This window comes from Tinamus guttatus, unplaced genomic scaffold (genome assembly GCF_059628265.1).
Source record: "Tinamus guttatus ecotype Peru unplaced genomic scaffold, ASM5962826v1 Tinamus_guttatus_pri_ptg000246l, whole genome shotgun sequence".
Taxonomy (NCBI): domain Eukaryota; kingdom Metazoa; phylum Chordata; class Aves; order Tinamiformes; family Tinamidae; genus Tinamus; species Tinamus guttatus.
Window position 1 is genome coordinate 1,728,769 of NW_028288780.1, and position 144,179 is coordinate 1,872,947.

The 144,179-nt window shown below is 40.8% G+C and overlaps 1 protein-coding gene across 3 annotated transcripts; it reads left to right on the forward strand.

The window, feature by feature from the left end:
* Positions 1 to 22,497: 22,497 nt before the first annotated feature.
* On the forward strand, positions 22,498 to 71,241 carry CCSER2 (coiled-coil serine rich protein 2). Of its 3 annotated transcripts, none has more exons than XM_088526356.1 (11): positions 22,498 to 22,574; positions 23,004 to 23,186; positions 35,329 to 36,805; positions 37,520 to 37,719; positions 47,760 to 47,850; positions 49,826 to 49,988; positions 50,625 to 50,820; positions 56,361 to 56,444; positions 58,010 to 58,096; positions 58,741 to 58,839; positions 70,268 to 71,241. In XM_088526356.1, exons 3-11 carry the CDS (start codon positions 35,368 to 35,370, stop codon positions 71,093 to 71,095), a joined length of 3,186 nt encoding a protein of 1,061 aa, XP_088382482.1. In that variant the 5' UTR covers positions 22,498 to 22,574; positions 23,004 to 23,186; positions 35,329 to 35,367; the 3' UTR covers positions 71,096 to 71,241. The 3 variants fall into 3 exon arrangements, with proteins under 3 accessions (XP_088382482.1, XP_088382483.1, XP_010209273.2); XM_088526357.1 differs by lacking the exons at positions 22,498 to 22,574; positions 23,004 to 23,186 and adding exons at positions 62,601 to 62,685; positions 66,513 to 66,552 and having other exon boundaries at positions 35,316 to 36,805; positions 70,268 to 70,488; XM_010210971.2 differs by lacking the exons at positions 22,498 to 22,574; positions 23,004 to 23,186 and adding an exon at positions 62,601 to 62,685 and having other exon boundaries at positions 35,316 to 36,805; positions 70,268 to 70,488.
* Positions 71,242 to 144,179: the final 72,938 nt, after the last annotated feature.

Below are 144,179 nucleotides of genomic sequence, written 5' to 3' on the forward strand. Positions count from 1 at the left end.
AACCAGTAATTGCTATCACACTAACTTTATCTAAAATTGAAGGAGCAGTTTAAATATCTTTCTAGAGAAGATCAAGCTGCCTTTCTGTGAAAATAGGGCTTCAACAATAGTGATATTTTAATGAAAGCCCTTATTGAGAACTGAAATTAATTACTGAACTGCATAAAAGGACTTATAGTGAAATTAATATAATAGAAAGTTTGTAATGTTAATTCAAATATAAATCAACTATGAAAAACTTTAAATGAATTGCTCCAGTGGGAGCCTTCCCTTGGCTTCCCTGGCCATGGGTAGGACTTATGATTATCAAAGAGCTGTTAGGATTGGAAAAAAGACAAGTAATAAAGGAGCCAGGCAGGTTGCTACATCTCGGGTAGGTTTCCTAGCGGGGCTGTGGGAATGAGCTGCAGAGTGTGGTCTCTGCTTGGCATGGCAGCTCTGCAGCTACGTTTGCAAGCTTTTCAGCACAAGGGTGATTTAAAGTGACATTTTTTTGGCCCCTCAGGCCTCATAGTAGCCCCATAAATTCTAGGACAAGGAAATGTAGTTCCTAAAACCAGCTATGAAGGGAGCAACTGCATGCCAGGGATGGGTTTAATAAGCAGGCAGAGCAGCTTACAGGTTGCTGTAAATTAAAAAAAACCTGAATTACAGGTTTTAATCAAGTCAGGATGGTGTCAGAGTAAGTGGAGACCTGTGAGGGGCTGGGCTGGGCTGGGGGGCACTGTGCCTGCTGCGGTTCGTGCCAGGCCCCCCGGCTCCCGTGGGACGTGGGTGCCCACAGGCCAGCCGTGGGTCCACAGTGACTGCAGCGGGTCAGCTGGGAAAGGCAGCCCTGCTCCTGCAGGCCCCAGCTTGCACGCTGGGGATGCAGCTTATGAGGACGTGTTGGCACCCAGTGTCATCCCTCTGCCAAGGATGTACCTGTCCTAATCTCCCTGTGCAGGTGAAGGCTCTGCCTGTGCCAGGTTGTTGGCAACTGCTGTGCTGCCACTCAGGGCCACCTCCTTGGCACAGGGGTGCTTGGAGCTGGCATGCAGAGCAGTGACTCATCCAGGAGTCTCTACAGCTACTCATGCCCCACCTATGCCCTAGAACATGCACTAGGAAAACACTGGAGTGGAGTGTTTCATTGAGAGCCCTGTAATGTTTCTGAATGTGTGAGGTAGTTGGTAAAAATGCTGTGTGTTGGCTCCTGTCACTGGGGAGCCAGATGGTCATTTAAGGCTGTACTAAAAGTGCCTCTGCGCAAGTGAAAAGAACGGGATTCAAGGGGCAGTGTTCATCTTTCGTGTCTGGGTAGTGGAAGGTGGCAGTAGCCCTGCTTGGGTTTGCTTTTTATGGCTGGGGAAGCTCCAGAATTGGCTCCCTGCTCTTGAAGTTGGTTTAAAAAGAAAGTCAGCAGTAGTGAGATGAATATAATGTGTCATGTGCTGCAGCTGTTCAGAGCAGGCTCCTGGCACAAGCAGCTGGTCCCAGGGCTGGCCTGGGAGCTGCCCCACTGATAACAAATGCCCAGAGCAGAAATGCTTGGCCGGGCAGGTCCCTGAGGATGCCAGGGCCCTGGCCTTGGCTCCACCTGCCCTGGGAGAACTTCCACTCAGGGGCCACCGAGGTTGTGGGTGCTGCGGGGTGCCACAGGCCTTGGAAGTGGCAGCTGTAACGATTGCTGTGGTGGTTCCTGTTACTGTCATCCTTATCTTGAAGATAAAAGCTGAAAGCCTGAAGGAGTAACTTGCCTATTGGTAAATAAATAACTTGAATTTTTGAGCCTCTTGTGTATGACAGGCAAAAGAATAAAAAAGAAGCTGAATTATGAATCTGAGCAGGAGCAGAACTGAGCTCATTCCCACCTGCAGCCAGGGAGGCTGCCACAGACGCAAACAAAAACAAAGGTTCAACTTTGACACATTCTCCAGTGAGGTTCTGTGACTGCTGTTTCATATTAAGGGTAAGGAAGAAATTCCACAGAGGCTGCATTGTAAGTTTCCAGCCCACTGCTGTAGGAAACATCTTGTTTATGGTTGCAGAACTTGTGGGATGTGCTTGCTTACGCAGCTAGGAAGTCTTCCATTTCTAGCTCTAATTCAGTCCCATGGGCCCATTTAAATGTATTTTAGATATCTATTGATGGAGCTCGGATGCGAGGGAAGGTTCTTGCAGCGCTGCATTTTGCAGCATCACCCTGTGTTGCTGCCTCCTGCTATGAGGCTGCTGCCAGGTGACCCCCTGGCCCCTTGGTTAGCCCCCATCGCCCTGACAGAGCTGCTGCTTTAGTGCATGGTGAATATTTTGGAGCGCTTCCTACTACTACATGTGTAAATGCTGTTCTCACAGCACCTACAGCATACGGGAGGGTAAAAGAATAAAAACAATCAGCCTTTCCAAAAGGGCCTCAGTGTGAGGTTGGCTGCTCTGACACCCCATCGGTGTTGGCTGATGTCTGCTGGGTGTGCTCACTAAATAGTGCTGAACATTTGCAAAGCTAAGGAGCGTCCGAACCAGCAGCCCACCGCTGTGTGCGGTGTCGGCCGCGCCGTACCCCGCTCGGCGCTGGCAGGCTGGGCCTGCTCGGCCCCACCGCGCGGGTCGCGGGGCTCCAGGGCCAGGAGGAGCAGGGGCCGCGTGCTCTGCAGCAGGGCCACGCGGAGGGGCAGGAGGAGCCCGCGGCTTCACCCGCAGCTAAAGGTCCTTCCTCGCACGGTTGTTAAGGCTACGGCACGGACAGGTACCATCAGAAAGAATATTCACCTGATTTTTTTTCCAGTGGTATAAAATCATGTAGAAATATGAGGTGAAGGCTCTGTGTCTTGGAAAATAGGAATCACAATAGCATAAGAAAAAATGTACCTAAGTAAGTCCACAATTGCATACCAGCATATGACTGCTATTTCCAGTTGTCGCTTCCATTGTAATCAAAAATATGTATTTGTTCCTTTCTGTCCACTTCTGCCCGGGGAGAAACTGGTCTTTACTGCGTTCTGTCTTCTGTATGTGTTATGTAAATGGTACAGGTAAAACCTCAGTATGTTTTCCAGAACTTAAAGGTGCTTGAATTTCTGTGTGATAAATTCAACCACATGGAGTGAAGCTGAGCATGGTTTAACTAAACAAATCTTTTGGTGTCCCTGTTCTGCTCTATAGTGAGACGCAACCTGGAAAGCTGGTTCTGCCCTCTGGAGTCCCTGGGGCACAAGTGTCATTCTGGGCCACAGCTTCCTGTTTCCTCTGCGTTCCCCTCCTAGCTAGAATTACTCCCCAAGGAGATGCCTGAAAAGGGACAATTCCCTTTGTTTTTGTACGGAGGTCGCAAACCATGAGTTTTACTCCAAACTTGCTCACTTGGGTGCGTGAGATGAGGTTTGGGCTGGATACAGCTGGGTGCATAGCTAGCTGATGATTTTCCACTGTTTATTGTTTTACCTGTGATTTCCCTGCTTTTCAGGGAAACAATTTTGAGCTCAGGCTTTCTGCAGGGAGTCTAGTGATCAGAGATGAGTTTATGAGGAAGGGAACCGGGTTTCAGAGCAGTTGGGAATCTTGGCCTTGAACACTTCCCCTGCATAAACAAATACTGTTGTAAATGATTGTTTGGACTCTGCACAAGCATTCATTACTGTGGCCTAGAAAGAAAAGTTGGTTTTCTGTTTACACTTTAAGGGGCAGCTATGTTGCTTGATAGAAGTAAAAACAAAACAAAAAGGAATAGTAGGGTTTGGCATTGTGGGACCATCTAAGCAGGAATGTTCCTGAAGCAAACAGAGGCAAAAGCCTTTCTAGCTGAGTGTTCCGTGTTCCTTTGCAAATGGATTTCTGGGCTTATACTAGAAGTAAACACTAACATCTGGGACTCCAACATGCCCTAATGTTATTAGGGATAGGATTTCTTCGTAGGAAGCTTTTTCTTGTTTGCTATATAAAGTTTTAGCATTGAAGGAGACTTCAGCAAGTGTTGCTATGCCTATTCTGCCATCTCTTAGGTCTGTAGGTTCCATTGAATATTGTAGTCCAAGGGCTGTGGTTTAGATAAAACATGAGAGCATTTTCTGTGTTCCTCTGCTAGCGTCATGCCCTGAAAGCTGCATCCATTCTGCTTCCACAGACCAGAACTGGTGCATGGGGCAGACCCTGCCCCAAGGCCGCAACCTAAGGAGCCTGTTCAGTTACCGCTGCCAGGATATTTATGTCAAAAGCAACCTGCAGCTCTTGCTCGTGAGGGACTGACTGGATTGGATTTGCTGCCTGGTGTATGGCCTTGCTGTCAGGCATCCCACTGACTGGAAAGGCTTTAGTGATAATGAGGTCCCAGTCTGTAAGGGAATGCATGGACTTTAACTTAAAAAAGTATGTTCACACGTCTGTCAAGATGAAACATGTGGCATAAGCGTGCTAATGGTAAGTACATTACCATTAATAAAAGGGGAATAAGTAGTAAGTGTAATATTTACTGTAAGAATCATGGTGAACTAATTCATTTAATATTTTTCTACCTAAGATCTAGCAAAGAAATTTCACATGATTCAAAGCTTACTATAATCTTTGTTAATTAAAATTTATTCAATATTTTACATATTTTGCTTGAGGGAGGACTAAAATAGTCCTACAAATTCTCAGGGAAAAGCCTAATACTTTCCTTACAGATACAAAGCATGTAATCCTGCTTTTCTGTCCAGGCTGGCAAATATCTCCCACTCCATGCACTAATAAATTCCCCAATAGACATTTTCTATGCAAAATCTAAGTATTTATGCTCCTGAAGTAAAATATTACACCAAGCTGTTAGAAGACAACAACCTGTAATTTAGATAATTAATACGAAGTGTAGAGGCTCTTTTGTTAGACTACCCCTCTAATCAGAGAAGTGCCGAAAACCATGAGATCCTCTTATGCAATCTCCTCCAAGTAAAGGAACCAAAGATATCTTTGGTATGACAGCTTAATTAGATCCATCTCACAGTAAGACCCAACCACCCCTCCCAAGTGAATTGCCCAGAGCAGCAAATTGACTTGCTAGAAACTAGATTTAAGCTGCTGCCCTCCAGGCCCCCACCTCTGCCACCAGTGCAGGAAATGCAGTCTGTAAAATCCTATTCCCACGGGTCTGAGGCCAAGCACTGCGCAGGCATCGATTCCTTCTGTAATCAGAGTTTGAGAGCAAAGGTGCTTTTTTACCATATATTAAGTGAAAAGATGGAGAGAGGAAAAAGCCAGCAGATAGCAGCAATAGCTAGTTAATTGGTGGAAATAGTAAAAATCACTTTGATAATCCCATAATGAGCAGTAGATTCTAAGTATGATCATGAGAATTTTGGAATATGCACTGATCTTGCCAAGCTGCTCCCATGTTGACTAAATTACTAAAATCTGGTTTAATAGGACTTTGCTTATCTGTCTTCAGCAGTGATTATATTAGAGGTGTGTATTGTTTTCAGCTCTGTGGTCTTACAAATCTGCTAACACAGTCTATCGAGACAATTGCAGCCCCCCCATCCCTTAATTCCACCCCCAGCCTTGTATCCAAAGCTAAACTCCAAGGTGCAGACACAGACCCAGAGCAGGCAGGGCTCCCTGGGCCCCAGGCAGCCCTCGCTGAGGGCACAAGGGAGCTGTGCCCCTGCACTGAGGGATACGAACGTGCTCTTTGAGAAAGAAATGCAGAGCCTTTGCTCTTGGTGTTTCAAAAGCTAAGGTCTGAACTTGGAAATTACATTTAAAAACTTAGTTTAAAAAATGTTGAAATGTTTTAGACCAAATTTTCCCTGCCCTTCCTTTTTGGAAAGGAGAGAGCTACCTAAAGTGGATTATCCTGGACATGAAAAGCTAGAAGTTAGAAACCAAAAACAAAAAGGGGCATGAAACCAAGAAGAAAGGCATGACTAGAAAAGTGTTTAGTGTTTGGCTAGCCTCATGGGAGGTTCTTGTGGGAAGGATGTTACAAGCTCTTCAGTAATGAAATCCCGTGGAAGGTCACAGTGCGGCTCAAACCGCTCCATTTCCATTGCAGGACGTGGGGCAGGGCTGTCTGAGTGCGCTCCTGCTGCACTTAATTGGAATTTGATCAGCATTCCCTCCAGGGGAGCATTTCCCACAGTGCTTGTGGTGTTTGATTCCCTTTGTCGATTCCCTACCGCCGCGGATACCCTTCCACATGGTGCACAGACCCCTGCTCTCTCCACCCAGCAAGCTGTTAACATCTGCCTCCCCGCTCCTGCTGTCCCTCCCCATTGCAGGTGGTGGCACCGCCGGGCCGGTGCCATCATCAAGTCCTTGGGTTCTGAGCGGGGAAATGGCAGAGTTTCTGCACAGCAACGCAGATGCGATGGATTCATTAGAGTTCGGAAGGTTATCGTTGTTGTAGGAATAGATAATGACATATATTCTAATTAGGAAAAATACTTAGTGGTTAGTAATCAGCACTAAGCTAGTGCTGATTTGACCCCAATCAGTATAAATGAGGATTCAGCACTTCATCATGCAGACAGCCCTGACAGCGCCAGGGTTCAAGGGCCATCTGCTCCTTCCAGCCTTCAGGAGCAATGTGCTCACGGGGGTTTCTAGCACTGTTGTGTTTAAAACCTGTATTTGGTCTTTCCATCCAAATGTGAGTGAGTTTTGGTTTCTTGAGTGCAATCCCTTTAAGGGTTTGCTCTAGTTCAGGATAATCTTACTCTGCTGGGAGAACTGGTGCCAGGAACATGCCCACCTGCTGCCTGCGTTTGGGCTGACAGTGCAAGGTGATGGATTAAAGTATAAACTATGTCTCCTGGTCAGTTCTGCTATAGGGGCATCCAGGCATGTGCAATCCACAGCATGAAGAACCAAAAAGCAGTAGGGCTGTCTTCAGTGCTTCTGAGGTTCTTACCTCAAATGAAACTAAAACTTGTCTCACTGAATGTAACAACATTAATAAAACTAGCTATCCAAGCATATTTCCTCGGCCTATCATGGAATTCAGGTTGCCAACTCTCTGGAAATAATTTTGCATAAGGGACGCCTGGAAGATAAAGACAAGGCAATCTCGTGAAAGCAGGATTAGCCACTGCAATCATGGGTCCAATCTATATTGTAGCATCTATAAGCTGCATATTTTTACACTGACAGCATGCAGGGGATAGCGTTCTGTTGGCATGCCGGTTCTACTCATCTTTTAGCAAAGAACAAAGCAGCCTGGGGATTTCTGTGTCAAACTGAGAGGATGTAAAATCGGGTACGTGATGAGTTGTCATTAGGTATTCACAACTTGGGTCCCATAGTGCCTTGAAAAAATGAAATGAAGTATTAAAGTGTATTACGATCTTGTAGTTGCTTTTGCAGGTCAAACTCAGTATTTAACTTTTATTAAAATGTGTGATTAGCTGCCGGGATCTTAGAGATAATCATAGCCTTTAAAATAATACACTCTAGGGATGAAGTTCTTAATTTCTACTGGAAGTTATTTTGGGAAGAATATGTATTCAAAAGCCTGATTTTAAGTTATTGTGAATTATGTGATAAAATAAGCCTTTCATTATAAGCTGAAATATGTTTTTAAGAAAAATGTTAATTTAGATTATGAGGAAGTATTTAAAAAAAAATCAAACCTGGGCTCACGTAGCTCAAAATGATATTAATTCAGCCAGTAAAACCATAAATGTACTGAACTAATATAACAGCCTAGTTGCCATCCTTCTTAAAAACCAACCAGGCTAAGCAACACTCCTTGGTTGACTCCTCATGAGTCTGCCAGAGTCTTGGCCCTGCAAGGAGCAGGGAGCAAACGCGCCGGGAGAGCAGAGGGTGTCCGGCCGCAGCGATCCTGCCGCGGACACATCCCTGCCCATGGATCACCCCGGTGGGAAGCTCTGCCCGTCGCTGGTGCTCTGCCTTGTGCTGGGCTTGGACGGAGCACGCGTCCTTCATTTATAAAATCAAAGTCTCCTTTTGATACAGGTTTGCGTTTCTGGGTTTCAAAGGCATGGAGAGAGGGCTTATGTGAAATATCAACTCTGTATTCCAAATGAAATTGAAATTTCTGGCTTTATATCTCCTAAAAGCTGATGCGTTCAGGACAGAAAGAGAACAGAATTAGAGGAAAAGGATATATGTTACTATGTACATGCCACTCAACTTTGAAGCTAAAACTAAGTTTAGATGTCTTACCACTGAGCTGAACTCCCTGAGTTTATAGATTGCTGATGCCTCCCTTGAGATGCCTCTCCTCCTCTGTCGGTTGTTTTCAGTGCCTTGTGCCCTTCCCTGTTTAGGGGGCTGTACCAAAAGTCTTTAGGAATCCAAAGACAATTTAAACCCGAGTTGGCTCTGGAACCCTTCCAGTGGGGAAGAGCATGAAATTGCAGTGGTTGTGTGCTACAGCTGTACGCTGCGCTCAGCATGCTTGGGACAAGTGATCAGCCACTTAGTTTAGAAAAGAATTAAAAATAATACAATCTTATACTTAGTAGCCATTTCAATGCCACTGCTGTTACAATAATGTGGAGATGGACGGATTTTTGGGTTGGCTTCTCTATCTCACTGCTTCCTCCTCCACAAGGGTGTTTGTGTGAGCACAGAGGTGTTAATTCACAAAGTTTCAGGATCGTTTTCCCCAGAGCCTTTTGGCACATTTGCTCTTTGGCCATAACTCCATCTTGGAATTCTGCAGATGGACGTGAACGTGTTGGGCATGGCATTTTTGGCAGCTGAACGTGTTGTGTTTATGCACAGTGTTGGATTTCACCACCTGCAATGGGGAGGGAGAGCAGGAGCGGGGAGGCAGATGTTAGCAGCTTGCTGGGTGGAGAGAGCAGGGGTCTGTGCACCATGTGGAAGGGTATCTGCAGCGGTAGGGAATCGACAAAGGGAATCAAACAGCACATATGCTGCAGGGAAGTGCTCCCCTGGAGGGAATGCTGATCAAATTCCAATTAACCAATTAAATAGGTCTTGGACAGCAGATGTCACTGAAGCTTTAAAATTTAAGAAGAAAGATTTCGGAAGGCAGGAAAGGGATGAGAGAGGATAACAGGCAGAAGGCAGGATCATGGATGGATAACTGGTGTTACTTTAGCATTGAACACATCTAGTACATATATTACTTAAACATTTTTAATTGTGCCGAGAGCCCCTTCTCTAGAAAATACAGCAAGCTAATTGTCTTATTGCCCTCATTATTATTGCTGTTACTATTATAGTTGACTATAGCTTCAGTAATTTGTTTGTGTTTGAATTGTTAACATTTCCTACTGTGATTATTAATTAATAGTTCAACCTTCACAGGCAGTAGTACATGGGGGAGGCATTAGGTAACAGTGATTCCCATTATCCTTCAGTCCTGAGCCCCTGATTAGACTGGCCTATTCCACGCAAAGCTCAGAAAAGGATCTGCTGTTGTGGCCTTCGGAATGCACTGACTGGTGTTTTTCTGTTTAGAGATCCTAGTGACAGACAATGTTTAAAATGTCGCTTGCTCTTGCTGGGCAGGTCTGTTCTTGGGCAGCCCTGGGGGCGCCTCTCTGGATTGCGGAGCGTGTCTGGGTCTCTGCCCTCCCGCGACGGGGCTCAGCCCCTGGCCGTGCCCGTGCGGGGCCGTGCGCGAAGCCCCGCGGTGGCAGCGCTGGGCTGGCTGCCCCACTGACCCCAATCGCTCGGGGACCCAGATCTTCCCCTGCTGAGACGGGGCCGAGGGAGGAGCGGGCAGGGAACCCGGGGAAGGAGCGGCCAAGGGGAGGGTTTAGAGGTTAGTCCCACACTGTGTTAGAGTGATACTAAGCTGATAAGTTGTCCCACTTTTCAGGTCTTATTAATAATGCTGCTTAAAATGGAAGCAAGCCTAATACCTGTATTTGTATCAGCCCTGATTAGGACAGCCCAGGGCAATGAAATGGAGCATAAGCAGATCTGATTGATTTGTCTGGGCCAGTTTTCACCCTTCCTTATGTTCAGCCTGTGTTTACCCAATGCAAATGCATTTCAGTTTTCCAGTGAGAAAGGGACCCTGATGCCTGTAAAGAAAGTGTGGGGAGGGGACAGTCACAATCCATTAGGCTCAGTATGGATGAGCCCAAACAATCCATACGGGTTCAGTTATAAACATCTCTATCTAGTTCTGTATCCTCAAGACTTGCATTTTTAAATATCTTTTATCTTTTGGTTGGGGTGTCATAAACAGAGTTATCTACACTTAAACCTTGAGAAAGTTCAGGAGAATAAATCTGGGATTTTTTCATTTTACAACCAGTTGAGATCATTTGCATCAGAGAAATTAGATAACAGTACAAATGTCACATGTTTTTTATTCTTAATGTGTGTAATGTGAAAAATGTGAAAAGCTGGATTTTTTTCTTCCACCAGTTTAATCTTTCCATTTTATGAAACTCCTGGAAAAAAAAAAAGTTTCCCAAGCTTTTTTGCATAGTTTGCAAATCCAAAATGTCTGAAAGCAGTATTTAATCATAACAGTAACTCATTGATGAAGTCTAAAAATGATGAGGAGCAATGTCAGACAAATACCTTATATGAGAATTTGAACCTTAAAATGTAAGAGTTTTGCCATTTGACAATGAGTTAGCAATTGAAATCTGCCCCAGAGGGTAAATATGTTGGATTTAGCTCATACGAATGAAAAGAAACTAAAGAAGGTTTCCCCTTCTCCTTCCCTTGTGAGCACGTCTGGATGCAGCACAAACCCCCGCATCCTGTGATGCGTTTCCAGCATGTGGTTGAATAGATCTGCCCTTCCTGAAAGGTTCTCGAGCGCCTCTGGGCAAGGTCGCCTCCGTCCTGGCCGACAGTCGGACGCAACAGGCTGCTCCGTGTCCCGGGGCAAGGCAGGAAGGGCTGAGTGCGCCCGGCCAGCGCGGGGAACGGCCGGCGCTGTGCTGAGGGTGTGCGGGCGCTTTGGGAACTCGTGGAATTCTGAGCTGTGCTCTCCGGGGACGCTGGGAACCCTCCCGGCACAATCCACACAAGCACATTAACAGGAGATGCTTAGGGTTATACTGTAATATTAAGTCACGGGTTTTATAAGACATTGTCAAGGAGTCTCACTGTCTTGGTAGCTGCCTGCTTAATTGCTTATGATAATAATTCTAAATTGCTAAAGGAAGGGAGTACTGAGACACAGAAATAAATGGAATGATGTACAGATGCTGACAAATTATTTAAATGGATTTGTGGAGTAAAATACAACTTGAATGAGGAAAAGTCAATAAAGGGATAGCAGATCATAGTGACAATAAAATTTGAGGGGAACGAAATCATCACAGGTTATACGGTAGCCACTGCATAAGACAACAGTAAAAAAAAAAAAAAAAAAGTCACAATACTATTTGGGTATTGGAGTAAAATGTATGCAGCCATAGAGAAGGATGTGCAATCACCTGTTTGGCTTTGCTTGAGTAGTTAGTGCTCAGCCATGTAACTACAGGGTCTCTCAAAATCATTTTCATGTGCACTGGATGTTAAATGGTGATGAATGTGGCAGATACTAAGGAAGGAGCATCTGAATGTGCCGTCTAGCCTGGCTGCTGTTTTTGGCATCTGTCAGACAAAAGGCAATTTGAAGAAATTTTTATTGTTTTCTGAATATCGCAAGCAAAACAACACAACAAATAAAGCTGACAAGTTAAAACATATATTGATTACTGAAATTCCAGAACTTATCTGAGCGCTGTTGTGTCCAGCTGGGACAGATGTGCTGGGACAGAAAATGCTTGTACCAAATAGCTGTTTGGCCAAGAGCAGAAGCGGCAGCAGCCAGGACAGCCAAGAGTGGCTTTTATGTTTGTTTTGAGGCTCGCTGCAGTTCCCAGCAGTGCTGAACACTTCTCCAAGGCAGGGCTGCTTTGCCTGTCCTAAATTTAATCTAGTGGAAGAAATCTTTTAGATTATCACAGTGTCCTTTCCTGACCCTCCGTTCTTACCAGTAGCTCTTGGTGCCAATATCTTAATTTTTCATTTTATGCTGCTTGCTTTAACAATGTGTTCTTTGGCAGGCAGCCATGTCTACAGCACTCTGCTATTAAAATGTCTGCTCTCTCCTGCAGCTGTCCATTTGCTTTATGAACTGATCTGCCGGTTAAGAGAAAACAAATAAGTCAGAGGTCGAGGCAAAAAACTCTCAGCTGATTTACTCTGTGCACATCTGTCCTTCAGAGATTTTTTTGAATCTTGTCATACTTGACATAGTATGACATATAGTATATGTTTATTTTTTAGTTAGTACCTAATGTGAGAGGAAGAATGACCTGACGTGCTGCAGCCAGCGGATGAACAAAACCAGCCGTGCCCTTGTGGAAACGCTCCCAGGAGCAGGAGCGCTCGGGGTGACACGGCTGTCAACTGAACACAGCACATAATACTTTTCCTACTTAAATGTTATTACGGGTCTAGAGGACAGGATAATTTGAATCGTAATCACATTATCCTCAACATCTAGGGCTTTAGCAGTAGAGCAAGATGATGATGAATTGTTAGGAGAGTCTCACATACTAGGTTTTCTTTTGTAATCACTGACATCTTATAAGGCCAGCCCAACTGTAGGTTGAATTTTTAAGAAGTGAGACATTTTGTAAGATCTCCCATTTGCCTGTAACAATGGAGGTTAAGAGAGACAGTGGAGACAGAGGCTTGCTGAATTAACCAACACAAAAACAACCTCTGATCCAACCCAAGGACTGGGTTGACATCATGTCTGGCAAACAGGAGAAGAATGGACCCAGAAATTAATGGATAATAATTGATGTTGGGAATTAGAGCTGGCTAACAGACAGAGTAATGGGAGGATGATTCTGCCCTTTCTGTGTTTTGAAAAAAAGCACAAGTGTGGGAAGTGGCTGTGCAGAAAGGCTGGGGGAGCGGGAGGAAATTTACTGTCGTGTTTGTGATCTTCCCCTGCGCTGCGGAGAAGTCCACCTGCTCCCCTCTCTCCTCCACCTTCACCACTCCTGGGGCAGATCCAGGGGTACGTATGGATTAGATAAGCCAAAGAGGATGAATGTTGATATTGCTATCTCATGCTGCATAGGAATCCAGCAGCAAAAAATATCTGGGAAGACCCATTTTCCTTTTCCTGACTTATTTCTCTCCTGTCTCCCATCTTGTACTTAAAAAATATGGCAAAAAATGGTGTCAGCAAGACATGCCTTGCTCTGTCTCACTGTTCTGGTAAGCTGATGGCCTCGGGGGCAGCTGAACGCGCTGCCTGGCGCGGGTTAGCGAGAGCGCGTGTGTGCCCGGCCTCAGAGCACTAGGGGACTGAGCGCCTGGATGCTGCCCTCCCATCACAAGCTGGCAAGGTCCGTGAGCCAGGGCAGGAACTGGGAACAGCTATGGTGGGAAATATGGGACACGGATCTTATATTATTCTGTATAGTCCTTTTTACATGGTGTCTTTTCCACATGGGCAGTGTACTCAAAATGGTTACCAAAAGCACAATTCGGAAGCCGCGATTCCGGTTCTTGTTTTTACCTCAGCTACTGCTAAACGCTGTTTTGAAGCGTAGTTGTCTCATCTATAGACACAAGCACCAAAGAAGCAGCCAGCAGTAGCAGAGCCTCCTAAACAAGCACAGGACACATGCCACAGGCATAGTGATGCTGCTTAAAGCTTAAATGAAAATTGAGTTCCACAAGTTCCAAATAATTTGAAACGCTGTAATATGTTAACAGTGAAAAGACAACATTTGGGTGGATATGGCATTATGTCTAAAAAGCTGCTCTGATGAACAGTGTTCCAGGGCGAAGAAGTTACGGCTAGATAATTACCATCAAGGGTGTTTTGAACTAAATCAGTGGAAGATTGGATGAAAAGCAATAAAAGCTACCCTGGACCATCTGAAATGTATTCCTAATGTGCTTTTATTATCGATGAATGCCTGTGCAAAGATGATCTGGTGGCTTTTAAAAGTGCAACAGGATGAGTTTGATAGTCCTAACCAAGTCCCCAGTGGTCAGATACCTACACCAGAACTGCTGTCCTCGGAGGGGATCAATATTTCTGCTGGGCACAATGTGCTTTTTATTCTACAAGGTAGAATGTGCGTAGCCTTGGCAAAAAGGCCATGGGCTGATTAGACGGGGATCTTGAATGGTGTTTTCACCTGAAGAGGATTCTTGTAGCTTAGAGGGAGATGTGTTGTCAGCACAGTGTGTTCCTTAGAGCTATTTCTAAATCATGTATACGTAGAGGATTTTAGTTTTCAGGTTTTGTTTTCTTTATTTGGTACCTTTATCATCACAGCATTCTAAATTTTTAAGGGGCCCAAATGATTCTCCCACTGAATTATTAATCATGGAAAGATCTGAAAGGACCCACTGATATATTTATTTTTTATTTTTCCCCAAAGCAGATACTGAATCTACAGTGTGCCTGTGGAGGAGCAGGGCAGAACTCCAGGGACACGTGACTGCAGATTCTTAAGTGGATTTTTTAAAGCTGCTCTGCTTGGGGACTAATGTTTTTTTGGTTGCTGGTAAGCATTTCTTCTTACGAAATGTCAGTAGACTTCCATGACTCAGGAGATGACACAGCAGATTGCAGTAGCAGCCATTTACTGAGCAACTAACAGAGATTTACATGTACCCATAAAACCCATTTAGAAAACAGATCTAAAAATCACTATATTTCTATCTGGTGCATACATTTTAATTCATTCATTGAATAGGCAAATTATATAGCTAGCTAAGTGTTTATAATTGGCCCCAGGTGTAGGATTTTACAGCTAGTAATTGTCTTTCCCTTTTTTTTAATTTCTTGTTCTTTTCCTACTTTCCCTAGTTTTGTATCTCCTCTTATGTATCTATCTAGTCAGAGAGTGCCCTCGTGTAAGAAACGGGCAGTAAAGGCAGCACGAAGTGAGCGTGGGCTTCACGGGAACCCTTTGGGGACAAATGGCAAGCCTGCTTCTTTTACTCCCCTCCTTCATATTTCTTGACACATACTGTCTTGCCCTTTTCTCCAGGTTTAGAAAACCTTTTTCTGTCTCCTTGTGTATTTCTGCAATCTCATATTCCTCTCTGTTTTCTCCCATCTTTGGACCACTCCAGCTCATCTGCATCTAAACAAATAGCCTTAATAGCCTTATCTGCAGCTGTTTCTATTCCTTTCATTAAATCAAAAGACTTCCACTTCATAAGCATGGTCTGTGAGAGAAGCACAAATCCAGGAAAAATTGAGGTTCGTTTCCCTTTGCTAGAGTCTACTCCTGAGTTAGATACATCAGCAGCACCAGCTACTATTTTGCTCGTATTGAAAGACTTCACTTTAAATGAGCACTATCATCTCTGACAGGATGAAGGATGTTTAAACCACCATCCCTGCAGTAGTGTGTAACATTCTATGTCACTTACACAGCAACACAACCTAGAGTCTTAGTTGGAATTAACTCCTGTGAACACTGAGTGCTGCTATCCCGGGGGCCCTCCAGGGCAGCGCTGCTCTTGCTTTAACCAGTGACCTATCCGGGAGAGCGCTCCCGCTTCCCAAGCGCCTCCTGGGCACGTTCCTACCCATCCAAACCCAGCAGTTTTATGGGAATTAGTGATTGAGACGTGTCTAAAAGTTTTGTCCTCACTTTCTTTACAGCGTTCATGTGACCCAGCGTGTTGTACTGGGCTTAAAGAGAAGGATTGTAGGGGAGTGTAAATATGTAGCATAAAAATAAAATGATTTCAAAAATGCTTGCAAAGTTTGAAGTAGTATTAAAGGATGGAGAAAAGCCAGGCTTTCCATAAAACTGTTCATTTGCATTGTTCCTAGTGTTACCATTTCCTAATGGCTTATCTAATACTGCTTAAAGCATGTCCCTCACGTCCTTTGAGTTATTTCTGCACTTACTTCTTTACGGGGAGTGCAGTTTATCTTTTGATTGTTTGTGTTTTGTGTTGTCCTCTTTTTCTGTCTCAGAATTACACATACCTCAGCCACATTTATTTTAACTGCCAACTTTAGGTGAAAAATCCACAAACATTTAATTGCTCACTCTTAATATTGTTACATCTTTCTCATGTGGGCAGCACTGAATTTTCTTCTTCTGCACCATTTAGATAGGGGATACAGTTTCATGCTGTATCCATGTTATTTATTTTCACACAAATAGTGTTGCAGGGCTAGTGTTGCACAGATAAACTAGTTTGCTAGTGAGGAACTGGGGATCCAGCCTGTCTCAGTCACTAGCTGGCTACTCGTACCCTGCCGCTCTCTGTTCCTCGGTTTATTTAAAATGAATTAGAAATAGTCCTACCTCTATTAAAACATATTTGAAGGATACATTCATGTTTGCAGAGCACCAGGAGTTTCTTGATTTCAAAGCATCTAGAATGCAAAATATTTTTCATAGCTCTTTATAGCGGGACTGAAGAGCAGCAACTTATCATTTTGCATGTACCTTTTGGTCTGCAAGCTTTTTTGCAATCGATTTTTTTTTTCCAATGTGGATAGACATATTTTTAGCCTTTTGGTTATCCTTTTCCGAACTTGTCCTTGAGTCTTGTGACAACCATCTGAAACATTATTTATTGCATGCATTTCTAAAATAGTTCCATCTCTCTCAAGCATGCTGCTATTTACAGTTAGTTAACATTGACTCACATAAACACCTTCAACATCTTCTGTTTTAGAAGTTCAACAGAACGTGGTTAAGCTCCTTACTAGGTAGATCAGGGAGTGAATCTTTGGCAGCTGAATTTCAGGAACCTGTCAGGATGACTCAGGATAATGAGGGGGACAGTGTGTTTATATTACCTATGAGAGGAGAGAAAAGTTGCAATGCAAGTTATATTATGAGTAAACATCATAACAAGACAAAATATTTTCTGATGAAATACTTCATGTTTTATTTTTTTCTCTACAGTTTGCTTTTGAACATAGTCTTGCTGTATTTGTTGCTGCAGAGCTGAGAGACTTTCAGTTAATTGTTGAAATACTCTGGTCAGACTGGTTACATGCACCATTTTGGGTTAGGCCAGCTCTTTTCCCAATGCACGTGTTGCTGCTGTGTGCACAAGAACAGGAAAAGCAATTGCATTTTTTAATCTGCATCTTTGAGCTGTTGTTTTTCATTGTCATCTAGTACTGAAAATATAATCTAATCATACAAAATGGTATTTCAGCTTTCATTTTTTGTCTGATGTTTTCACATGTGCAGGCAAGAAAGATTAGGGTCAAATATATATACGGAATAAAAATGTATTTTAAAAGTGCTGAGCTATTTTGAAAGTGCTATTTGCTAATGGAGCTGTCTCTATTTTTCTTTAAGTAAAAAATAAAAAAGGATATGGTTGAAGTAGTGGTGTTCGTGAAAGCAGTACCATTTTCGTATCACTAAATTCCTCCTAGGAGGAAGATCTACCTCTGTGACGAGGTAGGTGGCAGGGAGCCTTCCCTGCGCCAGGCTCTGCACCTGGGGCAGCCGGTCCCGCGAGCCAGCGCGGAGAGGGGCCGCAGGGCAGGCGGGTCAGGAGGGAGCCGGAGCTCTTCTGCCGTGCTGCTGTGTGCTGCTGCCGCCGTCCTATGGGACACCCGTCACTGGGGAACAGTACTTCAAGAAAATACTTAAAGGAATGTAAAAATTATATATGTAGGAATATGAAATATTTCAAAGAAAATAACAAATGTTAGAAGAAACACGATGAGTCGGTGCTGGACTCTGAAGCATTTGGATGGCACATCACACTAAACACTGCCAGGAGTGGAGAAGTTATTACTGGCAACCCTAGCAGAGGGGGCAAGTGCTGCTTTGCCCAGGATCCAAGTGGGGTGTTTCTCTTCTCAGCTGTCTTTTCAGCTTGAGTAAAGAGACTCATTAGTGAAGCTGTAAATGAACAACTGCCCTCCCCACTTACTCGTGTGCCAGCAGTACGCAGAAATCTTTGGCCAGCGCACCACTCAGGTGCCTTTCATCGTTGCTAAACTGTTATTTGAACAAGACTCAGAAGCATCGTGTTTAGTTCCTGCTGTCCAGCTGCTGAGCGATGGTGACAGTCTCTGCCCATGGGCGGATGTTAACGCGGATGCTGAAGGAAAGCCACGGTAAGGGGGCTGCGCTTGCTGCGGGGCTCTTGGCTCTGCGCTCGCTCCTTCCCAACGCGCACAGCTCTGCTGCTGGGTTAGCCACGGCGCTGGGTGCCCACTGTAAATACAGTTTTACTTCTGCAAAGCACAGGATTCAAACCTGTAATGGTAATGTAAAACAGAGGACATGGTAGCTACACAAACAAAAAATAAAGGTGCATTTCATCTTTATTAAGCCTTTTTCGGCTTTGTACTGTTTAAAATGCCATTAAATTCCCAAAATACATATTGTTCATATCAATCTCTTTAGGATTAAGCATTCACTCAATACAAGTCACTTTGTACCAATGTTTATTACATAAAGATAAGGTTTATAATGCCAAATATATTTGATTTTTTTTCTGAATTCTGTGAGATTTCATTGAATTCCAATCAACTTATCTCATATGCCTAACTTTGGAGGTAGTTATTACATATATAAGTGTAAGTTAATTTTTTTTACTGTTGTGTAATTGATGTCTTCACAGAGTAATTAAAAAAGAAAATCCAAACACACTAGACTAATTTCCATGACAGTGTTACAGTTCTTGAATTCTGAGATACAGTCAAGCTTTCATTTATAAAGACGTGGCTAAAATGTTTATCCAGCCTGCTTTAGCATTCATTTTAATTACACAAACAGAAATAATTTCCATACCTATAAGTCAAGCTGAAGTAACACTTTTGTGTATGTTTCAGAATCCTTAAAAATCCCACTCACTGTATGGGAATGTTAGGCATTTGTATTCCCCGGGGGATTCAGTCATATGAATACAAATGCAGTATTGCAGTACAAACGCTAGACATTAGGTAAATCACATAAGGTGAGGCTTGTGTAACTGTGTTGTTTCTCACAGCTTGGCTCGGACCATCAGCACTACTGGCCACAGAATTACACATTTCGGTGTTTTAAAAGCAGAAACCCTGAGATGGTATTTAAATGCTGTCTTTCAGGTCAGAAGCCTATGAGAAGAGTTTGACCTACAAGACAGAAAAAAAGATGAAGTGAAAGGAGAAGGTCAGTTCATCATTTACTCACTAAAAACATAAATAAATGGACATTGACATATAACATCCAAAGTGGAAGCCTGAGCCAGCTGTTTAGAAAGCAGACTAGGGGTGCAACTGGTAACGAACAGTTCTTCAGTTAAATATTATCCTAGGCATGTGGTAAATATCGTAATGTCTAAAAGTATTGTAAATGCTCAAGTGCTTCATTTCTATGAAACTGGATTCCTTTTCGAGTAACTCTTAGTCTTAAAAACAAAAGGTTTTCATATATTTCAGCAGCCCAAGTTTGAGCTCATCTCTGCCTCTTTCTGCATGCATAGAAAGGAAGGTACAGTTGTCATAAACCCTTGTCAAGACCAAGCAGAATTCCCTATCAGTTATTTTTATGCAGCTATTTATTGGATAGTGGTACAAAGTTTGCCTGCCTGCAGGTACTGTGCTTGGAGATGATAAATCGGCACACTCTTTACCACAATCATGTCATTATTTTTGTATGGGGCATTAGCCCATTGTTCTTCTTGTAGCTGGTATCAGAAGCAGCAGCTTTGGTATCAGTCATTAACTTGTATTAGGTGTTTTAGTGCAAAATTTTTAGTAGTAGTATTTTGTATTAGAAAAGTGAAGTTATTTGTATAGCTTATGAAAGTATAAGAGGTTGAAAAGGAAATTGGCAATTCCAGAGACAGCAGATCCCAGGTGTCACGTCACAACTTAGAAACTGTAAAAGATTTATTCACTACTAAAAGAACTATCTGTAGAGATGCAAATGAAGATAAGGAATTTGTCTGTAGAGGAAAACCTCCAGATAGCACAGATATTTCATGTCTATAAGGAAAACAATGCAAATGGCCTTATTAGGTAGGACAAACAGAATTTAAACTACTGAAAACATATTTTCCTTTTCAAGGAAATGTGGTTAGCACTTATCCACTGGCTGCATAGTATGGAAGGCAGCAATGACTGAAATTGCCAGTTGTTCCTTTGATGCCTTTCAATGAATAAATTTTACGGAATCAGGATGCTTTGAAATGATTTTAACCCCCTAACTGTCCTGATATATATGTTCTATCATAGATTTCATGAAAAATTCATCTCTAACAAAGGGAAAATATGCTCTATAATTCTAGCCTGTTTTCCTTTTCAAAAATATTTCTTAAGATCGTGAGTGTCCATACAAGAGTGTTTCACTTTTTGTAAAAATAAAATTCCAGCCATTACTAAGTTATGATTTATATGTGGAAGAAAACTGGGGCACGCAGCTGCCTAGCCCTTTTGCACTGGAAACAATGCAGAGATAAATATGGTTCAAGCAACAGATTTATTAGAATCAGGGAGAGCAGAAGATCCCTGGATACAGTAACAAGACGAGGGTAAACAGGGTAAAAAGGAAATAATTATGAGGAGCATATTAAGGAGTGCTGGTGCTGGTATATTAGCTACCTAACGAGTCTGTTTGGTGTGAGCATTATGACAAGAATGATTCTTCTGCAATGCTACAAGGAAGGAATGAAGGTGTCCTGGCTTTGAGGATGGCTTTGCCTGAAACACACTCAGCTTAATTGTACTGCAGGGTTGGGAAACATCAGGTTCAGGTTTTGGAAAGAGAAGGGAACACAATTACATGGACAAATTTGAACAACCTTCTTTCATTTTCCACTGGAGTTAGGGAAATATGTGCACTTCTGTAGCAGTGTATGAAGTGGAAACCAGTCTACATTTAAAGGAGCAGGAGCTCCCCTTCAAGCCAGCCCGTGATGCACCAGCTGACTAGAAATATTATTATTTACAATAATTGGTGAAGTAAACGTTGAAGAGCTCGTGGTTGACTCCTATCTCATTTCATTATCTATCAGCAAGTCAGATGAAAGTGTAGAAGCTAGCAAGGTTACAGCAGGATACTCAGAAAATGCCTGCTCAACTATTACTAGGGAAGGTAGGTCTCTCAACTGCTGCCTGCATTGAAGTCACTTATACCTGAAGAAATCTGAGGGAAAAATGCACTCCCTGGTCTGCCAACTAGGGTGGTTGGAATAATATTTGTGTAAATACCACTGTCTGCTCGCCCCGCTCTTACACTCTGCTTGGGGCGTTTGCTGTTATCATTGCTGCATCTTCTGTTTTTGCAGGCGCCACAGTTCTAGGTCAGTGAATAAACAAGCCTATAGGCCCATTTAAAGCAATTTAATATAAAATCAATTGAATATAAAGTCCTCAAGCTGGGGGTGTATCAGATGCTAAACATGTAAGATGAGACGCTACAGTGAATCTTAGCTAGATTTTGGCCTGTAGTTATTTGGTAGGATTGCTAAGTGTTTTTGTGGTCACAAAATCAGAAACTAGAATTAGGGTGTGTAAGGCTCGCTTTTTGAAGCTATTATTCTAAGAAAAGGTATAGATTTTGCTCAGAGTGTGAATCTTAGTCATGAGGCTTTATAAGCATTGTGGCAATTTGTTAAATGTATAAACTGATAGAGGCAGGCCCTCAGATTGCCTAAAATCTCTCAAGATTTGTTGTTGTTGTATTATTTTCTTTTAGAGGTTGGTCTCTCTCATCATTTTCAGATGACACAAGCAGGAGCTGGAGTTAGAAAGGGTGGCTCTACCAGGGACTATACTGGGGAGGTGTAAGGATCTCGCAGTGGGTCTGCAGTATGGCTTCTTTTGGTTTCAGGAAGGAGATGGAGAAGGGAAAAACTGCAGGGAATTTCAGTGGTTGCAGAGAAGCCATTCAGCTGAACAGAGCAGGGAAAACCACATCTGTGCTAATGGAGCTGATGTTTATGTTAGTGCTCACAAGCTGAGGATGACTCAAAGAAAGGATGACTCTGTGGTTAAGACAGCAGTGCCTGACTCAGGAAATCCGAGTTCATTTCCTGGCTTTGCTATCTCTGCAGCTTTGCCCAAGAGATTTAATCTCTCCCCATTTTTTTTTTCTTTCTTCCTGAACCAGAGGGGAATAACTATGCTTCAGAGTTGTTCTAAGACTAAAATGTGACGGAAATATTCAATTTCAGACCAAAAAGGGCATGAAAAGCTTCAGTTGTCATTCCTTATTTAAAAGGAGCACGGGGCATGTTTATTGCCACCTTTGCCTCACGTGTGGAGAACGGTATGAAGGCGCAGCTCGGCCGGCCTCTGCGGGCAGCAGCTCCCGCGCACGAGCCTGCGGCAGGCGGTGCCTGCCCGTGACAGGGCTGTTGGGCTCCCCACGAGCCCTCCTGCCAGCCCCGTGCCCTTTCCCCGGAGACAGGACGCGGCGCCCGCGCTAACGCGGCAGGGCGGGGCGGGGCTGCCAACGGCCGCTCGCGCGCGCTCAACGGCCGCCCCTCACGCCTGTGACGTCAGGGTGAGGCGAGGGGCGCGGCGGGTCGCGTGCCGCGCATGCGCGTGCGCTGCTGATGCGGGCCGCGGCGCGGCCGCCCTGCGCGGGGGGCGGGTCTGGCGGGCGGCGCGGAGCGGCGGCGCCGCCGGGACCTGCGGCGCACAGCGGGGCTGCTCCGGCCCGGCCCGGCCCGGCCCGGCCGCCCGGGCGGCGGTGAGTGCGGCGGCGGCGGCAGCCGCCCACCTCCCCCTGCGCCCGCCTTCCCTCGCTGTGTGCGGGCGGCGGCGCCCCCTGCGCGCGTGGCGTGGCGAGGCGGCGGGCGCTGCGGCACCCCCGGCTCGGGCCTCCCCCTGCGCCAGGTGCGCGCGGCGGGAAGGGCGGGCGCGGCGCGGGGCCGCCCTGGCGCATCGCCCCATCGCCCGCGTGTGCGCGGCGCAGGGTGCTGCAGAGCCGAGGGCCGCGCCCCGCCGCGGGGAAGGCGCGGAGCCCGGGAGCCGTTGGTGGCGGTGTGGGGAGAGGCGGTCGGTGGAGCGGCCCTTCCAGCTGCCTCTGCTCGGGTGTTGCTCGTATCAGGAGAAAAACGTTACGCGTGTTGCGCCGCTTTCTCTGTAATGACGCTGAGACTTTGCTTTTATCTCGCAGAACCCGCGGTAACATCATGTGCTGTCGAATGTACTTTGATACACAATGAAACGTAGGCAGCTGCAGCCTGTAACTCTGCATCGGAGCAGATCGAGCTGTGTGTCTCCAGTGGAAGAAGAAAAAGTGAATGGGAACTTTGTGCTTTAGCAGAGCATTAGTGTCCAGGCCAGACAACGAGTTAAGGTAAAGGCTGGAAATCTGCTTCATCTTTATTGTGTTTATCTGCTCCTTAATATCCTATTTGAACATGTAGGACTGGTGCTTCCTACTCTCAGAAGGTTTGATCCTGCTGTCTGTGCTCCTTGAGGCAGAGATGTGGTGGTGATGCTGAATGTAGTTTGACAGATACTTCCTGAAGTATAAAAGCGATCACATAACTGTAAATGCTTTTGAGCCCATTTTGTTTCCATATCTGAAAGCTGAAGAGGTGAGTGCCTTACAAAAAACCAGAACATTAATTAGAAAACCTGTGTGAATAGACAGTCTCGTGTAGACCTAAATGCTTTTAAAGCCAGACTTTGGGTTTAGCTTTCATTTAATACTTTCCATTGTAGAGATATCAATATTTGGGTCGCAAAACTGCTGACTGTAGTTTTCCAATCATGAAGTTTTCTTAAGTAGTGGAAGTATTTTAGGTTGAGAAGATTTTTTTTTTTTGATATTTCTCTTCTTGTAACACTTTCTTGAGTCTAAGGAATTAACAATATATATTCTTATATCAAAATACAAATAGTAAGAATCCCAACTACCATGCAGTATTATCCTAATGAGTAATCCTGTTTAATGGAACTGTTCATGTGAATGCTTTCTGGAGTAAAACCAATTACTCTTGGACCCGATCATCCTTTAAGATGGATTCGCTGTTTAGAATGAACCATTTACAAAGAAAAGTTGGCTCAGGCTCCCTAGGTTAAAAAAAGACAACCAACTGAAAAAAAAACCATCAGGCCCTTAGTCTTCAAGTGAGCATTGGGTGTATAAAACTGTTAGAATGTTTCTATCTGGGAGAACTGGAGAATTGGCAAGAGGGAATAAAAGGTTGCAGCAGTGGTTGAGTTGTTCTCTTTGCCCCTATTCAAAAGCATAAACAGCAGCGCCATCTTCTTAATTAGAAGCTTTCAGGCAGGGTTAAACTCTTTGCCAACAGGGATACTAAGAAGATCAAAATACTAATGGTGGTTTTGATAATTAGGTTTCAAGTCCTGTATTGTGCTTCTGTTGAAGCAATAAAAAAGCTTATGTAAATCTCTGGATACCTGAACACACTTATGTTACAAGAAAATCCCAATAGCATTAAAATAATTATTTGGAAGATGAAGCTTAGCTAGTCAGTCTAGGTCTTTCTTCGTACCTTTGGGAAACATATTCCAGTTCACATTAAACTTCCATCAGTTAGTCATTTTTGAAGACATTTTGAGAATATTATTTCTCCCTTGATCAAAAATAGCTGATTTGCAGAGTATAGGATGTCACTTGTGGGCTCTCCTCTCTCTGTGCTAGAGGAAAGATCCAACGGGAGCAGTTCAGTGGCTGGACTGCCGGAGTATGTGGAGTGAGACAGTCTCCTCTGGGGATGCTTACTCATGTCGCTAGGGAGAACAGATGTCACAGGTTCTCAGCGAGATGGCTTTTCCCCTGCAATAGCTGTTGGGATTTTCATGGGCACTTCTGCAGAGTACATTTTAATGGCTTTGCCTGGAACAGAAGCATGGTTATTGTTGGCAAGGTTCACACTGCAAGAAAGGCCTTTGCTTCTTAGCCAGAGGAAAATAACTGATAAGGCTTTACTTGTTGTGGTCAAGCAAGTTACAGATTTGGAATAACCCTTAAATTGCAAATGATTCAGGAATTTATTCCCTAAAGCAAAGGGACTACTATGCATTTAGCCTAATTAGCCCAGATGGCTTGTGACACACATAGCACAGACTAAGCTAAGTGTCATGGGAGAACTGAATATTCCAGATTCTCTTGGCTCAAATCATATGTCATTTGAGCTGGAATTCAGAAGCCTAAGACAGACAAGTTTCTCACTGGAATGTTAGCATGCGTGATACTTCATCTCAGTTTCTTTTTGTGAATTTTATTAGAGATGTGTTTTACTTAAACAGATTACTTTGATTATATAAAAATGGTCATATCATTTTATAGTTTAGCTGCTCAATGATTTTGATAATTTGAGGGATACTGTGAGTTTTTAACTGCACCTTCATCTCACTAAGGCAAATTGCACAGCAAAAAGGTGGAAACTTCTCAAGGCCAAAGCTACTGCTGTTTGTAGTGGGAGACTTTGAAGAAAGGAGCAGAATTTTCATCCTGTATGGCCTTGTCTGTTAGTAAACAGTGTATGCAAAAAGCTGATCCGTCTTAGTGTAACTCAGTCTGTTGGCCAGGAGAGCTCTCTGAAATGGTAGCGTGTGAAAATAAGGCCTTACAGTAAAGAAGCTTGAGCTATTTAATCAACAAAACAAAGGTATTGGGCTTCCTGCAAAAATGTGAGTGCAGACCATCTCTATGTAATTCAGTAAGCTAATATAAGAAAAACTGATAGTGTGGAGAAACTGTTACCAGTATGTAAATATCTTAATTTCATCAAGTGTTCTGTTTTATGTTGCTTTGTTTTTTCTTGAAGCCATCATTGCTGAATATGTGTGGATTTTAGAAGCTAATAAGAAAAAGATTAGACTTGAAATCTGATCATAAAATGCGCAAGAAAAATAAAGCACTTAAATATGTGTATAGAAAGCTCTCAGTCTGCGGTTAAAACTTTCCATACTTGTTACACTGTGGCAAACTTGTGTGGGACAAGAATATTTTTTCATGGGGCTTTGTTTTGAGATTTTGAACTAACAGCAGAAATATCTAGGATTGGAGCTGCTGATGTCCAAAATTATTAAAGTGAAATTGAATGGCGAGGAAGCGACACTCTGAAACTGTGGCTCAAAAATAAGCAAGTTTCAACTGAAAGTTCAAAAATATTAGTATACGCTACGATATTTTTGTTGAGAAGGAATGTTGATGAGAAGTCAAGCTTGACTTCATAGAAAATAAGTAATTCATATCTTCTTGAAACACACAGGTACAAATCAAAGTTGGTGCCAAGGAGAGTAGGAATCCGTGGCCAGTTCTTGCAGGTCAGGGGGTTAACAGGTATTAACAAAATTAACATGTTCACAAATGGCCTTGCAGCCAGGGCAAACAGTGAGCTGGCAAAGTTTTCTGGTGATAGAGATCTTCATAGTGTTCAGATAGGGGCACTCTGTACAAAGTTACAGAAAAGCCTTGTGTGGATGGTGACTGGGCATGACGTGGCATGTGAAACACACTGTAAATATATGTTGTGATACACACATGGGAGATAAAAATAACTCTAGCTTTGCATATAAAACAGGCTGAGAGTTGAGTATTGCCACTCTGGGATCCGATTTTTTGGATTATTGTAGTCTCGAATGTATAAACCCAGTGTTTAGTGGTGGTTAGAGTGGAAAGTAAAGGGTGAAACACCATTATGCCATTCTATAAACTCACTCGTGTCTACATGTGGGGATGGTAATTGCAGGTGTTCATATTACCCATCACAGATATTCTGAATTAATATATTTAATTCTTTATGTTAAGAAGTTGACAAGATTCAGGAAAAAAAAGAGTTTAAAGCCTGCGGCTATCTTGGATGCAAGAAGTCTGTCGGCTCAAGGAGAGACTTGACAAGACAGAAACCTTTTGAGGGCTACTAAATAAATGACATCAGATTGAAGAAATCACATGAAAGTAGTTGGGGAAGTAACATATGCTTACTCTGTTCTTCCTCTTCCCTGTGTATCTTCAAGCTACGATGGTAGACTGACTTCTTGTAAACTCCCTTTAAAATAAGACTGACTGCTGGAGTGGGATGGCTGATCTAGGGAAATAATTCAGACAGTTGGATCATTGCAATCTAAATATAGAGAAATATTCTGATTCATGTAGTGTTTCAGGCTCGCCTAGGAGACTCACCTGCTTTCCTTTGTGAGAGAAGTTTTATACATTGTCTTTCTCGGTCTATCTTCTAGGCTTCTTTAATCCTGCAGTGGCTGACTTTAAATGTTTTTTTTTTTCTTTCTTAATCTGCAGCAATGTTTTGAGATGTTCTTGTCTCAAGGTCACGATCTCTTAACAGAGCTAGGCTTGCTTGAAATAGCATTGGCAACATGTAGAAAAAACTTCCTAGAGCTATTTTCTTTTGTCTGTCTATTGCTTCGCCTTTTCTAGTCTTGCTCAGTTGTCACCTGTGAACCTGTTAGGGCTTACTGAAAATATGTCAGTACCAGTCAGTGCTATGAATTACGTGCTGCCTTCTTCAGTTATCTGTGCTTGCCATTCACTTATACATAAACTTACACATATAACTGGGGTGCTTGACTCAAGCATCGGTAGAAAGAAAGAGTATGTATAAATGGAGCAAAAAATGTTGTGATCTATTCATTGCCTTATTGCAGACTTTAATCTAAATTGCTGTCTTTAAAATACTCACATAGATAAAATTGTTCAACGGAGGCCCCTATTAATTTTATTGCTTTTGTTATTAGTCATATTATCAGTACAACAATATATTGAGTAATGTCTGTTTGTACAAACAAGGTTTTTGCTCAAGACGGATCAATATTCTTATTTGGAGGAGATGAATTAGAACAAACTAGGTAGAGCAAGAAGTGAACAAGAGGCGAGTTCAGAGAGGGCTGTTTCTGTGTGCAGTCAGCTGTATCCGTAGTTTCACCTGGTTTCCAGCTTGCTTATTTTTATCAGCAAGAAAATCTTTTTTTGCACATAACTTTATTAAATAGGAGTACTTGGAAGCTGACTTTTTAAGCAATGCCTGAAGTAGTCTCTAATATTAGAGCTAGCTACTGTACTGCAAATGAGAGTAGGTGCGTTTGAATCATTTGCTAACAGTCAATAGTTTTAAGGGAAAATGGCTGCTTTTTATGAGCTTCTTTGTATTCTTGTTTGTGTTTTGGGAGTTAAAACTTCAGTTTTGAAGTAATACCTACTGGTGAATGTGTTCATGGTATATCTTATGAATATGGACTAGCCAAAAGCAGTTAAATGCTAATTGCTGTTTGAAGAATTGAGTCCCTTTTATGTCTGAATTCAGAGACAGATTAATCTGTCTCATAAGAGTAAATTCAGAAAAATTGAAATGACCAACATGAAATGCTGTTGCAGAAAGCAGAACACCATCAGCGAAAGCAGTGGGCCTGTTTCTGGCATCAGTTGCTTTGATGTTGACATAATCACCAAATTTCTGGGAGGAGAGGCCGAGATCCACTGTTACGCTCCTAGAGAGCTTTGTCTCTAGGCTATGGTGGTTATTTGGGATTGTTTGGTCTATCTTAATTGCAGAAATTTTAATTTGCCTGTATGATATTAACAGTGAAGTCAGCTTTAAAACTTTTTTTTATGAGATTATCTGTACAAGATGACTAAGGTCAGAGGGTTTCAAACATCTATATACTTCTCAAGATAGAAATCTTGCTGAAAGTGTACAAGAGTAATCTAGATACAGATAGATTATGTGGTTGCAGGACCTGGTGGTGGGACACATAGTATAATAATTTTGTCTTTTTCTTCTCTGGCCTTGTCTTTGGGAGCATTAGGTCTGTAAAGCAGACCTATAGCGTATGTCTCTGCCTAGTCTGGTATAATATTGGTGCAAAATCAGTAACAATTTAAACTGATTGATAAGGTCAGCAAAGAATTGAGGAAATTAAAGACTTTGTAATATGTTCATCAAAGATTTTTTAGGATACTAAATGTTTTAGAGTGCTATAAGCTACACTCTTCAAGAAGGCTTTGTCTACGTGACTCACTTATTAAGGTGGAATCTAATGAATTCTCTCCACAGAAGCCTATTATGTTGCATAACAGATGAAACAATGCACATAATATGATACCTTTTAAGGGGTGTGTTCTTACATTGGAGCTTTGTATTTCATAGTCGTGTTTGTCAACTCTATGCTTCAGAGTTACTACTCAGTGTGTTATCCCATCGCCTTCTTGTAGTGTTTTGAAGCCTGCCCTCACCTGTCATTAAAGCATAAACAGGTTTTCTTTGTCTGTGGCATGTTCTTGGTGCCAGCACACTTAATTTAGATTTTTTTTTCTGTTTAATCAGCTGTGATGTGTTATCTGGACTTCGAGTGAAATCCTTGCTATGTTCTAGCTCTTTCATTTTTGAAGAGTCAGTAGAGCAGGAAGTGCCGGTTGTTTCTATCTGCAGGCACAGAGTTGACATTACTGCCTCACATGTCACAGGATGTGACAATGCCACATTTGGATGAATGATTTGTAGAACGTATCTAAGCAAATTATGGCAAATGTTATGTCCATCAGTGTTTGAGCTGACTTTATCTCTTACTATAAAATGTTGTCTAGGATTTTTACAGAAACAGCCAGAATAGGCCCTAGTTTTGTTTCTGCTGTGGCCAGAATCCTAAAGGTTTTGGAGAGAATTGATGACTCCTTCTAGATAGTTGGGAGATTCAGAAAGTAATTGTGTCTTTGTGTGTTACCTCTATTCTCAGTCTCTGAGAGCAGTTAGGCTGTCAGCATTAATGCAGAAAAGAGTGGTAAGTGTCATTGCATTTCACTTTTCATTGGTGAGTCACTTTTAATATTTTTTGTATTACCGTTTAAGAAGTATTTCATTCTGCAGGCTCTGAGATTGAATTGTTTTGTGGTAAAATACTCTTCCTCTTGCCTCGTTCTACTTGAAACATCATCTTCCATCCTCGTCCTAGAAGCTGTCCTGCTGTACAGCTGGCGAAGCCTCTGGGTGCTGAGTGCCCTCAGGCTTCCTAGTCCTGCTGTGTGCGGTCTGAGAATCAGTGCCAATTTACTGATGTGAGAAACTTTAGGAAAGGTTTTCCTTCTCTCTTAAAATCTTGTGGTGTTTTTCAGTAAAATCTTAAATCTCCTACAGTAAAAAAAATCTGTTTAATATTTTATGTAAATTTTAGTGGAAATTTTCTGTTTAAAAATATATTGTACTAGTATAAAGAGCACAAATGGGCAATGTATTGCAAAGCATAAATTTCGGATCAGGTGACTTTTTTTTTTTTTTTTTTTTTCTTCTCCTTGAGGTGCCTGTTGTTCATTGCAAATAGCATTAATGGCAAAATTGATTGTGAATGTGCCCATAAGGGATGTAAAATGGGGTTTTCATTCTGCAAGCAGCTTTCTTCTATGGCAAACTCAGCTGCACTTTCTTATTTTCTTCTCCAGCAAGTGCTTATGACCTCTAGTCATTTAAAACATCAGGAAACAGCATTCTGATGAATAACAACAATATAGTTTGTAAAGTCTACAAGGAATGCCATATACTTTTTTTTTCCTGTATTGACTGAAGATATTTTCAGTGTTAGATATTCAGAAGTCCCAATCTTTGTTTCTCTTGTACTCTCCTACTTTCACATGCATTTGTTATCATGCACTGCTAATATTCTTTGGCCTTGTGCTTTCTGACCAATAGTAAATAAAATACAGCAGCATTCTGCAAAAGTGTTTTTTCTCTATGTTTGAGAGAGAAACTTTGGAAGCCAAGAACATCAGTATAGCCAAGGTTGAGGGAAGAGGACTGAGTCCTGTGCTCTCAGAAGTCTGGGAAAAGATTCTCCAGGAAAAGCAGCTTCACAGTTGTGAACAGAAGTTGTATTTCAGAGAAACAGAATTAATTGCAAATATGTTGTAGAGCATTAATTCTGTGGAAAGAATCACATAAAGCACCAGGTTGATCGAATTATCTCCTGGTTTTCAGGAGAAGTAATTTCTGCCAAACACGGTACTGTTAAGTTTTTGATATCATTTTACTTCATTTCATGTGAGTAAATATTTTTGATAATAGAAATACATTAATCAGGTGAAATTTTCACCTGATAGCGAAATAGAACCAAGGGAATGTAACCTAGCATTGAAAATATGATAAAACAATTACAGTTATGGAGTTAATAAAAGCAAGGTCTTCTAAAAGAACTGATTTAATTATCTGAAATGTTTTAAGCTATCAGTGTAGTTTTCTTGAGATAATATTTTGCCTTTCCCTAATTAAGGGTAAATGAGTAAGCACATTTCCTAGAGAATTGTATGGTCGTCTTTTCAAGTTTAATTTGCAGTACTTGCTGGAGGATTAAAGTAATCTCTTTAAAGGGCTTCATTTAAAGTTGGCAGTCACCTAAGAGACTGTAGACAGATGCAAAAAAGGGCTTTATCCCTAAAGCATGTAGTTGAAATTAGCACATTACTAATTTAACTTAAAAATCTTCCTTTTTTTTACTTCTAGGTACTTCTAGGCTTTTTTTTTACTTTTTTTTTTTTTTTTTTTAAGAGTTGGAATATCTGTTAATGTCTATTCAGTGTGATGCCTGCCATGAGTGAGTGCGTTACCAAGTCAGAGACTATTTTTATGTGCAGAATACTTAAAGTTTAAAGTATACTTTTTTCTTTTGCCTTTACTGTATGTATTTGATACAGAGTAAGTATCTTTCAGGCTGACATGCTTGATATTTACATGTAATTAAAGTATATTAAAACTTTTTCATTTCTAAGGTATGCAAGTGTGCTGGAGGGTTAGCTACTTTTTTTTAATTGGTAGCAAAGTATGACTGAAATGCTGTGATATTTTTTTCGTCTTAGAAAATGTTGGTCAGTGTTCCTGGCATAAGTAGGGCATTAGACACCTAAATCTACATGTAGTCACTTTGGCAAGTGAGGTCAGCAGCAGCTGTGGGGTACTCAGCACGTGTCCTAGATGTGTATTTAAGAGTTTGACTTCAGTCTTCAGTCTGAAATATTGGTCCATTTTCCTACAAGCTTCAAGTATTTCATCTTTATGCGTGTTATTTTGCTAACTTGAAGCATTCTTATTCTAGCCACATTCTCCATTATTACATAGTTAATTTACTTTTTTTTTTTCTCTATAAGATGGATGCTAGTGTTGTGCATACATTGAGGAGTTACTCTGTTATGACTGATTTTAAACTATATCTGTGATCAATATCATGTAATGGCAAAGTGTTAGTTCAGTATGTGCTTAGGTATATTGGTTGCGTGGGCATTCTCCCCTGAGTGAATTATTATGTAGGAAAAGATGATGTTCCCGGTGCCTTTTGAAACTGGCACTTGAAAACTTATAATTAAGTCTGAATGTTGCTTCTTTGTGACTGGATACTTCTTCTCTTGACTCATATACTGCTGTGTAGAAGGCTAGCATATTATGATCAAAATTACAAATCAACTGGTTAATTTCTACAGCCTGTTTAAAGAATCATTTAAACAAAATTTTGATGTGTGACTTCAAGTTTCGGTATGTTCTTAATGCTAGTAATTGTAGCAAAGCAAACAAAAGAGATATTTAAAAGTCTCCTGCTTAGTAAGACCAGTTCTTCAGCATATATTTCCTCATATGTGTAGCTCAGTGTTTAGCTTAAAATTTTATGGTGCTGTGTGATGTTCAGGTAAACTGCCTAGAAAAATGGAAAGAAAGGATAGGCCTAATGATTGTTGTTCTTGGTTTAAGGAATTTTTAGCATGGAAAACATGAATTGTCAGTGGACCTGAAATGTAGCTCTCAAGGTTATTTGCTTAAGGATAAAACAAATGCCCTGGGTGTGCAGGAATACTGCAGCAAACCTACTGCGTGTTGCTTTTTCTGGAGTGTGTCACGGGAAGGGTTGTGGTGCTAGGGAGGCAATTAAGCTGCATAATGGAGAGCAGGGAGGTGTGGGTTTGAATTTTGTTTGAGAATTGGGAAGTGTAGAGTGTGGGTGACAAGGGGCGTCGTCACCATTCCTGCATTCGTCACTGCAGGCGTGGTAGCCCCTCTGGAACAATAAGTTGAAAGGCTAATATACAATAAGATATAAGGAGGAACTGAATGGGAGAAAAGGAAACATACATTTATTTTGTTTACTTCTAAGCTTATGTTTGTTTCTGAGTCTTCTGCATAAGATTCAGTGAGGGTCATGTCTCCAGTGTGCAAGAATTCACTTTTTCACTGTTAGACTTTCCAAACAGTAGTTTCTAAATGGAAAAGCTCTGCACTGGTTGCAAATATGGATTCTTTTACATTAGAAACCCTTAGTAAGTCCTGAGCTTTATCTTTGTGCGTGCATGTCTCTTTGTATCTTTTTTTTCATGTAGATCTACTTCCAGAAGTATAGCTCCAGGGTATTGTATTTAGGTACAAAACCTTAAGGGCACTTCAGTTTTAACTTAAGAGCTATTTAGTTAGGCCTTGCTACTTAGGGAACGGCTCACTTTAAGGTAAGGCTTGCTATGGCTTTCCTGAACCTTGAGTAGCTATAATGTTGCTTGCTGTATGCTGATTCTCATCATGATTGCCATGGTTTCATTATTTTGTGCTGTTTTTTTTGAGTCCCTTTAGCTGTGTGTAGATCTGTGAGAGAAACACCAATGTTAGTTTGAGAAAATAACATTAGAACTATTGAATTATGTAGCTTGGCATCACTGTAAGAGCAACAGATAGAACAGGTTAATATATAAAATGCACATTAGCAAAAGGAAGATATTCTTTTATACATAAATAAAAGTAAACCTTGTCTTGCAAATATAGAATTTGACACAAGGTTAAAGCTTGTCTTAAGATAGGAAATTGGAACTTGGAGACTACTGAAGGCTTCATTATCAGAATTTCAAGCCTTTAATAAACAGTATTTAGAGAAGCTCTTCATGTTGTATTTCCAGGAAATGAAACAGGCTAAATGTGAAGGATGACAGAGATGCAGTTAGTTGTATAAATTACAGGATGAAGTTGTAGAGAGGTCGTTTGTGTGTGGAAGAAACAACAAGCAATATATCAAACGCAGACAAAAACTCTCAAAGCAAGAAATTTAGAGGTGAAGATATGTCTTAATAAAGCCATAAGGGTAAATATAAAATATATCAAGGTAATCTACCAGAATAACAGGACTGTAAGTTCAGATAGGATAAATCTTCAGTGAAGATGGATATGGAATCCCTGTTTTTCTAACGAGGGTGGTGGAAGTTCTCAGATGTATGGAAGCGAATGCTGTCCTTATGTTTGTGTCTCAAGCTTTTGGGGCTAGGTTTGGATGTTCATGTATTACTGCGCAGAAGTAAAACTTTTAAATTCACTTATAAACACTGGCCTTGGCTTAGAATTGGTGCCTTGAATACCATATGCATCTGTGGCCATTTACCTCAGCTCTTGTAGATGAGTAAGACAAAGGCCAAAATAGAGTACAGCTTCCATATGAAGAGACAAATCTGCTTGGAGACCATCTTGAATGAGGATATTGTTCACATATGTACCATTTACCTTCATAGTATGACTCTGTGACAAAAATAGTGAATTTTTGGTATTTAGTGATGAATAACTCATGATACATAAGTAGTCTTTTTCAGTAGTGAGACTTTTCTCACAAGCTCTTCTTTAGAGCCATATTAATGTAGTCTGTGCATTTGATAATTTTATAAATAATAGACTTTCCATAAACCGTAACGATTTTGCTAATGGAAATCTGATTCATGTCACTGTTCCTAAAGTTCCTAGGAAACTTCTCTTTCCTCAGACTTCAAGAGTTGAGAAGTTCCCAAAATAGCAACTGAATATCTTCGAATGCCTTTTAAAGATATCTTTCAATAATTTTGTTTTGCCCCCCCCTTTTTTTAATTTGTACTTGAGGATATTTTCAGCTTCAGAATCCGTTACTGTAGGTGCTATGACTAGTATAATGGGAAGTAGTCTTGCAAAGGAAAAAAAAAAATGTTTTTGGCCAAACATTACGTTCTGATTCTCACAGATTAGGTTTGCTGACCACAGGTTTGTGCCATGTTTAATTATAGCTCCACTCTATAAATATAATATTTTAAGTATGTAATTTAGTAGTTTTAGTGGAGTTGAAATATTTAGTTTGCTACTCGAAATAGGTCAAGAAAATAATGGTTTTCCTTTTCAAGCTTATTTTAAAGACTTGAAAATGAGAGGAGAAATTTAAAAACACAGTTTAACTGGAGAACCAAAATCATGAGAGTATGCATGTGTATGTGTGCCTATGTGTGCAACTTGAATAATATTTTGCTGCCAGATGACTTACGGTAACTAGCATGAGGGATTTTGTATGTTTTTGTTATTTTTTTTTCTTTTTTTTGTTGTCGATTTCTTTATTAATTTTGGAAAAGGAGTATGAGTTATATCTGCATTTATAGTATGGCTAGACATGGATATGATAGGAATATAACTTTATACATATTTGCATCTAGTATGTAATATCCGTGATTGATTCTGGTCTAATATTCTCTTTCTTCCTTTCAGATTCAAGCACCCTGTAAGGACCAATGAACCCAATAGCTCATGGAAGAAAAAAGTCAAATCAGGACATCCTTGGTTTCCAGGCTACCGAAATATGGAGCAAAAAGTTTAGGAAGTGTCTTGCAACCTGTGCCAAATGGGACAGCTGTCAGTTTATCAGGAAATAATGGTGACAAAACTCTCAGCAAGCACAATGGCGCTGTGCGCATGTCTTCCTTCTCTTTCAACTGGAGAAAATCGAATAAATATCAGCTTTGTGATCAAAATGGACGAGAGTCCAACTCTAACCATAACTATAATGAAAAACTAATTGATTCTGAGAAGTATCCCCAATCACAGGGAGCATTGGGCAAGGATGTGCTCAGGGTGGGTTTGAACAGCACTGCTTCAGTTGCATCAAAAACAGCAAAGCAGACCAATATGTTTGTATCTTCTACTGAGGAATTAAACCCAAAGTCTTTGCCTGGACTCTCTAGTTCAGCAAAATTCACCAAAGGTACTCTGGCAGGCAGGACCTCATATTCTGGACTCAGTGCTCCAAAATCGCATTTAAATGGATTTTATGGAAACAGGCCAATGGTAGGTTTGCAGAGACCTAGAGCTAATTCCAGTGCCACAAGGACCAGTTCAGGAGAAAGCTTGGCACAATCTACAGATAATAATAAGACATTTTCCTGTGAAAAAATGGTAAGATCACAAAGTTTTTCACATTCCATTCCAAACTCTTTCCTTCCCACTACATCTTTAACCAGGTCACATTCCTTTAATAAAGCTGTGGATCTTACAAAGCCTTATCAAAGTCAAAATCTAGCTGTTAGGACATCTCAGAGGTCAACTCTATTGTCAAGAAATACCCGACAGTTGGATATACCCAATGGAAATGAACCCACGAAGTATGGGTTTACCAGACCCTATCCTGGTATATCAGCTCCTTGTTCAAAGAAGCCCTCTCTCTCAAATGGATCTGGGTCTGCACCTTCTTTTGGATACAGATTAAGTCGACCTTCTTTGCTGAAGCCTACCAGACAGCGATTGACTGGCAGTATGGTTGTGGATGACAACAGAAGTACAACTTGTGACACACGCGTGGTGGAGAACTCTGAAATTTCAACAAATATTAATAGAGCAAACGAGAAAAAGAGCATTATAGAGAGTGATACACAAAGAATAGAATCTGGTGAGGGTCTCCATGACAGCATAGGAAAACATGGGTCAAAAGTCATGTGTTTGAGTGATGATGGAGATGAAATATCTATATCTTCCTTGTCATCCTCTGAAAAAAATGACTTGAGTGAGGATTTCAGTGACGACTTCATAGATTTAGAAGACCCAAATAGAACAATACGAATACAACAGCAGGAGGGCAGTGTTCAAGATTTGGACCATGGAAACGTAGCACCGGTAGAGCCGTTCACATCTCTCAAGGAAAGTGGAGGATCTCACTGTAACCCTGAGGACTGGCTGGATATACACGTGTCTGGTAAATACTTTGTTGCAGCCTATTTGAACTCTTAAAAGCTAAATCAATATGTTATTTAGGTAATCTATTGTTTGTTGATTGTTTCAGGATAGAATGTGGCTCTAGGCTGGTCCATTTTTACAGTGCTTTTTCTGCATGATAGTTATCTTAAACATTATTTAGAAGAGCTGTTTTCCTTTGGATTAAGAGTGAATGATACCTCCTTTGACCACACCTGGGATTGCCTTGTGGAATTCCTCTTATCTTTGCTTCCTTGTTCATTTCTTTGGACTGAAAAATCTCTGAAAATTTGTATATATTGTTTTCTCTGTAGGCAGAGAGCACCTGCAACTATATCTAAGCAGTGGGAATAAGCATAGGGTGTCTAATTAAATCAGATAAATTATAAATTACAGTGTCACTGATGTGGATCCAAAAGATTCACTTTTAGATGTACCCTCTAATGTGTTTAAAAGGATATTGAATTATAGAAACTACCTTTCATTATAGGCGAATGCAATATAAAAGACTAGCAAAAGCTTGAATGAATACTTAGTTGATGCAACCAAACTAGCTTGAGCTTTTTTTCCTGCTAGAATGAACTTCAGCACTGTCATAGAGTGTGTTACAACACAGTTTCAGTCCTCTGATATGCCAAGAATATACATGTTAATTTGTACTTTGGAATATTGGGTTCTTTCTGTAATCCTGGCTATTCTTATTTTCTTTAAACAGTGGATGACAACAGTGAAAGCACAAAGCATACTTCTGAGAACATGGTTTCTCCAGACATGAATTATAGAGCTGGCTCCTCTTTTGAGCTCTCCCCCTCCGATAGCTCTGACGGCACATACATGTGGGATGAAGAAGGGCTGGAGCCGATTGGAAGTGTTCATCCGTGTGGAAGTTACGAGTCTTCAGAAATGAACAGCATCGTATGTATTTATATACATAACCTGTGCTTTTATAGTCATTTGAGTTTATGGCTTAAGTATATTTTAAAAACAGAGTTAACTTGTTTCATACTTCATTTATTTCTTTCCTCTGTAGCTGAGAGCTCTTTGAAATTTGTCCTTGTTTAGGAACTTCTGTTTCACGACTGGTGACCTTGGAATATGTTGGTTGCATAGATCTTTCCTAATTCTAGAGCTCTGAGAGTAACACCTTGTTTTTGCAATCTGTACTCAAAAAAGAAAAAACGAGATTACTTTTAATAAATAAAATATCAAATATCTCTTGTGAATCTTGAAACTTAGTTGTGCAAAAACTAAGAAGAAGCCTGACCTATCTGACTTTTTCCATCCCCCCTTATCTATATTGGACCCTAAATATATTGCAACTTGTCACATAGGATCTTTAAGGTAGATCCCTAACTCTGGCTTGCCACAGGGTCAGGACTCTGTCTTTAATATGTCTGGAATGTGATATGCAAGATGCAAACCAAAATCTAATTACTGGGCTCATAAGTAATATGCAGCAAATATCATTCAGTCTAGAGAACGGATGGAGACTAGCTGCAGGTCTGTGATCCTCCAGCTGACATCGGGGAGCCAGCCTCAGGGTTCCCTTTGGCTTGAGAAAATTTTGTCCATCTGTCCTGTCATAGAAATACTTAAGTAACTCACATATGTTAATGTGGAAATCATTCAGAATTTCTAACAAAAAGAATTAGCAAAAGTGTCCTGTGCTTCATACATTTCAGGCATGTTACGAGCCATGTCATTACTGGCAGCGCCGTTAAAGGAGATGTTTTCCACCCAGAGTAGGGCCTGGGAGCTTTATTCAGGGGTGATATGTGGTGAAGTAGTGTCAGAACTGCTAGGTGGCAGAAGCCAGTGATCCCATATTTTTTCTCAAGGGACAACTTGGTATTTTGAGATGTGGAGTCTAGACAAATTCCTGGTTTATTTTTCATGTTAAATTATAATGAAGTGCTTAAAGAGGGTTTACCGCTTCCAACAGTATCCATCTTCTCCTGGTGGTTGTGGGCAGTTTGGAAAGCAATTTAGGATTTTTCCTAAATATGGGGGGAGTGAGGAGTTGATGTAGGGCACTGCAGAAACAAATGCCCCTTTCTCCCACTGAGAAGCACCAGAAGATAACTGAGTTTTTTAAACTTTGTCCTGCATGAATATGCAAGAGAAACGTTTTTTGAAATATTTAGGGCAATTTATTAAACAGGTGAAAGACTCTTATGCTTTTAGACTATTTATGTAGTCTTTTGACTCATGTGAGCACCACACATTAATTCTAACATTTATGAACTAATCAGTCATTCTTAGATATTCTGATTGATAGAAACTGTTGCAAATGTCATAGAGCAAAGGTACTTTAGAAGCTTTTCATATGTTCTTGTGTATTCTGCTGTTTTTCTTCCTTTATTATAAGTGAATTACTTTTAGAGAGGGCTTAGAATTGGAAGAATAAGTTTATTGGATTTGGAGTCGAGGAGAAAGAAGGAGGTTGTAAGAAAGACTGATTGAATCTAGAAAGCTATATTGCGTTCCTTACCCCCCCCACACCCCCCACCCACATATTGTTTTTATCCTATTAGTGCTGCTCCAGTATTACAGGGCTTGGTGTATCCACAGGGCTTGTGGATTTTCGTCTTAAATGAGAGAAATACTGACAAAGCATCTTGTATTTTTACAATGAAGAAATACGTTTTGGGTTAACTTGACATTTGAGGAAAATGGTAGATCTGAAATGTCTGTTGAATTACTCTTTAGTGGTCATTACTCGTTTCCTGGTTTTGTTGTTATTGTATAAAGCATGATACATTTGTGGTTTTATTTTGTCTAAAGATTAAACACCAATCATTTTTAGACTGAAGATGTGGAAGAATTAACTGCTACGGTTTTTCATTATTTCTGAAGAGTTATGCTCTTGGGTAGGGTAATATAACGTATTTTCATTTCATATTGCTTCTCTCTGGAGGATGTGAGAATAAAGGCATACTGAAAGGGAGTTGAATTGCAGACTCTGAGAATCACTGTGATTAGTCAGTATAACGGGTGTTCTAGTTGTTGGGAGACACCTGGGCAAATTATGCTGGTTCCTAACCCCTAGAGTGGTGGGAGCAAAGGTAGTTCACATCTATGTGTCAAGATCCGACGGATTAAGAAGTTGGGCTTCAGAATTTTTGAATGCTGGAGCTGATGCCACTTGGAAAGGCCTTTGGCATAGATGCTTCCAGGGAGATGTCCAAAGCACGTAGTTGGTGGCGGAGTTCCCTGGCATCAGGCTGGCATGAGGAGCTGTGAGAGCCCTGGCGACGTGGGGCTGTTCCCTGCCGCCGTGGTGTGGTTTGCTTTGTAGGCTGTGTCATCCTTAGCCTCGGTGTTAAAGGCTGCTCTGCGGTAGACGGCAGTGCAGCTGCTGTCCAGTCCTTGTGGGTAAGAGGTGGCAGCTGTGTTTAAGCTGGGTCCCTGGAATGTGACCCCAAGAACGGGGAGTAGACTAGAAAGGCAACGGAAGGGGCTTGTTGGCTACTGAATTGGCTACAAAATACTTTTGCTGCTTTTGGGGGTGGAGAAAATAGAAGTTTTTGCTAGTCTCAGATGAGTGTGGTTTTAAAGTCATGGGCAAAATAAATTTATCCTCTTTTGGGACATCCCCTCTGTTCTTCACCAAGTGAATCAACAATGATAGAGGAAAATGAGCGATACAGTGGAACAGGCTTGACAGTTACACAAATTTAAATAAACCTTTAGAAGACTGATAGATGCTTGCAACCAAGCAGTTACTCTTTATTTTGAGATCTCATCTGGGTGAAGGTATTTCTATTCTCAAATTCTGTAATAAAAACCGATTTCCTTCTCTGTCTCCACTTCTGTGTTTCACTTGCATTTTCCAAGGCAGGAGGTCAGTTGCTTAATGTTCTAAAAGTGGTTTCCCTTTCAGTTTTTTAATTGATGGGTTCACTAGCTTTTCCTGTACTCTTTTCAGGTGTTGGTTTTGCTACTTGGCATCAGGTGACTGATGCTTAATTCTGTGGGAGAGAACTGTTGCCTCGCAGATCAGTTGTGGTGGCTCTGTAAATTAGTATCATATCTGTCTGCATGTATTCTCACCTGTGTTCAGTTGTAGTATTTGCTTGTGTCTATTTCAGCCACCTCCTACTTGCTTTACTGTTTGATGGGGGAAAGCCGTTTGGCAGTGTAAGGTACAATTTAATTTTTTTTTTCTATGGGCTTTTATCCCTTCTATTCCTGGCTAGCTTTAGGGCAGGGACCAAGCTAAGGATGTAATTAAAGTGTCTCTTCATTCCGCTGCTGCTGAGTGAGTAGCTTTAGATTATAGTTATCTAAATCAGAAGAAAAAACCTTGCAAACAAAATTTTATAGAGTTGGATTGCAAGAAGAAAAAAAAAATACATTGTAGTTCTTCACATATGTTTGTGTCTCTAGATTTGAATTGCATATAAAATTTTAAGACAATATTCTTTACAAATAAAACAAAATGAACAGCCCCTCTAAACCCTTACAGTTAACAGAAATAGAACAAAACCCAAGGTTTTTAAGAGCTGTTTGTTCCCCGTGCTGATTTCTGTTTTGTTTTGAGATGAGACAGGGTGCATGTGCTTACTCACTTAGCAGCTGGTACGAGTTAGCATTCCTTGGGTAGAATTGCACATCATTTAAAACTGAATGTGGGATTTCCACAATGACCTTTGAAGGAACTGCTTAGGACTGAAGTTTTTGGTTTTAGTAGTTTGTATTCAAATGAACAGTTCTGATTGTAATTGCACATTGCAATTGATTGTAGTTACATTAGAATATGTTAGAATACGTGAGTTTTCTTAATGTTTTCCTCAATTTTAATATCCTTTTTAATATTCTATAATATCCTCAATTATATCATCCTTTGGCTAGCAAATGCAGTATATTAGTAGAGAGAACTATTTAGCTTGTGTCCTCCTATGGCTTTGTGTACTTCCTTTAAGGAGGGTCTGATTTTGTTCGGTGCTTGGAATGTAAAAATATTGATGGTCAGCCTCTAAATTCTTTTTCTTCATTCATTGCCATTTCTGAGTTGAAACCATTATGATATTAATAATTTTTTAAAACATTTTATTTATTTGTTTTTTCCAGATAAATTAGTGTCCTGAGTACTAATTGCTGACTTAATTTCTGCTATGGAATCTTGATGCCCTGTATTTTAGTACAGGAGTGAGGCTGAATGAAAGGAGAAGGCATTACTGTCTCAGTGTGATGGTATTTAGCTGCTAAATGTAATATCTCTCCTTGTAGTGAATCTGGTTTTACCTGTATTAGACTAATGCTGATTTCTGAAGCAGCTGCACAACAGCTGCAGATGCTGCCCATGTCTAGGAGCCCTTACTCATTCTAGATTTTCCTGCTGCTGCCAAGTTTACCTGACCACTGTTGTGACATAACCTGCCCACAGAAATTGGGCAGTCTCACCCTGTAGCAATGATTTGTTTTGTGGATGTGTATTAGAACTTAGTGCTTCAGAGTAATGAGGCTGTGGGAATGTAGTGCCAGGGGAGAGGGAAGACTTTTTATCTGCCCATTGCCTGGAAGGTGTTCAACCTCACTCATAAAATGCACTTCAGAAATCATCTGAGAGAGGCATGTAGATCAGCATGGGATGTGACTGAAACTCCCAGTCACATCTGTTTAATTGGATGCAGGCTCTTTGTAGGAAACAACAGAATATTTGTGAACATCCCGGGAAACAACTAAGCAATTCCAGAGGGTGCCGGATACTTTGCGATTTATGTTTTGCCTTTTTCTTTTCCCTTTGTGGCCTGTGTACTGGGGGCTGGAGATAGATGGGCAGGGCTGTGTTGCACACAACAGCACTAATATGGAATGACAGTTTGGAATTTTGTGTTTTCTGCTGCTCTTCAGAGAATCTTCGTTTATTCCCTTTGGCACCAAAGGTCTCTTGTCCTGACAGGCTGGATGATGCGCTGGTCCTTCACGCTATTTTATCTGAAAGCATCACTTCTGGGTTTCTAGGTCAAGCTCTTTCTTGGCAACAGACACCAGAGTAGCTCAGGTAGTTCATTGTGAGATTCTAGCTTTTACCGAAACATTTGAGATAATGGCAAGCATCAGGCCTGAATTTGTGATACAACAGGATTTCCTGGAAACACTTTAGTTTGATAAGCTGTAGTTTCAGCTGGGACTGCTCTTGAGAGAGTGCTGTGTCAGTCATCTTGCTCTGTCAGGTGGTTCAAGCTTCTTTCTTCCTGCTTCAAAACAGAGGGGCTCGAGGATTAGAGTGGAATACAGAGGTAAGCACAGAGAGGTGTTTTTCCACCAGCATTTTTCTCAACTATCTGAAGGTAATGTTGCTGGTAACCTTGATTTAAGCTAGTACTGTCATGTCTGAATTGTGTGTGTTAATGTCATAACATATCACATTGTGTTGCAGAAACTAGAAAAGATGAAGCTGAGGATTCAGATGAAGAGTTTTATTGACCTAATTTCATAGTGCTTGTTAGTCGTACAATTGCCTGCATTTTTCCAACATGACAATAGAGAAATCTCTGCCATTGGTTTTTGCCGCCCTCATTTAGGCCTAAAAATTTATTTTTGGAAAATTATTTCTCTGTTTGTTTGGACAAGAATTGAAGTCAGGCTTTCTTGTTTCAAAGGCTAGTTAGGTGTCACCTCTTTGCATTTAGTGTCATTCTGAACAGCTAGTGTGGCCCTGTTTCCTTAGGTGAAGAGCATCCTTGCTAAGTGTGTCCACAGTTAAGATTTGGACTGCTTTGTGAAAATCACTCTATAACAATGACTTGTTTTACTTCTGAATTAAGAGTAGACACTAGTTTCAGTAGCTTTAGCTAGCAGTGTTCCTTGATCATCCTTTCACAGGAGTTCATGGCATAGTAGGAAATATCATGATTTTGAAGGTATTCTCTTCATCTTGTCAATAGCAACTGCCTGTTTCCCCACTATCCCTGCAGCTGGCAACTTTGGAGACAAATTATTACAGCTGTGGTGGTAGTGAGAAATGGAGGTACCTCTAATGAGATGACTTTTCTGTCTGCCATGTGTGAAGTACATCTCCCCGCTGTCAAGTGTTACTAAGAGGTTATATGATTATGTTACTGGGCACAAATCTCTGCTTTGAGAGGCTGACATTTTGTGAACAAGCTTTTATGGCAAATTACCTTCTTTCCTTTGGGATGGGAAAGCATATACACCTTAACAAGCAGTTTGATTTGGAACTGACACAATAAATCTTCTCATGCTGTTTGGTCAGTAAGAACAAGCAAGGCAACTTCACTTGTACTCCCATGTTTCACTGTGGTAGCCTTTAGTGACAGCTTTAATTTGTAAGGTAGGGAGAGAACAGCAGAGGTTTTGTTGTTCCATGCAATCTCCAAACAAGCATTGGTAGCAAATAGTGCTTCTTGTATTTCATAAACTTGTAAGCGTTGTGCCTAGTATAAGTTGGTATCTCTGCATATCACGTGTTACATTTTAAAGTGAATTTATTTCTTTAATTTTTTTTGTTTAGGCTAACAGATGGTGTGATTTTTCTGTAACTTTTTTTTTTTATAATGGACTTCATATAGCTCTATATTGCTGGGGTTTTTGTTTTTTGTTTGTTTGTTTTAAAAAAAAACTATGGTGCATTGTTTTCCTTGCACTTAAAACCCTACACTTGAAACCTAACAGTGGAGTCTTAAGCTTCATGGAGTCATTTTTTTGGCTTATCAGCATAAGCAAGAGAAGCTTTTGTTTGTTTGCTCTGTGTGTGTGTGTGTGTGTGTGTGTGTGTGCTGGTGTCTTTTGGGGTGTGTGTGTTTCACCCCCCCCCCCCTTCATTTTTGTAGATTCCCTGCTGGAGACTAGATGGCAGTAAAAGACAACTTTTTGTGCTGAGGAAGTACCTTGCCTCCCATGCTTGGAAGGGGATGGTGCATGTGAAATGGTGAAGACTCAACAGGATAATTAATATTTCTGTGTTCTCTTCCCTCTCCCTCATCTCACTGAGCTCTGTTGAGATCTCATCTGTTGAATCGCATTTTGGTGTGTCACTTAAAACAAACAAACAACAACAACAAAAAAACTTAGAAAGTATCCTAATAACTTCAACAAAAAGGCTTATTTAGCAGTGTTACATCTAACAAACATCAAACATCTTGCAGGCTTGGAACAAAGATCTTAAAATGCTTTTAGTCGTGGTATAGAGCTATATATAGAGCGCGAGTGTGCAAATGTCAGTAGAGTTCTGTGCATCTAAAATTGCTGATTTGCCAGAACTTAAAAAAAAAAAAAAAACAACAACAACAACAAACAAACACTGTTTGGCAAGGGTACACCTTTTTAAAAATAAGAATTTATGTGTCCAAATGAAGTTGCTTCTTTTTCAGCAGTTTCCAATAAACTGTTTCTTCTCTTACAAAGAGAGAAGTTGGGATGAGCTTGAGGTGGGCATAGAAAATTTTAGCCTGATTGTGAAGAGTGACAGAGTTGCTCGTAACTAAATCACGTCTATTCTGCAAGTCATAAAATGCTGGTCATTACTGTCATTTCCTACAATACCTTTTCATCAAAAGGTACCCTGTGGCACTGTAAGAACAACTAAATACTAGGCTGAAGTCTGGTTCCACCCTATTAGCAGCTGGATTGCGCAGAGAGATTAAAGTGTAACTACATAAATAGGACATGCTGTAACGGATGCAATTCAGTAGGATGATCTGTAATTTCTTTTGTGTTCATTCTTTAAGTAAACAACTTAGAAGTTATCTACTGGAAATAGTCTAGCATGGCCATTATTAAATATCTCTGAGTTTCTGGAAAAAAACTTAAATTATTAGAAAGGCAAAATAGTAAATATCTACATTTTGTTTATTCTTCTCAATACTAAATTCATAAGTGTCATACTATACATGATACCCAGTAATCATGTCCTCTTTTGCCTGTATTTTAATCTCAGTTTTCCAACTTTACATATTGCTAATGTCTTACAAAATTAAAAGTGTTAACTTACATACTCTTTCCCCAAGTCAACAGTAGCTTTCCTTGCAGAAATGTAAAACGACAGAATTGTAAAATCTGCCAGGCTGTTCCCTCCATTTGCAATCAGACAGAGTGGCCCTTTGTGTGCCCGGGGCCCGCGTAGGAAGGGCGCAGCAGACAGACTGCGGCTCCACGCTTAGCGTCGCGTCGCGCTCGTTAAACTGCCTCTTTTCTAGGCAGGCATCTCCGCCAAGCAAATATAACAAATGTGGTAAAGCCACAGTTTTCCCAATAAATGTGGTTTTACAGCCTCTGTGTGTGAGTGTTCAGGGATTTACAGATCAAGGTAATATCCAGTGAGAAATAAATAAAACGTTTATTGTACTTAATACTTCATATTGGTCCCATGAGTTATATTTAGATGAGGCTGGTAAACCTAAATAAATGTGCATTTCTGCTCTTGGAAAACAGGTAAATGTGAGATGCCTGAATCAAGTAACTGACTTGAACGCTGTGGCTCTTACCTGGGATTTCAGGTCATAGAGCTGAAGAATTTGAGAGCTGTATAGGCATTAACAGGTTTTAGTCATGCAATCTGCTTGTGTTGTACGTGGTAATCACTTTGGTGTTGATAAGTTTAGTTTTCTTTGAGCAATCAAGTGAAAAGGGCTCTGGGGTCAGTGATGCAAGTGCTGCGCTTGTATCACGGACTTCACTAGTCCTTGTAGAGGGCCCTAGCAGCTGAGTGTGGACAGCTTTCCTGATGTGCATGTTGTGAAGGGGTGGGGAGCCCTTTTCCGTCGTCTTTCTGATCATTTGGCTTTCCCCACACTGCGGTTACATCTGTCTTTGTACCACACTGAGTGTGTTTTTGGATGGAGTACATATTCCACTATTACAAATGCTTTATAAGATTTTGTTTGTGCACAATTAGCATACCTATGCAACATGACATTTTTGTTGTAATTCTAGAAACAGCTCTATATGAACCACAATCTAGAAGACAAAAGGCAACAAATCTTAGTGCTAATAACTGGATATTTTAAGTTATGTTGGCCAAAAAAAGCTGTTGGAAGCCTTAAATTCTCATCAAAATCTTGGGAATGTTCCAATTTCCACTGGCTGACAAAACGTGGGAAAGGAGTGTAGGTCCTGGCCTGCTGCTGCTGCACACAAGAGCTGCCTTGGCAGCGGGAAATGTGCTCAGGTGCTATTTCCCAGCCCTGAAAAACCACGTGTTGTTTCTTATTTAAGTAGAAGATAACCTTGGTAAAGTATATAGAAAAATAGAGGCATCACTCTTCTTGGTTAGACAAGGATTCTGCAGAAAAAACATCTGGAGGAGTCACAGGTAATGCAGGTAATGCTGCGGTTTAGTTTTGAGTTTCCTCACCCATTGCGAGTGCTGAGAGTGGATCAATTTTGAATTAGCTGCTGTTCAGCATTATAAGAAATATGTATTAATTATGACTGAATAGTTTATTGCTTTGTGACCATCTTTATATGAATTTAAAAGAGTCGAAGCACTAAGAGTCTTGAAATTTAAACAACTGTTTAGATGATGCAGATTCTACTTTACCTCTTCCTTGAGTGAAGTTAAAAACTTTGGATTCCTCTGCCAAGAGAGATGAATTAAGGTCATTTAGTATCTGTTCTTCTCAAAGTTATTGTTAAACTCTGAGCAAAATCATTTTGTTTTCCAAGAGAGTTAATTGCAGGACAGGCAGAATATTAATGAACTTAATGAACTTATTAATGAAGTCTTTGGAGCATTCCTTTGACAGAAGAACATATCTTGATCCAGCTTTGTTTCATACAGCATTGTTACTGAATCAGATGACCAGAGATTTGATCGGTGTTTTTGCGAATGGTCTTAAGGTTGATTCCCTCATTAGAAGCGGGGAGGTTGCTGACAATACTGATTATGTATACAATGGAAGTGCACCAAAGGTCTGGAATAAGCTTCCTCGTGGCAGTAGAGTTATCGTGAAAGCAGCTTTCTCACTTCTTTTTTTTTTTTCTTCTAGGATATCTTGAATAATCTTGATTCATGTGATCTTGATGATGATGATCTCATGCTTGATGTGGACCTGCCTGAGGACCCACCTCATGACAAAGGTTAGTAAGTCATGAGCAAGTAAGGTTTGAAAGGAATGGTCAAGTTCTTGCTACGAGTCCTGTTTATGAAACCTGCAGTGCATATTGAACAGTAATTCATTCAAATTATTAATTTAAAAACTCTTTAAAATATAAAAGTTTATTTTACTTGTATACTAAAATTTTACATAAATAACAATTAGAATCTTTGCAAAAGATGAATGTATTTCAATATCTGTTATGTTGATAAAAGTAAAGTACTTTTCTACTTCATTGCTTTATGGAGTATATCAATACAACCAAGTTAAGCCTATATACTGCAAAAACTAACTTTGGATAATGTTTATGCAGCTGGAATATGTCTTGTGACTATGGCAACTAGTGCTGATTAAGCTGGTGATTCAGGAGTAGAGATTGTTACTGTTTTGGATCAATATCAGCTAATTGCTGTTATTTTTGGCATTTTTAAAGAGTTGGATTTCCAGGTAGAATTAATTTGGTACCATGGGTGTAATTTCTTACTTCTTTTGAATTCCAAAAATTCTAAAGCTTTTCCTTAAATAAGTGACCACCAAAAAAAAAGTCATATTTTTTCTGATGCTTATTTGTTTTTGTATAAGGTCTCAATTTCATTTGCCCAAGCTGAAAAACATAATAATGAAAATATTTTTAAGTTTACTGAGGGTTTATTTTGAATTTAAATTATGCATTATGAGCTGTAGGAGGATGCCTCTAAAGGAAAACAAATCTTTGGTGTGTTTAAGTGGCTATGTTATCTTTTTATCTACTTTTACTGAGTTAGCTAGACATGAGTATTTGTTATGGCATTTTGCAGTGCTTTTTGCCAGCAGTTTGTTCCCAGTTGTGATTTAACTGACGTCAGCCTTACAAGACTTCCCAGGTCTGCAGAAGCTTCCCCGTTTCGTTCGGGGCTGGGGTGCCGCTCGCCACTATTAATAGCAGCGGCTGTAGCAGGACAAGTATGCGCGGCGAGCGCGGGCGGCAGGCCCGAGCGCGGGGCAGAGCTGGGCTCCGGGCCCAGCGGCGCGGCCGGGAGCCGCGCAGGAAGGAAGGCCTCTCCCGCGGGAGCGTCTGCCGCAGCGCTGCCCGCGCGGGGCGCCCGGCGCGCGAGTCGCCCCTCTCCTGCAGCCGGCGCGGCGAGGGGAGGCCCTGCGGGTAAGCGGGTGCGGGACGGTGCCCCGGCGCGGCGGGGCTTGCAGTTCCCAGGTTCTGCTGCGTCTCGCGGCACCCGGCGCAGTTTTTGGCTTCGCTTCTCGTGGTTTCCGAGCTGTTGCCAAATATAGATTCCTCAAACGAAAGTGGACAAAAGCTGTTTTGCTTCTCAGAAGTCAGTGTTTTAAAGAGGTTACTTTAGTTATTTTAAATCATGGCTACAGTCCGGGTGAATAAAGATTAAACTTCTATAAAAGTTGAAACACAGGTCAGAAAAATAGGATGAGATAAATAGACTTATAATATGCATATATTGAAACTGTTTGTTCTCTCTTCTCTTTTCTCTTTTGAATAAAGTACTGGCCTTTATCTAAGATGTTGTCCCTCCATGTTTTGTACTGTTCTAACTTCCCAAAGGCCTGAACGTAATGTCAGTAATGGAGATAGGAAAAAGTTTCTTTATTTCTTTTTTTTTTTTTTTTCCCTCATCCTTCTCCATAGCTTTATATTGTACAAGTGATTTTTCTAGCAATTCCTGAAATGCAGTTAACATGAAATTCTCTAATTTCTGCTACAGGTTACTCATATTCCTGTAACTTCGATTTTTATATGCTGGTAGAAGGGCAAGATCACTGCTGATATTTGCCTGGCAGTTCTCAAATGCTTACTCTTTTGCTCAGTTGAAACAAAAAGAAATTAGATTTTACATTGCACCTGCTAACAGCCCATCATAACTACTTAATTTACTTGAAATATGCAATGAATTTCAGATTTTTTTTCTTTTTCCTTTTTTTTTTTTTTAATAACTTTATGCTATGTATAGAGGAATGTGAAAATATGAGCCGTTATGACAGGCAAGACAGAAGTGCTCGGCAGCATGGGGAAGGATTCTGGAAAAGAGCACCACAACAGCGATGGAATACGCAGGATCACTATCATCTTGGCAATACTGATCACTACATCCATAGCAAAAATGATCTGAACAGGTAAGAACCTGTTGTTCTGTTAAACTAACTTATTTTCTTCAAGAAGTTAGAAAATACAATTGCTGTGTTAAGAAATTTCTTCTGTCCTGAAGGGCTTCAGGTGATACTGAATACAGGGCACTTTCGGAATAGTCATATGTTTATTGATAGTGTTTTTGAATGAGAGAACTGCTATGATGTATAGCTAATAGTTGTCCTATTGTGTTTTTTTTGGAGAAGAAGGGGATTAAAAAAAAACACTCCTAATTTGTCAAGGATTTTTAACTGGAATGTGTGTTTTGCCTTGAGCAGGAATTAACTTGAAAATGTGATTTGCCACTTTTGTATGTTACTAAAAATTTTTGCTTAAACTACTGGATAGGTTCAAAGAAGAAATATTAAAGTGTTTTATTACCTACATGTTATAGGCTCGTATAAGGTTTTACTTATTAATTCGTTTTAAATTCAGTGCTATAGTTCTTATGCTAGCTAAGAACTATAAGGCTAGCTAGGCCCAACAATGTAGTGAATTGTTATTGGCACTTTCTGATTTTTCTTTGTCACTGTGTACCACGAATATGAGTACAGCCCGTGTCACTTAACACTTCTAATAAATGCACTCAGGCTTTTTTGTGCCATCTCTGTGTTTTCTTCCAGGGGATCAAACTACCTGGAGTCTCCCATTGGTCACTTTGAAAGTTACGGCGCGCCCGGCTTTTACCAGGCTCCTCGGCAGCTGGTGGGCCTGCCCGAGAACGCGGTGATGCTCGATGAGATGACGCTGCGGCACATGGTCCAAGACTGCACAGCTGTGAAAACACAGTTGCTGAAACTGAAGAGAGTGCTGCACCAGGTGAGCTGCTGCAAACGGAGCAAGAGCCCAAGGAAACGCGAGAGCACGCGTAACGGGGCGAGTCCTCTCCTTGGCCTTGCTTCGCTGTCATGGTTTTATTAATACACTGAATTACGATGTTTAAGAAAGTATACTTATTTTATTGTTGTTTGAAATAGTACTTTTTACCTTATAAGCTCTTTACTGCCTGCAAAAATATTAAGTAATATTATTCTGCTTCTCTGAAGCAAGAAAGGTAGTTTTGGAAGAAAAAAAAAAAACATGGTCAGGCTTGTAATTAGTAAAATGCTAAACAACTGAGGGTAAAACAAACAAAAAAAAATCATCACATGGAAGGAAATTTTATTCAACCTTTTTTCTTAAAGGTTTCTTTCTGCCCTTTCTGTGTTCCTGCCAGGAGCTCTGCAAGTCCTCTTACAGTCTCGTATTGGAAATGCTGAAGTTAAACCTTCTTTAGTGTATGCAAACAGTGCATTGCAATAAGCTTTTAAGGAGCTTTTAACATTTGGCCTCAAAACTAGTCAAATTGGTAGGAGCTGGTAAGCCATGGGGAGATTCTGCAAAAGGTGAAATTTCAGCTATGATGATTCGTTTTCATTCCTTCCTTTAAAGTCCATGAGACTTTTTCTTTGGAGGTCAGCACTGAAAAATGTCTGTGATATCTGTGTGATGTTGTGTTTATTGTTACATCTAGTCCTGTCCTTTCTCACACCACAACGCGAGGAAAATTACCTCATGCCCTGGAAGTCAGATGCTAAAACAAAAAATAAAACAAGAAAAACAAATCAACCTTGTAACTAATTCAAGGATACAAATGTGCTTTTTGAAATGTGAGCCTTTGCTAAATGATTGCAAAGCTCCTCTGGTAACTGAGATAGTTGGAGGTTGTAGTTCTGCTTTTGTCTGTCTGGTGGGGAAATGGTACAAAAAATAAGGTAGTGCCAGAGAGGGAAAAGCTGCTCTTAGAACCTGATGTCTGAATAGTGAACTGATAAACTTCATGAAGCTGCATAAAATGTGCCTTGCAGCAGTGATTAGTACTTGAGGGAACAGGGAACTCATCAGAGTTTGTACTGGCTTCAGCACACAGACAGTTCAACCACTGAACCCGGAGTTCACTGCGTAAAGCTGCACCTGGAGCAGCCAAGTAGCTTGGCATCCTGCAGTGGACTTAATTTTTTATAAAAGTCTAAGTTTACTTGATCAAGATTTAAAATAAAGTGAACTTTAGCAGTCTGAATACTGAAATTAAGTAGCATTTTGGTATCTAGGTCATATGACAGGCTTTTTCGTACAACAGAAGGCAAGATACAAAAGCAGCGCTCCTTTCAGATGCTAGCTTTAGCAAAAGAAACAAGGGTTTTGTATTTTCTCCTCCTATATTATGTATTTAAATGTTTTCATACCCTTTTCAATTATGATTTTTAGCAGGGTTACTCTTTACACTTGTTACTCTTCAGTTACTCTTTAATTTGGTGGAAATACAGTCAGAGAGGTGTGAGATCTCACAGGAACTGTTATTTTTATTAGGAAATTGTTATACGTAAAACTGTATATGATTATTTAATCAGCTGTGATGTGCCCTCCTGCAGAGTGTAGCATCTAATGACTGTATACCCAGTGGGCTCCCAGGGAGGCTGGATGCTGCAGTCATGAAGCACTGAAGTGCTAATTTTCTGTAGTAAGAAAATGCCTCAAAAGCCTTCAGTAACAGTCAGTATCTAAATGTCAATGCCCCTTAAATATTGACTAAGGTACTTCTTTTTACTATTGGGAATTGGTTTTATTCTGATCTTAAATATTCCTTCCTTCCTCCTCCTCCTCCCTTGTAGCTCTTGGACGGGACCGTACAGCTCACGTATCAGAACACCCTCATTTAAGCAGGGGTAGCAGCATTCCTGACGTCCTGGAGCTTTGCTGTCAGCATCCTGCTGTGTCCTCAGGATTAGCAGCAGTGGTTCTTGCTCTGCCTTATCTCAAATAAGCACAAGAACAAAAGCATGAAGGAGTTAACACAGTTGGAAGATCCTTTAAGCCCTTTCTGTGAGGAGGAAAACTTTTTTTTTAATAACTTTTTATGAAGTAATATCTTTCTTTAAAAAGCTACCCGTTCTGCTCAACCTCTTAAAATAATAGCTGAAATTGCATTTGCCTTGAATGCATTGATTTTTATAACAGGAAAATCTAAAACACGGTAGAACAATGAAAATGGCTGTTATTTTTGAAGTTCTTAGTTCCATGGTTTTCTCTGATGCAGTATTGGAAATTTCTTCTCAGATTTTGTGTGTGTGTGTGCTTTTAACGAAACCAAAACAGCAGAGGGCATCAGGAAAATCAGAGTGTTTCCAAAGCTGTTTCCAGCTGCATTTCTGTTTGCAGGTTCCTAAGAAGCAGAGGTTCAAGCCGCGTGCTTGCCAGCGGTGTTACCCCAAGAGGAGAAGGGCTGGAGGGCGAGGGCAGGCGCGGGCAGCGCAGCCGACGGCAGCGCTCGGTGGAGTGTAGCCGGGACGTCCGCTCCGGGGCTGCCGTGGTGCGGGTGCTCAGCGGGTGGCTTTTTTCCTTCTGGTTGCACTTTCTTTTCTCTTGCAAGTTCAAGGCACAATAAATGAGTACGTGTGACTGCTGAAGGAGTATCAGCTGCTCTCATGCTAACCAAATGTGGCATTTCTGAGTTACTGAATCACTTCCCAGCAGAAATACTGCCGTGCCCTAAGGCCAGTGATCTGAAGCAGGTAGAATACTCTGCTGTTGTGCTGTTCATCAGTAGAATAAATTGGAAAGCTTTCTTAAATAGACTTTTTTGACTAAATACTTGCCGCTGATAACTTCCCATATAATCTGTTAATGAACAAAAAATCATTTTTAGGATGCCATCTTCTCAAGAAAATTAAGCCCATTTTTTTTGGAGTTTGAGAGGCCGTTACCCCCTCTTAGAGCGTAAGGAATGCATGGGAATTTGTGTGTCATTCATGCCAGAGATTTTGTGCTTGTAAAATACTGGCAGGAGAACTTACTAAGCACTATTCAAAACATTTCTCGTTTCTATTTTGGGCCTGTTTGTGTTTTGGTGAATTGTAGTGCAACAGCAACAGTCATGCTGGAGACTTATTCCCATTATCTTTAGCCTGTGTTTTGGGGATGAAGCGAAAATGATAGATGCAGACTTGAGAATGTTAATCCTCCAGCTAGGCACTAACTTTTGAGAATGGGTATGTTAAAATCTCTCACATGTATAAAATTAGTTGTCCAGAGACATAAGTTGCATAACAGCTGTAACTCTCTGGGAAGAAAGGATTGCTGCAGTTTTACCTTTGAGGGCATAGAAGTTTCTATCTGTAACTCTGACCAAGTTCATTGTAAAATGATGAAATAAGCTGGTCTGCTGTAGCTTATCTTTCTTTAAAAAAAAATATATATTTTTTTTTTTGTTATGGGGATGGTATTCTCTTTCTCTGCAGAGAGATTCTGAAGAGGAGCATGAAGCTGAAATAATATTCAGTGTGAAATCAGGTGCTGATAGCTGTGGTTTAGGCTTTGACATTGCTTTGGTTTGGTTGTATAGGCAGTCTGTGCAATTAAATAGTAAAACACAGAGGTGATAAATTGTGACTTTGCTTTAATATGCTCACATTTGTTTTCAAAAAAATAGAGAGTAAGGCTTTTTTCATAGCAATCCCTGTAGTCTTTTGAGTAGTCTAAAAGTGTTCAAAGAGAGTTTGTGTTCAGTTCTTCCTTACCCCCACAGGTGAATTGATCAGTCACTTCAATATTGTTTGGTTATTTCTGAAAATAGAATATATTAAACTTTGCATGTGGGGAATATATGTGAATTTATAGTAGATTGAAAATGGCATCTAGAATTGAAGACTATCCCTACATAACTCAATAAATGTGAACATCTGCAACATTAATCCTCTGTCAGTTCACGTACTGCAGATTATTTTCATGCCTAAACTGCCAATAATGTTTAAAAATAAATAGAACAGGAATGCCTGATTGCATTGACTGAGGATTTTTTCTTCTAATGCTGCTGTTTCACAAAAATTTACTCCTTCACAGTTTTAATCAACTTGATTGTGTTTTTTTTTCTAAAGATATGTGTGCACCTGCCTGGAGAGCCTGTGCGGCCACCATGGACACGGTGTTGCCCCCAGTATTAGCTACACCAGGAGCCACAAGTGAGCAAGAAACTCAGCTTGATTCCTGGTCAAATTAATAGGAAAAAAAAAAAGTCAAGAAGGTTAAAAATGGAAGGAAATAACTGTGAAATGCAAACTTGCATGCAAGTGATGGAAATTAACTGCTTTTACCACATTAAAGTTTTTGAACTGTGTGTTAGGTCTTAGTGTTTTCTTTTTCAGTATGTTTAGGTGGTTGCACATATTTTGTCTGCAAGTACTCAGTGACTTAAAGTTCATGAATTTTTTTTTTTTTTTCCTTTTCGGCTTAATTTTTCGTTTCCCTCCTCCTAAGGTATTTCTCCACAATGAATATGAGAAATATTTTGTAAGGAATAAGAAGCAAATTACTTACCTAGGGGACATAAAGAACATAAATATATCTATTTATTCATTTATTGTAATTACATTCAGGACTTGAGCTGCAGGTTTCCTCTTGTGGTTTTGGGAAGTTGCTGATCTAACCTTGTTAGTGGTTTTAGATTGGCTTTTTAGATATGTGCTGACATTTCCTCCCAAGGAAATGGGAGTTGTGCTCTTCTAGGACCCCACAATAATTGCACAGTAATTGCACTGCGGGTATGTGCCACGCTAGATTGGGTTTAACATACATCACAGGACAAACATGGGATTAAACCTTGTCAGTCGCTGGGGCTCTGGCTCTACCCTGTGACCTAACGGTGGTGCTAAGGTTGAGCTCACGCAGCTGCTGCTGTTCCCACATGACAGTGTAAAAGCTGCAGGACAGAGCTAGGCCATGATCTTCTGGCATCTTTGCAAGGCCTTAACTGTTTCCACAGCTGTCATTAATTGCAGAATTCATGGCTCATTTGGTGAGAGGGGGAAAAATACTTTTTCTTGGGCCCGGTTTTCATACCTGATATATAAATCTGATGGCTGTGGATTAATTTTTATAGGTCTGCTTGGTAGCAAGTGTGGCTATTTTAGTTAAGAGCTCCTAGCTGAAACATTGTCCCTGTGCATTTTGAAGTTACTTGAACATATTTGTAGTATGGGTTGGGAAGGAAAATAAGCTTTTAAAACCTGAAAGTATGATCTGTCTTGGCATAAAAGCAGTGGCTAGTGTTTGTTGTGTTATTGCAAAGAATCAACTTTCTTCAACATAGCTCCAGCTACTGCTGTGGATTCACAAGAGAGACTGTTTATGGCCCTCACTTAGGCAGCGAACACCTGCTGCAGCAAGCATGACTCTTTCATATGAGGGGAGAAGAAATTGCTGAGGGGGAGGTCGGACGTTGCAACTGGTTCCCCGAAGAGGTGGTTACTCCATTCTCGAGAGCAGATTTGAAGACTTGTTTCAGCAAGTGATTTGAGCCTGTGTTTTTTCGTTTTCTCTGGCAGGATGATGAAAATGTGTCACTCCAGGACATTGCACTCTCCATTCCATCAAGTCCGGAACCACAAGAAGCTGAATCTACTTTTAAGGTAAACAACACTCACTCCTGCACAATAGAGATACAAGCTTGCTTGTAAGAGAGAAAATCAACTTCCCTATCATTGAAAAGCAGTGCTGCTTGCATCTGTTTAAATACAAACCTAGCAAGTGTTCATATAGCCTATCTGTTTTTGTTAAAATGGATTTATTTACCTTTCAAAATTCATGCTTACACATTCACGTACCGTTTAAATAATTGAAATAACTTTGCCTTTTCATATTTGTAGATATGAGAATTAACAGCTGCAGAGTAATTTCTTTCAAAAATGTTCTATTTGATAACTGTTAGAATATTTCTAATTTTGAATTTTTTTTTTACTTTGTAGTGCAATCACACCAAAATTAAATACTTACTGTGTTTCATTACATTTGTTGTTACCCTATACTCCACTCTAAAATATCTTTCACTGAGTTTTCCCTGAGGCAATGTGGGTGTTGAGATTATGAGAATTTAAAAACACAGTCAACCAAAAAAAAAAAACAACCCATAAAATCCAAGATGCATTCATTTTCTTTCATAGTCACGGATTTGTAATGTGCTCTCTGCCCTGATAAGCTTTTATAGCATTACTGAGGCTTCTTATTGTAAAATCAATATAAAAGGTTCACTAATTCTGCCCTTAAAGGAAGGGAATAATGCCCATTTCTTAAGAGATGATGAACTTAGCAATCCTAAAGGAAAGGCAAGAGCACTTAAAATCTTATTCTCATCTGAAGTCTGTCTGTCCAAATCCTAGTTTTAGAATTAAAAATGATTGTCCTCACCTCATGTATGCGTCAGCATCATCCTTTAGCAACACTGAGTTCTAAATTATCAGCGTTCAGGCCTTCTTTGCTCTTTAACTGGAGAATAAATCAGTGTGGATGTTATCCTATAGCGGTAACTAAAAACATTATCCAGGCAAATGGAAACAGTAAATGAATCCTAAATGCAAGTATGCCTCACAATGTATGACCTAGTTTTAATAGTAGAGTTGCAAAATATGTTAAAACTACGTTATGGTAAAAATATTAAAAAACACTTGGATATTTAAGTCATACCTTCACTTCATGCTTGGATAGAATGTATTCAAAGCTGTCGTGTTATTTGCGTTCAGTAAACAGCTATACTTATATTTGTAAGTTTTTTAAATAGCAGTACACTTCAGTGTGAAGATTTGATATTCTTTTCTGGATAAATAAGAGGATAAGTAGTTCTTGGTGGCCAGGGTTGTTTCCCTCCAAGCTACTAGGCATTTATGCAGTGGGTGAGTCATGGCCTTAGAAATGCAGCTGGTTTATTCACAGGTGTGTAGTATGAAAGCCTTGTGGGCTGATTCAACTCTCTTACAGAGATTTCTAGTCAAGTTTCTTCACCCTTTAGACTGTACACATGCAGCCCGTGTCAGCATGTGAATTACAGGAGGGGAGAGCATGATGTGATAAGTTTGAAGGAAAGTATGGGCTAATATGGCCAGAGTTGCACGAATGTGTGATTTAATGTGCCTCGTGGAGGTGTGAATTCCAATTGTGCAGCCCTCATAGGAAACTTCCTCTTACCTCTGTTCTACCACAGACAGAAGATCTGCTAAATGAGATCAAGCAGCTTAAAGATGAACTGAAGAAAAAGGATGAAACAATCAACCGGCTGGAGCATCAACTTGTAAGTATAACGTTAAATATCTGATAGATTCTCAGGTGTGTGCCACAGGATGTAACTTTCATATCTGGTTCTTATGAAGGCTTTAAGAAGGTCAGGCTTCTAATTTTGACTTTTTCCTCCCTGTACTTTCATTCAAAACAAACAAAAAAATAGGTCAAGATCTGCCTCTCTGCTGCTTAACAGTATTCCAGATCATCCAAACAATCTGTCTTGCCAATTAGCATTTTACAGTAAGCATTGCTTTTAGAGTACTTAGTCTTGCTGTTCAGAGAGCAAGTGAAGGCACTGTGAGCCCTCAGAGAGGTCTCTCCTCTCCTGCTAGGCTGTCTGTCTAATTGCACTAGTAACTGAAGGGCTTTGCAGCTAAGGAACTCTGCCATGAAGATAGGTAAACTTCTATTCACAGTTATTTAAAGGTGACCTGAATGTGATGTTTTAGATATTCAAGTGAACCAAAAATATATTCCAGAAGTTAAAATTTATTCTAAATTATTCATATATTTTAAAAAAGTGGATGAGTAGTATTATAAATATTAGTTTCTCTGGTTTAATGGTATTGTGCTATACTGCCTTGGTTCTGCTTTATAATAGGCTTCATTATTTGCTAATACGCTCTTCTCTTTCTCCTTTTGCTGGGGGTTAAGGCCACTAGGTGCAACTGCCAGAAGGACAACGAAAAACTTAAAGGGGCGACATGTTTGCATGCAGACAAATTTACACAGACCTCCTGGAAGAGAAGTTCTGTGAGTAGAGCTTGCCCTTCCTTCGTGGGTGTGACTTCCTGCCTTTCACCCCAGCTTTATTATTGCCCTCGTGCTGGCTGGCCTTGGTTAAGAGGTTCAGCCCTCTATCTAGGGTGCTGTACTCCTACAGCCTTCCTGCTCTGCATCTCCTGCACATTTGCCTGTAGCTCTCTTAAACGTACATAGTAAACATATATTTTTAAAAACTGTAATTAAATTCTGGAAGGCTACTTTTAATAGGCCATCTACTTAGGTAAGTCAGCTCAAGATGTATCTCTAATCATACAACAAGACATGTCATGTCTTGTTCTTCATCAGTGTTTTTTTTTCTTTTGTTTTCTCCTGCTTAAGTTACGTTGCTGCTGTGCTCATGGTGGCTGTGGAGAGTCACAGCGTATTCAATCATAAGTGTTTTTTTTTTCCCCCAAAAAAATTATGATTTTGTTTTTTAGTCTTAAATTTGAAAAACATAACTCGTTCAAAAACAAATTGCCTTGACAGACATCTTCATTCCTATATGTTGTTGCATGGTTCATGTTTGCTTTCACTTTACAGCTGTTACATTCTTTGTGCATCAGTAGTAGTGTACTTAAAATAGGGGTGGAACAGCACACTTTTTGTGATGTACTCGTCGTAAAAAATTATCTTTGAGTAGGGAAAAGGTGTCTGTCAGTCACCAGCATGTAATCTGCTGATGGGAGTCTGGCATCTGCTGCTCTACCTAGCAAATCCTGAGAGGTTGTTGTTTTTTTTTTTTTTTTTTTCCCCAAACAGTTGAAAATAAGTTAAACTCGTTATTTTTTTACGCAGCTTCAACGCACTTGATGTTGGGGGTGGAGGTTGTGGGGAAGGAATTGGGCAAGATGGTAATAAAGATTCACCCTCTCTGCTACCCCTCTAAAAATGACTCCTTTGGGTATTTAGTTTAGTTTTAGGGTAGGAAGCGCCCTGGGTCATATTCACCACCAAGCTGTTTCCAGCAAAGAGCTTTTTCTTTCTGTTGAGGCCATGTTTTCTGACCTTCCTCTGCCTGCTAACTACCAAAAGTAAAGGGAATATAGCCAACTCCAAATGCCTTCTGTTTTCCTCGGACACTTGGTATCCCTGCCTTTTTTTCATACCTTTCACTTGTTTCTTAGGAGCTTTTGAGCTCTTTATTGTTTTGCTTTTCCCAAGGCTTAATTTCTTATGTAATATTCAGCTGACACCCTTTCCCCCCATCCCACAAATACTATTTCCAGGTTAGTGGCAGTCCTTACTTTTGGGTTCCTTTTTGTTTTAGTCTGTAGTGTTTTCTCCGGAATTTCAAAAATAGTTTACTAATATTGAAAGTTACTGAACAACTACAGAAGTTTCAGTTTGAGCAACCTCCTTTAGTTGGTAAGGCAAAGACACTGGAGGTGGGAAATGGGAGAGGCTAAGTTAATATTAACAGCAGGTAGAGGGAGTCAGTTTAGTCCAGATATCCATTTTGGTCAGGTTGAAGTACATATATTCCTGCCTACAGAGGTGCAGCAGTTGAGTTACCTCTCTGACCTGCATTTTACAGAAGGCACAAATGTGGCCGGGCACTCAGGGGTCTGATCTGAGACACTTCCTCTGGGCATTGGAAGCAGCCTGGGGGAGAATATCCTTAAAAAGCTCTTGGCACCTGCTATGTTCAGGTCGTGTGTTTGCATGTATGTGTGGGGATGTGTACAAATATATGCATGCTTATAGGTGCACTCCGAGTAATCTATTTTCCTTTGCATGTAAAGAATCTCAAGAAAATTGTGGATTGGAAAGATTCACTAAGTTTGCACAAATGTTCAAAGTGCAGTTTATTTTAGAAACTTTCCCTTGTAAATGATAGCTCAGAAATTTGAGGCAGGAACCGTGTTTTGTATTCCCATGTACAGCACGGTTTTCCCATCCTCCTCATATATGACAAGTTTTGCCATATATGGCAGTTTTTCTCCTCTATTTGAATTACTTGGGAACTTCAGCATGCATTTGGCTAATACAGGAACACGTGTGAGTCGCTCTTAATTGGAGAAGAAAGAACTCCAGATTTCTTTGCTGGAGTTTTGTAAAATTCTAATAAAAGTTGTCGTTTCGGAGGCCAGGCATATTGTCTGGTACCTAACTCTGAACATGCTGTACCTACAGCATCAGTACAGTCTTTGGCAAAATTCCCAGAAGTCATAATGTCCCTCCAGAAAAACTACCAGCACTGTGTTTTCTGGTCCCTAGTGCTTAATTATTTTATGTGAAGTAGATTTAAGCCATGCTTTTTATTTTGCCTACAAGAAACCCAGCTACCGTTTGAGGTTTGTTCCCTTGCACCAAGCAGTGTCAGCTCTGCGGCGCAGCCCGCAGCCGACGGCTTCGGCTCCGCAGCCAGCGGCGGCCCTGGCCCCTGGGGACGCCCGGGACGGTGGCTGCAGCAGCCAGGCCCCGAGGGGCTTCCTGGCCTTGCTGCAGGGCTCTGCTCCTCCCCTGCAGAAGCTGATGGTGCACGAGGGGCAGCTGAGCAGAATGTGCTTGGTGCTGTGCCTAGCTGCAGTGCTCATAGAGATGCTTGCTGAAAACTATCAGGAAGTCTAAACATTTCTCTGCTTTTACAATACAATATCTTAATTGTTATGCAGCCTGGTTGGTTGGTACTTGTTTGAATTGCTTCTTTGAGAAGTTGAGAGGATTTAAAATTTTCACCACCCCTGTATTGCACCATAAATGTAAAATCTGAAAGGAGGATGTTGCTGACCCACCCACCACCACAAATGGGTCCTTACACCACCAGGCCTGTGCTTGATGATACTGTGTTTTTTTTTATTTATTTATTTGTAGAGAAGGAAACATTTCTTTGTTTGGGTTCCTTTCTTTGGGTTTTACTGCCCTGAAATAATTAAGGATTATATGTGAACCAACCTGAAAAATCTAGTTTTCTCTTATATGGTGCTGTGGAAATTAAAAAAAAAATTGTTACTCTCCTATCAGTCAATGATTAATCTTGTTCCCAGGAATATTTTTCCTTTTATACCTGCCTCTGCCAATGCAACAAAGTTGTTGTCATCCAGCTTCATGGAAGCTGGTGGTGCTATTCCTTCATGCAGCAGACTATAACTTGTGTAGTGGTGCTGATGGAAGACTAAGAAGGTGCCAGGTAATCAGTATCTCAGGCCAGAGATCATCAGGTTAAGGAGCTTGCTTTATTCTTGATATTTAGCTCCAGAAAATGTCCTCTCTGTGCTTGTGCAAGCTGAACCTTATTGCTGTCTTCTGCCTAGGTGCAATGCTTTACAAAATGTGCAAGGAGAAGCACAGCTACCGTTGTTAGCTGCTGTTGCTGGCGGGCAGGGAGCCAGGGCCGTCCTTGCCCTGGCCCGCTCTTCCACAGCTGCTTAGAGCTGTTCCAGTCGGTAAGAGGTGGTGAAGAACCAGACCTGCTCTTCTGATACAGGAAATCACAACGGGCACTGGATATTAATGTGTACATATGTTTTGGAGGCCAAAAAAAAAGAGTGTTTCCTGTGCAGTGCTGCTAGTGATACTCTGCTCTTGTCCTGAAAGCAAAAGATTTCTGACAAGTTTAGAGCATCACCAAGTGGTTGAGTTTCCTGCGGGCTTTGCTCGCACGCAGCGCTTGCCTCTGCGAGGGAGAGCAAGCGAGCAATGCCATGGCAGCTTTCTGGGGGAAAAGAATGGTGTGACTTTTTGGTGTCTTGTTTTTCCCTGTTCTCTTTTTTATTATACTTTTCCCCCTCTCTCTCTCTGCACAGGGTGGGTATTCTGCTCCCTCCTTCTCTCCCTGGCAGGGCTCATTCCAGGGCATCCCTCGGACTGCTCCACCGCACCGCAGACAGAGTGAGTCTGTACCTCTCACTCATTCCCCTCACCGTGTTCCCGTAGAAGCTTTCCCTTTGCACGCACTGTTCATCCTGTAGTCTCCTCCCTCCCCAGGCAGATTTACAGGCGTACACAGTAGTTTGTGGCTAACCTCAATGCTTCCTTAAGACAGCCTATAAGCAGCTACGACTTGCAGCTTTGTAAGTTATTAAAAGCTGATCTTCTCCAACAATTCTAGAGGCAAACCTCAACAGGCTCTCGTTTCCAGTCTTGTCTTAACATAAATCTTGCTTGCTGCGTTTTCCCTTTCTTTTTCATGGCTGTGATGCACTGTCCTGTTTGTATGTGTTTGGTTTGCGCACAAGTTGGCATGCGTGCGTACGTGGATGTATTTACCTACATATGTTGTGGACACACATAAAAATGTTGCTGTGACTGGGTGATTTTTTGTTGTTTTTCGTGAGAAGTTTTCTTTGCAGAATGGCTTTTCGGAAACTATTTTTTTTCCTTTTGATATTTATTGTAAAAAGGCTTATAATAAATTGAAGTGGCTGTTGCAAAACATGCATGATGGACTAACATTGTTTATGTGCTAGCTACAATGTGGGCTGATGTGATGCACGTGATGCACTGGTGCTCTTGCTTTCCATCTGCCAAAAAAAGAATTGCTGATTTTAAAACTGTATGCTTACATAGACATAGCAAAATGGTAAGTCTTATTTTGTGCTTTGGTATTGCATTATAAGCAAATAATTGTTCAAAGAAATATAACTAGCTAATGAAGGTAAAGTTATATTTTTAAAATTTACTGTAATTTGCAAATTACAGTGTGGTTGATTGTCCAACAATATCCAGGAGTGTATTTGGGCAAGAAATGCAATAAAACTAAAATTACAGAAACGTTGAGATTTCCAGGACGCAGGGAGACCGCTGCACCATGGAAAACTAAGCTTGCATTTGTTTAAGCTTGTAATAATCCTTAGTATGACTTCATTTACAAAAACAAATCATGTTTTTTTATATATATATATATGTATATATATATAATGTATATAACAATTTTGAGCATCTCAAATACTCTCCTGATGTTTCTGTGATGATACTCATTTAAGCAGCCCGCAGGAATGCACACTGTTTCATGGGCTTTTCTCTCTGCAGCGGTGGGTTGTGCTTTACTTCCATGCGTTCCTTGGTGTGGGGTATCGTGTGTGTGTAAGGAGGGTAGGAACCCGGCGGGGACGCTCGCCCGTGCCCGCGGCCGGCTCTCCTGCCGTGCTGTGGGCGCAGAAGCGGAGCTGGAAGGGAGCCGGGCGCCGCGTTTGTGCCTCGCTGCCAGCAGGGCCCAGCTGGGGAGGAGCTCTGCGCTCGCCCACCTCCCTCCCCACACTGGGCAGCAGCTTCTCCAGGCGGGACCCTGCACTGACCTTCCCTTACTAAAGCAGGGTGGATGTCTTACAGTCTGCATCTTGTGCATTAACTTCTATGAATTACAACATGGGCACCTAAAATAGATGAATAACCCTGTTGTTCAGGGAGATATACTTGTTTCCTATAGCTGAGTGTTCTTAGTCTAAGGCTTGATCAAAAAATAGATACTGAGAACAGAAATTAAGTACAGGTGAGGGAGTTCCTGGACACTCTTAACTGACACTTGCAGAACTAATGTCTCACAGCTGTGCTTTTACAGAATTGTGCCCATGAGGTAGAATATTACAGAAATTATCACTAGCATCCTTTCTCCTCCCCACATTATATCTTATCCTTGTCCAGTGTTTTTAGGCCTATGTTTTACTTTTATTCTGTGTGAAATGCCAAAGGTGGCACTTCAAGGCAAGTGTTGAACACGGTATCACCAATTAGAATGGGAAGGTCAGCCTTGCAGTCAGTATTAGTGTTCTATGGCAATAATGTAGGGAAGGGAACACAAATTAATCTCACTGCCGTTTGGCTCTGTTTTCTGTTAGGAGACTTTTGGATTCAAGCATTTTCTTTCTGTAGCTTCTGGATCCCAATGTACAGGAGTCATCCACGTGTTTGAGTGCAGGTTCCAACAGCTGCCTCTTGGCTGTGATGTTGATAGTTTAGAGATGCATAGGCACCTTACAGGTGCTCTAGATTATCAGGCTAAAAATCTGCAAACTCTTCATGATCAACTGCTTATACTGTGTGATACAACTTTACTCCTGTTCTACAGCGCAGATAACATCTCTGCTGTGTAATACTGTAATACTTACGTGATTACAGTTCTTCTGTATTAGCAGCGATCACAAGGTTAGCGAATCTGCTGCTTAACTGGCCCTAGGAATCTATCGTAACGCTACAACCTCTTATCCACTCTTAATCAGATGTGGTTTTTGTACTTTTAATGAGAATTTTTTTAATACTTGCGTATTTATTAACCCAAGTGTTGTTCTAACAGCCTTGGAAACAATTCAGCATTTCAAATTGCATAAATATTTTTCTAAATCTATGTTGATATTTTTGTCATTTCCACAAACAATATTTTTTCATACTGCTATGCCTCAAATATTGTCTTGTGCTCAATTCTTGCATAATTCTCCTTTATTTTTCTCTTGGTAATAGGACATAATTTGCTTAGCAAACTTTAAACAATACATTTAAAAACTTTTCTATGGAATTTTTAGGTTTTAGTAATGGAGCTCCTACATTCTTAGTGCTTATATGGCTCAATTTCAATGAACAATTGAGGAAGTGTGGGTATAATACAAGAAAGTTAAAGCAGCTTCTTTAGGGCCCAGGTCCCAAGTACTTCTCCACACAGAAACACTTGAGAATTCTGTTACTCAGCTCGGGCATTGCTGTTCTTTTTATCTCTGCTTACTGCTCACCTCCTGCAGAGAGTTTAGAGTTACAAATAAAGGTGATGTAAGCAACTTCCAGCAGGTGATACTTTTTATTAGCAGCCAGAAAGCTTCTGCATGTGTGCCAATTATAAATCAGATGCATGCTTTTCTTTACTTTTTCATGCATCTTTTTAACAAGTAGGAGTCCCTTAATGTTATGAAATGTTTCCATAATTAATATAAATCTTTGACCAGTTTTGACCAAAGGCTCTTTGTAGAGTGTACAAAGTAGTAGCATTAGCAGGTCAAAGATTGTTCAGGATGTCGCTTTGGAAATTCCGTGACCTAAGAGGTGACAAACATTTGAAATGTCCTGCTACATTACTTTTCTCTTTAAATATGTATTGATTTTTGCTCTGAGAGATTACTGCTCAGTTGTGTTTTTTTTTTTTTTTTTTTTTAAGTTTTTTAAGAAAAAATTGCATACTCCCAATGTGGGTGGTTGAAGATTAGATTTCATTAGAAGTGTAGTCTCTTGCTGTAAGTTGACTCTTACAGTGTATGTTTACAAACAAAAATTCATAGTCATAATTGCCTGTGCTAGTTGCATGTGACTGTATTTATGAAGAAAATGTCTGCCTTGATGTGGTTATTTTGCTTTCAGCTAGACAGTACTATTCTTTAAGAAAGTTTATTTTTATACTGACTATCATGTGTACATTTATAATCATACACAAGTTCTACTTATTGCTATAAAGGGTGTTCAGGTACAAAGACTTGAATGTGCCCAAGACTTCAAGTTCAAAGGTATTCCATGCAGGACTTGCCATAAATATTACCTGTACTGTGTTACTGAAGCACCAGGGCCATCTTTGTTTCTGGAAGATGGATGAAGTGGCGCGGGGGACGTGCTGGTTGCAATTCAAGCGCTGAAAAGTTGCGGTTCAGCCGTGGCGATCGCTCAGTGTTTTGTCTTGGTCTTCTGACATCACTGTCCTTGTCTCTCTCTTGTCTCTGCTTTCCCATTATGCCATTGGCAAGGAGTTGAGGAGTTAGTCCATTACTTCTGTGATAAAGCGTGGTACAGTACAACTTCAGATTTCTTCCCATCTCCTTCTCACATGTTTTCGCTGTTGCTTTTGCCCCGTGCATGATGCATGTCTGTAGGGATGTGCATGCAGTTCTCATATCCCTCCTGGCATCACTTCCTCCCTTAAAATATCAGAGGGAAAAAATAGCCTTACTTGATTCAGCAGAGGCATTACATGGAGTCTATGATGGGATTAATTTCTTGATTGCTATAAAATAGTTATATCTACATATCTCAGTTGTTCAGTAAGTGTTCAGCATTGATGGGAAACATCTTCATGGATATATTGCCATTTTTAGCTGGATGATGCAACAGACATCTTAGAGAGAGAAATTATTTTATGTTAATATGGTTGGGATAATAATTTAGTAATTTTTCTTGGGATTATAATTTAGTAATTTTTCTTTTCTTTTCTTTCATCAATACCTGCATATCTTCAACACTTTTTTCATTGCAGAAATGTCTGTTTATTTGCTTTGCAAGAAGGAACCTGTGCACAAGGCCCTCTGTCTAATGTACTTTCATTCTGGGGAGAGCTAATTCTCCTCGGTTACTTAGTCCTAGAAACACTGGGGTCCTACTTCACAGCACAAGTATTTTTGTTCGCCTGAACATTCTGTGCATTGGACAAAAATGTAAGTTTAAATGTTAGTAAGTCAATCTACACCAAGTCACAGCCTCCCAAAAAGATCAAACGTGCATTCAAATCAATGCAAAAGACAAGAGGGTTTTATTAAGACATCCATAGAATAAAGTATAATTGTTGCAGGAAGGTAGAATGCTGCTTTATCTTCTTATTCCCCTCACCCTCCTTATAACTAATCAACTCATCAAGTACTAGTCCTTCTGCCACGTGTCTTTTTGACCAATAGTCTAATCTTAGGTTGGCATTTCCCTAAGCAAAGGAGAACTTGTATATAAGGCACAGATGTAAGATGTGCATGAAGGTAATTTGCAGTGTTAGGCATCTTTCTTGCGAAGCATTGCTTGTGTGTTTTGAAAACTTTTTTTTTTTTTTTTACTCTCTATGTCATCTTGAATGTTAATGCACGTAGCAATTTGAAGAGGTTAATTCTGTAACCATGATAATTGGACACATACTGACTAAGTAGAAATCCAAAAATAGAGAACAGTACTATATATAAAGCTGTTTATCAACAGGTGATGCTACAGCTTTAGTGTACTTCTCATAATTCTGAGACTGTAGCTATTTTCTGATTTTATGATCCACATTATGGATCTTAAGCACCTTAACATTTTAGATTATGAAAGGTAAAGAATATGAGGAAATTATATATTTGGATATTTTAAAATGTGAAATTAAAAAAGGAAACATGTCAAAATGTAAAAATACAAATATTTTAGCTTCTTTTGTCAGAAACTTGAAGTCAAAAAGATGCCTCTGCTCTATTTCTCAAGTTTTCATATGCCTAGCTTTTTAACAAATTTAGTTTCTTCTGCAATTTATGAAGTTTTCACTTTAATAATCCTCTGACTAGGATTAATTTGACACTGACTTATGATTTTTGATGCTCAGATTCATTTTTTAGCTGCATTCTTTGAGACTGAGATTTAGAAACCCCTGTAGGTGAGGGGAAATTTTACTAATATTATTTTCGCATATTAGAATTTGATGTATTAACTCTTTGCTATAAACATGCCTATTTTTGATCCTTTAAGTAGGGTTAGGAAATCGGTATTATTTGTTGCAGTACGTGTCCTCATCAGGCATGCATTGCTTGGGTTTCTGCACTTGTTCTTAACAGCTTTGTGTTTACAGGCAAGTTCTCAAAACAGTTAACTAGGTTGGCTAATGTCTCTCTGTCAGCTCCTAACTTTTAGTAGGAAGGACATTGACTTATGTAACCTGTTACATTAACACTGAAAAATGAAGAAATCCCTAGAGGGTGTATATATATGTGTGTGTGTATATATATATATATGTATATATAAAACTGTGTTTAACAGCCAATACATTGAATTATTGTATTTAGTGCTTTCTTCCAGTCGGACTGTTTGGCTAAGAACTCACAAAGCTAGGTTAGGTTTGGCCAACTAAGGAAATGTGCAATACTCTTAAAGTGCACATTGCCTTGCACCATTTAAGTCTTTTTGTGCCCTTCCTTTTGCCAAATCAATATTCAGACAGCTCCATGTGTCTGTGCTTCCCTCTGTCACTTGCTGATGTCACTGGTACAACTTTGATGCTGCTCTTGCTTGCAGGTAGGATTGCTGCATTCCAAGGGTAGGTAAAAATGTTAGTAAACCAGAACTAGATTAAGAGAACTTAATTGCTTCTCTTTTCACTATTACATATTCTCTTGATGAAGACCTTCAGGAGAGATAGTTTTCAGCGAGTAGGCATCCAGCCAGGTGAAAGATGAAACCTCAGTGAGCGCTGAGAAGCTGCCTCACACTAGAAATGCGACAAGGCTTTGACACGCACAGGTATCACCACGTTTTCTTCTGCTCTTTGCAGAAGAGCTAAAAATACCAAACAGATAATTTTCTTCCTCATTTAGGTGTGGTAAACAGTTTAAGGGTGACTGAAGTGACTATTTCAGTGAAATTACTTTAAAAAATTACTTTTCACTGACTATATTTTACTGGTAAACAAGTCTTTATAAGCATGTTAACTATATACATGTAATATATTAATTGGTAAAAATTCAAATTCTTTCAACAAAGAACTTTAGTCTTTTTTTTTTTTTTTTTTTTTTTTAAGACTAACTTTGTAGGAAAACCTGAAAACTATCCAAACTTGAAATTTGCTAGAATGTGTAGGTGAAACATTGGTAGGTTTGGAGGCTTGCCATATATTACAGAAACCTGAATTCTTCCAAGATCCGTCTACTACTTTGAGGTCCAGAATGTTTATGTCAAGCTAGGGTACACATTAATCTGTCAAGTCTTTTTTTACAGGGAAGAGCAAAGGAAAAAAAAATAGAAATGACCCAGAAGAGGTACCGGCAATTCTCTTGTCTAATACTAGAATCTCTCCTGATAAACTGCAAAATCCTCACTGAGTTACATGTATCCATTGGTTATCAGTGTGGATTATGATCTCTTAACTTCCCATGTGCTCTGTTATACCACTGTTAAAGAGGGTTTCTTTATCAGGCCATTTAAATTCCCTTCAACTAAGCAGTTCCCTAGGACTAGTCAGTAACCTGACTGCAGCATATTTGTATCAAATATCCTGACCTCAGTAAGGCAAGGAAAATGCCCCATAAATTCCTGGTGGTCCTTTCCTGCCTTTGGAGACTTTTAACATTAAAAAGTTTGGGAAAGCTAATTTGAGTAGGTAGTGCATAGAAGATAAAAGATGGGTGCAGTTAGGTGACTGTTGCATTTATTTATTAAGCACTTGAAAGAATCGATTGGTATTCATATGTCATTGTTATGCTGCGCTGCAGAATAAAGCAAAACCATCAACCGAGCCTCCTTCATTTTCTTTGTTTTAAGCTCATCATTTTTTGTCTTTATGCTGAGTTGTGTATTTCAGTGCTAGTATAATTTTTTCCACCTAAGTCATATTTGTTTGTGTCCCATGAACCATCCTGTGTTGCCCGAGTCAACTTTTTGATTTCTCTTTTAAACGATATGCAGCCCTTATCAAACATTCAGTCAACGCACGCTGGGTTCAGAATGTTGGTTTTGTGTTTTCTTTGCCTAATATACTGCTGTACTATTTTCTCTTTAACAGCCTCAAGTACTACAGCCTTCCAGCAGCCTTCCCAGTTCCACAGACCTCGCCCAGGGAAAACTAATAAAAATGCCACCTACCGAGGCCCACAGTGAATACCCTAAACATCATGGTCAGCATGAAAATGGCAATCGTAAGAATCAAAATGCTGCAAATGCATCTCTCTCAAATAGTCTGAATGAACTAAACACACTAATGAGTACACAGCTAAACATAAAAGATGAGACTGCACCACATGTGGAAAATTTGAAAAACGAAAATGCTGAAGCCCCTGGGGAGCTGGCTGGTGTTAAGGAAGGCTCCTGCTTCCAGCCTCGCTCCTGTTGGCCGCCAGCTGCACGAGCTGATGCTGGGGAGGTGCAGACTGAGCCAGCTGTGAGAGGTCGGCCCCCACTCAGCACCCAGGCTTCTCGGCCAAAGACTCTAGGAATTGCAAAGCCCCCGACTGCTTTAGTGCCTCCAACAGTGGCCGTGCTCGCGCGATCTGCAAACCGTTCTGCTGCTTCCAAGGAGCCTGAGCTTCTGCCACCAAGTAGTCCCACTCGGCCAGAGCCAACATCTGGTCAAACTAACCTAAAGGGTAAACAGAGCCAGAAAGTATCTAAACTTCGCCCCCCAACTATGTCCTTTGTTAAATCTAAACAAACGAGCAGTCAGAGATCCTCACTGGTATCTCCAGAGCCTCCAAACCCTTGTTCAAAGATGAACATCCCAAAGGCACCGGTGCCAAGAAAGGAAACGGTGCAAGTACCGAGCAGTGGTTTGCATGGTGGGGATAGCGTGCCCTCCGCTCGGCATTCCCGCCTCCCTAAGCCAAAGACGCACTGAGAGCGCGTGCACGTGTCGCACCGAGGGATGCCACTCGTTAATTTACTGCCAGGTCATGAATGCCTTTGTCGAGGCTGCTCTATCTGCATCCTGCAAATCCCGAGTGAACATTAAAAGGAGCATCTCCAGTGTTTGCATATTCCATTCTCTTACGTGGTGAAGTTCACGTTAGCAGCTGTGCAGCTGCTCTTCGTGTTCAGGTATATTGTAGGTCTGCACTAACGGTTCTACTGCCCACTGATCATCTTAATTAAGCAAAAACTCAAGCAAAATTAAGCAAAAACTGTGCTGACCACAAATACCAGAATGCTGCACTAGGTATTTCAGGAAGGCAGAAATCCATTATTTTGCGTTATTAGACAATGAAATTGCAATTCAGTCTAACTTTTTGGTTCTGACTGCTAGTTAGGTTAGAGTGGTGGAAAATTAGACTTAGTAGCAGATGTTTTTATTGGCCATAATTTTGACTCTGTGTTCCAGAGGCCTATGCAAAATCCTTGTATTTATCGTTATCTAAAGACTGACATATTTAATGTTATTTAATCTGACGGGTTAGGAAGGTTTTTTGTTTGTATTGCTGTAATATGAAGTTGCTCTTTTTTTCCCCCCCCCCATTTTCACTGTTCACAGACAGTAAGCAGATTTCACCGGGTGAAACATGTCTTTATCTCATAGACATCATTAATTTGTTGTGACGTTGTGGTATGCTTTTACTGTGTTGAATAGACACATAATTGGGTAAACTGTTGAAACGCAGTGCTAAGGATACTTGTGCAAAACCTGCCAAAACAGGCTCTTGGCATTGGTAAGTAAAGAGCCTCTGGGAATAGGGGGTCCATAACACCTGTGTTGAGGTTGCACGACATGTGTTTTAATTAATATTTTTAACTTTTATTATGCTACTTGTATTTATTGATTTATTATTGAAAGACTCTGAAGTACCTGACTTGAAATGTTTGCACAAAGTCTTGGCATATATGTAAAAATGTGGAACTATTTTATGTAATAAAACTTGGTTTAAGAAAACATCTACAAAAAAAAAAAAAAAAAAAAAACCAACCCCACCTATTTGCTTTGAGCAATCCTATTATGTCCTAATCAGAGCTGGTACTCTAAGAGTTTTTCAGAGATGTGTATTTTGTTTTGGGTTGTTTCTTGTTTTTGTTTTTGTTATTTCTGAAGTGGTGCGTGATAACTGGGAAGGAGCTTTTGGGGGAAATAAACAGAAAACCACCCTCTTTGCTCTCTAGGAAAGCTTTTTTTTTTTTTTTTTTCTCTCTTCCTGTAAGTGGTCTGGAAATATTTGCCCATTATGGTGCAGCTGTGGGACCATGACACGCATGCTGTGGGTTGACAACATAATATCCCATGAAGTGTGCTCGAGCCTTGTCCTTCTGTCCCATCTCTCCCTCTTCCCCATCATAGTCTCTTGGATTGGACTTTTTTCTCCTCTCCTTAAATTTGGTTTTAAAATCATTAGCATAACCCCATGTAATAGTTTGTTCTAGGTTTTGGCTATATGGTGTTGGCATGTTTCTTTTCTTTCAGATAATAAAATGAATAGGTATAAACATTTCATAAATACGCTCAATAATCAACTGTTGTAATATAAGGACTTCAACCAGGGCTAGATACCCTAGTTGGATGAGAGAAGGAAAAAAACTTTGGAGTTATATTTCTCAATGCATAATTAATGTCCAAGAAAATTTCAGATTCCTTGCTGTTTTTCACTGTAATAGAGGTAGAAGATTAAAAGGTCGGGGAGGAAAGAGGTGTGAGGGGATGGATACTGTGTATTTCAGAACTGGCTGTGTGATTCTGAAGAGCTGCAGGACTTCTGTGAATTTGGGCAGGGAGGAGGAGAGGGGAATTAAGCAAGAAATAATGAGAGCAGCATTAATTGTTGCAACTGCTGAAAAGATCAAAATGAGTATAAGTTGAGATAACTGTTAGAATTATCCTCTAGGAAAATGTCTTTCCTTGGAAAGCATTGAATTGGATGGCCTATGTCCAGAATCAGAGTAGACATTTACTTTTGATAAGAAAATAAAACTGGCTTTTTATATTCCCCCAAATTAGCTCCTGGCAGCTGACTATTTCTCAAAAGTGTAAAAACTGCTGAGGGAATGATCGGATTCCTGGCTCATTTTCAGGTCCATATATATTTCTATAGAAGTGTGTTTATTTTTTTCTTTTTTTACAGTTTACTTTCCTTGAAGGGAAGGTGATTTTATTTTTAATAGCATATGATTTTTTGTGCAGGAAGTTCATTGTCACTTCAAATAATATTATTGACAGCAATGTTTCACCATGAGTCCTGTTGCTGCTTGTTCTGGAGGCTTCGTTGGTCTGATGTAGGGATTTTAAACTTGTGTTTAACTTGAGAAGTACAGATATCTACCTATCTGCACCTTTACTGGCAACGCAGGAATGAAGCAGAGAGTCTATCAAGGGTTTTCATAGAATAGAAAAAGACCTTTTTTTTTTTTTTTCAGAAGTAGAAGAACAAAAATTATTTATTCTGTGGGTGGTTTTATACTGTTGAAGAGGCACAAGTGCTTGGTGTGAATATTCCGTGTGTTGTCCCTGTTTTACTGGGAGCGCTTACGGAGAAGCCGAGTGGAAGGCGGCCGGGCGAGCGGCTGCGTTGAGCGCTCGGCCCCGGGCGCTGCGCTGGCCTTGGCTCTTCCGCTCTGCCAGGGAAGGTTCTCTTGCACGTACAGTACGTCCAGGGTCTGAGTAAAGCCCGTCAGCAGATGAGAGAAGAGAAGCCGTGAAGGGAGAACTGAAGCCTCCCTTCAGTGAAGGAGGATGGGGAGAGGGATGAGGGGGCGCTGTGAAGAGTGTCCAGTGGGAGTGAGTGAGTATCTCCGGGTAACGCGTCTACCTTGTTTGAGGTGCAGATGAACCATCAGGACCGGTGCAGATTATCCTAAATGCATAAATTAAAGGATTTGATATCTTCAGGTTTTTTAGGTTTCTAAAAATGGTTTATTGCAGATTTTTTATGCTTTTGATGTCTCATTCTTTTGTGCAATATTCACAAAAGTATTAAACTACTGTTCAGTATGTGTGTACAGAGGCAATTATGTATTTTAACAAGTGAATAAACACAAAAGAAGAAAAACAGAATTGCACTTTAAATGAGCTTTATTGCTTGGACTTGTGCCTAAATAATCTAGATGCCTCCTGTTGTGTGTGTGGCTTTTGTTTGAAACTAACTTCCCTGCTAGTATTGCTGTTTCCAAGATACCTTTACATCACTTTCACAAAATTAATATACACTCTAGCATGTTTAAAAATCATATAGTGTACTGAGTTTTTGTTGTGCAATGACTTTAATTGAAGAGTGGAATTTTAGCACTGATGATGCAGCCAGATTACCTTTCCCTTCCCCCAAACTGGCAGTTCACAGGTCCAGTCAAAGCCAATGGCAGAAATTTCATGACATAGTCCTTAAAGAATAATGTTCCTTGCATATGTTTCTTTTTAATTTTTTGTTAAAGAAAAGTGCAATAATAACTCCTAGACTTTCTTGAAATAATTATTAAGGCCCTGAAAAATGAAAAACTGCACTGAGTTTTCTGTCTAGTTCAAAAAAGTGAGTTCTTGAATTTTAAATGTCCTAGCAGTGAGATTAGACATAGTAACTAGACTGCATCATAGGTCAGTAAAATTAATTTCATCCTTGATCTAAATGCTGGTTTGTTGTAATGATGCTAGAAAACTGAATACCATTCGTGTGATTGACTTTGTTTGCATGTCACAGCCACAGGCGCCTTCTGCAGTGTCCGCACTCTGCAAGGCTGCATGTTTGGGAGGGCAGGGTGGGACAAACTCTAGTTTTTGCACAGCACACTCTTAGGTGGACTCTTTTTATTGGCCATACTCTTTAACTGGGCTTCCACAGCTCTCCTTTCGTGTATAGAGGGGCTTTTTCTGAGCAGAGTGGATTTAATACGTGACCCTGGTGGTAGGTCTCAGTTTTATAGTAACCTTACAACCGTGCTATCAAGGAAGTTCAATCACTGTTGTGGTCAAGCTGCTCACTGCCTACTTAACTGTAAAAGCACCACATTAAAACAATATAATTCCAGTGTCAGTGAAGTCTTAAATTCAGTACTAGCTTAAAAACAAACAGAAAGTACCCTTAGTTATCTGCATTGTTGTTTTTTTTTCCTTTATTATTTTTTTAAACCAGGCCAGAGTAAATACTGTATATTGGAATTTGCTTGTAAAGTTGATTTGAAAAACTGTATGTAAAGAAAATTTCTTGAATGTTGCTCTAGTGAATAAAAGTAACAATTCTAATAAGTATCTACTTCTCCAGACCATTTATCTTATTTTTGCTTTCTTCTATTGACTGTGTATAACTACAGGACTGTTGAGGAGGAAATCATTTGGGAGGGGCACACTATGCTTATACTTAAATTATGTTTTCCCATGGAATTATCTCTTTGTCCAGCAGACTTGTCTGCTTGTTTTCTCAATGACTTTTAGCATACAAACATTCTAAAGAAGAACAGAGAGATTGAAAAAACAGGTTGTGCTGTTGTTTCTAGGTGAACAAGGGACTGGACTGATAGGGTTTACCTCCTAATGCACAATTGGAGAGAAAAGAAGGGTATTTCATAGAGTTTCCTTATGCAATTAACTAAAATTACTATTGTGAGAGACAACTTTGATCAAATTATTTCCCCACAGGAGTCTAAAAAGCCTTAACAGACTCATGAGCAGATGTTAAGCTGCTGGTGCAGCAGCAGCCTAGTTGCAGTTCTCAAGTCGTCCTCCTTGTCTCGTCTCCTATCCCCTCTCGCAGCGGTGATGTGCTTGGGCCGGGAGCTCTGTGCGCTGCTGGCTTGGAAGAGACCTGCTGTACCATGGGCACAGTGTTACTGCAAGGAGCAGGTGTTAGATGGTGTGCAATTCTGATGCTCACCTCCTTTCAGAAGCCAGAATTAACTCCCTCAATACCTTTCCTGGTAAAGGAATGGTCTGTTGCATAACAGACCAGGAAATCTGCCTGTGGATGTTGACCTTGGACACTCCAAGGTAGATAAAGTCTGGAAACTTTAAAACAGTCTGAGTAAAATGTTTCCCTCTATCACAACCTCTGAAAATCACTCTAGATTGCTGAAATAATTTAAATTTCATGATGGATGTTGGGTTTTAAAGCTTACTAGAACACAAGCTTCAGCAATACCCCAAATCGGTAGGTGTTTGAAAACAGTTGTGGAGATGTGTTTCCTCCGGTAGAAGTCCAGAGGAATTAATTCAGTGGAGCTATGTATCCTGCTGGAATGTGGTTCTCTGGGTACCTCTCGATCAAATATAATAGATATTAATCTGAAGACACCTGGTTCATCATTATCTTGGTTACTGCAGCTAGAAAGTCCTCAGAAAATCATCCTCTGTGGATTTCCCTTCTTGTCTTATCAACAGTATAAAGCTGTACACACTGGTAAGTCATTAGGTGGTGGTAAACTCCATTAATTTAGTTATATCACAAGTGTAAGGTGATAAAAGCCTATAAGTGTTCGAATATTATGAGTCACTAACAACCTGGTAAAACTTCTGTGCCTTAGTAACGTGGAAGCTGAGTGACTCCTAGGGTAAGTAACTCCAACTCTTTATTTTAACTGCTACTCAGTCTGACAAAGTGCATGACCTGCAATTCTCCATACTAATTATGCAATCCTACTTTTAATTTGTGCCCTCATATAGGAAATGGGCATAATAGTATTTCTTAGCAAAGTCAGGACTTGGAAGACTCTGTGCTAACAGAATAATGAAAATTCACTAAGGAATGAATCCTGCCTTATTTTTTTTGAACATTCTTCAAAAGACAGAACTATACAGATGAGGCTCAAAAGTTTCTGGAGGAAAAAAAGAATCTTTAATTCCTTGCAGGGTGGATTTCACAGATTGCCCTGAACTATTTTATCTGTACCAGAAATGCCGAATTTCTCTCCTACTGGAGTCCCCAGCAGTTAATCGCAGGGGCTCCCTTACAAATGAGAGAAAGCAGTTTCCAGAGCAAGGTAAACAAGAGGCTTCAGGGAATTTGTCCACTGTGCTGTAAGGAAGTTATCCTGAGCATGCGCATCCCAAGGTAACTCTGGAAGCTAAGTCTTGGTTTATACATAACCTTTGCTCTGTAATTTCTGTGGGTTGCTGCGTTACTTTTTGTACTACAGTAGCAAACTACAAGCCCCCAATGACAGGTGAGAGTCCTTCATGTGAGGTATTTGATAAAATAATAGTAGCAAAGCAGCTCCTACTGCAAGACACGCAGCAGAGAGCTGTCAAGCTGAGCTGATCCTGTCGGGATCTGAACTCGTGTTTCTAATGTGTCCACGATGCTGAACCCCGAGGCTCATCAACAGTTGCAGGTTTAGTTTTACCATGCAGGGAAGCTTCATGCTACGCAAGCTCCTTGTTAATGACACTCCTGTGTGCCTTGCACTAGTGTTCCACTGCTTGCTTCAAAAGAATTGGCTAAGGTCTGTGTGCGGCCACTGCATCAGTCGCTGTTTGCAGCTCTGTTTGTGGCATTTCTGGGACAAGCAGAATGGTTGTATTTGTGTTTTGGTGTATTTGTATTTTGCATTTTAACATGCAAAGATGTATTGGCTTTAAAATACCTTTTCAATGGCACTTAATCATTTTTAGGCTTTGATAGTGTTAATTTTCTCATCTGGTTATCTTTGGAGTTATGTAATGTTGTCTTGTCTTTTGAAGGAGAAAGGCGGTAATAGATGCTATTTCACACTTTAGCATTAAATGTTTTCCACTGCAGCCTCACCTATGCATCTATGCGGTGTTTTCCAAAGTGTTGCCCTGGAGGGCAAGCGGTTTAGGTATGAACTAGTGTAGGCATGAGAAGCGGGCGCTAACCGTGAGCTGGACCAAGCGCCCGGGAAGCGCCGTGGAGCAGGAGCTGCGCGTCCCCCCCGCGCCCGAGCGGAACGTGGCGCTCCCGGCGCGCAGCAGGGGGCAGTGCGGGGCAAGGACCGGCCGCCCCGGCAGGCGGGGCGGGGATGGGCGCGCGCACCACATCGAGCACTGCTTACACACATATAAATCGGTTATATACATACATATAACATATACATTATATACATGTACAAGGTTTTTTACAGTGATCAGGAGCAGCACTGCTCTGCTGAAATAAGCCATCATCTTCTTCGGAGGGGCAGAGGAAGGCCGACAAACCTCGGTAACCGCAGCCGCCGCCCAGCAGGAGCGGGAACACGCGGTGCGCGCGGGGCCGGCGGTGCCTGCGCGCAGCTCCCCGCCTGCGGAGGCTGCGGATCCGCGGGGGACGCGGTGATAACGATAAACGTGCGAGCGTGTGCGCAAGCCACGGCCTGGCGGGGAGCCTCGCTCAGCGCGCACGCACAGCCCTGCGCAGAGGAGGCCCTCCCGCCTGGGAAAGGCTCCTCCTGGTCCCGCTACAGCAACTGCCTCTGCTGGTCACTTTTGGGAAATGACTCGAGGAGGAGGTACGTGTGTTGAGATGTTTTCTTTCCCATCTAACTGCACATACAACTTCAAGGGATAACACCTGCATACAGTGTAGACAGAATAATCAGACATGACTACACCTACCAAGTCCTCATTTTGTTGGTGTGCTTTAATAGACCCGATTTCTTCAGTGTACCCTTTCTACACTTTTTTTAACTACTCCTTTAATGTTCCTCAATTTTTGTATTCCTTAGGATACTCTTCCTCATCAGGCCTTCAGAAATGGGTATGCATTCTCATACCAGCGTTTGTGATTTCCCTGCAGTCTGAATCGCCTGCGGATTTGTAAGGGTTTGCACTTCTGTCTGTAGAGGTGTTTGCAGTGGGCAGCCCCACTGCAGTAAGCCTTCCATTTTGCAAAGAAAGCTTGGGCATATCAACATATTTGTGAATTTTCTTTTAATTTGCTTACTGCTGAGCACGCACAGAAATGCTGTGGGAATATTTTAATGTGCAGGAGTTACATTTGAGGACAGTCCTGAAATAAGAGGATTTTATTTTTACACAACATGAGACCTCTTGTGATAACCTTGTTTTATCTAAAGATAATATTTCTACAAGTTTTGGAATGAATTAAGATTAGAAAAAAATATAAATTACATGTTACAGCCCTAACTTAGGATAGATATAAGCAAGCAATCTTCCAGAGAATTAAATTAGACTGATTTGTTAAACCTAGAGCTTTTCATTTTGACTCACATATTTCATTGATTTGTAGCTAAGGGAAAGCTTGGTCTCAGCCACTTCTGATAGCAATCCTGACCTGGTACACAAGGAAAACAGTCTTACTGACCTCTAAAAAGCAACTCTTTGAAAACTCAATGAGTGTTCAAGTGATTTTTTGACTCCATGTTAGCTTCATCACCTTCCCATACATCTTTTGCATTTTAGTGTTTATTCAAAAAAAAAAAATTCTTGATAGTCTCCCCTGAAATTCAACAGAGGGAATTTGGGACATTTTTTTTTTTCCTCCTATGTTCCATATATGAGTGACTGTTGGTGCATGTATTATTCTACTTCAGCATGGAGAACAGGAAATTGCCAATTTTGTGACACTATGGAGGCTAGAAAGTAGCTGTTACAGGCCAGAAGTAAGCTGCATTACTGAAATTGTATGAGAAAGTTTTAACATCAGAAGCCTGATTCAGTAAAGCCTTTGAAAAGAGGACTGCACGTACAGTAAGCATATTTTCCATGCAGCAGAACACAGGGCAGATAGACTGAAGTAATTTCAAGACTAGTAGCAAAACAAAGCAATTGTGTTAGTAACTTGTGCCTGAGCCATCAATATGACTCTACATGGTAGCCAGAAAATGAATCAACTCAGAACGGTGCTAAGCACCTGTCAAGAACACTCTTTCTGGGCATATACTTGCCTTTGTAAAGAAATGTTTTTCTCTGTCTTTCTTTCCATCACTGCAAAAGGAGTCATAGACAGCAGGGCAGAGAGTGTGGGAGCAATTCTTCTTTTTGATGCTTCAAAGGGAGTATATGATGCAGAATACACCCTGCCAAGGTGGAACATGGCTGGCATGTGAGAGGTAACAGCTTTGTATGTGTTCTATAACGGCAGCAACAAAAGTGGTGGTGGTAGGTGGAAGTGTTTATTTTTTCAACCTCTCTAGCTGTATCATACTCCAAGTAAAGCTGTTTTTGTGTTTGGAAGAAAATATGCAGTGCTGTCTACTGCACTTTTTGACTTGATCTCCAGAGAGCCATTGTTCCTCCTTCAACATCTCCAGTTCCACGACAGACCTGATCTCCCCATCTAAAGGTAGAGAGTTAAGAGGGAGAGAGCCAAGATTCGGCAGCTCTGTGGACGTGGTCATGTTGGTTTTGTCCTTGTTGTTTGCCCCCTGGAATGTTTTTCATACAAATACATTGATTCTTGCCTGCCTTATACCTTCACAGTCCACCTAGCTATATGCATCTGTGGCTTCCTTCTGTTTGTGAATTTATGCATGAGAATAAGCCCAGCAGCTTCCCAGAATCACAGAATAGTTGATGTTGGAAGGCATCTGTGGAGCAACCCCTGCCGCCACCCTGCTCAAACAGGGCTAGATATAGCGGTGTGTTAAGATGTTCTGGTTCCTTTTCCCTTTTCTCAATCTCTGTTTTGTTGTTGTTGTTGTTGTTGTTTGTTTGTTTTTAAGATATCTGGAGACAATTCAATTTGTTTAGTTCAATTTTTGTTCTCCGCCTCATTTTAACTGCTTTCCTTGTCAATCCTAGATTGTTTGGCATTGACACTTATTTATTTGAACACTGGTAACAACTTCCCTGCTTTCATCTCCTTCCATAGTGACCCATGGGCATTGCTGAGCTCCTCTCTTCATCACGTAACTACGTTTGGCACAGCCTTTCATCAGCACTGTGCAGATTGACACTGGCTTGACCTGTTACTTGGTGGAACCAAGGAAATCACTTTCAGTCTTCAGTCTCCTCCTTGGAGACTTTTCCTGGATATATGAAGCCACAGTGTCAACTTTTGTTCCATCAAAGGTATGGGATTAATTAACTATGTTCAGCTTTGGGGTTTGTGTTATTTTGTGAAGAGAGAGAACAAATGCTGCTGGAATGTGTTTTAAGTCATTTATTTAAGTCTCAACACTACAGCTTTGATAAGGAAAAAAAAAAAGTGAGATGGCATCCCTTAAAGTCTGTTTCATTAAAATGTGGATGATCTCTCATCACACGTTTGGTGCTTGTCTCTCTTCCAACTAGCTGCCTCTGTGAGGGATCAGAGCGAGCTATGTTAAAAAAGCCCTAAAATCAAGTGCCGCTAGACCTGATACAAATGGCTATGCACAGAATTCGGACCCTTTATTATTATTATTGGTGGTGGAAAGGTTACTGTAATGAATCTAATCAAATCATTTCCAGTAAGGGCCACTTTATTTCAGCTAATGAACAAGTAATGTTGTAGCAGGAATTTATTAGCACTGCCCTAATACCTGGCAAATAATGAGAAGATGGAAACCAATGTTGTCTGGTTCAAGTCTCCAGCCTTTTACCAATGCATGTGTCCCTAGAGACCTACTTCTGCAGGTTGTTACTGTAAGGGTGACAGGCCCAGAACCTCTCTCTTCCTCAGCGGGGCCCTGTTCACCGTGTTTGTGAGGGGATGGACAAGGAGTTTGACAAACACAAGCACCAGGGCTTTGGGCAGCGGTGCCATCTACAAGTGCCTGGGGGGCTTCCACACAAAATGGCCGTCAGCAAGGCGGTTCAAGGCGGCCATTTTGTGTGGAAGCCCCCCAGGCCTGGGTCGGGGGTTTGTGCGTGAAGGGGTCGCGACACTACTCCCTGGGCAAGGAGCGGCTGCTCGCGGCAGGGCGCCTCATTCGCCGCTGCGGAGCTTTCTCCTCTCCTCCTCCTTTCCTCTTGCTGCCGGCCGGGCGGCCATCGGCGCGGCTGTTAGCGGCTCCGCGCGCGAGCGCGGCCGTTGGCGCCGCCCTAACGGTCAGCGCGCGCGCCCCTCCCGCGGCCGTTTGAGGTGCGAGGTGACGGCGGTCGGGGGCTGCGGTGCGGAGAGGCTGAAATTAGAAGCAGGTTTCCGCCCTGTGTAAAAGGCTGCGAGTAAACAGGTGAAGTTTGGTTCGCTGGTAGCACCGCGGGTTCCTGGAGAGGCTGTGGCGGTGCGATGGTGTCGAGGAGCGCAGCAGGGCGTGCGGAGGGCGTGCGGGGCTCTGGCAGTGAAAGCGGGCGGCTTTCAAAGCGGCAGAATGTTCTTCCGTGCTTTCAAGTGGCTGTTAATTCTCCTCCACACAATGGGGAACAAAACGGGCCCCTTAATTCTTAAAAAGAAAACAGTTCTCGTTTTTTCTCTCGGTGCTCCAGGTGCCGATGGAAACCATTTCGCCTTTACTGCGAAGGCTGATGCTCTTGATCAGCTTTCGGCTGATGTTTGTTATTTCTTTCACAACCAGTTAATCGGGACTTTACAAACTGCTGAAATAAGAGTTGTGTAAGGAGTTCTTTCCTTCCTTTCGGTAGGAGTGTGAAAAAGCTTATTTATAAACGGGAGCTCCATGGTTTGAAAAGAGAAACGAAAAAAAAACAAAAACACCCCCAAAACAACAACAGGAAATGCTTTTCAGCATTAGGTTCCAGGACACCGCGTTTGAGCCAAGTGACTTGGAGCCATTAGCAGAATGATGTTTTTGGGGATGTATTTCTCAGGAAGGGGCTGGAGGTGAATTTAAGAGCTGGTATCAGCTGCCAGTAGTTTGTCATATTTACTTCTGCAGATAGGTGAGTTGGAGAATGTAACACGAAGCTGGGAGTCCTGAACTAGGAAGTGGAATAATTCTTGCCTGGTGAGGACTTCCCAGTGATTTTTACTCTGTTCTCTTGTTTAAATGCATTTGCATCATGTTATTGCTCATGTAAAAGCTTCACTTTTGTTTTCCTTGTTTCCGCAGATTCTGCCACAAGAAAGAAGTACATTTTATTTCTCAAGTACTGTAAACTGTGTTTTGGCATAGTTTGATAGCTTATTTCCAAGTCTGTGGGTGTTCAGCTCATGGATGCAGACATTTTCAGGTAGTTTTGTAAGCTGTGGTACCCCATCCTCTGCTAAAACCCAAGTTGGCACTGTCGGTGATAATCTGACAGACATCAAAGATGATTAATACATTCTTTGTAAACACCACCACTTTGTAATATCTTTGTGCTTCTGCACCTGACAGTAAAAGTTCCCAGTGAGATTCCAGTTTGAGCTGGTGCTCCTGTGAGGTCTGACAGATGTGAAGCTCCTGAGTTCGAGCTCGTTAGTATTAATTAAGGTGTATCTCTGTTCTTAGCAACTAGAGGCACAGCTTCATGAATCACACGCTGACTGTGCTGAGATGATCAATGAGAAGGGGTCTGTTGCTTTGTAAAACTATAACCAGTGTTGTGTAGTGTAGTTAATTTTAGTTTATTTTTCTTGTAAAATAATTGCTTTAAAACTCATGAAAAAAGGATGGAATAAAAGAAAATCCATTTACTAAAGACAAATTTCTAATGACAAAACTTATTCAGAATGCTTAGTAGCCCACAGATTCCCCCTAAGTGAATAGTCTGAGAGTTGAAAGTCATAGCTGTAGTGAATTCTTCTGTGTCAGGTCTTCAATAAAGTATTTTCTGGGGAGATCCTCAGTTTGTTCTTTAAAGAACAGATCTTGGTCAACAGGATAGCAAGAATGGTGACATAGGAAACCTTCTCTCTCCTCCTGCCTTAGTGGGAGCATTTGCACATGGGAAATGGCCACTTGAAAATGATCGTTGTTTCAAATTTTGTCCCATCATTGTCCTTTGCTTCTTGTTTAAGTATTTAGGAGACAGGTGCGTATTTCTTGACTTTTTAGATTCTATTCAACTGTGGGTTGACAGGGGCTGGAAGCACCTCCCTTAGATCTCTAATCACAGCCCTGAATTATTTTCTTGGCAGTCTTTGTTGCTGATTATTTTTCTCTTATACACAGAACATTAAGGTTTTGAGATAAAATAGAAAATAGCAAGTAAAACATTAGCTGGGGTTTTAAGTTGATGCCTGTCTTAAATTCCCGTCTGTCTTTTCCAAAAGCCGTGCTCAGGGGTGAGCGTGGCTTTAAAGAAAAAACAGGGGCTGATCTCTTCTTTTGGAAGGATTATATTGTAAATTCAAGCTGGTTAAGTGTTTACTGGAGTTCCCCTGCTGCAAAGACTTCTGGTAGTCTGTAGTAGCTTCTGTGCATGCTGCTTGTCATGTTGGGATTTGAGACCTGTAAAGCTCCCACCTAGAGCTCATTTTGAACACTTCCAAAGCAGTGTTTTCCCCAGCATGACTCCAGATTGGTCTTCATGCACTGTTCAGAGCGGCTGAGCAGAACTGACTCGCTTTTTCAATCTGTATTATTCCCTGCCTTTTGTCAGGGAGGATTTTACTGCTGGCTGGTCTTAGAGTATGCAGGGTGTGCAAGAGCATGTTGTAAAGAGGAAAATGAAATGGCTGATGCTGTTTCTGGTCTGAGCTGTGTAGCTTTTTTTGACGTGGACCGAGCCTGTCCCTGTCTTCCACTATTCAGCAGCTTTATAGGCTGTATTTTGAGTAGAGAGGGTGGCTCGGCCTGATGAAACTTCTTTCGATTCAAATGCACATACCTGAATAGGAATGCTGATAACTGTGCTAAAGGAGGTTAGGTGGAGACTTGACTTACTGGGTGCTGCCCTCCTTTTCTGTGTCCTTATACTTTTGTATTTATTTATTTATTTAATCTGTCCTAATATACCCCTAAATAGCCTGCTCCTTTTTTTTTTTCTCTGCTGGTCCCAGTTTTGTGCATGGGGATCCAAAACCTAATCCTGGCCTTAAATTATATTATTGGTATGGTTAAGTAGGCACGCTTTGCTTGTTCATGGTTGATAGCATTTGTGTCAGGCACTGTACCCTCTGAGATGTGGGTAGGCAATAAGAGGGCCCCCCAACTGCCTACTTGCAAGGGCTGCTCAGTGGGCCGGGAGAGACCTCTGGAAGTGGTGGCTGAAGAGAGAGAGCCGGTTGGGCAGAGCTGGAGACCAGCAGATTTTTGAGAGACACTGGGATCCCAGGCAGGAATCCTTGGAAGCAATGAAAAAGAAGATGCTTGTGGCACTGCACAGTCTTCTTGAAAGCAAGGTGGTTTTTGGTGGCTTTGAGAGCCAAGCTTGGCATAAAGAATCTGAAAATAATCCCGGCCAAACTCATCTTTTTTTTTTTCAGAGCTTAGAGATTTTAAGACTTTGAATATCTTTAGAAAATTGTCCCCACTCTTCGGAGGAGTTACAAGGAGAGAACCTGAGAAGTGGCATTGAGGGAGAATCAACATGAGCCTTGTCCATTGAGAAGGTTTCAAAGACTTCCCTTGCCTGTCAGCATCCTGGTTGTGTGGGTGACCAGCTGTGTCTACCTCCTGCTGGGGAAAGGAGGAGGCAGGTGGGAGCTCCTTGTCCCTGTTCTCCCAATCCCTACTTTCCTGGGTCAGACACAGCAGGAGGATGCTCTATTGGAGACAGGTTGTGTTAATGAACAGAGTTTAGCAAGAGCCAGCAGCCCCCAGTACTTTGGTGCAAGCAGTAGCACTGCTGCAGTGAGCTAAGCAATTAAATCTTTGAGGAGCAGCTAAGCTGTTTTCATTCTTCCTGTGCATGTATTAATTAAAAGTTGAAATTAATGGTGACAGGGGAGGGAAGTCAACTGGTTCCTGTCAGTTTGATCTCTGACAGCAAAGGTTTACCCAGGGAAGCAGGTAGCATTTCCTTTTACAGCTTCTGTAGGTCGAGGTTTTCCATGATCCTGTAAATGGCCAGTGAGGCTTTGCAGCTTTATTGGACACACATTAAATGTGTTGAACAATCCTATATATAGCATTTGTTCACCTGTGTATATTTGAGGCTGCTGCTCTAGAGATGTAATAGCCTGTGCATACATGAAAGGGAGGGAATCTTGATATAAATAAGCATATGTAATTTCATAAATACATGCACAATAAATACATATCTCTGTATTTATTTATTTCCTTGCAAACGAGAAAAGCCCACTAAGGTAATGGTTAAAATAAACCCTGTTACTTCTCCTTCTATTGTTGAAGCTCCAATTCAAAATGCTCCTGTGTTTAGGAAACTGTCGCAGATAGGTGTCTGTGTAGTCTGTTACATGATCTTCTATCTCTGTGATGTGGTGATATTGAACAAAATTCCGTATTACTTTACTACTGAAAATTCAGTATGTGGCCTTTGCTTGTCTCCTACCGTTTAAACTCTGCACAGAATATGAAATTATTGACTGCCCTCTGGGCTTTATGTATATGGAGCTTGTTGCCAAGGTGTCAGCTTGGAACGTTGTACGGGAGCTTCTGAATCAGGTGTAAGGAGGAGACAGTTGTTTCTGGAGGAGAGGCTCGTTTTAGATGAGTGGAGATAAGGGGTTGCAGAATCAGTGCTGCAGTTCCTTCTTTGCGTGTTCTGGATGCTGCCAGTGGTGGCACTGTGTTTCTCTCCATTCCACCAGCAGTGTGAAGTGTGCCCGCTCTCAGAGAAATGCACCCGAGGCAGAGCTGAAGTCCTACTTCCCCTAGATTAGATGGTAGTGAACCAATTGGAATGAATTCAGAAGATGGCAACAAATCTGAGCAGGCCTTGAAGGGCAGAGCCTTAGCAGAGATTTGGGACCGTCAAAGGGAGAAGTTTTTTGAAGTGACAGGATGCTGAAATGAGGAAAAAATAGTTGGAACATTAGAAAAACTAGCTGGGTATTGAATCTACTGTGTATTAGGTCTATATAAAGTCTGTTACTGCTCATATCTTTAGCAATAGCTTAAGTGCCAAGTGAGCTGAACTTCTAGTTATCATTAGACCTTTTTTTCTTTTTTCTTTCTTTTTTTTTTCTTTCTAAATTATCATACACTAGCAAGCATTTACAGGTACTATACACACAGCATCGTACTGCAAACCACTATGTTTTATCATACAAGCTTGGAAGGAAGGGTAGAAAAGTGACAGCATTACCTATGCTCTCAAGGGATTGTAGCAAGAAAATAGCATTTAAATTATTTCTTTCCAGTGTGTCATTCATTGTTTCTAATTTCTTGTTTTTATTGTTACTATTATTTGCAGGCGAGCTGCTCTTTCGATGCATTAGTGCGGTCACACAGCACCAGACTTCCCTCCAAGTTGCTCCCAAGCCCCCAGTGTGCACGCATGTGACCTGCTGTATGTGCAGGAGTGGCTCTGTGAGTGCGGTTGCAGTGGGTGCGAAGGGTGCCTGAGGGAACAGTGCTTCTGTTGGTCTGCATGGTAACGGATCGCACGAGAGCAGCGTTCAGCTGCTGCTTGGTTGGGTGCCATGTTATGAGGAGGACCTGTCCATCCTCCTGTTCTGGGCAAAATAATCAGCAGTGTGGTGTTAGCTTGTAATGAAATAATGCTGAGACAGTGGCAGTAGGGTCTGAGAGAGGGCTGTTGCTCCGTGGCGTGCTGCACTGAGTCCCTCAAGTAATAATTTCACACAAGGCTTTTAAGCCTGGTAACAGCTTTCAGTCTTCCTGAATCTGGGCTTCATTTCAACAACTGACCTGAAGGTGAAGAGCCCGATAGCCTGTTATCACAAAAAAAATAAATTGGAGCATTCCTAGTGTTGACATACACCGGCAAGACCCCTGGTCAGCACTGCTGTGTGTGTACTGGGCGGAAGTTTTGCACAACTGATTGTGCTGTCTCTTGTTGTGGCAGGTGCCCTCCACCTATCTCCATCCCACCCAGAAAGCAGTGAAAGAGTTAACTGCTGAGTTAACTCTAACTAAAGAGTTAACTACTGTCTGAAGTTAGTTCTGAGGAGCCCCTAGACCTTGGGACAGTGGTTCTCACTGAAACTGCAAGGTCACAATAACACTGTACGCAGTTACTTAATTGTGAAAGGTGTACTGGAATGTCAACCTGGACTCCTGATGTATGCTGAAAAATACTTAGCAGAAAAAACATGCCGAAACATGTTCCAACAAAACCTCTGGGAGAGAAAAATATAGTGACCACATCACAGTTCAACTTCAGTGTAAAATCCTGGGGGCTTCTGGATTTTGAGCCAAGTTCTCAGCAGGAAGCAGCGGGCCTGCATTTAAGGTCTCTCTCCTCAGGTCAAGACACCATTGGAGAATGTTCTTCTCCATTTTGGGTTAGTGACTTTGCACATACAGGCTTCATTTGATTTGAGATTTAGTTTTGGATCTTCAGCTCTTTGATTTTTCATAGTGTAGTGGCTAATTCTCATACTAGCATCCAAACTTGGCAAAATGTTTTTTCCTCTGCCTACTTCTTCCAAGAAAACACATTCTAAATCATCTACCGGAATACAGCCTCTGCATGCCAAACCCCTTGGAAATTAACCCTCCACCAAGTCTGAGACTAAGACTGGATCCAGCTGCACGTAGGCTCCTCTCCAGGGGAGTTTAGAGAGTAAGGAGGTCCTTTCTGAACCTCATGACTCGAGGGGAGGGTCTCCTTCATATCTGTTCCCTTAGGCATAAACTGTTGACCAAGTCTGGGACTAAGGTCGATCTGACCTGAACCCCATGACTCAATGGGAGGGCTTCCTAATCACCCACTGCCCTTATTTGACAGGCAGAGATGACGCTGTGACACTTGCCCTACTATATTCAGGAGAGATGAACTCTGCTGTGACTGATCATTGTTGAGGATGGAAATTTCAGATCCTGTTCCTTAGTAATTTTTCTAGTTACTATTGCATACTATGGCTGTAATACTAGTTACTAAATAGCGTAGTTATACTAATATATCTAATAATATAATTGTTTAATAATAATATTACTCTAATAATAGCAAATCTGGAGAGAAATCTGTGTAGCTTACAGGTACCCCATATCTTCTCTTTCTTTGAGAGTAGTTCACAGTGCTGAAGAAGAAAACGTTATATCTGGGAAAAGTGGAAGGGGAAATCATCCGGTACCTACAGCCTATCAGCACCTGCTGCGCCAAGTTGCCTAATGAGATCTATCAGCAAATCCTCACACTATTTAATAAACTGGTTTGATCTAGTCTGTCTGTCATGCTGGCTGGTAATTGTGCAGAATCAGTGTGTATCTTCTGTCTCATTACTATTTGCTCTTGGTTACACAGTTTGCCTGTTTAACAAAAATGTGTATAAACAGGTTTGGACCAGTGACATCTGCACTAACAGTATTAGGACAAAATGTGAGTTATTTGCATGTTTCTTGAGATAATCCTCCTTAGGTCTCAGCCATTCTGCCTTGGTTTCTTTCATTTCCATGGAGCAAGAAACAGCAATATATGAATACTTAGCTCTGTAATGAAGTAGGAGATAATGCCAAAGGTATTGGAGGTGTCATGGGTGTGTTCCAGAAATGAAGGAGAGGCAATCAAATTTCAGGTACATAGGATGAGTGATAGAGAAGGAAAGAGAAAGCAGAGCACTCCAAGAGCGTGGCAAGGTGCTGATCTCTACCTTTCTAGTACCAATATGGACTCTAAAGCTGGCAAGGTTTAAACAGGCATCTGTTTTCAGACAAGGTCCTAAAGTATGAAGCTTTGACACTAATTTAACTGCAGTTTTGAAGTTGTTAATGGCTAAATTTTTTGCATTGCAGTGGGGCTTAAATGATAGAAATGCTGTTCCTTTTTATGAAAGTTTGAAAGGAAACATTCAGATAACTGTTCAAGAAGAAGCATAAGTAAGTCCAAAGCCCATCTAGGCATGTGGCAGTGTGCAAACTTACAGTCTGGAGCACCACAGCAATGTAAATCATGGGCTATATACAGCTATATCCCATGTGGGCCTGACTTTTTAAAGCAGAAACAGCTGCTGTACACCCTGTGTGGAAAAGGAGCAGTTGGAAATGGCTGCGAGGAAACAAGTAGCTATTTGTTGGGTTGCTGTTTTATAGGAATCAAGCAGTGTAGGAGGAGACCAGGTCCATTTCCTGACTCCGTGCTGCACAAAGTACTGCCTTCCAGATTATAGGATGACACTTGGAAATGGGCCCCTGGAACTCCAATTTTCATTATATTAGTCCAGTTCTTTTGATGGCCTTTGATTTCTATTCACTGAAATTTCACAGCAATGTTTGTGGCAGAGCTTCCTGTGTGGGATGCATTTAAACTTCATAAATGAGAATCTACTGATGATGTAGTATCTAAACCAAACCATTTAAAATTAGATGGCTCTATCAGTAGCACTGATATCTAGCAATAATTAACATCTTGCCATGTATTTCCCCTCTTGTTTCCTTTCATTGTAAAGATATTGCTAAATCAGACATGGACTAGCTTAGATCATCAGTGAGAGAAAAAGGATTGTTTTTAAGTGAAAAGGGATTGTTTTTTTTTTCTGATCCTTCTACCTCTCTATGAATGCTGTAAGCTCCCTTGGGTTAAACTGCTGTTAAATGACTGGCTTGCTTGTGATTGATGAATTTAATCATTTTGACTCTTTCCTAGAACAAATTTTGAGAACAATGTATTTATATTCAGAAATTTCTCCTTTCCCTTTCAAAAAAGCATTTGCATTCAACTTGGCAATTCTAACTGAAAAGGACCCCAGATAAATGCAGCGTGAACTATCAAGACTTGACCTGCTAGACAGTCTTTTTCTTGATGTAAGCTGATAAAGAAATTTCCTTGGGGAAGGCTCTTCAGAGGCTTAGTTCATTCTGCGTTAGAATAGAGTAACTTGATTGCAGTAATATCTGAATTGGTCTACTAGGATTATGTAATGTGAAATGTAATGTATGACTTAGTCTGTGGTGCTGGGACTAATAGTGATTACACTCTTATAAGCACTGTCCTCCTTTTGTTTTAGCAATGATTACTTTCTGGCATGGGAGCCATTTTCTTCCTGAAGAAAGCAATACTTCTGACAATACTTTTCAGTTTTGGGTGCCTGTTTTTTGTCCTGTGAGTTTTCAGTTTGTGAGCTCTGTCGTAAGTCTTCCGAGTTGGGCATGAGGAAGAAAAATGATGATATAGCCCCACTGCTTTACAAAGAGAAAACACAGATATTTTGACACTTCCCGGGAACAATTTGCCAGTTTGGAGGAGGAGGAGAGGAAAAAAAAAAAAAAAAAAAAAAAAGTTGTGAAGCTCTTGCTCTCCTTACTGAGATGCATTAGCAATTATCTGAGTAGTTTTGCAGTTTTTACTTAATCTTCTCTGACCCTTGATCTTTTCAAACCAACTTAGAGGAGAGGTAGTATTAGGCGGTACCTTGTAAATGGAAGTGTGTAGCTAAAGGCTGCCTCAGTCTGTTCACTCTGATTTCCTTCCCTTTGCAGGGAAGAGGATGGAAGAGGCTCTAAATGAAAAGCAGTTATTGTGAAGATAGTTTTTAAAGGAAGAGGGACAGTGGGACTTGATTGACTACCTCTTATATCCCACAAACTTTGTAGGTCTTTCAAAGTGTATTGATTTCCAAGAAATAGTCTCTGAGCTGAGTGGATTTTTTCTTTTCCTTTTTCAGTTTCAGGCTCTTATTTATTATTGCAGTAAGGGAAATTGTGAGAACAACTTATAAACACATCACTCCATGAGTGGAGCCAAAAGGGCTTTTTATTGCTCTATTTTTGTATGTGTTAATGTGGCAAGGAAACTATTTCAAACAGAATGTATTCATGTTTGTCTAGATCCTCATTTAATGTTTAGAATGGCTATTAATTGTAAGGGTGTTTGTTTAGTGTAAAGCAGATTCAGTATTGTTGGGGTCCCTTTGCTAGTGCTCACAGCTGAGGTTGTCAGCAGAGCTGTTACCAGGACAGCCCCACCTGCATGCCCTGCAGAAGAGAGGCACCAAAGGCAATACCCTGGCACAGTGGCAATTGCACCCCAGTGATGGAAGTGATGCTGTGAGTTGTTTCACTTTTGGTCTGTCTTGCTATGAACTCAGCTCAGATGTTGTGTTTTGCCAGGAGAAGGTAAGGCTTTCATCTGAGCGGTGGAGAGTCCTCTGTTAAACTCTTCACACAAAAAGACTGAGATCTACTCAGCAAAGAATAAGGAGGGAATCCCACTCAGTATTACTTAGGAGTGAATTTGTCAACAGTTTCTACCACTGATGAAAGAGGCTGCGAGAGCTGAATTTGATCAAGGAAATTGTGTTACTGTCTAGTTGAAGAGTGTAAAAAGATGACAGCCAATTTCTTCCTAGAGATGCTCAGTGACAGGATGAGACATTAAAGTCAAATGCAACAAAGGAAATTCTGATTAGATATTAGGAAAAGAAAATCATCATGAAAGAAGTGAAAGAGTGGAACAGGCTGCCTAGAGAGCAAACTCAGCTGAGGAACCCAAGAGACCCAGTGTACTCCAGGATGCTTATTTACTTTGGCCTACTGTCCACAGAAAATGTCCAGATAAATCACTGGTAACTTTGTATTTGGTTACCTTACAGTTTTTGTTCTGCATTTCCATTTTCTGTACAGACTTCTTCACTGCTTGAGAGTGACCTTGTCCTCTAAAAGGTGCTAGCATTTTCCTTTACTTATAGGTTTCTTTTATGAAGACCATTGTGAGATGCTACATATAAGCTTGCTACATAAAATTAAATGGAATGTAGTATCTCAGTCTATTGCTAGTCTTGCAGCTCAGGTCAGGTTATCTCCTTACTAGGAATAAGACATGAGAATCTTGTGTTTACTAGTCAGTGCTTTTTTAGTTATTTTTTTCTTTAAATAGGCAGAATAATAGGCTCAACCTTCTGCCAAGTGCTCTTTTCTTTCTTTACTGCATACTTCTTACTTTCTTCTGTTTGTATAAGATTAGCGAAGTATAGAGAATATTTAATTAAGTTTAATTGCATGACAGCTTAAAAGTGGGAAGGTAATTACTCATTTAATTATTGTGCAGCTTCGTGCTTTAAGTGTGCATATAATTACTCTTTTTATAAGGACATTCAACTTTGCAAGCCTGCATGAAATTTTAACAACCTCGTACCTTTTCCTAATGTTTAAAGTAAAACTAAGTAGGTACCATCTGTAAAACAAGAGAAGTCCCATCAGCTACTCACCCTCCTCCCCTCTGTTTTGATGGTGCCATCTTCTCTTAATGGTGTTTCTATAGAGGGAAGGACTTTAATCATATTTAAAACACATAACCCCTTGCCTTTTATGTGCTTTTCCTTGACACTCGTAGAACACATTGAGAACTTGAGATTGCAGATATGTAAGTGTAAATTAGTATTTCCTATACTGTCTTGGTTAATTATTTCTACCGTGGCAACCTGATAAGTGTGATTGCTTGAAACAGTCAAAGATTAAGTGACTGTTAGTTACGAGTGCTTGGGAAGAGAGAGGACAATTCCAGTGTGCATAGGCACTCTCAAAGGGAGTGGTATCTAAATAAGTGTTCAACAGCCCACTTCTCTTTTTCTCTTGCTAGTACTTGAGGTAAGGCTAAGACTGAATTCCTGACAATCCAGTAACTTTCCAGAGCGGCTAACCACGATGTCCAAAAGGTGTTTTCCCTGCAGGAGTCATCAGATGGAGAGAAGCAGCCTTGTGAAAGAGAAAACCAGATCTTCAAACACAGTCACTTTTGTAATTGCAAGGGGACTTGAAAGCTGAGGTAGTGGTAGGCTTTATATGATTGCTTTTTGTTTAAGTAGCAAACAGTTAGGTTACCTGAAATCCCAGCACAAAAAGTCCCTCTGTAGTCACTAGACAAGCAAAAGAAATATCCCCAGCTCTCTCAGGTTTACTGTCAAATTGATTTCTATATTAACAGATTCTATTACCTTTTCCAGGTGAGAGGCAAGTTACCTGATGTGAACATCTCGGAGTAACCCTGATGTGACACATCTGGAGTAACCCAAAGCAAATTCTGTGTATGATGCCTCCCTGCTAAAGAAGGAAAAGAAATTCTTACAGGTGGGACTACCTCTGAAAACATGGTTTCTTTGCATGGGCTGAAAAAGGAGTAAGAAGCTGGCGTTCAAAATGGAGGAGGGTTCCAGCTTCAGCAGGACTCCTGAGGTGTCCAACAGATCAGCACACTGCTACTCTGTGCAAGGGCAGGCCAGCTCTGTTTCATATGAGCTCAGGAGCTCTGGGACAAACATCCTTGATACGGCAGCTCCATTTGAGCAGAGTCCTGGCCCCAGGATGATAGAGCCAGTTTTCTGCTTACTGCAAGGAAGCATCCCTGAGCTCTTGAGGTTTTCCAGACAGTGCTCCAGAGAACATTGCTTTGTGCAAAGAAAGAGGTATCTTGTCTTTTACAAGGCAGTAGTTTCTGGGTCACATGCTTATGGTATAATGTTGCCGTTTACTTTGCATTATGCTCTTTAATAAGGTAAACTGCAAGGAGAGATTGACAGGAACTGGCTGGAGAGATTTGCCAGTGGCAAAAGAAACTTGAGACAGGGCACACATATAGGAACTAAAGAAGCTGGGTTTAGCTGCTGTAAAGGTAATGACATATATCAGACAGGACAGACTAGAGTGAATATTGTGCTGTTGACGTTAAGGCGGAATTAACCTTAGATGACGGGTGATTTGAGAATAATGGTGTCTTCAACTGATGAGTGCCAGTGAAGGTGATTTTCTTCTGCTGGCTGCCAGCTGAGTTTCCCCTACTGCTTTGATAGTTGATTAGGAAGATCAGATAATAAAGTGCTTATTTCATTAGCTGGCTATTCAAGGATTCCTTGTCTCCAGGAAGTCCTCCTGACTTCAGAGGCTGTCATACTCTGAACTTGGACATTTCATTGGAACCTGAGTACTCTCTGATATATTTGAAAGCAGCTTCTCCAGACTTTCAGGCTACAGCCATTTATCTAAAAAGTAGATGTAGGAAGCGGTCATTGTCTGGTGCAGGCTGATGCGGCATCACTGCCAAAAAAACCAAAGGTACAGAGGAGAGTTTGAGCATGTGTTTGAATGATTTGCTAAATTTGCCTGAATTCTCAATTTGACTTGTTTGAACAAATAGATTTTATTTTTGTCTTGGAGGAAACACAATTGAAATCTGTTTTAACTGGTGTTTTACATATAATAACAATGTCACAGTGTGAATAAAGCTAATAAGGGTGTTGCCTTTTGATCAGAAGTTCTGTTAGTGGGTGTGGTTATAGACAAAACATACTAATCTTGTGGGCTTTTTCTCTCTGTTCATTTTTTGTTGTTGTTCAATGTGAAGAAAAATGCTCTTTATCTCACTTCTGTCCAAGGAAAAGAAGAAACAAAAGTGCCTGGTGCCAGGCCTAGTTTCCTGGAGAAAAGGAATTTACTCTTGTGCTATTAACCAAGACTGGGTTATTCCTGGGAAGTGAATTTGCTTAATCATTTCTGTTCTTATTCCACTGTTACATTTCAAAGATACCAGACGCTCTGATGCTCTTAAGTTTCTGTTGAACAACTGTGAAGGTACATTAACCTTCTTGGAGGTTGCTAGCAACCAGTTAGCTAAAGGTGTCTCAATGGAAAGTTCATGTCACTTGTGCAAACGAATACCACGAATTCATTCATTCAATGGCTTACTTTCTAAGAAATCCTCCCCCTTCTCTTTCGCCTTGAAAAGTCATTAAAAAAAAAAGACTTTTCTACTGGGATTTGACCCAACTGGAGGAAGACTCTGCCAGATCACCTGCCCTAGCAGAGATGCTCCTTCAGGCTCATTGCCTTGGAAACAGCAGCATGCTTATATAGCTCTTGCACTTGGAGGCCCTCTGTCAGGACAGATCTTGACTTGCAAGAGGTTGTATTTAGCAGAGCAGACATACTTCGGGCCTCTTGCCTCCGAAGTCTGCAGTGTTCTTACGTGGCCTCTCCACCCAGCAAAGGCAAGTTGGAAATGAAGCCAGAGAAGAGATTTTTTTCTTAGATTTTTCTTTTCAGCCTTAACCTGGAAATTCCTCCATTAAGCAAATATCCCTTTCTTGCACTGATTTTGAGGAGAGATTGGGTACCATTTGAGAATTACCGAAGCAGGGTATCACTGTTCCATTAGCCTGGAAATGCAATGAAATCATACTGCATCACTGTAAAATTTGGTATGCTAGTAATATCCCAGTAGTTCAAAATCTGGTTATGGCATGTTAAAATGCTACAGTGGTCTAGCCGTGAGCTTGCTTGTGGCAGCTGAAAAACCTGCAGTCATTTTTACCTCAGGGTATGAGAGAACTGGGGACCTTGATAGTGCAGTCACACAATGTCATATCTACTTTATCTGGACATGCTGGCTCCAGTCAGTGTGAGTAAAAGATGTAGAAGTGTTGCAGATGGTAGGAATTTGCTGGGTGTTGGGAGGCTCGTGAAGGGTCAGCCAAGACTTCCTGTCTTGTTCAGCAACTCATCTATTGAAAACCTGTTTGAATAAAAGGCTTTGAATTGTGGGATTTCTCAAAAACAGTGCCTGCTTTTTGCTGAAATCTCTTCTCAGGAAGGTCTCAGAATGTGTCTGTTCCAACACAGCGTCTTTTACAGCACCACCTTGTTGCTTCACCACGAGCTTGCTGCCAGGGCTTGCTTAGGGACACGCGTGCAGAGCACAGTTCTACCAGCACTGAACACAAGGCAGGATTTCTCTACTGCTGCCCCTTTATCGAATCAGTCTGCGAAGCAGTGGAGGCTTCTGAAGCCCAATGTGAATAAAAACTTTGCTTCCCACTTTAGAGTCTCTCTTGAACAAAATTTCCTGCTCTAATTTTGATTAGAAAAGGATATTGGCATATTGTTTTAAAGCACCTTTCTGAGCCTGCCGTCACTGAATATTTAATTCTGCATCGTTTCTGTGATCTGTAATACACCCTGTTCTCCAACCTTGAGCCTCTTTGGATTGGAAGATATTTGTTAGATACAATTATGAAGTATTTTATCAAGTTGATAAATTTTGATTATATTGTTTTTGACATTTCTGTATATTTTCAGCTACAAGCCAGGCTAAAATGCATGCCACTACTCAGACTCGGTAACCGGGCAGTCGATGATGATAACCTTGTGTGTTCTTTTTGTTCAGGGGCTCTGAAAGCATTTTCAGAGGAAGGCTAATGCTGTCCATGCTGAGCAAAGTGAGACAAAATGGCAATATGCCTTGTCCCTTGTGACAGAAAATACTGGGAGCACTAGCAAAGATAGCAGCCCTTTTTTTGTGACACTGCACTGAGAGTCTTGTTTGCTAGCATTGGCGATATCTCAGAATTAGTGCTGAATGTTAGTGCGGATCAGAAAAATTATTTTTGTATCTAGAAAATAACTACTTGAGGATTTAAAAAATAAAATTATGACATATTGCAAAGAAAATCCAAAACTTTCTTGAAACAGAGCCCAAAAAGATTTTTTTCTTTGTTTACATATAAAGTAGATTTGCAGTGAACTTCAGTCCTACATCAGGTTTATAGCAGAATCTTGTTAGTAGAAAGACATCAGAGCTTTTCCAGTACTTTTTTAATGTTGAATATTGTAAACATTTTTTTTCTGGAATCGCATTTTCCAATGGAGTCTAGATAAAGCATAATTGTGACTGAGAGGTCTTCTGAAGATGCTATACTTAAAAACATCTTGTATACTTCTATGAACTAAATGATTTCTTTTGCTGGAAGTTTTAATTAAATCTCTCTCTCTCGAAAGGGGAATATACTGGTTGGCATGTGAAGGGTAGAGAAGGTGGGAAAGAGAAACCACGGTTTTGGGAGATAAGTCCATTTTATTTTGCTAGTGATAGTATTTCTTCTGAAATGTTGGTAAGCAGTAGAAGGAAATATATTGCAGCAGAGAAGCTAAGAGCTCCTTAGGTTTCAGAAGTCTTAAGGATTCAGTCTATCCCAAATATTTTGTTGGCTGATACTCTTATTTTCCTGTACCAGCCACAGAGTCCCCACAAATATACCAGTGCCCTGAAATATCTAGAAATATCATTCCTCTGACTCAAAATCCACACTAGAAACATTTATGATATGCAGCACTATCACAATAAAAAATATTGATTAAATATCTATGTATTATTAACCAGTTATCTCTCCATAAATTTACAAAGTATAAGGCAATCACCAAGCTTGCATTTATCCGTATTTCTTCTGTTTAAGGTATCTGATGTGCATACTAACAAACGTTTTACCAAGTACCTAGCTGGATTTATTGGAAGAGGAGAACATTAATACTTCAGCTCATGCATAAAATTATGTGGAAATGTTTAAAGTAGGAAAAAAGAATGGATTTTTTTTTTAAGAGTCTGATGATCAGAATCGGAACAGGGAATGATGGACCCTTCACAAGTGTGACCTAGCACAGTACCTATCCTGTTAGTGCCGTGGCTAAGGCATTAGATAGGAAGGAGAAAAAAAAAAGTGTGTGTGAGGCAAAAGCTCTAACGTGGCATGTGAAATACATGGGTCCAGGTTGTGAGATGTGCTTTTCCAGACTGCTGCAATCCAGTAATTGAAGAGTTACTGAATCTGGACTTGAGGATACATGGGCTCAGCTGCAGCACTTGTGAATGATTGGAATCCTGTTAACTAGCTTTGCGTAAAGAATAAACATTGTTCCAGTGTGGTGGTTGTCATCTAATTAAGTGCAGTTTTATTAAACAGAAATGGTGCTAACTTGACTTTATCTAGGAGCAAAGTAGCTCCAGACCTCCTGAAGTGCATTGTGTGCTATTAGTGTAGTCCACATGTTGTTTTGAACTCAGTAGCGCTGCTTCGGGCACTATAGCTTGTCTTTAATGACAGTTAAGCAGTTCCTTTGGCCAAGTTCTAGTTAGCTTTCCAGGGCATGATGTCCTCCCCTAAGAGTGTGTCTGGCCTCCCTGGGCTCTCACTCAGGATGTTACCCTGGTATCCGCAGCACTGGTGTGAGGCTGCGGGAAGCAAAGTCTGCGAAGCGGGGAGAGGCCTGGGGAGGGAGAGCTCCTCAGAACTCCCTTATGTGAGATCTGGCTACCAAAAGGAGGCAGAAGCTGCTGTGCAGTATGAGCAGAGGAGGTGATTCTTTGAGAGGAGGGTGAGGGAAAGAAAGATTTCCAAAGGGCAAGTTCTTAAAAGCTTAAATGTTACAGAGGTTGGTCTGCAGGTGGTAAACAGGAAAATGCCAGAGTGATATTTCTGGTGTGAACATCTCTGCAGATTAATAATAATTAAAGCTGGGTTTAATCTGCTTGGCACTTTCTTTTCCCTCAGGGTTCACATGCTTACCCAATAGTGTTAAGAATCAGGTATATTAATATCATTTAAAAATGTCTATTTTTTAAAGCTCTAGTTATTGACCATGTTTGTGACATATATTTCCGTTTGCTCTTTGTTCTAGAGTTTTGGCACATAATTCTTCTGTGTGTTATAGATACCCTTAAACAGTGTTTCGTTTGTAGTTACATATATTTATGATACATCAAGGTTAAATTTCCCTGTACAAATTATTTTGAAGCTCTAGCATCAGTTCAAGTGTATAAGTTGAGTATGTGTTTTCTCCAAATAAAGACGGCATCAAAAGAACGTCTCTTTTTTGGGGGAGGATGGGGGGTGTTTGTCTCTCCTCTTTGCTCTTTTCCTCCTTTTCCAAGAACGTTTATACTGAGAGAGAGGGAACTCTCTGGTGTCTGGAAGATGCACTTTTCATGCAGGGCATGCTCTTGTACGCAGAGTACATACCTTTGTACTCTTGTTTTATATGCATAGGGTAATGACTGGCATACTCGCATCAAATAGCATAATATGAGTTAATTTTTTTGACCTAGGCCCTGGTATAATTACAGCTGAACCCTGCCCTTTTTTCCCCAGAGGGACTCAGGCCTGCTGGACGCTGTTTGCTGGCTTATGTGTAACAAGGCTGATATGTTAAAGACTGAACCTGGGATTAAGAGGACTGTTGCTAAATCACTGTATTAGCATAGTGTGGGATATGTATATATTCTAGCACCATCTAACAGTTTTCCAAGGTTATTTCTATAATACTTAAACTTTTTTTTTTTATTTTTAATGTAGCAAAAGCTGAGGAAATGAATGAGAAAAAAAAGAGAAGAGAAACAGAGGAAGGGAAAAAAGATGGCCCTGATTGTAGCTTGGCTTACTCAGAAGAAACCACTTTTCAGTGATCTCCTGAAGTGGCATCTTTCGGTAGAGGAATAGCTGCAATTCACGAGAACAGAGAAAAAAACAGACTCCATAAAACACATTTTTAATGCTTTGGTTGTGCAAATGGCTTTAAGGAATGTTTTATGATGACACCCTCAGTCGCTGATGCTTTGTCTTCTAATACATTAGAAACAGTGGCTCTGTGGGTAGTTTCCAATGTCAACCATTTGCAAGCTTGCTCTAATAGCAGCTTATATTTCTGATTATCATTTAGTCAATCTAACTTCATATGTAGATTAGATAGAAAATCCCTTGGAGTAGTTTCAATCCAAGCCTTAACTGCAGATACAATCTAACGATACTGTTAGAACCAATTTATTTCCCATTCCTTTTTGATTCCATTTGATATCAGACAGTTGTAGTCTGTGTGTTATCAATAAGCAAGATTTTTGCCACCAGGATGCTCATACTTTGAGAGTACCTTTTTGTCTTCTTTTGCTGTCTTCCATAAGCTTCTGATGCTCAGAACCAAAGGAAGGTTGTGTTCAGAGCTGCTGCACTCAAAGCTAATCTTTCAGTTACACGAACCTCTCCAGGAAACGCAGCAGAGTCCTCCTGAACCCTCTGTAGTGAAACTGTGATGTAAGATGCAGGTAGGCGATAAACTGGAACTAATGAATAGCTACCTCCTTTCCTTGAACCACCAGCAGTACCCTGTTGTATAAATACAGTGGTGCTCACTGCAGGCAGATTAAACTGGCAGAAAACTAACTTTGTAGGAACCATTTTTTCATACGAAGTACATCAGCGTTCTGTAGATATCTGTATATCAGACTCTTAATAATCACTGGGGGAAGGGGAGAGTCAGGGAGCTGACTCGAGGCATATTGAATCAAAAACTTAAGAAATGTGCAAATAGTTAATAATTGCTGGTAACACAGGAGGTGAAATGGCAAATAAAAAGGCTGTTTATTTTATTTTATTTTTTTTTTTCTCCCCTCCCAGAGCATATAGTATCTCTGGGACCTATCCTGTTCCCACTACATGTAATACAGCCAAGTAAAGGGTAGAGAGATAGTTCAATAGTTGTTGGTATACAAAGTTAGGATATAGAGGCTATAAATATTGGACTGCAAGACAAGACAGTGTAAAGTATAAGGTATGGCTGTAATTGTTTTGGAGGCAAGAGACAAATAGTGTCAAAGAAATCAAAAAGATACAAAAAAGTTGGGTAACACCAGATTCAGTTAGAAAGAAAATGTTATTTTATTGCAACTAATTAAACTAAACTTTTACTATCTTGGTAAAAAAAGAAAAAAAGAAAGAAAAGAAAAAGAACACTCCAAGCAAACAAATTTCAGGAGCTCTGTAAATCAGAGTTTCCTCAACTTATTTCCAAAAAGGCAATTCAAGAACTCAGTGGTCGTCCTTCTGATGTGCGTTTAAATCACAAAGCCTTTATCAAGGCAGGGTAGAATAACTTTTCCTTTCAGCAGATTTAGCCTACTATTTCATTTGAATTCAGCAAAACCCATTAGCGCAGTGTCACTTTCCCTAGAGTTAGTGTGGATATGGTATATCCTCTGTGTCTCAGCTGGATTCGGAAATGCTTTACACTGGGATGGTCCTCCATAAAAGTTAATCTATTTTTTTTTCCTCAATAAACCATAACCTTGTGCTTGGCTGCACTTTTGGCAGGGATCTGCCACTTTGCACTCTACTTTTCATTATGGCGTCTGTAATGTCTCTCACAAGAGATTGTCCAAGAAGTTGCTGCTGTGCTCCAGTTTGGGTTGTCACTAGGCAATTTTGCATGAATGTTCATGGGATTTTTGGTTTTGATGGTAATTTAGTCCATCCAAATGACTTCATTAGTGTCCCAAACAGCACTGCAAGCTCAGGGAAAAAAATACAACAGTATATGTTATGACAAAATTCTAGGGTTGGTAGGTGTAGGGGGTCAGTTTTATTTACTTAGCTACATATGTATGTGAAGCATGCTGTAACTGTCATCTGAAATGATTTCTCTTTCTGTAAGCGAAGACCAATGGGGCATCTTCTTTCCTTACAAAATAGTAGTGCTAGGAATGGTAGCAATGGACATAGAAACTGCCTTGGTTTGCTTTGTCTCTTAGATAAGGAAGGAATATGTGAGTGATGTCTTTTAACTTTTTCTCCGGGTGAATTTTTGTGACTTTTGGGACCTGGAAAGCTTGGGCCCATCGCAAAATAAATGGCTGCAATCCTATTCGTAGCTCCATATATAGAGAAACTTCTCATACTTGACTTGTTTCTGCTGCTCTACATGTCCTTGTAGTTCCTACAGGCATCTAATAAAGTTGCCTTTTCTAGTACATTGCATGTCATAAATAAACGGGTGTCTTACACACTCATCTGTCTTTCACGACTGTGGGGATGGAAGTCAAAACCTTCAATTTTGAAAATGTCATTATTGCTTGTGTTTCTAGACCCTTGTGTCTGACTGAAATGCAAGGATCATCATCCTTACCTACAGCTTGCTCCGCAGTTGCTCACATAGAGTAGATGTTATCTTGCTGTTACACCTTCTGATGTACGTGGAAATATGGCCAAGCCTCCAGTGCCAAAATTTGTGAGGCACCCCCCCTCCTTCCCTCTTGTGACATCTTGCTGTGAGTGGGGAAATGAAAATGTGTGCGAGGAATCTGAATAGGAATTGGAATAAGACTGTCATCCTAAGGTAATGTTGCCGTTGAGACTGGCTATGTTTGTCTTATGTAGGGTTAGATTATGTCATCAGGTGTAACTGCTTGTCTGGACCTACAAAGTTAGAAGGAAAATGCGCTTCTTCCCATGAACTGGGAATGGCATAATGAGGTGCTTCTGGTTAGTGTTGACTGGAAACTGAGTTATTTCATTGATCTTGAGGTACCCAGGAGGATGACAGTAGCTTGGGCGATAACCCTGGATCAGGGCAGCAGAATAGCTGGAGTCTGGAATCAGTTCTAAATATTCCTCAGGTATCTTAGTCTGAGAAACAAATGCAGTTTATTTGGCACATGGACTCACTTTTCTGATCGCATATTTGTGCTCTTTCTCATGGAAAAGATTTATTAGGTTAAGTGTTCGTTATTTATGTATTTTGAGTTCTGTGCCAGGTGACTTGCTGAAACCTAGAGATTCTGTTGCATCTATTGTATGTATTATATCCTTTGTGTGGAATTGTGATGTCTTGCTATAACGGATAGGGTAAAAATTGGAAGGGAGGAAGGGCCTTGTACGTTGAGGCACAGGATTGGGGCCACCAGGAATCTGGAATTTTTCCCATCTGGAATCATCTGATGTGACCCTGATAAATCACAGAGTTTTCCCTTTCCCTCATTAGTGTAAAGGAGATAACATCTCTCTCTCCTCTCTCTCTCTCTCTCTTTTTTTTTTTTTTCTTTGTCTACTTAAATTTTCAAGAACTTTGGAACATGAAAGAACTTTGGGGATAAATTGGCCAGAGTTGGCCTCAGCATTTAGCACCCAGCCAGCTGAGAACTAGTGACACACTGAGTTAGAGGTGACCAGGTATGGATGGCAACCGCTTGGTTTTCTTGTAAGCTGGCATGCATTAACCTCTTTGATCAAGTGAACCCTTCTTGCTGTGGGGCACCGTGCTTGACTTGCACCTCCTTGGTGTTTTCACAGTGTTGAGCACAGGGAGTCTCTGCTTTTACCTGGGGCCTCTATACCTGATAGAAAAAAAGCTCTAAGTATTAACTGCGCTGGGCACCTGAATGGAAAGTCATTCTGTAAGTTCACATGCTCCTTTTGCAACTGATGCTTACTGGAAGTGGATACTTGGATATTTTTTGGTTACCTTTTTACTATTACAGGTTATTTTTCTCCACATGAAAAAAGTGAATTGTGAGCAGCTGGGGAGAGTATTGGAACTGCCTTGCTGAGCGGAGTGCCCTTTATTTTTCATCATGGTATAGCTCACATCCCTAGGAAGAGCAGAGGGATTTAAGACTCTAGTATTTTGGAGATCTTCATTACAAACTTTTCTGTTCTGGTGACGTATTTTACTCCCTCACCTCTTTTTTGGAGCTTTTGAGTGCAAGATGGTCCTATGTCTGTCTTCAGTAGAAAGAAAGGGTTTGCTTGGTTTTTGTCATAAAACAAGGAGTCAGAGCTGCTGGGTCAGGTTAGCCAAGAGATCCAGAGAGGAAATTCTTCGGAATCCTTTGACTTTTGAGGGGGTGGAGAGCAATGAAAGTGCTAGCACTCTGCCTCGTTGTTCTTCAGCCTCTCCTGGCAAGGGCAGTGCAGAAGGGCCTGCAGTTTAGGTGCAAAATGAGATCCTGCTTCAGCAAGCTGAGTGGATTATTTGTATCTAGGAATGGGTAGTTGCTGTTAAGCTACTGACAGATGAGCACTGGCCTGTAACTGTGAATCTCAGTGGCTCAGCACTGAGCCTGCCCTTCTTCCTTTCCACAGCCACCTTTCAGCCCGAATGCAGCGTCGTGTGGTCATTTCTGTCTCCTCTACTGCTGGCGCAGGGCACTGGCCTTTTCTAAGCTTCATGAAGTGTCAGTAAATATCATGTAACTTAAGTAAATGCTACCACGCCTTGCACAGCCCTGCAAACTCGATTCCTTATACTTCTGTGGCCCACTTTTTTTTTCTGTTTTTATTGCCTGTCTCCTGTAAACACTTCTGGAGCCGCTGTCTGTCTAGATAAAGACAAGATTCTGGAATTAGACATGGGACCCTTTGGCAGGTGCTTAAACGGCAGATTTCTAGTGTTTCAAGTGGAGAAGCCCTTTATTTCTAGTTGCAACAGCAGTGCACTGCTTTCCTGCCTTCTACCCCCTGATGAAAAGAAACACCAAGGAAGTTGGGCAAATTTTGAGCTTGAGAAGAGTATAAGCAGAAGCTGCAATAAATGGCATGGAAGTTAATGAATAAAATGCGGCATCACACTGAAATGAATCACCAGCTTGTAATAAGATAAACTGCTTCACCAGACTTTTTTTTGGGCAGGGGATAGGGGGGCTTAGTGTCTGGTGTAGCTGTTGTCTGGTTTACTTTTGCTGTACTCCAGTTTAACAGTCTCTGGGGTGAGTTAATAACAACCAGCTCAGTGAAAAGAAGGAATAAAGGAGCCACTGACCTGTATCATTGGAATAATGTTGATAGGCTAAGTAACTGACGTCATTATACTTGCATTAAACACCCAGATAAACACAATTATATGCAATAGGAAGAAAAGTATGTACATGAGAGTAAAATTTTTAAAGCACTATTGGGGGAGAACAGATGCCACTGCGTGGAACAGTGACTTACTATGAAAGCTTTCTTTTTTGAATAGCACATCAACAAGGTCAAGTTTGAAAGCTGAGAGGTGGGGGGAGAGAGAGAGAGAGAGAGAGGGAAGAGAAGGTGACAAGCATCAATACAGACACTTTCTAGTTCAGACTGAAAATTCACTCAACATGAGCAGGTGGCCTGTTGCTTTTGGAAATTCCTTGGGAGTTTACGGGCCTTCAGTAGTTTAGTGTTAAGGAACAACTAGATACAGCCACATAGCAAATGCCATAGCATCTGAGTGAGCTGATCCATTGCAAAAGATTTTTTTTTGATTAATTCTCACTCTAAAATGAAAACAGAAGTAATGCATTTAATATCCAATACATCTGGGCCACAGCTAGGGGTAAAGTGTTAAAATCTGCTGAACAGAGGTGAAAAGATCCATCAGTGCTGCATTATGAAGACATTTAGAGGAACAGTTGTTATGAGTGCACAGATGGCTTCATAATGCACTGATTTTACAGTTGCAAGTTCAGCCTGGCATTCAGAAACTTAGACTCCAGGGAAGTCTGTGTAGGAGGAGCACCAATCCAGTCAGAGGAACTGGTGTTAAAAGCATTTGAAGTCCAGCTGATCAGGCAGGTAGGCATTTGAAAGACCTGTTAGGATGCTAGTGTGTACTTCAGGACTGGTCAGAAGAGTGTGTCATCCAGCAGAGTTTGGATAGATTGTTTTGTCTTTCATTAGAAAACTGATTCGTCATTTAGGAAGCTTCCTGGGTTTACTCTCAGCTAGAGTAGATGCATTTTAAAGGTGTGATTATGTGACAACCACTTGCTTTGTAAACACAGAGGCATCCTAAGACACTTTAGTACTTCTGATTTAATGCTCACACTTCTCCCCTTTCTAATAGATCCTGTTAATATAACAGCTTAAGGAAGGTTATATCCTTACAGCACAGCATCTGCCATAAGGTTGGCTGTTATTTAATGTGAAAACTATGATTAAAACAGTATCTGTGTGCCAGTGTTTTGATGGAGATTCTAGGCTTGAAGGGAATCCTGTAAGGGTCCAATTGGGCCACCTCACATTCTATTTTGGTATATAGGCATGTGAGTTTTTTTTTCTTGGTGTTTGTTTAAGAGAATAACAGAATTGGTGATCGGAAAGGCCTCTATTGATCATCTTGTTCAATCTCTTGCTTGAAGCAGGAGCACTTCAGTGAAAGCTGCACTGTGTAATTCAAAACTTGAGGAGATCAGTGTGCTGCTGAAAACACGGAGCTCTTTGGCAGTGATCAGGGAGAGCAAAGGTAGTTACAGGCATTCGTGAAGAAGTGAGCTGATCAGAATACACGGGCTGTGTATGAGCATGAGGGGCTGGGTGGGTGGCTTTAGGTGCTTTGGATTGGCAAAACTTCAATGGGATAAAGAGTCTGAAAGCAAATGAGATTGCTTTATAAGGATATTTTACAAGTTAAATAATGAAAAAATAATGGCAAAATAAGTAGAACAAAACTGTCGCGTCATGGAAGTAGAATTGGGTAAGAGAAGACAGTCTCTCAAAAGATGGTTTAAACAGCTGTTCCTCAATGGCTCAGTGAGCAAACAGAAGCTATTGAGTCAGGATATTAAAACGTGGAGGTAATTACTATAGGCGTGTTTGAGAAACATATTTACAGATAAATAGGTAGTTTTGACTGTACCCATTAAATACATTACTAGCTCACTTCAGTGCTAGTCTAAAAAGCAAATAATACCCTAGAAAATTAATATGGAAATACAAAGCAAAACAAAACCATCCTGAATACAGTGTCTATTCTTGGTTCCTGTTTCTCAGCATTGGGATAATGGAGCTGAACATGTGTAGAGGGAAGTGTTATGGAGGTCTTACAACTTCTGTATAATCAATGATACAGAGCAAGATTCTTCACCTTGGAAAGAGATGGCTGAGAGAAAATAAGATTGAAAGTCAGAAACAGGGAATTGCTTGTTCAGTTTTCTCTCTTCTAATACAAGGATTAGAGGGTGTTGGACAAAATGAGCAGGCAGTCAGTGCAGAACTGATAAAGGGCAGTTGTTACTCACCCAACATGTAACTAAGTTATAGAGCTCTTTGCCATAAAATGGTTTGAATGCTGAGAGTTTACATGAGTTCAGAAAGCAATTAAGCATCAAGATAGTGTTTCTGGCTCCACAGATCTGTGAACTAAGATTTGCTGGAGATTAAATGGGTAGTTATTAACTTTGTATTGCTCTTACACTCTTTTGTTGTTGCTTGTTTGTATTTTTTTTGAACATATTCCACTATCAAGCAGACTGAGCTGGTCTGCTGGACATGGTAGGCCTTTGGTGAGATTTATGGTTATGTCTGGATGTTATATCTGACTTCTACTTTGTCTCCTCCCCCCCCGTGAAAGTCCCAATTTACCACAGAATAATAAAAAAAGCAAAATCTCTGCTGTAAACAAAATAAATTATACAATTTCTTATGCCCGTTCCTTTCTGGAGTGTCATCAAGTGGACAACTCTGTGAACAATGGGGAGAGCTGACTCTGATGTTTCTGCTTTTAAAAAATGCACTTCTGAAACTCCAAAGTATTCCTGCTTTGCTTGCTTGGCTGTTTGGCTTTGCTTGCTATCATTAGTGGAGCAGAAATTGTTTCACAAATTAAAGTCTAAAATTAAAACCTCAGGAAGTAATTTCTCATGTCTAACCCGTGATGGAATGGCATTTTGCTCAGCATGTGGAGCCTCCTTTTGTGAAAGCAGAGCCAATCTGGACTATAATAAACTATGTTATTTTCCAGGCCCTCTGCTAGCCACCTTACTAGGTTGTCCATCCTTTCGCATTCCCTTATCACATTAAGAGGAAAAAGGAAGTTGATGCAAGGCAGATGACTTTAACACAATTGCTTCTTCAAGAAAAAAAAAAGTTTCTATTATTACTGATGTTTGTTTCTGCCAGCCTATTTCTCCTTTCTACAAAAATGGTATGTCTTGGATTTGAATTTATCAATGACTCCAGGGTAATGGTCTGCTTGAGCCCTGTTCTTGTATATGAGCAAAGCATGTGCAACTATCGCTATCATCCAGTCATATTTGCACCAAGGAGCAGTTTGTTATTTCATATCATTACTACATTTGTAGGGCAGTTTTGCCATCGTGGCAGAGTAGTGGTTCTCCATCCTCAGCCGAGAAGGTCATTCAAGGTAGAACACAGAAGTGCTTGTCAGAGTGGTGCTGTCTGAACACGCAGGGCACCAGAAAAGGTCCGGGCTCCCATGAAAAAACGTGTGTATCAGGTTCTCTGCTGAACCCCCAGCTTTCTGCTGTTGGCATTTCTGTGAGAGACTGAACTAGATTTTGGATGTTTTTAGTGCGTCTATCTTATTTTGGCTGGAGGAATCACTGCAAGAGAATTAATGCAGCACTAAATGTTCACTTTCTCCAGCACTGCTAAGTTTGAGGAGCAAGGGAATAGAACAAGGAAAGTCTGAATATCATTATATATCGCCATAGTTATTATCATTGCTTTCCAGGTTGTGTAGCCATGTGTCCTGCCACGGCATAGACATAAAGCTGTCAGCTGTGTACTCATCTGTGGGGTTTTTGATTTTACTTGGAACTTATCCCATGATGGAGAGCTTTTCGTGTTTCCGCGTGCAGGAGTACCTTCTGTGATACCCAGCAATGAACAGAATGAACAGTTTTATAGGAATGATGTGGAGAGGTATTTTTTTTCAACAAATTTCACTCTTTTAACTTTTCCTGTATTTTTCTAGCTTCTTTTTGTGTCTTTTGTATATGTCTTTTGAGTCATGGAATTTACTGAGATGCCAATATGTACTTGAAAGGCCCTCCTTTTTCTAAGAAATTGTAGCTACATTTTAGCAAAGAATGAATAAAATGATGCAGAAAGGGAGGAGGTGAGAGTGGGGGGTGGGGTGAGAGAGAAAGCACTGCCAAATTCTGGTTCTTAATTTTGTTACAGTGTAAGAAAGAAGAGCTGGATATTTTTCTTGTTTTACCCCATTGTGTGCACATCCTTTATTCCAACGGCTGCAAGGGTAATTATTTCTTTGTTTGCTAGGAACATTACAATTGCTATGGTTTCTAAAGAAAATGTACTGAGACCTCTCGAAAGTCAGGGTACAATAGGCTATCAAGCTACCTTTTCTACTGGAATTATTTTAAGTAATGGTGGTACATAGTAATTAACCCTTTGTGCTTGAGGAGGCACAGCATAGTCTCAATCAATGAGCATTTAAAAATAAAGGGGCAGGGGATGAGCAGTTTCAGGCTTCATTTCCTGAAAATGTCAACTTGAACTGCCAGAATCTTCAATAACAGCCATCTTTCAATACTGTACTGGATTTCTCAAACCGTTCTTTCATGTATTTCATCAATAAACACTTAGTTTCATGCCTTTTGAAAAATGTGTGGATCTTAGAAGAGTGTGATGCCCTGCGTGCTGCTGCCTGAGACAAGCCTGCCAGGGGCTGCAGGTGTTGGGCAGCCCTGCCAGGCTGCAAGGGAAATGCATTAGTTTGCTTTGCCGTTAGTAAATATGAAAGAGTGCAAGACTGATACTGAAATGTTCATTTTTAAGGCTTAAGAAGAGGCAGAGGGAATCCTATGATGTACAGAAAAATGCAGCTAATATTCAAGCGTTAAACCAAAGTTACTTGGAGTCAATGGAAGGACTTCCATGGCAAATTCATGGAGATATATGTAAGATTTTCTCTGTTTTTGTTACAGATAAATAAACAATTTCCTGAAAATCAGCATATGCCTTTAGAAAATCTAAGCATCTTTTGTGCAGAAGAATGGAAGTCTGGATTTTAATTTAAACAAAAAGTATTTTAAAAGCTGTTTTATGTTATATTTTAATCCAAATGCCAAACGCATAAATAGTAAAATTAGCTTTGTATGGGAGAACTTCTCATTTTTCTCTTTATTCTCAGTCACTACCAGTGTTGGTGGTTGTACATCTTTATTTACACTTTGATTTTCTAGAATAGATTTGTTACAAGGAAGAATATATATTGTATATATCACTGCAAAGAAGGAAAAAAAACACAATGTTTCACTGAGATAAAATTAATTGCACAAAGAAGCTTGTGAAAGGAGGTAGGCCTACCTCATCAGGAAGACAATTTTTTTCTGTTAGTTTCTTCCTTACCTTTTTTTCACTTACACATCGAGGAGGAAGAAGGAGAGAAAGAGTATGGGGAGACTGTAGTTTATTACATGAAATAAATGTACTTACTCCCTCAGAGACTCTGTAGGCAGGAGCTGTGTCACTGCTAATGTGTGATAGCTTTGCTAATGCTTCAGCACCGCACTTGAATCAAGGCCAGAATAAATTTGAAATTAAGATTTGAACTTAAATGTTATGGAAAGCCCCCCATAGGCTCCTATTTCAGTAGTAAAATATTCAAACAGAATCATTTGTCTTTACGTAGCAGGTTTCCACCTGAAGTGAAGCAGCTCAAGAAGGAATGTATTGGTGTAAGATTCAAGCTGTTCAGGAGCCATATCCCTCTATTCGTGTTTTACCAGGCAGCCACTATTTTGCATAAGTATTTAGCTTCATTTATACATTCTAGGTCATTTGTGTCTTCTTATAACTTACCATAAAATTGAACTCTTTGTCAATATTTTATTAACCCTTAGTTGCCCTTTCTAATCTTCATTTCTTTTTACCTTTTCTCCTCTTTCTCTCCATTTTCCTCCTTAGAGCTTTTTTTTTCTAGTTTACCTATTAGAGTTCTAATACAAAAGGTGTAATGTACTAGCAATACAGTAATGTATGCAATAAGGCAGTACTGAGCAGTACTTGAAAAAGTTGGTGGATATTTTCCACCACCCTTTTTTTTTTCTTTAATAATTCTTGTGAGAATTCTGGATCTTACATACCATCAGTGTTAGAAAGGAGACAGACAATTTAAGCAGCATAGGTTGGCATCTGCAGCAAAATAATATTCTGAGAATTACTGTGCTGCAGCAGTAGCATAAAAATAAAACAGGGTCATGAGACTTAAATTTTTTGAAGCAGCTTTGGGAGCACTATGTTATGGGCTGTGTATGTTGCAAAACCTCAGGATAAAGTGAGAGATGAAACTACTGATTAACTCTGTGACTACCTCTTACCAGTGTAAGAATCTAAATAATCCATCTGTTGGCTTTAAAGGGTCTAGTGAGTGTTTTTTTGTAACTGTGCTAACATACAGATGAAAAAAAGCAGCAGCATAGAGTGCCCATGTCTTTTACTAACCAAACTGCTGAAGAGGTAATTGTTTGTGTTAGCTGCTTTTGTTACTTAGTGTAACCAAAGGCTGTTCCATAGCTACTTCTGCAGGAGCTTAGAGTGCGGCCCTTGGGGTTTGGATGTTTTGGGGCCTTGTCATGATTTTTTCCCTTGAGTTGACTTCTCTGAGAGTAGCCTAAGTTGGGGAGTCTCGGCTTTTCTGAAGTTCTCCTGCAGCGCATTATTGTGTCCTGGATGTTTTGTGTGATAGTTGGGGTTAACTACCCTGAGTGCAAGAGTAGGTGTTGCTTTTTAGCTTGTCCTTTTTTTAATGTTAGGCAACCGCCAAACAGCAAAATTAGATGACTCGGTAATAGGAGCTGTGATGGGTGAAAGATAAAAGCAAGGAAAGTTTGTAGAGAAAAGTGTTTGTGCATGTATCTACATATGTGAGTGTGTCTATGTGTATACATGTGTATCTTCAAAAGGGTACATAAATCCCTCCTGGATGCAAGTTTTCTTTTAATCCCAGAAGACATTTGGGTTTATGAAAGCCATCTACTCAAGTAGCCAGATCAGGATGATTTCTTTCCAGATAAGAGAGGTGACAGGACTTGCTGTTACACAACAAGGATGCTGTTACAGAATAAGGTGGCCTTTTAGGCAAGTGAAATTATATTGGGAAGCCTGTGAAGGGATAGTAAATCAGCCAGAGAATGTGCGGTGACCAAAAAAAAGCCTTATAAAATTTCTGTTGTATATAAAATTACCTGCATTGGAATTTTAATGCAGACAAATAAGTCCAGAGTTCAAAAGAAACAGATAATCTCTAGAGTCTTTTGGCTATATAGAAATATGGTTGCATTTTTATACTGATGCTGTGGTTATGGACATGTTACTAGCAGGAATTGTTCCTTTCAATAGTTCCACCCTGTGAAGTGAGGTGACGACCTTGAATATCTTGGCATTGCAGTCTTCAGGACATCAGAGAAGAGGCTGTTTGTTCATGCCTATAAGTTCCTAAACCACTGAAGAAAATTTCCCCTAAAAAACAGTGGTTAGCTTTTGAATAGTTTTTCTTATAAAAAGTTGAATGGTCGTCTTGCAAGTTTGAGAGAGAAAATCAAATGAGAACAGTATGCAAAAAGTAATGATAAAAGACCTCACCAAATTGCACTATGTTCTTGACAGCAGGACACTCTAAAGACCCAGCCCGATTACGTATCCCTGTGGTGGCAGGCACTCTTCTAGATCATGATTTTTTTCCTAGCTTTTTTTTCCTAGCTTTGTGGTAAATTATCCTGGCAGAGCTGCCGTTTTGCCCTCTTCCCTCCTATAGGCTTTGATTGATGGTGGGTCTGTGAAATACCTTTCTACAGCTATCGTGGTGTGGCTTTACACTACTGTCCGTATGAGGCCCTTTGTTAATTACTTCTGCTTGCTTCTCTCTTAAATTTTTCTGTTTAATACAAACTTCATAGCAAATCAATTTGTTTATGCAAGAGCAATCATATAAACTTGTAAACTTTTCTATTATTTGTCTCTATGATATGCAAGGATATATTGTGTAATGAAAAGCTGTATAGAGCAGTAGCACTGGACAGGCTTTGAATTATGGCTTGGGAGAAGGTTTGAACTGTTTGCAGATTCCGTATTCTGTATTTCTGAGTGTGAAGGCAGTGCATTAGTTTCCCATGAACTGCAGCATGAAATGAGGTTACATCACAGTGATGTAGGACTTCGATCCCCTGAATTAGCACCATCCTGCAAGAGCAGCCTTGCAGACAGTGAGCAGTGAATGAGCATCACCAGTGAAAACAGAAAAGCCACTAATAGCTACATTTCATCTTTAGTTCTGCAAATAAGACTTCAGTTAATGTCAATGGAAAATCTTTATATATGCAAAAGCCAAATTCCATGCCTAATTAGAAACTTAAGGCTACAGTGAGCTACCCAAGAAAGCAATATTTTTTACTAGAAAGCTTAAAAACTTAGCGAGACACACCCACAAAAGACAGAATAAGCTTTGTGATTTGCTTAGGGCTGGATATGCCAACACATGCACACAAGAAAAAAAAAAACAAAATAGGATAGGAATTGACCCTAAATAATTTATTTCCAGAAGTTCAGTTTCTACTTCATCATATATTCAGCTGCGTGCCCGCAAAGAAGTGGAATTGAGAGAAGGAAATGACTGAAGTAATGTTTGAGAGCAGAACTCAGATCTCTGTTGACAAAGGAAATTCAGAAAAGCATTTGAAGATTTTGAAGGACCAGATGGTTTCCCCAGTAATGTCATCTTGTTGCTACTTGTCCTCGGAGACCTGTTTTGCTACTGTAGTAGACATTTTTTACGATGTGGGCCATCGTGTTTAAATATCTTGCTTTTTATATGTGACTTTTTCTTATACCATGAAGCAGTAGCCTAACTCTCTTAGGGAGAAAGGGTAGGTAGGTAGAAATACATGTCTTTAAAATAACTGTTGAATGCTTGCAGGTACCCGAGTACATTGTCATGTAGCACCAGTAGGTGCATTAATTCTGTAGATGGTCTGTCACTACTGATGGACTGATCGCAAGACTGCCGTTTCTTTTACTGTCTCCAAGAATTAATCTGTTTTGAGAGGGTTTTCATCAGCTGCTACACAGGGCTTTCTAGGAACATGGATCTTCCTATGCAAAATGCTCTATTTGTATTTTATTAGTATTTTGAATTTACAAGAAGGCTGTTTGTTTAATCTCCAGGAGTCCGTGTGTTATTACAGCACTTGTGTATTACTGTTCGTTCTTCCTTACAGAAATAATTCTCTATTTTCTATATTTTTCTATATTCTTTATTCCAGACACAGGGTTTGAATCTTTTCCAGAGGCTTTTAAATAATTCTGAACACTCAGAAAGAAATTGTTGAACATTTCAAAGGCTCTTTCCAAAGCAGCGGCGATCTTGTTTGGGTCTGTGGTCATTTTAATGATGATCTTATATTAGCTTTTAATTGAAGAGGACTCTGAAAAAGGAAGATGAAAGCAAAGGAGACATGATTTCCCTTGTTTCCCCTGATTCTAGGAGTTTGTTTTGTCCTAGGTACTCGGCTAAGTAAAGGGCTGTAGCACTATGGGGCAGAGAAAGCTAGGAACTACTGAATGTCTATAAATGTCCTGTTGTAGGCTATACTATTATTGAAAGGTGAGATGCATAGGTGGCATCTTTGTACCTCCAGAGTTGCCTGTCATGATAGAAAGGGAGTTTTTAGGTTTTGAACGTTTGCTTGTGGAATTTTACCCTCTAGTTGAGATGTGATGGGAGATAACTTTGGGTGGTTTATTTTGAGACACAAAGTATTTTACCTCCAAAGTCTAAAATTTGGGATACAGTGTTTGTAATATGGAGGTATTTGTCCTATGAGTGCTCAAGGAAATGCTGGAAAAAATAACTTCATTTTATTAGATGAAAGTATGAGTGGTCGTTTGCTCACAAAAGCAAAAATGCTTTTGGTTTCCCTACTATAAAAAATTAATTTTTTATGCCTTTTTATGTCATGGAATTATACCATTTTTTTCTGCTGCACAAAGAGTGAATGAGGAAAAAATACGGCTTGTAGAGAGAGCTTTAACAGCAGTCATGTTTTATTTTGTCTTCATAATCTGTGTGCTCCATAGTACAATAAGTAATAATGATACTTTGTTCATGTGTAATACTTCTGTGCAGAGATGTATAAGAAAGAGGTCAGTACTATTACCTCCCTCCAAAACAGTGAGGCAAATTGAGTATTGAAGGTTAGTCAGTGTGAGAGCTGGCAGAAATTTCTGTCTATGTCATTTTTCGTTAGAAAATGCTGATTCACTGGCACTAAAACAGGTACTACAGTGCAAGAATGGAGAAAAGCCAGATGACTAGGAGAGCATCCTCCAGTGTGGAGGAGGAAGACCTATGTCTGAGTTCTAGCCCTGAAGTGAAAAGAAATTGGAATCAGTTTCTCTTGGGAGAATAGGCATGTTGCTAGGCTTTCACCTGTCAGACACAGCATATGCTTTCACACGCAGGTAGCTCTATGAATAGCAGGACTAGTGGAGCTCGGTGTTCTAAAGTTGGTCCCTGTGATTGATTCCTTAATGTGAATTTTCTGGCACTTGTTAAGGAATGAGCTGATTTTATATCCTGCGTCTCTTTAGTATGTAGAGAAGAAAAAATCGCTTGATGTTTCAGACTGTGCAGCTAACGAGACTCTCTTTCATTTGGTTGCATTTTTGTAAATCTTCTTATAACTGCATATATTTGAAATTTGATTGCAATAGGTAGTGTCTTAAAAAAAAGAAAAGAGAAAGGAGGAATAGAAAGGAGAAGGGCAGATGGGCAAAATCGTCTTATAACATCATACATGATACAAACTCCAAGTACAGATACCAAAAGGTCTTGTTTTTTCTTGGACTCACCTAGGAGACTTTGGAAACTACAGACAATCAGGTGTTCCAATTTTCAGTCCAATGTCTCATGCACTTTATTGATTTTGGATGAGTGTTCACAATTATTTGGAGAGAGGGGAGTGACTTCTCTTGGCTGAAAAAAAACTGCTTAAAAAAGAAATCTTCTGTTTGAGTATTCAATATGGTAAATTCATTCAGATTTGAAAACACCAAGTGTAGAATAGCTGTGTAGTTTTGTAGCATACATTTCATGCATCTAAGCACAAGTAGATCCCTTTTGCTTAAAGGAGGCCGAAGTAGGGGGTCAAGGTTAGGTATAGATGACTGAGGTTAGCTTAACTCAGCAGAGAACAAGATAAATAAAAAATGACAATGTTTTTTCAATTTTCCAGGTTGAAATGACAATGAAAAGCTTTATTTTTGTGCTACTCCTTTGAAGAAGTGTTGGCAGTTTTGTGTTAGAGAGAGCTGGGAGGTTGTTCAAGGGATCAGCCAAGGAAGCAGCCTTTCTGTACCTGTCTGTACTGAGCCAGAGTCAGACAAGCAAAAGAAAAGGAAGAACTTCAGCTGTGGAGAACATGTAGTTTGCAGCATGATTACAGTGGATACTGCAGTTGTTTTCCTCCAGCTTGGCCTTTGGAAGGGCAGAGAGGGGACAAAATGGGAAGTGAACATATGGCTCATAAAGATGCAGTTCATGTGTAGGCAGTGTCCTAAGGGTTGTTGTGATCTTTGGTTTAGGGCGTACTGCGATTATTTCCGAAGCCCTGATTTAGCTATCAGAAAAAGAGGGACATCTGATCTTAGAGCACCCAAACAATCCCTAAATGTTGTCTTGGCCACTAGAGTGGGATAGTGAGCTGGAGGAAAAAAAGGAAAAGAAGAAACGTAGCAGTAGATGGGAACGTGGGAGGGATTAGAAGGATTTTAGATAAATTAGATATTAGCAAGTGATGCCTATTGCATTGCTGCGGTGCTGCCTGGTGCTTTCTGACTGGCTTAGCTCCCGCAAGGGGTCTGCTGCACCCCCCGTCGTCCAGCTGCACGCGGTCTCGCAGGAGTGAAATGCTTTTGCTGTCCTGTAAAACTTTTTAATAATAGGTCCCCATCACAGCAAAGTGCTTCTAACGTTTCTCTGCCTTTTAAGGGAACCTTATCATTTCCTTAGTCAGTAATAAACTGCTGAGATTCACAGCCAGTATAACAGCCTCCCTGACTGTAGCTGTGAACCTCATTATACCTTTTCCTTTCTTGAAAGTCCATCTCTTCTCCTTAATATTTGTCTTAGATTTATAAATCATTTCCTGTCATGGGAAAGTATATACAAATTAAAAATACTAATAATAGTGCAGCTGCATTAATCAAAGAAATACTGTGCTGAAGGAAATGCAGGCCTAATGGCCTGTCAGCGCTCAGTGACAGAAAAGCTGCTTTCAGCCAGTCTGCATGTTGTGTGTCTCAGTAGCTGCTCGAGAGTGGTGAAAGGCGAGGGGGGCAAAGCTCAGAGATGCACGTTGCTATAGCAGGAGTGGATCAACAGCTTTGCCACACTCTTGAGCCCTCATCACCCTAGTCTTTAAGATGAGTATTTCTGCCTTTTGGTTAGCTATGCATGTAATGCCTACTGATTCAGAATCCTGGGCCAGTTATCAGACAGCCATCTCGTTTTCTCACATGAAGGAGTTTTCTGGCAAATAGCCAGATAGGGAAGCAGCAAAGATTCTGAGCTAGCTAAGTCCACCCGCAAGTTCAGGCTACCACTGTGGTATCTGACTGATGGTCACACTCTGGACCTGGTTTATTAGAGTCTAATCAACTTTGACGTGGATCAGACTTTATAGTAGAAAGCTGAGTAAGTTGTCCTTTCTGTGAGGCTGCGTTTGGTCATGGGGCAGCAGCCACGTTCTCCTGATGCACTGGGGAGGAAGCTTGTGATGGGGAAATAGGTGGTGTGTGTTTGGTAAGAGCATAATCCAGTGCATAAAAAAAGCCAACTGTAATCATCTTATAACCCAGGATAGAAATCTTGCTGTCATCCTGAGTATTCTTTACCCTTGCTGTTACCAGAAAACTCCTGGGAGAGAAATGTCAGCTTGCCAAAAGGAGCTCACAAAGCAACCGAAAAAGAGCCTTGCATGTGTCTTTCTGAGCTCTGTGAGGAAAATTCATGAGCTGTTAGGCTTTGGTGAGTTATTAGGTAGCTGCTCCACTGAGTGCCTCATCCATCACAGGGCTTTTCTGTCATCCATTATTTAAATAAGATGTCCACGTGGTGTGGATGCTGGTCCACTCTTTCCCTGATTTTTCAATCCTAGTACTTTTGTCACAGAAAAGAAAAAGTGATGCTTGGGGCTCATCGTGGCCATGTTACCAGGAAGGGTGGTGGTTGCACAAAGCTTTGGCAAACAGGATGTTGTACAGCAACGCAGCTAACTATTTCTCGAAGAGCTGATGCATAAGGAAAATTGCTTTACCATTTTTTTTCACTTAGACATATTTTTACAAAGAAAAGAAAGAGAGAGATTGGTGTTTGACTGTCCCTGTCTGTTAAAGTGGTGTTTGATGGAAAAAATTCCAGAGAAGCTCCAGGCAGAAAGCCTTGTCAGCATACTTGGGTTGTGAAGCAGAGCTTGGGCCCAGCTTGTTGTCTGGCAAAAAACAAACAAACAATCAAAACTCCCCAAAACCAGGATTGCCAATTCTGAGTTCTTAAAATACATCTCCCTGGTGTGCCAAAACCATCAAATTGCCTGAAATTGGTTTTCCTTTGTGCATATGTGTTTTGTGGGGAAAAGTGCATTGTCTTACATCAGTTTCAAGTCTGGCTTGTGAGCCAGCAGGTTGTATTTTCTTTATTCCTTCAAACTTTTCCCAGCAGCCAGACAAAACACGATATTTAAAATGAAAACTGTGTTTCTTGTTCAGCAACACAATTTCAGCAGCCAGAGCTTTAAGACTAAAACACTAAAAATCAGGATGCATACAGTAAAACAGAGCAGAGCCAGCACTGGAAAGATCCTCACGTCCTCTGTCCTTACATCATGTCTGCTGTGAATTATAGGCCAGTATTTTGCACCAGGCAGCTGCATCCCCAAGTTTGGTAATGCTGAAGTTGTATCTTGTTTTGACAGCTACAGAAGCAACTGGAACTGCTGGTTTTACTATGTGGCTGGGAAGAACAGCAGATGCTGAAACCAGTGAGAGCCCCACACTCTCCTGGCATGAGGAGGAGCCCAGGGCTTCCCACCAAGGGCAGAAGGAGGAGCAGAGGGCCAACATCAGCCCCCAAAATCATGGTTGGGGAGAAATAGCCAACGAGTCAAGCAGCAGGAATCCTTGCTTCTGTTAGATATTTTTTAGCAGTGGTCCAAGATAGCTGTAGGCAACTGACTGTTGGTACAAATTCTTAATCTGTGGACTGTTCATTCCCTTGGTATGACTTCTGTCTTCTTTCATCTGTTAGGGAAAAAAAAAAAGTGTATTTGCTTTGGATAAACTTGCCCCAAGTTAGTTTTCAACCACTAAGCTTTGTGGAGGGAAACAGACGTAAATTGGACCAAACAAATCCAGACTTAAAGGCTAATTAGGATTGGCATTTAGAAGATGCTTTCAAATGAAAAGTCCTAGTCACTGTGAGGATGAAAAACGCTAGGTAAATATTGCTATAAATATATCTTATAAGTTAAAATTTCTGCCCTGGATATTTTAATAACAGAAAGTATCTTTTTCAAAGTTGAACTCTCTTGAGTCACCTAGCACTGATTATATTATCTAGACAATAACCTCTGTAAGAAGGAAGATTAGAGCAATCACCATAACCCCTTTCACGTTCAGTTTTTACCGAGCTCTTTGTGGTATCTTTTACACTTCATGTAGAACTTACCTAGAAATATATTTTGCTTCCAGGATAGTTGGTTGCATGAGCTCTGTAAAAGTTTGGCTAGAGTTTATTGTTGACAATATGCATTGACAATAGGATGGGAGAAGAGCAGTATTCAGACATCTTACATGTCCTCATTCTAGTGCCACCAGGAAAGAAATGAAGCAGGCTTCAAATCATCAGTTTTCTATTTAATTAAGTACAGTATCTGAGAAATAAGCTCCTAGCTGGGCTGTGCCATTTAACTAAAAATTCATGAGGTGCAGTAATGGAGCACAGGAGAAAGCAAATTTTAGCAGTGAACAGTCCTGTGTGTGTGTGTGTGCATTGTGCTTCAAGCATGGCGCTGCAAAATCTATTCAGTTATGGAAATACTGTTTCAGACTGGGTAGTAACATCTTCCTTCATGATTACTGCTTGCCCCTTAGATATAATAGGTTCCAGTGGGACTCCTTAAAGATAAGCATGTATTTAATTGCTTTTGCTGAATGCGGGTATTCTGAAGTCTAAAACTGTTCTTCAGCTATTGTTAAGTGTATATGGGCTGTTATATTTTCCCATGAAGCTATTACATTTATTTTCTAATCTGACAAATGAAAAATTGACAATCGGTTGCAAAAAGTTTTCACTTCGAGGTCTCTGCGTTTTTGATACACGTCAGGCTGTAATAATCTGAAGTTATTTACCATGTGTCCTCTGTGATGCTAGCTACCTGTTAAAATCTATTTAAAATAAAGTAATGTCTTTATTCCAATTTCCAATAAAAGGCAGCCCTTGGTGATATATTGTAAGCAGACAGAGCAGGATTTCAAAGGGTGTTGAAGTTATTCCTTCCCTTCCATCACTGATCTTTACATGCCAGGCAGGTATGAAATGCACTGGATGAGTGACTCTGCTGGTGATTTTCTATTGCCTCTGCTCATGAGAACTCCGTCTGCTCGAAGGAAAGACTTCGCCTCCAAGGGCTATTGATTTGACAATTTTTCAATTTCTAAATGGACTTTTTATTGACTTCTAGGATTAAAAAAAAAAGGAGGGAGGGGAGGAGAAAATTTTCAACAACCAAAAGAGTCTTTCAGCCATATGAAGGTTGAAACCTTTTAAATTAGAGGGAATCAGTCTAGGAAGTTTGCCTTTCTATTGTCCCTGCTCTAAGCCATCTTCTGAGAGAACTTGCTTCTTGCCAAAACTCTTGGCAACTCTTGACAAATCTTGTAATGCAGGCTATCTTTCCAGGTCTTGAAACTGAGACAACTCCCAAAGCAGCCTTCTCTAAAATTGAGAAGAAGACAAAATACAGTCTGCCTCACAGGCAGATGATTAGACTGACTGATGGAAGCCCCACTTTGAAATCAGGCTGAAGATGTATCTGAGTTTGGAAAAGTATGTGCATGAACAAGAGCCATGCATCCTGCTGAGGAAACATAGGTTAATCTCCTGTAGAAAAAAAATGGAATAAGCTTTGTCATATTTAGCTTTTACATGCACTGTTTTGTTCTCAGTTTAATGACTACTGCAATTTTGATTTCCTCCCAACAGTTGACTTTTCCAGGAGCTCTCTACAAACTGTGAAAGGAAGATTGCCTCCTGCTGCTAGGAGTTCAGGATGGGACAAAGGTGGGTTAGTAATGCCATGGAAAAGGTACTCCTGTTGTTTCTGATATGTAGGTAGGAAATGGTTTTAATCTTGAGGCATTTTATTCTGAGCAATGGCAAGTGCCATAAGTCCTGTTTGTGCTAAGTGCCGAGGGGCTGCTGATAGTGTTGGGGAGTACAGTGCAACCAGGGCAGCACCCATCTTTCACCCAGGTTCATTTCGAGGCCAATTTGTGGTGGCCAAAGTGTTGAGCCTCAGTGGTAGAAAAGCAGGTCTGACTACTACTGCCCTGCTCCTGTGTCAGGATGAGATTATTTAGTGATTTCGCTGCCTTGCCCCTCTAGCTCTCTCTTCTCGGGTGGAAAAAATGCTGATTCTTGGTAAGCGCTTGTTAGCCTGCTGGGAAGGCAGCTTGGTCTTTGGCCCTGGAGGGAAATTTAAAACTTTTCAAAATACAGGGAACCACTTGTACTGGCCATGGCTGAGGTTAACCCCGTTGTCTGGACCATGTTGAACCTTTACATCTCAAAGGGGATTTCCTCAGTCAATGCTTGTACTAACATTTATCTCCTGCAGTAAGTACCATCTCAGGAGAAGGCACAGAAGACCTTTGAGTTTTGCTGCTGTGCAACTTTAAGCTGCAAATAAATCATTTCCTTGCAAGCAGCTCTGAAGTTTCTATGTGTTCTGAATTATGTCTGATCACTCTGGCGATGAAAATAAGCTTTTACTGCTTTTTTTTTTTCTGTCAGCCTTGCAGACTCAGCACAGCTGTGGCTGAGTGAGCAGGAGTCTATCTTGGCCTGCAGGTAGCTAACAGAATTGTTACTGTTCCCCTATCTTTATTGCTTTTGCTGATGTACAAGCCTGAAAGACTCAGAGTCTCAGAAAAAAATGTTTGAGTTCTCAGGACTGATAATTAGGCAAGCGGTCTTTTCCTTAAAGCAAAGTTGAGAAAGGTTGATTCAGAAGACAGAGAAAGTAAACACGTTACTGCTATTTCACAAAGTCACCTTAGAGAGTCTTCCAGTTTGAAACAGGGCCTTTGGAGGGTGGCAGACAGCACTTCGCAGTACATTCAAGGGCGATACCCTTTCATCAGAGAACTTGACTTGAAAAATTCGAAGTATTAATGCTTTTCTGAAGCCAAGAAATAAAAATAAGTACTAGGAATTCCCCATGCCAATAATCTGTATTTCTTTCCCTCTTGCAGTAAGGAAGAGTGCATGCAGAGAAAAGATTGCATTCCTGATGGATTACTCCACCTTAAGACTTGGACTCTGCCAAGGTTTTCAGTGGTGACTTTGTGTCTCTGAGCAGCAAGGAGACCTGTAAAACTGGGAAGCAAAATTCAGGTATAGTCTTTTACTGAAAGTGTTGCAAAGCTGAAAAGGAACATATGCATACTAGCATTCCTTACCATTGCACATACTAATTTCTAGAGACTTCCTACTAGTTACAGTTATGTAGGAATATGCATAGACTTTAGGAAATGCCCTGTGTGTGTCTAAGCAGTAAGTATGGGCTTGACAGCTGTTTTTTGATATCTTGACTGTTGTTGCTGTTAAGAGTTGTAATGATGATGAATTTCCATCTAGAAATTTCCTGACATACTTCAATCCTGTTCTGCAGCCTCTGTGCTGTTTAAATTTTTTAGGCACTGCAGTTTAAGTTTTCAGAAGCGACTAGGAATTTGAGTTTCTTCTGTCTCTATGTGCCAATTCTGAATGTCTCGAGGAGCCTGGTACTCGATGCACTCTGCATACTACTCCCTTTCAAAGCAAAGGCCTTTCCCAACATTAATTCTATCTGCTTTTCAGTTCGCATCTCCAAGTTCTCAGCAGAGCTGGGAGGCAAATAGGATTCTTTTCCTCCGATTGCCTACATTGTAAAACTGTTTTCTTGAAGTTTCCTGGAAGGTTCAGGCTAAGAGGAGCAGTGTAAGTTCAATTGTTCTGTTTCTTTTCAGTGGCAGTAGATATATTACTTAGGATAGTGGTGGATAGGCAAAAAGATGGCCTGGCTATCATGCTCAGATAGTGTATTTTCTTTTACTGATCTCTTTTTCCACTGTGACCTGAAGCTGTATTACATTGAGAAGAGTATCTAGAGCAACAGCCTGGAGAGAATAAAATAAATATAGGAAGATTTTTCAAAATTCAGATGAGATAGATAAGAAAAGCACCCATACTTATGTTAGACAATATTAGTATTCTGTTATAGGGATGAACATTTGTCATAAACCAAGCTCTTAGCTGATAAGAGAATTTATTTATTTTCAGGTTTGTTTTTTTGTGGACAGATAATTCCCCTATTTGCCATTTTACCTCATGGAAAATGTGTGTCTGTGGCCTGTCTTCCCTATGAATCAGTAGCAAGCTGAGCCTTTGCATGTTTGGGCTACACAGAAACTGTTTGTTGAGTTTCTTCTATTGAAAATTTGTTTTGTAGAAAGATGTGTAAATAATATTTCACTTAACTTTTTGGTTGTATCTGTTTAAAAAAAAGACAAAAAAATCAGCTTGTGAATCAAAAAGAAGCTGCTCTTCCATGTTGTAAGTAATGGCCGGTGTTTCTGATGACCTCGTGCTGCGGTCACTGCCGGTGCCAAGCTGTGTAGCCGATGTGCAGGTAGAGCCGGTGGCCTGGGCGCTCGTCCCGCTGAGCCTGGGGCTTCGCTGCAGCTGGGGGCCCGCAGTGCTCCCCAAATAGCCCTCCCTGCGCACCGCCCCGGGCTCTTCTGAGCCACCAAGCACGTGCATGGGCTGGAGCAGCGACTGCCCGCAGCTGCACAGCAAGAACTCCCTGTAGTGCCCGTGATAAAACAGCAGCAGGGCTGCTCTGAGATGTGCGTGTGGTTCTTGTTGGCCTCAAACAAGGCTTGTCTCTCCTGGCAAGTTGGCCTTTTTATGCTCTCATCAGTCGGTCTCTCTGGCAATGGAAAGTTTTGAGACCCTTCAGTTTACTACAAAAGAGAGAAGGGCAAATCAGGCTGCTGCGTGCTTGTGTCTAACTCTTGTGGGTTACTGGGACCATTGAAGGAAACCAGTTGAAGGTTTCAACCAGTTGAAGGTTGAAGGCAACAACTGGCTCACGGTGCAGTGGTGCAAAGAAATGCACGCGATAAGTTCAAGAACAACTGTTGTGCTGCACAGCGTTTCCATCTGCTGCAGCTTGTGCCCTGTTCCCTGGTGCTGGGCATCTGTCTTAGCACTAAACCTGTTCTGACGTGTTGCCTGTCGCCAAGGAATGTGAGTTCTTTTTTAAAAAGTGAGTGGGAGTTGTAGGTCTTGGTAGCAAAGAATTTGGCTGGAAATACAAGGTAACACCTCTCTCCTGGAGATAAACTTGTTGTTTTCAGTAGTGATTTCCTTGTTTTTCTCTCGATTACTCTGCAACTTTATTTGCTAATTGTCTCTAATAAAATAAAGTTGCAAAGTAGAGACAATTAGCAAATACCATGAAAAAGTGTTAAAACATGTATTGCGTTTTTATCTTTTGGCCTGTCTTGCTGGATTTGTTTCATAACTGAAAAGAAGGACCAACTTCTATAAAGAAAGGAAATGACCAAAATTGACTGTTTCAGTTACAGTTTTGAACAAGAGAGTTCTTAAAATTAGTTGAGTGCCTGATATCTTTCCAAACATCTTCTATGGTATGTATATCATTTCCAAAGTTATGAATTGCTCTTACTTATCAGATGTGTTTTTTGTTAAAAAACTTAGCAAGTATTTCTGAAAATTGTTTTGATCCATGGTTATTTTTAACAGTGTCCTAGACCTTGAAATGCCTTCCTTATGTAAAGTAACGTGAAGCTGAAGCACTGATCCTGAAGGAACAATCTGTATACATTAATGGATTTCATGAGTACCTGCGTAGTGTTCAATTATAGATTAGTATTAGCTGATGGACACACTGAAGTGTTGCTTCTTAATTTGTGGGGCTTTGCATAGTCCTGTGTTCTTCTCTGTCAGTAGAAATAGCAGTAATTGGGGGTAGGAGTGGGGTGCTTTATTATTTATTTTATTTTATTTTATTTTTTACTGAAGAGCACATAAACATTTCTGTGGGTAATGAGCTCCCCCAACATAAAATAAGTTCTAATTTAACAACCTGTCACCCATATGAGTGCAGTCTTCAAAGATGTTATAATTTATTCATTTCTTAGCCCATAATTTGTGTCATTTAATGTACTGCTGATGGATTTCTGGAACTTCTGCCTTTCCTGCTTCGTCCTGATTGCCCTGGGGTTTGCCTGCCTGGGGCGATGCCAGCTGAGATGTTCCCTTAGTGTAGGTGCAAAGGTCTTGTGAGAATGCTCTCAGTCTCCGAAGTCTTTATATCATTTTATTATGGAGCAGTAATTTTATTTTCACTACAGGGTGATAGCAGAGACATCCAAGCACCCCAGTAGGTGCAGCTAGTTAGTACTGCATACTCCTTTGCTTACCCCAGTGTGAAGGCTGCCAAGGTGTCATGGTAAAACCGAGATTGGAGCCCAGGTCCCATTGCGACAGAGCAAAGTGTTCTGGTCACCCAGACATGCTGGAAATTCCCAGCAACATAAAGGCACTTTCCTTTGATCCCTAATTTAAGAAATAGCTAGAAGTCTTTGAATTTTATTTGACTGATCTCTTCATTAGCCATAATTTTCTTTGCATTACACTGGCCAGAGAATTGGTCTTCATTTAAGAGTGGCCCCAAATGTTGTTGCCAATGTTGGTAAAAATTTGCAAGAGTACCTATTCACAGAATGCTGTGCAACTTCTACATTCTGTATACAAAGAGCTGCACTGTAGCTATTCTGTGCTCTCACAGAGGTTTAAATGGCTAGAATTACCAATAAGTTGCATTGCTTAAAGATTTATATTTAAAAAATAGCAAGGGAAATGTCAGATTTAACTGTAGGAAAATCTGTTTTCAGTCCATTCTTTTTCAAGAAGGCTGTAGGGGTCCTACTCTAAAGCGTGTGATGCCCACCACCCTGTCTGGAACTGCAGATGCTCAGCACATCACAGTAATCAGTCCTGCATCTGCTGGTAATTGTGCCCTTGAGGCTTTCTCATCTCGATCTTTCCATAATTAATATAATCCAAAGTGTATTATCCTATTAGGAGGCTCATTTTTTCCTCCAGCAAGCAGCGTGCACCTGTCTATTCACCGTGAAGAAAGCAGCAACTCTGTTCTCTCTCCTGCTCCATTTCAGTGTTAAAGGAGATAATTCAGGCTGCAAGTAGGGATGATTGAGCAAGTGTTGTAAAAATAAGCACATTAATTCTTGGATAGAGCCCTGCTTTATGCTTTTTTCCTTCATTATTAATTTTACTTATCTTAGCTCTGTCTGCGCTGAAGGGAAAGGACAGCCCCTTCAGAGTACCTATCTTGGGTCTCTCACCAGTTAGAGGATGCAGCCTGGAGCCCAGTAGCGTGAACACCTCCACTTACATACATAGGCTAGCGGCATGTTCAAGGTGAGGTGGAAGGATAATGTTACTGAGGATCTGTTATAATTAAAAGTGTTTCTACACTTTTTAATTGAATATAGAAAATGTATTTTCTACCTTAGATAAAGTAATGAATTACCACTCAGGCATCATGCCAGGTTTGGGCTGATTGGGAACTCTCATCGCAAGTGGCTCCAAATGGAAATACATCGTCAAAACTTGGAGCTCACCCACCATCTTCTGCATCCTAAGCATAGAGTGTGTTTCAACAAATTATTGCTCTTTACATAGCTCCACGCTGAAGTTTTCTGTTCCTCCAGAGCCAGATAAAGTGCTCTGTAGTACTTTGATCTGTTTTGTGCCGAGTTAAACTTGCAAAGAGAAGCAATATTTGAGAAGTCGGAATTCAGCTAATTTGAAAGGCAAACTTATTTTTAGCTGTAGAAAGCTTTTACATGATGTGCAACACAGAGCCATTGGTATTCAGGTTTTCACAAAATGGCTGTGAAAACAGGAGTTTTGCAGGAGTCCGAATAGCCAGAGAAACCATGGAAGCTTTCCTCTAGCTGCCCTGAACTTGGGGAAGTGTCCCTCAGATGAGCTTTTCTTTTTTAATATCCATCTTGGTTTATGTAGCCGAACCTTTTGGCAGCTTCTTCTGTGCTGCCTGCAAAATGGCACATACATGCTGCTTGTATGTAATATTCTTAGAGAAATTTAGTTTTCTCCTGAGTAAAGAGAGAATCTTCCAAAAAAAAAAAAAAAAAAAAAAGGCATTTTGTGGGAAAATGGGTCAGTTTTCAAACTCAGTTTCCCCTCCCCTTCTCCTTTCATTTTCTTGTTTATTATTTAAGCTTAATAGAAAGGCAGGTTGAGGGACAGGATGATGAAGGGCAACTGTAACCATAATGAATATCTCTGAAAGCCATTATTGCTGTGGACTCATAGTAGATGGCAGATGCCCCTGGGCGGAGGAGGGCTCATTTTTATTTGCTCAGCCTGGCATTCTGCAGTGCGAGGGAAGAAAGATGACCGTGGAGGGCTCTGCATGCCAATCTATGACCGTGAGAGCGGCGGCACCTAGGCCGTGATAAACTGCCTCTTGCATAACGATAATGAAATGCCTGAGAATCCCTTCGTAACAACCTTGCCTGGACTGGCCTCTGCCCAAAGCCATTCTCCTGTTTACTGCTGCTGGTGCAGTAGTGAAAAATGGGCACTATAAAAGGTGCTTCCATTCCATCCCTCTTGCACTGTGCTAGTGCAGATAGATCTAGGACTGCTGCATAACTCTAGAGGAAGAGGAAAACAACTGTCCTGGCTTACAGGAGGAGAGACCTTGGTGATAGTAACGTTTTGGTGATGAAATAGGTATCAGAGATTGCATGATTGCTCCTGCACAGAGCTGTGAGGGGAAGGAGACAGTTAACATTTTGAAAGTGTATGTTGAAAGTTAGAGTGCTTTGGGGCTTGTTCTATGGAGAGCTAATTGCAGGCTTCCTTCTGCTGTCATTTAGACCCCCCAGCTGACGGGTGTAGAGGTTGCCAGCCTCTTCAGCAGGCATCCTAGTATCGGGTCAGCAGGCGCCCCTCGCCACAGAACAGTGTCATTCTGTAACCTCCTCTTTGGTCTGTGCTTCTTCCTGATCTTCTTATGGGAAGTAGCTAAGCGATGCTAATCTTTAGGTTAGGATGTTTGTGCAAAACCAGGAATGTGCGCACTGCTCAGCCCGTGGCTGAGGCACTGAGAGTCAGCTGCTGAAAACTGTCTGTCCACACGAAGTTGTCTGCCCTCTCTCTCTCTGTGTTGAACACCAAAGACTTAATTGAAGATAGAGCTGGTGTGTTTTTTTTTTTTTTTTTTTTCTCTCAGAGATTTCAGACCCCACAAATAGGACTAGGATTCAGAAGAACAAAACATGTTCTTGTTTTTCCTGCTTGCTGCAATGGCGGAATCACAACTTGGCTCTTGTCTTGTGAGTCTGGTACCTGGTGATGGGAATTAACGCCTTGAGATTGTTTCTGTGCACTCTCTTAAAAAGGGCTTTTGAGTTCATATAGTTTTGTTGAAGTCAGTGTGCACTGTGGAAACCATTGTTGGATTTTGCATGATGATTGAAATGATAACTGCTGTGACTTGAATTTGCAAACCAGGTTTGTGTGCATCTACAATGTATTTTACTTGACTTGCCAGGTGGTTTTACTTTTGGTTTGGGAACATTGGTGAGTCATCAAGTGAGAGTTCAAATAAAAAAATTCCTAGGTGGATGAATTGGTTTTCTAATTTGCTTATTTAATAAGCTTTAATGCCTTTAATTTTACCTATGTAGAGAGATAGTCTGATCAAAAATTATGCATAGGCCCCTGCACAGAAAATTTCACCTTCAGTGTCCAGGATCAAAAGCTCCATAGAAATAATTGTTCTGATATCTGTTGAGAAGACAGTATCATTAGTACTTTTTTTTTTTCTTTCTAAGTTGTATTCCTCTCTAGTGTGCATTACCATTAAATTTCCAATGCTAACATCTGCATTACTTTCCTTTTGAAATGAAGTTTTCTTCAATGCCTTCCTTGGTTTGCTTGAACTGTGAATCGTTAGCTCTGCATGAAGCACTTTGTAACCCTTCTAATGGAGGGAGACCATCAGATATATTTTGCTTATTGTATCTGTGTGTAATTACTGAGGCTGAGATTCGCTGTTCTGCTGACCCTGAATTCCCCTGTGCGCTCTGGGCAGGATTTGTGACAGCTTAAACAAATGTAGTTTCAAAGGATTATAGAGATTATCATTGTTATTTCTATTATGTAAAGTAGAAGAATAGGCAAGTAGTATAAAATACATCCAACATTATTAAAGTAAGTTCTTCTGTGGAGGGCAATCACTTCAGGGTCTGTTCTTACAAGGTTATTAACACCTCATTTTCAGATTATGTTCTTTGGATCCCTGGAGGTCTATCAGCTGCCTCTAAAAGATTTGAGGAAGGTAATTAAGAAAGCAAGGATATAACTGGTAGGCTGACACTGTGTGTCCAAAGGGAAATTCTTAAGGTTCTGCAAATCAGAAAAAACAGCTGAAACCCACTGAAGGGAATGCTTGGACCTACCCTGAATTTGTCAAGTCATTCCACTAGGAAATATTTAATTAGCAGATTTCAGCTACCATAATCTCATTGTAGTTTTGAGGCTTTTTAAGGCTAAGTGCTATAGAAAGTTATATTAGCTTGTGTATTCTTTACAGAAACTAAAAAGTCTAGACTAGTCAGCTGCCAAAATTTCTGTTACTAATAAAGACAATGCTTCATTAGTGATGTCCTTTGTAACTGTGGGGAAAAACACATTTCTCGGAAAGATGATTGATGTGACTCCAATAAGGTTGCGTAAAGGGAAAAAAGAAACAACACTGTATCCCCAGCTGGCATAGATCTGTGGTTTTAATGGAGCTTTTTAATGGAGTATGCAGATTCATACTAGCAGGATTTAATTTTCAGGACTTAAACAGCAATTTAATCTTTGATTTTTGGTTGAGCCTTGAGAATCTCTGGAGGAGGCAGGTTTTAGAAACTTTGATTTCTTCTGTGTACCAGAGGAAGAAACAGGGAGGAAGGTTTAAGGCTTACCTGAGCTTTCTAGCTTCAGGAAAGTATTATCACACTGCTGACCTTGCTTGAAGGTTGAAGACCTAGTGTGCAGCCCCAGACTGTGCTTTGCTGTTGTGGCCATAGACTTTCTAGCCTTGTCCTCTTTGTATTTGCTGTTCTGCACAGGGTAAATTTACTGAGAAGCTTAGCTGGGGCTAAGAGGAGCTCCTTTGACTTGGAAAATGCCTCTGAATAAATTATCCACTGCGAAAAAACGATAAATTCTCTACCTAAGAGCCAGAGAAGTGAAGCAAAGAAGGATGTTCCTAGAGAGTTCCAAAGAAGTTAGGCTCCCTGGTGGAAAACGAAGCTTTTGGAGAGTAATTGAGAAGCTGTTTTGGGAACCTGTCGCTCTGCAGGTGACAGCATGTGGGAGTCAGGTGTCAGGCTGAGATGCTGGCAGTTAAATGGCCAAGTGCGTCTCAGGCCACCGCCTTCACGGAGGTGAGCGGCGCAGGTGGAGCACGGCAGTTGTGCGTGCAGGGCATTCCTGAAAGTGGCAACTAATGTCTGTCTTTATAGGCTTTCTGGCCAGCAGTTAAATGAATAATTATTTATATTCATTAATTTTTGATCATCTTACATGGTTATAGTCACTTTGCATTTTCTATTGTTTGATGTAGTGACCCTGAGAGCAGGAGCACTCGCTTGAACTCTTATTTCAGTACTTTTTCCAGCATACGAGCAAGGTGAAAGGGCCGTGACACTTTGTTGATTTCCCTGTCACTGTTACAACATGTATGTGGCTGGATTCAAACTTGTTTCTGCTTTGACTTTTGTATTACTGTTCAGAAATCAATGCTTGCTCCAAGTAAAAGGAGCACTTGCTCAATTTTGAGGCTGCATGTTAACACAAGAAGCAAGATGAGATGTTCACAGGAGCATCTCTAGGTCCTGTAGACCACATGGGATTCATGTCATGTCCCTGCAGATGAGCAGTTAATTTTAGGAAACAAAGCAAAACCCAATGATATTGGGATTTGAAAATCCCTAGTTATTATACTGCAGACATGGTTTCTAAGACAGGCTAATAAGAGGCCTGCCTCAAGAAAGCTGACTGTTACCAAATGTCCTGGGGATGAGGGACTTAAACATGTCACTGAAATACTTACAGCAAATTCCTTCATGTTGGGATCTCAGATACGTAGAAATACCTCAAAGTTACATCTTGGGGAAGCCAAACAAATTTCAGATGAAAATGAATGGAAATTAATTCAGGGTGGAGAGTCAAACCCAGCCTCCCAGCCTCTAGGAATACAGTAATTGTGCCTTTTAGAAAATGGTCTCCTGCTCTTTGCATTTTAACTGTCTATAATGACTTCAGTGGTTTGTTGGTTGTTGAGGAGCTTGACAAGCTGGGAATTGGCAGATTCTGTGTTGCCTTTATTTACAGTGCTTTGCCAAGCCACTAAGTCAGCAACAGGAGGCTCTGTGCTGACAAAACCAAACCCTCAGTGTGGTTGGACACCACATTTCCCTTTCAACTTTGTGCTACCATTAAAAAGTCTTTTGTCCAAGATTTAGGTTGCCAAGAATTGTCAGAACATCACCAAAATCGGTGAAGAAAGTGTTGAGACCTTTTTCTACAATACCTATCATGTTTTATTTTTCTTTGCAGTGAGCTACACAAAGCTGATTGTGATCAGGGCGTACTGCAGACCTGACTGTATGGCTCCAAATAGGGTGTTCCTGTACTGCCAGCAGGACTAGGGAAGGGAGCTCCTGTGGGTGAGTCAGAGAATACGCGGCAGCCCCAGAGCTTTCAGAGGTTGCTAGTTTGCTTGCCTCATAAACACAGCAATGCTGCCTGCTGCTCGTTTGCTCCCGCTTGCCTTGGTTCTGCCAGCACCGGCCAGCTCTGTCAGTAGCTGTCTCTAAACGAGGATGAGGGGCTGGGGCGTAAGGAGTCGTGCTGCTAACTCCAGGACTGCTGAGTAGCTGCCGTGGGGCATAGGCCAGTGACGAGTCTGAGGAGCGCTCACGGATGCTTTGACGTGAAGCGTGATGCAGATGCCAATCGCTGTTGTTCTCACTAAAAAGTTGGGGCATGTTTCTGTCATCACTTTGCAGGTCTAAATGTCCTTGTGCTATTGGGCCCTGACTCATCAGAATAAAATCTGATTTGGAAGCAAGCACACATCTGACATTTCTACACTGAAATTTTCCTATTGCTATTAACCCTGGATATGTTAACTACTGACATTATCAATGACTCACTAGCACCAGCAGAGTCTTGAAGTGCTGTTTACTTTCTGCAAAGTCACTTGCAGACTCTGGGATAAAACCTGCACTGGCTGCTGCAATTCTGCCTGCTTTTCTGCTGTACATGAGGTAGGGAGGGGAGGAACTTGCTGAAAACTTTCTTGTTCCTCACACAGAGGAAATCCCCTTTGATACTTACTGTAGGTCACCCTGTAAATAAGCTCCAAACCTGTTCTCAGCCATGCTGACCAAGTTCTTTTGGGTGTATTGTCCACTGTCTGGTGGTGCTATCACTTCTTCCTTTCTGGTATTAGGAGAACTGTACTTTGTACTTGCTGTAGTAGGGAGGAGTTTGCTTATCTCTCTGTGTACTAACAAAATACTTATCACTGTTTTAATTTGAAACGAAAGCAGAATGTTGCATAGGCAGAATCAAGGAAGGGTGTCTAAAAAGTTGCAAGAAGATTAAAGAATGCAAAGTTCCTCAAACATATTTTTATGGGGTAGAAGGAAGCTGACCTCCTCTTTTAAAAATAAAAGAAAAAGAAAATATTCAGTAATTCCATTGATTTCTAAATTGGAAGTCTTCACTATAGAGCTGAAAGAAACCCTGAAATCCAAATTTGACTTCTTAAAGCAGTAATACAGGATTGTTTTGAGAAGTATTTTTCTTTTCTGATTGCTATGTGAAATGGGATGCTAGCCTTTGTAGAGCACATTTTAAAGAGAAATAATGATGAGAAAATAAAAATTAAGACTTGGTAGTTTTAGCAAATGTCCTCTATAATTCTGAAGAAACTACTCCAATTGTTTTCTGTTTTATCATTAGACAGACAAAAAATACTTCTCTGTAATTTGCCTTCACGCACACATGGCATTACTTTTAGAAGATTATTGTGAGTCAATCTCATTAAAAGCAAGAATCTGTTGTTAGTTTTATTAGTGTTCAATTTCCTAATATTTACTTTTTGTGTTGGAAAATTGAGGCTATTATAAATGGTCAATGGAAGTTTTTTTTCTTATTCCTATTAAGTGCTCAGTCTCAAAGTCAGTATGAGAGAACAGGAACCAGAGAATAACCCAAAGGTCTGGAGGCAGGAGTGGGTCAGAATTCAACCATGAGTTTGCCATAAAGCGCTTGCAGAGAACCAGCATCATGTAAGGCAGCCGTGCTGCGTATCCCCAGGGCCCAGGTGAAGGGCAGCCCTGCACGCGCCAGCCAGCAGCGCTCAGCTGGCCAGCACTTGGAGCCAAACTGCTCGGTACTGACCTGCGGAATTGCTGAGAGAGAGGACTGGTGATTTGTGAATGAGGAGATGCACTACGTGTCATGGGATTTTTCAAAAGGTGGAGGCTGTATTTAATAGTGTAGCACTTGGTAAAAATGACCAGCTTTTACTTCTGATTTTACTGCAGCTGTTGCTCATGCTGCCTCAGGGAGGAGGAAAGCAGCCAGTCAGGACTATAAAGTGATTAGGTACTGGTGGCTTCTGAGGAGCCATCAGATGAACCAACATGCAGAAAAAAATAGAAGATTAGGAGGTAAGTGGAGGAGAATAATGAACTAGGTCATACCTTGTAAATAAAACATACACGCCCTTTGGCATGTCAGTGACGGGACAGAAGGTTGAGTGTAGATATTTAGAAAGATGCAGGTACTCACCCCTAATGCACATGATGGTTTTACATGCCCTGAAGGTTAAGTTGTTTGTTAAGGCTGAAGGGCTAAACAGTGGTAATTTTGACAGCATTGTGGATGAGTCAATTAAGTAGCAGATTTATTTCACCGGGCTATGCAAAATCAGTTTGTCTTGATTTATTTTACTTGAAAACCAACAGAATGATAAAAACATTGACAGGATTTAAATTTAACCTCCAGTGAGTAGATTTTTTTTTTAATTATTGCTATTTTATGCTTACAGAGGTCAAACATTCCCTGTAGTGTTTTTAAGTCAATAAAAAGTTATCCATGTTGCAGCTAGTGTTAGCTTGGGAAACAAGTATTGAAGAACAAACTTAATTTGACTGGTGTTTGGAGAACCCACAGTTGCATCTATCACTCAAGGATCTTGCAGTGTGGGACAGATTACTTGTGTGAATATTTGATCTACATTTGCTTGCTGAAATAAAGCTTTATTCCTGCAGTTAGGAAGCATTATTATGCTGCAGTCACCCACAGAGTGATCTTTGTTGCAGAGCACTGTTTATTCCAAATGCATTACAGTTTGCAGGCTGTCTATGCTTACTAATTATTGTGTCACTTGCACACCTGTGTCTGGGAGTTTTTGTCTTTACAACTAGGGTTCATTCTTTGACTCAGCAAGGAGCTTCTCTCGATGGTGGAAATAACTTGTTTGTTGTCTCCATGGGTATAAAATATGACAAAAGGGAGTAAAAACTTGGGAAGCAGCCAGTGACTGAAACAGGCAGTAAGTGACTGTGTGAGCCTACACAGCAGAGGGAGTCTTGAATGCGGTATGATTAAAAATTAGATTTAAAACAGGCCTTTTTTAGCACAGTGCTATACATATTAATTAGAGCTTTAGCACAGCTTCTCAGCTAATACTGTTTCTGGGAATAAGTTACTATGTATAAGAATCAGCCATCAGCTTGGTTTAAGCTGGCCTGAGTATTGCTGCAGCTTTATTTTATGTTTTTATAAAGGCAAACCATGTGTCAGCTTGTAGTAGCAACAGAGATTCTATAAATTGGCATATAAGGATAAGGGAGATAATACTGAGAGCCTGGGAGTATGTACACACAGATGCATCTCAATCAGCCAGAAGGCTATGCTGTGATTTCAGTAAAAAGCTGGGACAGAAAACCAATAGTTTTGAGCAGGGCCCGCAGTAAGGCAGCAGCATTATCTGCACTTTCCTCACTTCTGCAAGCCCTGCCTCCCTTTCCTGCCTTCATAAAGATACAGAGCTGCGTGATCTCATATTTGAGTTTTGTCAACTCCATGTCTCTGAGTAACTCAGGCAGTGAGGCAATTCAAGGAATACAAAGTATTTCCAAACCAGACTGAGAGGATGGAGAATAGAGATGAGTCAGACAGGCTATTGGGTTTGCTGTCATTCTGTGATTCCATTGTAGGCAGTCTGTGCAGGTTGCAATATCCAATACGGTCTCTCCATCCCAACTGTTCTGGTGTTGGGAAAATTCTTCTCAGTATTCCTTAGTGCAGCTTTACTTTGCCATGTTTTTTTCCTGATGTGTGAATCGATGATAATTCCCTTGTACAAACTGCCATGCTGGGCAGGATGTTCTGGCTATGTAGACACAGATGATGGAGTTTATGCTAGGTGCTGACCATTTTTGCAGATCTTCAAAGACTCTGCGTGAAGCTTTCCATGGTGTTCTTTTTTGCTTCTCCACATTCTTTTCATCTAAAAAGGTAGAAAATGAATTGTCTACTTAAAAGCTGGGAAAAGGGTGCACTGTTTCGCATTACCTGATATATAGTTTTTAATCATGTAATTGTAATTCAATTCATAACATCTGAATATTTTATATATACACATGCACTAGATGCAGAAGTAATGTTGCATGTGCACAGTTATACATTTTGCCGTTTCCTGACACTTGAATGATTGATCATTCTGTGCCAGGCTACAGACCCTGAAGCATTAAGGAGGGGAAAAAAGAAAGGCTCTAAGACTGTTCCATGAGTGCTGTATTAAGGAGGATCTGGAGTCAGTCAGATCAAATGAGGGTCCTGTGAAGCTGCATCACATTACACAGTTTTATTGCACAGTGCACAGTGTCAGGGGGATCGGGAGGACTGCGGATACGTAAGCCTCCTGCTTCCCCATTAATCCATACTTCATTTCCAGAGGCAGGTTTGCTTTCATATACGTGTAGGGTTTGGACTCTCCAAAAAAACTGTTAGGTCCGCTGAGAAGAAATGACTCTCTTATTTTCGCGGTGGTCATAGGCAGAAAAGTCTAACATTTAAATGGAAGACTTTGTTATTTGAAGTTATTGAAGAGAAGTTGTAGAGAAGGTCTGGGAGCAGAGGAGAGGGTCAGTGGAAAGGGTAGGTCTGTTATCCTGCATGTGAGCAGGGTATGAGCTAGGCTTTTTTCTTCTTTAAACTGAAGCTAACATGATACCTGACTTGCAAATGGTATTATAAAGCCAGGAACTCTGTAGAGCTTTTTTGTTCTGAAAAATATTCATGTGCATGGGTGCAAAAACATGCTGGAATTAGGGGACCATTTCTGTGTTAATGCAGAGAGTAATGTCAGCAATCCAGTGGCATTACACGCTAATTGACTTGGTTTATTTTGGTAGCTGATAGCATTGAGGAATGTGTGCTTCTCTAGGGTAGAATTGCCACAGTAACTGAGGCAAACATACTCTTTTTTCTGACACTTCTGACTGCCTCACACCTTACCCAAGGACTTGGTTCCTTCTCTTCAAAAAGCTAAGAGAAGCAGCTATGGACTTGGCTAATTAGAGGGGGAAGATTCACATGTTCTTTTTCTGTAAAATCTTTTTTTTTTCTGTCTTTTTTTTGACAGAACCCAATATTTCAATACACCGGTGCAGGAAAGGTTGTTCAAATGTTATTCAAAGCAAAAAAGAAACAGAAGGAGAGAGCATTCTCCAGCGTTAAGTAAAATGTTTCATAAACAAACACAATTTAATGAGCACTTTCATACACTGTGAACTTAACATTCAGCCAGGTGTTGGTGAGCTGGACATGGTGCTACTGAGGAAAAGGCTGTCAAGGGTGTGTCCTTAGTTGCAGTTTAGCTGCATGAAATACATGAAATATGTACAGGTGACAATGTGCTATCTGCTACCTGCACTTCTGGGCTGGCAGGAGTAGCTAGCTGGAGACAGCTGCCCTCTAATCCTAGTTAGGCCATTGAGTGGGTCATTCTGCTAGTTGAAGAATTGCTGAAGTACAGATGCACCTTGCCCACTGTGAAGGTGCTAGGTCATCTTCATGGTAACGACATAGGTAGGACTGGGCAGCTAGATGTTAGTTGCAGGGACTCCACACTTTCAGGTTGATGAGATATTGGGAGTGGGCCAGACGCAGTTCCATGGATCTGCCCAGCATCGTCCCAGGTCAGTTATGAAGCCATCACAAGAGTCAGGTATGGTGATCACTCTCCTTTTATTGCGGGCTCAGAGGTTTCTAGCAAAGTGAGAAGCTCAGGCCACTTTTGCCAAGTCTATCAGTTGCTTCAGTTGACTAGAAATGCACTCTCTTTGCTAATTTAATACTGTCTCTCAGAGGAGACATAGATTTCCTGTCAAAATCAGTATTATATATTCAGCAGAACTCTGCTCTTGTGGATGATTCACAAGTTCTTCTCTGCAACACAGTCTTTTCAAGCATGTCATCATTTTATACTATAACCGGCATGATTTGGATGAAATATGTTTTAGAAGGAAAAAAAAATTGCACGTTATCCTACACTTTATCACCTTGAGGAAGCAGAAGTTCCCAAACAGAAATGCAGAGCCAACGGAAAATGGGTCTATGATGTTTGCCAGTTTCTCTACAAAGTTTTGATTGTACTAAAATCACTCATCTGATCTCAGATATACAGATGTGCTCTTCAAGTGGAGGGTGTTTTAGCCATAGCAAAATGATTGAGTGCAAGTCCTGTAAATGAATATATCCTGAAATGCTCCGCTTGACACTGAATTTACATTTATGATGGATAAAAATGTTGCTTAAAAGTCTACAGAGCAAAGGCATATCCTTTGACTGTACACAGTTTACCAAAGGTCATTTCAGTGTCTGACTGTAGCAAATATCAACCACTCCTTCACAAATGAGAGTAACTTATTAAAGCTTATAAATCCAGTGGTTTAAGGCAAATCTCTTCCCCTCAGAGCTCTATGATGCAGGTTTTAATCTATGCTTTGTAGGAGTCTTTTTTCCCACTTGAAATATGATCTACTTTTCATGAGCTTTGTTTTCAGCCAAGAAGTCAAAAAAAAAAATAAACAGAGCCATTTTACATTAGGAAAATACTGTTTAGTTTAAAAGATCTCTCAGGAATTGGGGTGTTTTCGAAGAAATTACTTTTTTCAGAGGAAATTTTAAAATGCTAACTTAAAATTTTTATGATCTTTCTAGTTTTGTCTGGTTTGTTCTTTTTCTGTTCAGTCGTTTTATTTTCATTCAATTTATTATACTGTAAAATGTAAATTTGTATGGTAAGTCTTCATATATACAGTGTGTTTAATCATGAAGGGAAAGAATGAACAAAATGAAGCACTTGAGGAAGTTGCTGTTTCTAGCTCTTAGAATTTTTATTCTCAGGTATTTTGGGGACTTTGAAATTGCAGACAAATTTCAAAATCTTAGAACTTCTCCCAGTCAGCAATTCCATTTTGCAGCTTGCATTAATCATACGCATTTCTGATAGGATGGAACCTCATTTAATGCCATAGAAAGCAACTCCTTTAGTCGAACTATTTCCTGTACAGACTGTCTCATCTCTTTGCATGGTGACTGGGGGATGATTTTCCAGTGTCAGCCAAGGGCAGGCTTGTGTTACTGGGGTTGTAATGGGGGGAAGCTGGGGCGCAGCACGGCCACCCCTCCCCAACCCCATCGTCGTTACAGGAGTGTCCAGGCGAATACGGTAGCCCTGCCTGGATGAAGAACATGGTGTTGAGAGTGATTCCTCCTTTTTTTTTTTCAGGACTTCCAGATCCCCTGAACTGATATAAACTAAACTGGCAATATGAATGGCAAGTATATTTGGGATTCAGTGAGGTAAAATATTCAAACTTTTCCACTCTGTTTCATTGGACTTTTGAGAACCATCATGCTTATAGATATATAATTTTAAATTAAAGCTGATTTTTATAGTAGCATCTTCTGACCCTAGGCGGGAGGAGGGAACTTGTGCATATTGGACACATTGCATGGACAAGGGAAGCTTATCTTTATCCTTCATAAATAAGTACACCTACCAAATAAGGCATATTTATTTCTATACTGTGATTTTGGTCTATCTTTAGCTCTGTTAGGTTAGCTAAATATTAAATTCTGGTACCTATTTCTTTCCACATTTCCTAAATAGCAAAGATCAACCTATTTGGTTATATACTTAAAAAGGCAGAACTTAGCCTTAGGATTGTGGATGAAAATATAGTGTTTCTAAGAGGAGCTTCCTAAATAAATTTTAGTGCCTGCCTAGGCTATGGCAAACTAATGCACAAATACATATGGCTGCTCACTGATAATGTTAAGGACTTTTGCAGAACCTACTGTAAGTTATAGGTGTGACTGATAGACAGACAGACTGGCTTGTTTCCTCTGTAACTGCCCTGTGTTACATCCTTTTGAAAAGGGCATGGCTGGGAAGCAGGAGAACTCTACTCATTTGCCATGCTCTGCTGCTGCACTTGTGGTCAGCCTGGGACCCTGAGGGAAGAAGAGGTGGCCATTTCCCCAGGAGCACATGCTGGGACTGGCTGGCAGGAGTGCAGGGTAGGTCAGGGAGGCCAGAGATGGCCTTCGTGGAGAGAAGAACAAAGAGCAGAGCCAGAAGAAATGGAAAAAGCTGATTCCTCCTTGGGAACTCAGGATGAAGAGTTAATTCAGGTGAAGGTTAGGCTGAATCAAACCTGATTGCAAGAACATGATGGACAAGGACAAGGACATTGGGTGCTCGTTTCCGAGTCCCTGTTGTTTGTATTTTGCCTTGTTCTGCCCCATGAAAATCCTTGTTTTAGCTATCTTTCCTAATCTAGTTTTAGAGTTTCTAAGCTCTTTTAGTGCGTGCTGTGAAGGAGAAACATGTAAGCAAATCCACCTCAGAACTCTTACGGACTTCTGCCCCTGTGCTGCGGTGACTGCCTTGCAGTGCCTGAGCTGAAAAAAGGGCTAGAGCATGGTTAGAAAGACCTAGCTACTACCATTTGTGAGGTTTGCATGAGGCAATGTCAACCCTCAGGTTTGGCAACCCTGTCTGTTAGTCTGTTCAAATCCCATGTGCTCGTCAAAGCTGTTCCCTCAAGCTAGCACAGATCTGGTTTGACCAAAACAAGGAGACACCTCCTGAACAGCTCTGCCAGAACAGCCTTCAGAGAGATGGTGAGGAGAATGGAGGAGCTCAGTGGTGAGAACTCTGCATGGTAACGTCTCTCGTGATGGCTGAAGTCGGAGGAGATTCCTCATTGCTGGCAAGCCTAATGCACCATGAAGTTTATTTGTTAGGGTAGAAATCATGTGAGTATTTACAGAACATATGCAAATTAAATGGTGGCTATGAATGAAAACATGCCTGCGTCATGGAGTTTTAACGTATTTTGACTATTCCCGATCACCAGGACTAGAGCAAATGTGAATCAGTTGCAGGGGAAACTGAGGTTCAGAACAGCAGACAGTCAGATGTAGCTTTGCAGGTTTTGTTTGAAGTATTTTTATTTGCTGTATTTTTGGACTTAAAATGACTCCTTTGTTTATTGTCAGGCGCTGCATTTCCATGTGCAATCAACTCAAAAGCAAAAAAATATTAAAATGAGTGGTTAATAAGTCATTTCAGTATTGACTTTTAACTTGTCCATTTTAACAAGCTGTCATGCTGGTATTCCTGGGTTTGACACCTTGATGACAAGTAATTCTGAAAGATGGATATATGAATCTAGGGACCTTGGGGCACTTATATTTCCCCTTGTGTGCTATAAATATAGAAATTCCTGGTACTAAATAGCTCTGATGTGACATGCTGCATAAGCGAGTTCAGCCCAACACACAGAGCTTCAGTTCATGGACATCAGAGGGTGAGTGTGAGCGTAGCTGCAGGGCAGCTTACAGCTGTAGGCCCAGACTGCGAGCGCCCGGGCAGCGGCCTGCGTTCCCTGGCCGAGCGGGGTCCGAGCGCGGGGAGCTGGGAGAGCCGCAGGGAGCAGCTTCTCTGGAAGTCTCTCATAGAGGGGCTAGTCCGAGCCTGGGGTAGCACTTCGCTTCTCCTCGCAGGCCCCAGCAAAGGCAGAATCATCCTTTCCTCTCGTGCACAAGGAGAGAAGCAGTCTGCACAAACTTAGGGAGGAAAGAGCACATCCACAAGGAACTGCACCAGGAAGGCGGCTCTGGAAGAAGCTGCGCTGTGGGAAGCCAGCAGAACTTTGTTGTCCCGCTTGCAGCCTTTGGTCTTTTGAAATCTTCCCCCATCAGAGTTGAGGAAAGGGTTGTCAGCACTGCAGAGGAAAGTTAGGGTGCTGATGGGTTGGGGCTCCCTGACTTGAATGATCCTGGCTAGGGTAGCTAACAGTAAAGATGAAGACAGATTGGCATAAACTGTGACACACAAACATAATACTTCCAGAACATAATACTTCCAGAGAGCAGTTGCTAGCACAAATCAGAGCACAGGTAATGTTAGTGCCCTCTTTTTATGGCATAGATGTATCAGGCACTGTAATGGGAAGGTTACCTTCTAATCATTTGTCTAGAAAAAATTACTACTAGAGCTTGTGAAGTTTCACCTTGATATATTCTAAGGTAAACCAAAATCTGTTATCTGGAAGGTGGATGTCAGAGAAAACTGAAAACAAAGGACAAAATTACCTGATATAGTCATTTATTGAGGAAAGTGATTTGTTGATCACTGCTTTCAGTCTTTAAATTAAGACTTTATTTTCTAAGGGATAGGTTTTTACTCAGCTACATTTTATTGGTTTCTATGTAGAAACTCCTGGGGGACCATTTCCTGCACATTTAAGCCAATCTGGTTAGGTGACTGCCCAAGTTGTTCCTTCCCTTAAGGTTCTGTGGAGACATATGTGTGTCCTGTGTGTCTTTGAATTTCCTGCTTTTGCTTGGGATAAGAAGTGTTAATACGTGCTGTGTATTTTTAGCCACCATTAAAAGAGAAGATGTCTAATAGAATGAAATACAGTATCTTATTTTAGGATGGTTTGCAGACTTTTTGCTGTGGAGGCAGGTAGTTCTCATGCTTTGGGTAATAATTTGAGAGTCTGAGTTAAAAACAAGAACTTTTTGATTTTTCTCTATCAGGGATGAAAAATGTGTTGAGTTTCTACATGTCTAGCCTTTTTGATTCCACTACACCGGACTTGTATTTCCAAAATCTCTTTCCTACTCAACTCAGTTGGTAGAAGTCTAGAAAGTAAGATGCTAATGACTACCCTTTGGCTCATGATGTTATCCAGACGTAGCCTGAGCAATCTCCAGTGTTTGTGTGGTTAAAACTGAGCAGATTTCAGTAGATTTTGGTTGTTTTGCTTTGTTTGTTTTGTTTTTCTGCCTCCTGCAGAGCTATGGCAATGGTAGGGGCATTGCAGGGTAAGTGGCTAATTTAGATAACATATTAATAGATTATTGAACAGGGATTGCTGTTACTCAGACCATTTATTTCACAAGCAGTTCTTCAATTATGCTATCTCTGTAAGCTTTATCGATTAGCTTGAAAGCACTAATTTCCTAGCAAATTATAAAAGCCAAGATATAATTAATGTCTCTGACGCTATAAAATATTATTTGTAATAAAATATAGGTATTACATATATAATATGTATCAGCCTGTGAATTTAAAATAAATATTTTTATAATCTCATGCTACTTAGGTGCATATATTTGCTTTAAAATCAAACCAAAGTTTGTCTTCATATGATATAAACAAACTTGTGTTTGAACTGAACTTTGTTTTTTTTTTTGGAGCAGAGGAAGCAAGCAAGATTTCTTCAATTTATACTAAAGAGAAATAGCAATTTGAATGATTCTTGTATAATTCTGTGAGAATCTTTGGAGTGGGTTTGAATCAATAAGGAGAGGTTCATTTCGTATTAGTTAAGCTTTGTACAATCTAGTAGTGCTGTTGCATGTGGACTTTGCTAATAAGAAGATTTGGTTATTGAGTTATAGGTACCTTCTCATGAGTTCCTTTTTGAACTTTGGAGTTCAGTGAGATTTTCTAATCTATGGCAAGACACTTTCCTAAGCTAGAGGAAATTTTGCAACGTTGCTGCACAGTCTTACTGGCAATGCATTTTGGTCATTACAACCTGACAGCGTTCTACTTTTAAAGGTTCTTTTTCATCAGGTGGGAGCATGTTACCCTTTGAGCTTTTCTAGCTCCCTGCAACATTCCAGGACAGATGATTCCAAACACAGGGAGGCGCAGCTCGGTGAGCTGTTAGGGATGCACATTGTCAGCCTTCCCCCACCTTCCTCCTTCAGTATCTGCCCGTGGTCTGTGTTTTTAGGTGGTGTGTTCTAGCTCCTTGGCACCGGCCTGGGAAGCAGTCTGGCTGCTCAGGCTTGTGCGGTAAGTAGAGGCTAATATGCAGTGGGCCTTGTCCTGGATTGAAGAA

Coding starts and splice junctions, on each gene's coding strand:
- CCSER2 (XM_088526356.1), top strand. CDS start 35,368: ATGGAAGAAAAAAGTCAAATCAGGACATCCTTGGTTTCCAGGCTACCG. Junction 37,720..47,759: donor CTTCAGAAATGAACAGCATC/GTATGTATTTAT, acceptor TTTTTCTTCTAG/GATATCTTGAATAATCTTGA. Junction 47,851..49,825: donor GGACCCACCTCATGACAAAG/GTTAGTAAGTCA, acceptor TGCTATGTATAG/AGGAATGTGAAAATATGAGC.